General features: G+C 37.8%; 1 protein-coding gene and 1 long non-coding RNA gene across 12 annotated transcripts; both read right to left on the bottom strand.

Annotated features, from left to right (window-relative positions):
• Positions 1–11973: 11973 nt before the first annotated feature.
• LOC113049050 (uncharacterized) lies at positions 11974–55590 on the bottom strand. 5 transcript variants are annotated; one of them, XR_003276562.1, is made up of 5 exons: positions 55441–55589; positions 51127–51199; positions 35886–35971; positions 17190–17235; positions 11974–12269 (listed from the first exon to the last, which is right to left on the bottom strand). It is a non-coding gene; the product is annotated as an uncharacterized LOC113049050 (long non-coding RNA). The 5 variants fall into 5 exon arrangements; XR_003276563.1 differs by lacking the exon at positions 55441–55589 and adding an exon at positions 52076–54025; XR_003276566.1 differs by lacking the exon at positions 51127–51199 and having other exon boundaries at positions 55441–55590.
• Positions 55591–56056: 466 nt separating this feature from the next.
• LOC113049048 (myocyte-specific enhancer factor 2C-like) lies at positions 56057–127254 on the bottom strand. Of its 7 annotated transcripts, XM_026211080.1 has the most exons (12): positions 127033–127254; positions 119413–119516; positions 96451–96641; positions 85553–85756; positions 71533–71592; positions 71202–71339; positions 69304–69448; positions 67838–67885; positions 60998–61170; positions 60044–60173; positions 59046–59181; positions 56057–58788 (listed from the first exon to the last, which is right to left on the bottom strand). In XM_026211080.1, the coding sequence occupies exons 3-12, from the start codon at positions 96502–96504 to the stop codon at positions 58425–58427; spliced, it is 1452 nt and encodes a 483-aa protein (XP_026066865.1). In that variant the 5' UTR covers positions 96505–96641; positions 119413–119516; positions 127033–127254; the 3' UTR covers positions 56057–58424. The 7 variants fall into 7 exon arrangements, with proteins under 7 accessions (XP_026066865.1, XP_026066863.1, XP_026066862.1 ...); XM_026211078.1 differs by lacking the exon at positions 71533–71592 and having other exon boundaries at positions 127033–127253; XM_026211077.1 differs by lacking the exon at positions 71202–71339 and having other exon boundaries at positions 71446–71592; positions 127033–127252.
• Between the last annotated feature and the right edge of the window lie 3143 nt (positions 127255–130397).

Here is a 130397-nt window from a genome sequence, read left to right as displayed (position 1 = left end):
ATAATTATTATTATTATTATTTTAAATCTTACGATGCAGAGAATAGACCTGCTTGTATTTGCTTTGATTATATGGCTCTTATATTTCTTTTCTATTGTTTAAGAAAATGCAAGAGTGGCATTTATATGCCAGCGTGATATCCAGTCTACTTAGAAGCATCATACTCGTTCTATCAAATGTCATGCGATTTTTCTAGAGACATAATGTTATTTAAAGGAATTACACTGGAGGTGCTTTTGTTGCATGTGTACACCTCTCTCAATGTAAATGTCACCTCCGTGCACTGTTGACATTAGACCCTGGTCACAAGCCCCAAACATCCCATGCACAAGACGAGATGGAATCCTGTGCACATGAATATTATGCGTTTTTTAGTCAAACCACAGGCAAAACGTGAATAATGCGGCACGATCTCAGGAGAAACGGATTCAATTCGAAACATATGAAAGCTCATCTCTCATCAAGGGCTGGCGAACTGTAATAATACTGCATGCAAATCAAAGTATTTCACACGGGCAATGGTGCAACAGGATTCATGACTATAGAATAGTCTTTCTCTATCTATAGTGTCCTCTGAGTGAAGCCTTTTGAACAGATGCCAAGCAGCTCTGAAAGAGGGGTGGACCGTCTCTGAGAGGGCCGCTTTGTGGGTCCATTGGGTCAGACAGATCTCCTGCTGTGAACTCCCACACTTTACAATGCATTTCTCCCTGATGCTCCCCACTCTATTGTCTCAGAGTAGTGCCTACCTAATGGCCGGAGCCCCTTAAGCCCAGAGCTGCTCAACTCAATGGAGCTAGATCTCATTTTTTAAAGCACTATTTAAAAAAACAAACAAAAAATAAGCCACATAGAATGAGGAACAAAGCGAATATGGTACAATATAGTAGAAATCTAAGTCTAAGTCATCCTGACCAAATGGCCTGCTGTGGTTATATGCTGACGACATTAGTTTGAATAGATTCTGCCACAGCTCTGTAATCCACAAATGTGATAATTAAAAGAGAAGGGAGGGCGGGCTTTCCAGAAGAGAGAGAGAGAGAGAGAGAGAGGGAGAGAAAGAATTCTCTTCATCAAGTAATTAGCCAGGCTTTCATACCGAGCCGCTCGGCATCCTGATTATTTTGCGTTGGGTGGATGATGGACTTACAGGGAATCATGGACACAAGTACCTGATGTGGCACGTCTGAAAAACAGTAAGATTGCGGGATGAAAGCTGTCTGGACGCACCATATTCATGTGCCGTTATTTGCATGTCCGACCGGGTCCGCCCTTCTGTCAAGGTGCATTGTGTATCTTCTATAGAGCAGTCAGATTCATCTTTTTATTTTACGCCACAATTTGCGGTACTAGAGGATAAAATGCACTGACATTTAGAATTAATGTTTTTATTCACATTGTATTTTAATTTTTATTATTTCAGGCAGTATAAGTGACAGTCTGTCTGCACAGGCCAGTTCTCTGGGTGAATGCTTTTCATGTGCTTTTAGAAAAGTGTTTTCAACATTTAATGCAGTCTACAGCTGAAATTATTGCTGAAATTATTTGACGAAAGACAATGATTATTGACAAACTGAATAATGACAATACTGTTTAAAGCCTATGGAGCTGCTGAAGTCTGTAAAGTCACTAACTAACAGCACATGTTGTGGTGATAAAGAGCTTGACCTTCAGGTTAAGGGTGTTTGGCCAGCATTTGACCTTGACCTCTAGGCATGTTATCTGCTGACCTCTTCTTGTTAAAGTCATATTGGTTACTGATCCCCAGAGATCTGAGATAACTGACCACACATTTCACTCTCTTTATTCTCAATTATTTTTTACTGAAAATCTTTGTATAAATTTATATTTCAAGTGCTTCTCACAGTGTGCCCTTTTATCTAGTCGTGTATTGCTGCAATCTCTGTCCGTTTTGAAATAAATAAAACATTAATAATGAAAAACTCAACATTTGTCAATTGAATTGATTTTTAATTGAGAAATAAATTGAGAATTGATTTATTTTTTTTGATTAGTCTCTTTTTGTACAGCACCCTATTTTCTATTCTGCCAGTTTTTTCTTCTTAAAAAAATACATGGCCTGTGTTTTTTTTTTTTTTTTTTAAATGCATGTTTGCTTATACATTATTAGAATTATTAAGGATTTAATACACTGACAGCGGAAATGTCTCACAATATGCAAATCCTTTGTGTTGCTTTGTGTGTTGTGCTGTGATTACAGCATGTTTAATACAATATTAACAAAAAAATTACATTTTGTTTTCTTTGAAAAAACTGAAAAATACCCAACAAAACCCCCATGAGTCAAATCTTCTGTTATTTACACCGTCTCTTGACAATTTACCACACTGTTATCATATTTGCTGCAATGCCAACTCATTCATGTTTAAACTGAAATAAAAATGAAAATATCATATAAATAAACTGTTATCATTTTGACAATCATATTATTCTTTTACCTGACACTGTCATTTCTAATCAAGTATCTTATCGAACACTTACATTTCAAGTTAATGAAAATTGAAATGTAAAATTCTACACAACTACTTTACTTGAGCGTAACAGCATCGCTCGCTGCCTCCTCATCCTCATCCTCACACAGTCCAGCAGCCTCTCGGATACTTCTCAGGAATGAAAGCTTTCAGAGCACTGACCACGCAATTCAGTGGCACAACAGGAACAACAGCAAGATGTGAAGTTGAAGTTCTCAAGGAATAGTTTGTCTCTGGCCATGAAGAGGGGGCTGGAGCGTTAGCATAACAAAGGCCTTAGAGCATGTGAACTTGAGGAACCTTTCGACCCGTAGCTGGATGTTTGAATGGTGCTAAGGCCTCCTCGCAGAGCTCCTCCACCACTATTCATAGCTAAATTGCTAATCAGGGTAATTTAATAAACTTTTCAATATGCCTCCATCTCTCAACAGCCTCTGCTCCTCTTTCTCTCTCTCTCTCTCTCTCTCTCTCTCTCTCACACACACACACACACAAAGCTGCTCTCTCTTTTTATTTAGGCGGTTCAGATAGGCAGCTGTTGCTCATAGTGCGCTCTGCAAATTAAAATGCTGGAAGTGTGTGTGTGTGTGTACATCAATGACATAAATAACATCACAATCAATCACTTATGGCACTGGAAAATTAATCAGGAATATCAAAGTGCAATGCATTTTTATTTTGTGGCTATTTACGCTAGAAAAAAAAAGAAAATAAAAAAAATAAAATATTTGAATGATGCATTGTTGTTAATGTATTTTTTTTCTTTCTCTCTCGAAGGAAAATGCATAAGATGACAGCTGCTCTCGCAAAACAATTCAACACAAGACTGACATCTTTTTTAACCATCGGCAATGATTCTCGCTCTCTATCATGCTAGCTGTGTGAACGTCCTCTAAACCTCACTTCGTCTTGATAACATCTCAATCTTTGTCATTTTCTCTTACACATTTTGAGGCCCTTACCAATATGTTTGCTCAAATGTAAGTGATGTCATGTTTAGGTGTGTTTGTGATGGCAGGGTGATATCAGAGTGTGACTCAGAGCGAGAGACTGCGGTATATGAGTAACAGTGAAGGTCCAGCTCTGTCTTCAGACCCTATAAATACAGCAGTGTATGACTCAATCCTCCCAATGAATCCAGCTTATATTGTACTGTATATGTGAGCGAATGTGAGACTGTCATTAGGACAGCAGGTTAAGATTTGTAGAGAGCCTGTGTGCAAGTGGAGACCTCTAGAGTTCAGTAACTCAGCTTCTGTGATAGAGATGCAAGGCCACATCCATCTGTAAGATGTATACATTTATGCATTTAGCAGATATTTTCCTACCAAAGTCAGCTGCATAAAAAAATAAAAATAATAATAAAAATATTTCTCTCTCTCTCTCTCTCTCTCTCTCTCTCCACACACACACACACACACACACACACACACACACATCCATGTCCTAACAAACCATACATCAATGGAAAGCTTATTTATTCAGTTTTCAGATGATGCATAAATCTCAATGTAAAAAGATAAAATACCCTTATGACTGATTTTGTGTGTATATATATATATATATATATATATATATATATATATATATATATATATATATATATATATATATATATATATACACACATATTAATATGTGAATTTATGAATAAATATATATTCTTCCTCTGGGCATAAAACACTGGTTTGTCTGTCTTAAACATTTTCCTTATTCTTTGTTATGTTATTATGAGCTGGGTATATATATATATATGTAGCATTTTATGTGCAAAATATTAAACCAAGATCGGACAAATACAACATATTTTAGTGATTTTTATACGGCTGAAACTGGTTGAAATTTTACACAATGCTTTCGGCGACGCAGACCTGCACGGAGAGGATGGAAGGCTATGCTATATATACACACACAGAGATATCACACACACGCAGATAGATATTCTCATGGTCTATGGGTAATTTGCATCAGAGTTAGCCATGGTAAGGCCTCTCTCCCACAGCAGAGCGGGGATGGCAGACACTCCCTCGTGGGTGATACAAGAAGGATGTGTCTGTCTTTAAATCCTCAACCACATAAAACATCATCTGCTGTTGTCTACTCAATGCTATCATAATCCAAGGTGGTCCTTTATTGGGCCTAAATAAAATTATTTTGCAGGAAATAAAAGTGTGATATAAAGTTTTGTGCTGTATTTGCAGTTGGCTTTAAACATTTACCACTTTTAATTTTTCATAAAATAAAAAAATAGCATGTAAGCTAAATATTTCATGTTTTTTATAATAAGTGCTTTTTTAATTATAATTTTGTAATTAAGCGATGTTCATTCTTTAAGGGGTTTATTCTACATTTTTACTTTTTTTTTTTTTTTTGATATGGACAGATGTCTGAAGTTCAAGTTGAAGGCTTCACTGAGTTTAGACAGCGACATTTGGTGTCTGATAAGGCAAGTAGTGAAAGGCTATGGAAACATATGAAGGATGGGTCTCTAAGGACCTCCACTGTGGTCTGAGCACTGGGTGAGGGGACTTTGTCTAGACCAGACCTCCTTTGTGAGTCCCCTGTGATCCCTATGTCCTGTCTGAATGGAGGAACTTGACCCTGAGACATGGCCTAGTGACTGAGATACTGCATCAGTGGATGAATGTATTTGTTAATATCAAATTAAAACCTGAAAATCACAATATAATCTATGTAAGATTTTAGAGATGAGATTAGTCTCAGATAGAAGAATCTATATAAGTTTTTGGAGTATGTGACATGTCATTTGTTCTTTGCATATTAATGTTTGCATCTCATGAATAGAATCAAATGGCTGTTAAATTCAGCGAGACAGCGTTAGTCTGCAGTCTGGCTGATCCACAGACAGGGACACTCATGGATAAGTTTGGAGTGGCTTCGGTAAAAAGGGTTTTAGGACCCAAGTATTATTTGGCACTCCAATTATACATGTATGAATGATGAATTCAATTTAGATGATTTTCAATTCTCTGATGGGTTTTAAGGACAGTGATTTTAATTGTAATACAAGACTTGGCATTTTTACTCATAAAAAAAGGCTAATTAACAAATGTCTCTGGCATGTTTGATGTTTTTGCCAGAAATATGACAGATATATTTTTTTAGTGTTCTAAAATGAATAGTAGAGGTAAAAACAATAAAATCCTATCATCATTTACACAGCCCATGTACTTTCCTTCTTATGTGGAACATAAAAGGAACATTTTGAAAATGATACTGGTCGTTCTTTTCCATGCAATTACATTAAATAGAAATTAAAGTTTCAAAAAAGCTTCAAAGGCATAAAAAAGTAGTCCATATTACTGCGTATTACAGCTTTTTTCGTGAGAAAAAAAAAGTTGTTATTAAATGAAAATTAAGTCATGCATTTATGAGACAAGGAGCTATGTTCAGTTTATCTCTTTAATAAATAATTGGCCTTAGAAATTATTAATTAACTAATCAAAACCCCTCTAATATTGGAAAATCTTGATGCTTTTCTTGCATTTAGTTCCTCTTCAAACAGAAATGATGATGAGGTTCAGTGTTTAGTTTTTTCTAAAGAGGTTTCCCTATTCCCTATGTAACACATTTAAAAAGGCCAACTGATATTATCTTTACAGGGTAAAAAAAGAAAAGAAAAGGACAACATACCTTGCCCTCTGTTTCTGCCTTTCATCCCTCAGTTTTGTATGGACTCATAAAACAATAATGCTAGGACTGTTGGTTCTGTATCAGTTGAAAAGCAAAAAGCACTCCACTTGTTTAAACCACACTGCCTAAAGGTATGCTGGGAGAAGAAAGGGTCTCTCAGAGCAGTGGGACAGCCAGATGAGATACAGATACTAATGTCAAGACTCAGCTATGTATAGCTGTCACATTAAAAACACTTCCCTGAGTCATTCACAGTAATTGGGAGATGAATGGGATTGTTAAGTTGAACTTTAGTCAGAAACATTGTTTATATCATGTATTTCAAACAAATCCTTTCCCATACTTGTTAAAGGGGGCCATATAACGTAACTAATAAGAAAATTTTGTTGTGTATTTGGTAATCTGTAATGCAATGTGTTTATGTGGCTTAAGGTAAAAAAAAAAAAAAAAAAAAAAAAAAAAAACATTATTTTCTACATGCTGTATAGTATTGTGTCTCCTCTGTTCTGCCTTTCAGAAACGTGACGATTTTTACAGTATACAGTATATAGTATACTTTTATACTGTGATGCTGTGTCTCGGCTCGATGAGACAAAACCAATGAAACCCATTATAAACAAGGCATTTATTGCATCCAGTGGTGACATAATTACTGATTATAATGACTTATACTGTATTTTTACGCATTGCATTGCTTTGCATATCTTTCCACGTAAACATAAAACCATGTCTGCATTTGTTATCAGAGAAACAACAAACAAGCTATACTCTACACTGCTCAGAACTCGCATTTAAATCATCAGTGACAAATTCTTTAAATAAGAAAACACTCCTTCTTTCTTTGTGTGTACATTTGGGTAGCATTATGCAAATGCACAACGAGCTTGTAACACTCCAAAGAGGAAGAAAAAAATTAAACATATCATATGAGCCTTTAAAATCTATAATTGCATGCTTCCCCTCATTGCTGCTTATTTTACAGAATAAATTCAACTGTTGTTTACTATTGTCTGTTTTGTCTTTGTGGCTTGTCACAGTCCTCATAAAGACAGTGATATTTCCTCAAAATATGACGGCATTAAACTCGGCAAAACAGAAATAAATCACAGAATGCAAGGCTTCAGCTACCCTGTTATTGACCAATATAAACATTTTACACTCACCAAGTGTGGTTTTGTAGAAATAAGCAACCATGTGACTATCAAGGCAAACATGCAGAGTGGAGTAGGATTAAACTGTCCTTGTGTCTGAGCTCAGGGGTCTTCTACATCTCCAGCATCTCCAAAACAATAGCCTGCCAGAGTCTGGATTACACTTTAGCGTCACATTATTAGCCTAATTTGGTAAAAAATAAAAAAATAAAAAACTTGTCTATTGTCAATAGTGCAGCGATGTATGAAGAACTGTTCACACAGAACTCGCGACCGACTTTAGCCCGTTGTAAATCTAAGTGGGGAAAACTTTCGTCCACAAGCAAAGTTCCTGTCACAGTGATTACTTATTTTACGTAATAGTGGCCATGGCTTCCCACATCAGCTGCTACAAGTTATTTTAGCTATAAAAAAAAGAGTCTGTTATGCTGCTTGATGTTTTAAACTCTGTCTAGTATTTGTTATATTTTTATTTAATTGTATTATTATATTTCAACACAACTGGAGCATTTACTGCACTTTGTTCTCACAGTTATTACTGTGATTAATGAATTGCACATTCACTGAAAGTAGAATTTCTGCGCTGAAAAATAAGGTGGTTTGTAGTCTTGTGTAGTCTCAGCCTCAGACGTCATGACCACGAACTGAACATCTGATGCATACGGCACACAATAGTGGAAACACTTCAGGAGTTTCGAAGTCGTCATCGGATTGGTTAAATTATACAGGATTTCCTGGAGATGTGCGTGCCGCATTCTTTAACATTTTGGCTGAAAACAAAGACGCCAAACCCCTTTACGAAAGAATAAAGCAGTTGTGTTTACAACTGTGATGATGAGCGCTTAACAGAATCAACCAAATGCTTGATTCTCAAAAGTATGTAAAATATTTATAGTTCGCGGCATAGAATCCTTAAAATATGTTAGAGAGTTTTACACATTGGTCTGTTATTGTGGTCTCGTGTAGCCAGAACTTAAGACTGACTGCTGAAAGTCTGGAATCCATGGCAGCTTACTTTGGTCAAGGCCCACCCATTAAAACGTTTGACTGACATGACAAACAACCAATCACAGTTCGTTTCGTTCAGCGGGACATTTCGGGGGGTGGAAATATCGCTACAATACCAGACCAGTGTGTAAAACTCTTGGACATATTATAAAGATTCTATGCCGCCAACTTTAAATATTTCACATACTTTTGAGAATCCAGCGTTTAGTTGATCCTGATAAGTTGCTTTCTTCTATCGTGAGGGGGTTTGGCGCCAGGCAACTTTGTTTCCAGGCGGAACGTTAAAGAACTCGACAGACACATCTCCTGGAAATCCTGTATAATTCATCCAATCCGATGACGACTTTGAAACTCCTGAAGTGTTTCCACTTTTGTGTGCCATATGCACAATCTCAGCCTCAGACATCATGCTCACAAGACCATTGGCTGTACGTCTGAGGCTGAGACTAGGTGGATTGTAATGACTGGATTTCACCTGTGAAAATTCGCTGGAAGGCAGTAATTTTTAGTAAATGCTGTCAGCTTAGTAGCCATGGGAATTTCACTAAATCTTAAGTCAAGAATCAAGATTCTGGATTCTTGATTCTAAATGTTTAAAATGTATTAAAATGGAATGTAGGCCTGCACTGACCAAAAACGAAACCACACAAAATAGCCTAGCTTCATAATCCAATTATTGTCATTTGTACATGCTCATGAATTTCTGCGCAAACCTTTTGTAAAAACATTTTTATGTAAATCAAATTGTTGAAGCCTAACATTTCACAGGCAGTTTACACTGTGTCTGCTTGTGTTTATGACCTAAACCCGTCGCATTCAGACTTCACACGTGGTGCCAGGCAAAAAATAAAAAATAAAACCTGCTACAGTTTTAGTGTGGCCCCAAAACTTGTCGTTCTCAGTTTGAAGCGAGAAAGAGAGAAACCTCACAGGCCACTGAAACCCATCTGTGAAAATCAGTGCGGCATGTGTTCTGTCACAGGGGCCTCTTGCACAGGTAGATCTGTGCTTTGGAGGACATCACCCAGCATGCTTGGGAATTCTGACTGGCAGACAGACACTCTGGGAATATGTCACAGTTCTCTCTTTAAAAGTTCTCTTTGTGCTATTCAGCCCGACTCTGCGCGAGTACATATACGCAAACGCACACGCACAGGCGCGCATACACCTTGTGCTGCAGCATATGCTCAGCTTTTCAGATGTATCCCTCTATTTGTCTGCAGAGAAATCCAAAAGAAGCTCCCTTTACAATTCAACGGGCTCTCATCTCCTTTAGCATGAAAGTGTGGAAAGTTTGGAAAGGAAGTGTTTGGTATCTCACCATCCGTGGGGAGTGCGTGGTGTATCACGCCTTGGAGGCTTTTCCCCTCCTTCCCGTTTCTCCCTTCTTTCCAATAAGGATAAGATAACACAAAGACCTGCTATCGGGAGATAAAGGTGAAATACTGCACAGTACTTTCCTCTTTCATAAAGCTAGAAAAGAGAGAGAGAGCAAGTCCTGGAGTAGGTAATGGAGTTTTTAAAGTTAGATACCTCTCGCTGGCCTCACCAAGGTCACTTTCTGTGGCCTTAAAAGCACTCTCAGTTTATTTTCTTTTCTCAAAATTTCAAATGTCAACAAAGGGTATATTGAGTTTTATTGTTTGCGTTTGATTTCGGATCATTCGTAAGTGATTCTAAAGCAAAGCTAGAGGGGCTTTTTGTGGTTCTGTGCGCTTACAGACAATTCAATTGTGCCGTGGAGTTGGGCGGCCGGTGCCATTGTTCTGGGAAGATCTACTCTAAAACTGTGTTTCATAACTGAAGATGGAACATCAGTCATCATAGATTTACAATGGACATCAGTCAGTCAATATGCCTAATCAGATTCTGCCTCTGCCCGTCATTTGTAATTCTTCATTATTTTCCATCTCTGCGTTATAGATTACAAGTCTGGGACCATTAATCTGAAGATTTGGACTGAAACAACTCAGATGGTGAATTCATGTGTTTGTCAGATGTCCGAGAGGGCGTCTGGAGCTACTGAATTAACTAAATGCTGGTCTGTGGAAGTAGAACAACTGCTGGAGGGTTTGTGTGTGATTTCAGTGAGACGGTCAGTGAAAAATGAGGATTTCATGCGGGTCTTAAGTGAAAGACACCAGACACGCTCATTGGGTTTTTGTGTTTTATGTCAACTAACCATAAACAAAATTATTCTTATACTGATTTTTAAACTTTTCTTTGTCCCATCTCTAAACTAAACCCTTGCATAAAATATTCTGAATTTTTACCTTTCAAAAAATACAAATAAATAAATAAAAATTAATGACATGATGACAATGATTGTAATTTTAAGTGTTTAAAAACTGCAAAAACACAACTGTTAACAGTACAAACACTGCGATAGATCTAACTTTACATTACATATAATTTCACAGCAGGATGCTGTTAATGTAGCATTTTGCATATAAGAAAGACTTTGTACTCATTGCAGTAACAAACCATAAACTGCCATTCCCAGAATTCTCTGTGTGACAGCTCAAATTTAATATATAAATAACTGTTTCTTAGGTTTTTATCATTGGTAATATAGATAAGGCTTACGTAACATCTTATGTTGTTAAATTGTTTTTTTTTACACTATTTAACTATTGAAAAGTTTATATATATATATATATATATATATATATATATATATATATATAAAACCAGATGATTCAATAGAAGCATACATGATTCAAAATGCATGTTGAGCTTCAATAGAAGCAAGAACATGCTCAATGTCAGAAATGTCATAAGTGACCTATAGAGTAAATAGTGCATGATATTTCTCATTTTTAAATCTTGATGTTTCTTTCCATGAAATAAATAAATACTATTAGCATTTCACTGCATACACATGTAATTCACACTCTCAATGCATTTTATTTCAGTTTTCCCATTAAATTTCCTTTCCTCGCTGTTGCTTTGGGTTGATCGGTTTGGTCTTTTCTGCTCCAGATACAGGCAACACCTGGCCATAACAGAGTCACATGACATTGAGGTCAGGATCACACACAATGCATGGCTTTGTGTTCAGGTGTTCTGCTAGACTCCCATGTGATCAACTCTTTGTGACACATGCAGAAAGAGCAGAATATATGAACTTTCATTTCCAGACCAAAGAAGCTTTATTCGTGCATCTTGACCACTTCCTGATGCAATCCAGAGAAAACAGCAAACCAGCTTTTCTGGGACATTAAAACATGAAATTCGTCTCACTCATTTTACCTTAGTCACATTAGGTGGGACTAAACGGTTTCAAGAACAAAACGTGGAGAGCTACTTTGCATTATGCTTGTGAAATACTTGTGTAAAATGTGTATAAATCAAATCCAAGCAATGACATTGAGACTAGACATTATTGCTCTTTCATATTGTGTGCTTGAAAGTTTTGAACAATGACAAGTCTGAGAAAACTTAGAGCCAAGAACGGAAAGAAAGGATAATTGTACATTATAATGGTAGAAATATTGTGGAGGTGACATGTTCAGACTGAAGTAATAATTCCCCTGTGTGGCAGTCCCTTAGTGTGGTACTGATTCAACCATGTCAACCCTCTCAATGGATCCGAGACTGATCATTTTAATACCCAGTATATTAAATATTTCATCACCCACAGTTCAGCAAATAAATCACAAGACCTGTTCCCTTTTTTAGAAAAATTCACAGTTTATTGAATGGATAACATCTACAAGAATGTTGAAAAGTTGAAAATGTTGAAAAAATAATGCACTCCACACAAAGTTCAAGGGTTATTCAAGCCACTTTGTTTGTTGAACACAATGTGCTGTCAGACCACAGCGCAACATTTGGTCATAGTGGTCATCCTTCCCTGTCGGCAAAGCTGAATGAAATGGGCAACTCATTGGGTTTGTGACCTCGCGTCTTCAGCTGCTGGACACTAATGAGGGTGGCATGTGCTGGAGAGAGTGCTCTCAACCTGCAGCAGAGAGAAAAACACTTTAGAAAGTGCAGTCATTTAGACCCACACTACACACAGAAATGTGTCATTAAACATTATTCAACATGAGGAGATTAAAGTTAAAATTGCATTTAATTCTGTAAAAATGTGTCAAAAATAAATCGCAGTGCATTCATGTCATCAAATGTAATTTCTCAATTACTACAATAATTTTGTTCAAGTGTACTATATTTACAGCAATTTTTTTGGGCCATTTCTTAATTCAGTTTGACATTTGTCCTACAATTCAAGTTCAAAAAACTAGGCAATACTACAGTATATAGTCAGTGATTGTGTTTAAAATCATGGTAAAACTTTAGCATTGGAATTAATTTTCACTATTAACAAGTTGTTCATTAGCATGCCTATTATTAACGTATTGGCTGTTTATTAGTTCTTATAAAGCATATATTCTGCATGACCATCAGTGCTTTAAGTGGGCCGGTACGCACCGGTACTCAGTACCGCCACTTCCAAATATAGCTCTTGAGCGTACCTCCACCTCTCCATGCGCCCAGAACGTGCTTGTAGCGTACCGGTACGCTCATTTGGACATCTGTTTTAATAGAGGTTTTAATCTTTTACCTGCACTGCCGATTTTCAGAGCGCCCTTCACAATGCAAGCTTCCTAATTCATCCCACCCAGAGCAGAAACTACATTACCCATTCACCCTTAAGTTATACAAGTGAATAGCGCATGTGTCGCTTTTCCCACTGTAAGTGTCAACAACTCAACGTGGCCGGAGAAGGTGTGTGAAACTCGTTATGAGTGTACACTCGGTTCGTTTAATAATCAAATACAGTTAACAGCACTTAATATGTTCTCTTGGCTTCAGACTTTGAATACTGAAAGAACAAGATCAGAATCAGATGATTCGCTGACTGACACCTCACCAAGTCTGAATGATATCACTGCAGGTCAGACTCAAGCTAATGAAGTAATGCAGCTCTTTCAGGTAGGGTGACCAGACGTCCCGAAAAATTTCGGGACAGTCCCGAAATCTAAACTGTTGTCCCGACTCCCGAATCTGGCCCTAATTGTCCCGAAAATTATACTAAAGCAAAATCTTGAGTATTTATTGTCTGATAAACATTAAGAACTGTCTGCGGAGGTTGAGTCGTCCTGCAGCCCCCGCTGGCTGCTCATTGGCTGCAGCATCTTTTTTCTAAGTTCTAAAAAATACCGTAGGCGGCTAGGCACAAATTTAGATATTCATTTATCTAATTAATATATAGCCTATGCACAAAGACAATATGATATTTTTGTCCCCTTTTTGTTTTAAAGCTTGATGAAGAGAGAGAGCGCAAGTTGCTGCAGCTGCGAGGAGGACAGTGATGCACGCGTACAGGAGTGATTGACAGTTCGTGGCACTGTGTACAAAAAATACTCCGCTACACAATTATTTCGTTATTTTCGTTTAAGCTTATTAACGTTAGCGTTACAGAAAGGTCTGATTTACGTACTGTTACAACAGTCATTGTTTTTTTGTTTTTTTTTTTTTACAATGACATTTGAGTTCATGATTTTAATGTTGCTGTTTCTTGTGGCAGACTAAAGAGTAATGACAGACGGTTGATCTTTGAATAAAAATGTGTTTAGTTAAGATTTGAAATTCATTATCTTTTATTACAGGCTACGAAGTCTAATATCATAAGCCCCCCATCCCGTCACCCAAGACCACAGACCCCAACCCCCCCGGTAATAAAATAGGCTATAATAGAGTACCGGCACCTCTTTTGGGCCACTTAAAGCACTGATGACCATATTCTACTTCCCTAATCCTACACAATCACTAAACTTAACAACTATCTTACTAATTATAGATAAGCAGCAAATTTACAGTTTATTGAGACAAAAGTCGTAGTTAATAGTTTTCCCACTGAATAGTGATATTGGACCTTAAAGTGTGACCAAAATCATTTTAAGCACAAACTATTTTACAGGTAGCTCATCTCATAATAAATTTGCGTTAGAACTTTCCATCAAATACAAGCTCTTCAAGTAGAAATCAAAAGGTGATTCTCAAAAAAAAAAAAAAAAAAAGTATTTCTTTCATAAAGAGTTGTTCTTCCTCACTCGGGTCTGTAAGTGATTTGACACAAAGCACTAATTCTGACATTAAGCCCTCACAAATCCCTTGCTGCTCAGTTAGTCCAGCTCAAGCTACCACGATCATTTCATTTATCAAGAAACTGAAAAGAACGTCACCCTCTCTCTCTCTCTCTCTCTCTCTCTCTACAGCACACTGGAAGAGGCCTCATAAGCATCACAAAGTTTTCCACACAGCTTGCCAGTTTTATTAAAAGTTGTCTAGCACTAGAAGGGAATCTGACATTCCCAATATTCCAGGCTGTCTGTCGGCAGGCTTACTATGTATTACGATACCTCTTTAATATAGATACACGCTTAATCCAAGTGTACAGTTTGAGGAGAACAGATCAATGAGAAATAAAACATGGAGGATTGTAGCAAAATGAACTGTCTCTATTGCCCTGTCAGACTTTAAGTGCACATTCATAAGCTGAATTCTGAAATGGTTTGGCTCTAATAGACTCGGGATGGCCCTCCGACTGCTGCTCTCGAGATCTTTCTTCTGAAATGAAACTTCATCGCAGGCACTTCTTCACGAAGGTGCCATTGTTTTGCTCTTTTCTGTGCTTCAAATTCGCAATAAAAACAAAACAGCACAATGCAGGCACAAGACGAAATGACGCTTTAAATTTCATCGCCTTCGAGATCTGACTCGCGTCCTGAAATGGACACTTCTCACTTCCACGACTCCTTCCACCGACCAGGAGTTTGACTTCTCAAAGGAAACTAAACCCTGCCTCATTATGAAACGTGAATCACTTCGAGTCTAAACCATTATCACAGTACAGTACGTGCCTGACGAGAAAGATCACCAAGTTCTCAAAAACCTTCATGTACTGTCTGCTAACAAAGAGGAAAACAATAATGGAGTGTCCGACACTTTCTCGTCTTCACCTTTGTTCCTCCTCATCTTATCACATGGGTTTTGCTTACACGTCTCCTTATAACCTGATAAGAGTGTTGTTGTTTTTTTATTGTTTTGAAGAACACAGTTCTGGGAGGGTCTGCGTTTCTGTCTCCCCTCATTATTTCTTGTTCGCTGTTGGGCAAGAGAATAACTTATCTGATTCCACTTACCCCCCTGTAGCTTCTTCTCTTTTTGGTTATTATAGTATTATATTTCTTAAAACCTTAGAAGGCGATAACAAGCATGAGATTTTACTCTGGAGAGGGCATTTACACTGGTTAATATACTGTTAGCCGTATCTTAGCAGTACGCTAACGTGTTTCCAGGCTTCCTTTGAAGTTTAACTGCAGGTAGGATGTTGTGGACGTCTTGCCAGAACTTTCTTCAGTGGCTTGTTCGATTTGTCTCATCCAGCCATCTCCATTATAAATCTCTTGTCCCAGAGAGTAAATAATTAAATACAAAAATCAAGACGACAACAAAAAGTACTTCAGCCCAGAGGAATAAATTAAAAGTGCTTGCTACATACAGCACGCTGCCTCAGGAGAAGCATGTACCTTTGAAGTGTGGTCCAAGACCGGCACAGATATGTTTTTCAGCATCTGTTTGCTTTTACTGACTCTGCAGAATTCATCACCCTATCTGTGTCAGATTTCTCTCAGAATGCACATTATTTCTCTGAAAAATGAAAGAGGTGCTTGAGCCACGCTTGCCCGAACTGAACCCTGCATCAAGCATCTTGCTTGATGTGACCACACTGCTGTCCTGAATGAAAAGAGCAACACCATCTAAGAACTCACCTAGATTCAGTTAAATTAAGTGTTCATGTGCACTAAATACTGATTACAGGGGCAATAAGAAGTACATTTGCAGTTTGGGCCACTAAACTATCTTTTTAATCAAAGATGATACTCCAGTGCAAAAAAGCAAAAAAAAAAGTTTTTTTGAAAAGCTTCAAAGGGCTCTACACGATTCCAGCTGAGGAATAAGGGTCTTGTTTAGTGAAACAATTGGTCATTTTCTAAAAAAATAAAATATATATATATATATATACATACTTTTTAACCACAAATGCTCGTCTTGCACTAGCTCGACCTCACGCATTACGTAGTCATGTTGGAAAGGTCAAACTTGATTTAGGTGGAAGTACCGACCCAGTGTTTACAAGAGAAGGAGGACGGTTCAGACGTTATGGTATGCTGAATGACATCTACTGTATGTCTTTGTATCGGTTTATTATTTAAAATGGTTGTGTGTGTGTGTGTATCCTGGATGTTTAAATTGCAAAATCTAGGAAGCGCATCGCAGTGCATGATAAGCATTTTAGGTAAAAAAAATATTTAATTTTTTTTTTTTTTGAAAATGGTCAATCATTTCACTGGATAAGACCCTTAGTCCTGAGCTGGGATCATGTAGAGCAATTTGGACCTTCAACCTGTTGGTCCCTGTTGATGTCCACTATATGGAGAAAATCCTGAAAATCCTGGAATGGACGAGATCTCAGTAAATGCGCGCTGAACGATGACATGAACTGACTTTAACAGAAATATTGACAATATATACTATTGACTTCTTTTTAGAGTTGCTACATCAGAACTGAATTTTGTTTGCATTACTGATAACACTATGAAGCTGCTTTCATACAGTTTGTTTCTTTAAATATAAATAAAAGTCACTTGATTTGTTTGGCACCTTAGTTTTGGAATCAGCAGCTTGATCAGCAAAATATATTTTTTGGTTCATTGTGCCTTTGATTCCTAGTCAAAGGGTTTTAATTTTTTTTCCTTCGATTCAACTCAACCAACTTTAACTGGTAAATTGTTTTTCTCCTTCTGTGACCACTTCTTAACCTCAGATATGACCCCTTATTTTATGTGACACAAGTCATGAGTCTACTAACCTTCCTTTCTCACATCAAAGAGCACCGCACGTCCTCGTGGGCATCACTAGAAGGAAAGAAAAAACACAATAATTAGTGTCATGTGTGAATGAACTGCTCCTATACGTCTAGTTAAACCAGTCAAAATCTCCCTGCTTCTTTCTGGCCTGAAGTAAATGACGTGACCTACTTCTTCCTCCACCTACAGCTCTTTTGTTGGTGTAGATAAAAGCACCTCCTCACCACATATCTGACAATGTATAAGTAAAGCACAGTCTCACTCCCAACCCAACAGGAACACTAAAAGAGTTTCAGCTATTATAAATAATTTACAGAATTTTTCATTCGCCCTTTTAAACCCTCTGCAAAAAGCACATTTGGCTCAGTTTAAAAATATATGCTCCACATATCCGCTCGGTGTATGAAGGCGAATCATAACCTGGAGAAGCCTGTGGTTTAGCGGAGTCTCACATTGTGCCGAAGTCAGTGTTGATGTGAGAATAAATATATCTGGGACTATGGGTCGTAGGAATATGAAAATGCTAAACAAATACAGTCCCTGACCAAGACGATAAGAACCAACTCAACTATTTCTCCATTCAACCGTACAATGTTTATCCTGCTACTATTTAATCTAACTAACGCACATAATCACTCTCTTTTCTTGTGCCGCTGAATCAAGTGCTTTGCCCTGGGTACCCACGCTTTGGTACAGCCCTGGCATACTGCAGTGTTTCCATGGAGATTAGGATAAACCTATGCTCCTCCACCAGGCAAGATGGGTGAGGACGAGCATCCATGTACACACAAACACACCCCCACCTTGGTATCTGACACCAGACAGCACAAATATCTCTTCGCCAGGGGCTCCTCTCCTTTCATATATGTGCAAATGAATTCATGGCCGTCTAAGAGCGGGCGAGATCAACCCCGTCTACCAACAGCTAACCCAATGGAGCAGGGGCAGCCCTGTCATAGGGCCTTTCAGAAACGGCTAAATCTAGATAAATGCATTTAGCACTGCGTGGAACCGTATTCACTAAAGTGGTGCAATATTTTCCTACTTTTATCATTTTCATAAATCTTTTTAGGTTTGACACAGTAATTAGATATAAGGTAGTTCATATTTATCCAAGAAATTTTTTCCGAGTGTATAGATCTCTGTGTGCTTCTGTGGGCATCCAGGGACATGTACAGTTTATCCCTCTGTTCATCCTGAAATGATTCATTTCATTAGCTGTTATCAATAATGGAACAGTGTGCTTGTTCAGTTCTCCTCTCTCTCCACCAACATTACATATGCACTACCACATACACTTACAAAGCAGGTATGAGCCCACAATCACACACTAAAACGCACACACAACCTACAAACACCATCTGATTTAGATATCAGTCTGCTCATCACACTACTGCAATCCGTTTTAAATCATTACCCCAAGCCCTCAACTATATATATATATATATATATATATATATATATATATATATATATATATATATAGATACATACACACACACACACACACTATGTTAGTTAGTATTAACACTATTGTGTTAGTATTATTTATTTCTATTTATTTATTTAGCTATTTAGCAGAATAATAATAATAAACATTATACATAATGTATAAAAGAAAACACATTTCTTTATAATTTATTTAGTTTATGTATTATTTAACAATTCAGAATATAATAATAATAATAATAATAATAATAATAATAAATATTGTTGCAGGTTTAAAATCTTATAGCATCTTCATCTCTAACCATAATTTATCCTTATTTTTCCCCAGGATGGAAGAGCCTCATACATTAAAAATAATCCTTTGTGATTGGAGGGCTAATTTGAAGTGTCAATTATTCTTATGCAAATGCATATGTTCTTTCTCACATTTCAAAAGAGGCTGAGCACAGATGGCTACCCACAAATCATGCCACGCAAGGCAAAGCAGCCGGCCAGACAATAAGACCTTGTATAATGTGATGATGGTGTCTGCATGTCTGTCTTCCCTAACGCTAGTGGATGCTCTTAATGATTGCAATGCTTTGCTACATAAGATGTAAACTAACTCGTTTACCACCATGGAATGATAACCTTCACTATGAATCAGCTGATATGGATATACACATGAGTAATTATCGGTAGAAGTAAATAAAAACACAAAGAAGATATTGTAGATTAAAGTAGCAATAATATAGAGCTACGTACTGTACATTTTGCATTCTATGAAAGGCGGTATTCAAACTATTGCCCAGATGCACTATTTAAGCATACACTTACAAATGTGGGCAGCAAAAAGGAGAAGAAAGAAAGAAACAGGAAAGTCAAACAGAAAGGAAGAGACAGTAAGGAACAAGAGGCTGCTCTCTCAGCGTGACCTGAACAAGCCACTAAAACCTGATTTCTGACAGTTTGCTAGCACTCAGGCTGAGAGACAGCGGCCTCTATGCTTTCACGCTAAAGACCATGATTTTGCCTCTGAGAAGTCGGCCGACAGACACGCCTGCTGAGAAACCAAGCAACACCTGACAAATATGTGGATAGGCTTCAACAAACTAGCATGGTAATAATCACTTTAAGTGCCGCAGAGACAACTTAGTCATGTGGAAAAATTAGCTAACGTTTTAAATGCAATTCATACCAAAACACATTTTCTTTTTTTTTCGGAAAAGGAGAAGATAAAGGAAGAGACTGCACAACAAAAGACAATGTTCCTTGACCTTCTCAGCTGATCCATCGGTTAACAAAAAAGGAAGAGAAAAGACGACGGCAAAGAAAACTTTTCAGAAGAGTGGATCAAACAACCAGCTCTGGCGTCTTGTTACAGCACAACAATGGAGCCATTGAAACCAAGACTGAACACGGCCACCGGGTCCACAGGTTCTGATTGTCTCACAAAGGGTCAAGAGGGAGAGGAGAAGCTGAGTGTTGCGATATTTTAGACGATAATGGTGCTCCAGAAATGAGAAGGTTTCAGTTTGCCAAGTTTGTTTTGACTTATCTACCTCAGAGGCTAAAGTTGTTAAACCTTGATGGCTAAAGAAATAAGGGAATTGTCCAGACCTTAATGCCCCATGTCCATGTGGATAACGGATCAGCTAACAAGATCCAAGAGTATGTCGAGTGTGAATAAAGTGATACTTTACAGACACACTGTTCCTGAATAATGTTAATTGGGGCATAAAAGCTGAACCCTTTCAACTACATAGCCTAATGCCACTTAGTAAGATACCCACCACACAACGCCCTACCAGGATGCTTTGAAACTTTGTCCATGTTTAGCATGGGAATCCAACTCTTTGACAGTGTAAAAAACTCAGTATGCATGAAATAGCATTTCACCCCCCACCTTTAACTCACAACTAACTGAGTATTATGTGTGTAATCATAATTGTGTCTTCATTTGAACCTGTTGCTGCAACACTGTCAACTTAACATTGGGAGTCAAACGGTCCACTTGTCTCCTCCTTAGAAATCAGTGGATGTCTAGACTACACGGAAAATACAAATGTTTCACTCTCTGAAAGACTCCCCAAACGAGCAAATCCAATGTAAGAAACTCTAAACCTAATCCTATACCAGCAGTGAAGGTTTACTTCCAGCAGGATTCTGAAATCCTCCAATACAAAATGGTGGCTCACTTCACACAAAAAGCTAAGTCCAGACAAGCAACCATGATACTGTCACAAACACTGTCACTGTGAGGGTGGACATGCCTATTCACACAGCTCATACTAGTCTCTCCATGTGCCAGTGTTTTTCTTTTTCACCTATCTCCCCCCAAAAAAAGTGTGTGTGTGTGTCATACACATCAAAACGGTAAGGTGAATCCTTTTGAGTTGGCGGTGCAGTTGGCCACAGAATGAATAAACATCCATGTCAGGAGAAACTGATACACTCCCCTTTTCAAGCAGACGGGCCTCTCGTGGGAAATCCAGCACTAACACAATGGATAGAGACGGCCTTTTGTTGGGTCTCTCAGCTATGGGCTGCTTCTCTCGAGTGTGTAGCCTGAACAGACCACTCCCCTCGGTTCCTATTCCCCCTCACGCACACAATTAACTTTTACCTTTGAATACTAGCCATACTAGAACTTGTTTCTTTGTTACTTCAGAAGGTTGGAAATCAAATCAGCAATGATTAAAATGATCAACTTGGGATGCTGGGATGTTGGTGTACCCGCCAGGCTTAAAAACAGCTAGTTCACGTTCCAGGTTGAAAATTCTGTACTAAATAAAATAGTTCATGACCTCGTGGTAAGGTTTTTTATTTCTGGCTCTAAATTCTCTGAATAGTCTAACATCATGATGTTCATCCAAAACAAACTCTCAAGGAAGAGCTCCCTACAGGTCAAACTGAGGGGATTCACATGAAGTCTGTAATATAATCATAATATACAATAGAAAAACCATATTAAACAAAGCTGCAATATTCCATACTATGTTGACCGCAGTGATGTGACAATGGCTTTTAAGTGTTACTCCACACTAAAATCTAGAGCTTTAAATCTTGAGCTAAGTTTGCACTTTTCCAGTCTTGCTTGAAGAGACATTTTCTCTCACTTCCAGTCATCTATCATTCCTTTGCACTTTTCCTTGCTTTCAGCTCCCATTTGGGTCAATAAAGTTGTTATGCATGACAGTGTGTGGAGCAGAAAAGGTTTTGGCCGAGCCTGCTGTGTGGCTACAAAGTGAGCCCGTTCTCTTCGGCCAGGCTCAGTTACGAGGCCTGGGCAGTGGGACAAGGATAATATTGCTGGGACATTCACAAACTGATGGAAACAAAAAGATTCAAACCACAGTAATTCTTGGACCCCTTTGTCGATGGCATCTTGATGAACAGGCCAACTAAGTGAAATTAGTAACCTATCTCTCCTCACAGCTGAATGGGGATTAAAGTCACAGACAGGAGGACACAATTTGAAAGCTTTTTTTACTTGGTGCTTAAAAGGGATGGTTGCCTCAAAAATAAAAAATTTGTCATGTACACATTTACTCACCCTCATGTCATTGCAAACATGTATGAATTTGTTTTTCTATCAGATTTCTTTATTCTGTTGCTAACCAAAACATTTTGGTGACCACTGACTTCCATTGCACTGACAATAAAATAACATTGACGTATGTCTTAGGCCCAATCCCAATTCTATTTTATACCCCTTCCCCTACCCTTCCGCCTACCCCTTCTCCGTATCCCTTGAAACAGAGGGACACCACTACCATGACGTCACACGCCATCATTCGTCGACTAGCTCTCACAATACACACATATACTGGTGTGCTTTAGAGCCTTTAATTATCGTTCTGTATTAATGAGCTGCTTACTGACACACACACATATCGGAAATCACGCAGCACACACATCCAGGAGAAAATAAACTTGTCAATGCTGCCCCACAACTTTTATTACATACAGTTTAAATACTGAATAGCTACATTATATTTTCCAGCAGCGAGAGGATACAGTCGCTATTTTTAAGTAAACTCACTCTAAAAAGATAAACGCACAGATGCGAATAAACGCAACTTCCATTTCTCTCTCTCTCTCTCTCTCTCTCTCGAATAGGCAATATTTGAGAAAATGGTTTAGCGATTTCTAATTATTGGGGGGATTAGTCTACGGCAGTTATCGCCCTGATCAGACATATGCTGTGGCACTATCATGCAGTCTGTAATGATATGACGTTAGCAAATATTAGTGATATTTTGCATTCATTTCTTTGAGTAACATGACTGTTAATTAGGGCTGGGTATTGTTCAAAATCTTTCGATCCAGTGACAATTTCGATACCTCAGTTTCGATACCGGTTCCTAACGATACTTTTTTCGATACCATATGTTTTGAAATCCATTTCAACATCAGCACAAATACATTAAACACAAAACTTTTATTTTTCACCATAATTAAAACAAATTCTGGTAACACTTCACACTCAGGATAACATTATTAATACAACTGGTTGTGCTTTTTGGATAGGGGTGTGCTATTCAGCGGCGGACTGGGACCAAAAATTTGCCCAGGCTTTCTGGCCCACAGCAGCCCACCACATCATAACACAAACGCCCCTGTTTTTATGTCATTTATTAATTTTATATTTAAGTAAACAGTTTGGGGATTTTAACCAATAGGGCAACTGATCCTCCATTGAAAAAAAAAGAACAACAGCTGTTCATTTAGCGACTCCAAGTGAGCTATACATGCTCATCAAGACACAAACATTCTTCTAGAACTCACTCTTTGCATTCAGTTAGCAGATCCATGCGAATCATGCATGAAATAGACTCAAACAATAGCTTTATGTGCTTTACAGATGAACTTGAAGTCTTTATTCATTCGAGATGTTCAATAATAGCTCATCTTTGACTCGGTAATAAAAGTTCATGATCAGATTAGTGAACCCATGATTCTTTTGAGTCAATGTTTTAAAATAATCATTTATTTTGTTTAACGAAACCAGTGTGGAAACCAGTGTTTCACAAAGAGATCTGAGGTGCAGGACTCGCAAAATCGTTAGCCCCACCTCCTGGGGCTATTGTGTTTTCCAGTCCGTCCGATGGGCTATCGTGAATAGTGATGTAAATCTCCTAACTTCACTTGCTTCGCGTTGTTCACTCGCTTGAAGGGGTGAAACGGATCATAGCCGATCGTTTGCATTTGTTTCTAAATATTGCTGATTCAAGCGTTTTAAACAATTCACGCGCGTTCGGAGCTTGCGCTCATTCATTCAAAGCACGCGCTGTGAGCAGCATTTCAGACAATGCGCGTACAGAGAATTAATTCATCTTTCGAGTATCGAAATTCACTGTACCGGATAAATCTGCCTCTCACTCTCTGTTTTTTAGACGACGTGAAAGGGGGCATTTCAAGATACGCAATAGAGTAGACCAAACTAAACAGGGAGGGAGGGCAAAACACTCATCCAAACAAATACATCATTAACACTGGCTTTGGTTGCAATACTATTATTGCATATGTTGCACATTGCTGACTCGGCATGACTTTAATAAAGTGTAGCTGGAAACGTTTTGAGAAAAAACAACTACAGTTGTGTTGTGTGACTGCGAGTTTTTTCAGAAATCCTCCCCGTCCCGTCACGTCACGTGGTGGTGGACAGCCAATCATGGCGCATTTGGGTCCTTACATGCACGTATGCTACAAGCTCACACAGCCGCTTGAAAAAAAAAAAAACGGCCGCTTGGCTTTTGGAACCGAAATTTGGCACCGAAAGATAAATAATTGTTCGATACTCATAGTATCAAAGTTTTTCATTTGATACCATAAAGGCATCGAAGTTCGGTACCCAGCCCTACCGTTAATAGGAACTCACAATTGAATGTAATATAAAACAAATGATTACTATTCGTTAAAATCTTTATTTATGCCAAGAAAGCTTACATTTATGTGTCTTTGTTTTGCTGTAGCAGCCATGTTGCCAAGATAATTCATACCCCTTTGTTTGAATTGTGGTCCCGAAAAATCTTCATTTGAAGGGCTATCTGGCCCTTCCCCTTTCCCTACCCCTCCAACCAAAAGAGAATCGAGACACCCCTACCCCTTCAAGTGAACGTGCAAAATGGAGGGGTAGGGGAAAGGGGAAGGGCTAAGGGGTAGAATTGAGATTGGGCCTTATAATATGTTCCACAGATAAAAGATGAATTTCAGTACTGCCCATCAATTACAAGCTTTATAAGCTTTTACATTACAAGCTTTTTCACAGATGGCCAAATCTTCGTTCTATTGAAGCCCAAGATGCTCTTGGATCATTCTCAAATCATGCTGGAGGACATGTATCATCAGGTTTGACACAAACTTGAGGTGATAATGAATCTCGAGCGCTGCTATCATTTAAACAAAAGTTTGTTTTCTGTGTAAGCATGTTACAGATTTTGGACCGCTGCACTCGCAGCATCTCACACATGACAATGCATTATAAAAACGCAATACTCAACTTAAAAAAAAAAAAAAAAAACTAAGAAAACTAAAAAATGCCTTTCTAGATTTTTGTTTTACTACCCTCTCTCGAATTCTGTGAAAATGCCCCCTAAGACATTCTCAAACTGACAAATTTTTTTTATACCAGTATAATTTATAATGAATGAATGAACAAACATTGCAAAATGGTAGCCTTTCCATACACATTTTAATCACACCAGGCCCAGTAGACTCAGTAAACCCCCCGGGGTCTTGGAGCAGACGGATAACCAGGCATATAAGAAAGTGCTTATGTGGGGTCCTGAAATCAGGGGACCATATGTGCAAACGTTCTGTATCATTATGCTGTGCGGCGGTGCACAGGGAGACCACCATAACTTAGTTTGTCGTCCATACAAAGTTTGGGCCAAGCTTGGATGGATTCATTAGACGGCCTTTCTTTGGAGCCAATGAAGCTCAAAAGACCTCCAACAAAGGAGCTAATCACAGACTCTCTCCTCAGCTTTGGCCAGAGTCTTTCTTTTCACTAGGTCTTAGATCATTTCTCACAGCTAGCTGGCCAGCTTGCTCCAAGCTTGTCTGGACAGACAAACAAAGCTGTGGGATATTTATTCTCTGTGTATATGTACAGCTGTTGATTCTATAGGACGAGTAAGCATGACATGTGAATGTGCCCACACGCACACATACATACACACAGAGCTACTTTTGTTGGTTTTGTGTCGCACACAGACAGGGGTGCCGATGACTTCTGTTGGTAGTGGTGTGCAAATGTATATGTTTGCATATGTGTGAGGGCAAAACAGACAGTGCAACATCATTCTGGCATTGACCTTGAACCCCAGCAGCCTTCATTCCCATGGTTGCTGTGTGAATCCTTGTGCATTGGAAGCCTTTTGGATTTGTGTTGCCTTGTCCCTGCCCTCGTTCAATGAAATGACAAGCCTCCATCCCTGCAATACATTACTCTCCTCTCTCTTACGGGTGTAAAACAGTGTTATGTGCCCTGCTATAAAGCAAAGATTGCAAAAAGGCTTTCCAGACAGATGCCAGTGTAGAACAGAAGTAGTTCTATTGCTTCTTAGAGAACCATTTGTGTACTGGTGCTTCAAAGAACCTAAAAAACATAGCTATTCTAATAGATAAGCTAATGTGAAGAACCACATGTGTGATATTAAAAATATCAGAATATTTGACTGTTTTTTATAATAAATGTCTCCTTTGATGAAGCTAGGTTACTGCAAGGAATATGAAATTTTAGTAATATAAATAATGGATAAAAAGAAACAATAGAACCTGCAAAAGTAAGGTAGTGGGAACTGCATTATAAGTTTTTTATTAGGTTTATCCGTTACAATTATTATACAAATTTATTATATACACTACTGCTCAAAAGTTTGGATTAGAAAGATGTTTTATGTCTTTGAAAGACGTCTGTTATGTTAAATCTGTTATTAATTTAAAATAACTTTTCTATTTTATTATATTTCAAATGTAACTAAACCAAATTTTCAGTTGCATGACCCTTCAGAAATCATTATGCTGATTTGATGCTCAAGTAACATTTCTTATTATTTTTAACATTTTGAAAACAATTAAAATTTCATTTGAGTATTTTCATATTACACAGTTGCTTATATTAAATGTCTAATATTTTTGCAATTCATGACATTTAAAATTCTGCAACAACATTTATTTATTTTTGTGACAATGTCTCTACTCTCTGTCACTTTTGATTATTTTCATGCATCCTTACTAAATAAAAGATTTGATTTCTTAGAAAAAATGTATTGTTGCACTTTTGAACAGTAGTCTATACTGTATACATGCATTAAACCATACGTTATACATTGCATCTCTTAGAGTTAATACCAGCCACGGGCAAGTGTTGTATTGATGTGCTAAAGTCCATTTATACTTGTATTTGGTACTTGGTGGGTCTTATTATCGGACCCTGCCACCAGCTATTATTAGATTCGGACTATTAGAAGTATTGCAACATGTCTTGTGAATGAGAGATAGATGCTAATGCATTTGTCATATTTCTGTAAAAGTGTATTTGAGTGTTGCATTGAAGCAATGCACTAGATCTCATATTTTATCACAGCACATGCCATTTTCTCAAGTAACAACCACAGAGATAAAACGAAGAGAGGAAAAAATGCACTGACACGGGGTATTCCTCGGGTGCAGAGATGGGCTGCATGCACCCGCCCTTTCACTTCTCAGCAGCACCCAAAGAAGGCAGAAAGGCTTTCTGACATTGCCCTACATTCAGCTGACTGATCCCACACACACAGTATTCTGTCACAAATAATCATTACAGCCACACCCGCACACACACACACCCTCTTTCTCTCCCACTGTATTAAATATTGAAGATTTCAACTTTCAACTGGGAGCATGTTCAAGCACCCTACCATCAAAACACAGAGACACGCATGCACATGCACACACACACACACACACAGTGTGTGCATTGCCCTAGCTGCAACACAAACCACCTCTATTACAGTGTCAATCATATTCAGATCTTTCCTTTCTTGCCGGCACTGACTTTCAGAATATACGGAAGCCCTACATTCCCAGACGTGACTGTGCCCACGCCCATCCATCCATCCTCACACATTTATGTGCTTTCTTTCTTTCCGTATCCCTTTGTTCCTCTCTGCACATCAAGGTGCCTTGAATTTCTGCCTAATGTTGGCTAATGCTTTCTAAAGAATACCACCCGAGCGCTGCTGCCCGCTTCTGCTGTGAGTACCCATGTCACCGGTTCATCATTAATTATTCCCTTGCTTACAACATGCTGTTGCCACGGTAATGTGCCATTAACGGAGAGCCAAGCGAACGGCAGTCTCTATGCAAATGAGGCTGCCACAAAGACCCTGGGCGCGGATTTGCAGTTCGGAGGACGCTGCGACGGACACACTCTGTATTAGAATTGAATAAAAGGGACGATAATGTATCTGGGTTTCTTTTTAAAACACAACGGTTTGCTGAAAGAGTGCAGGAAGGAGCAGAAGAGGAGGGTTCGGAGGAAGCACCTGGCATTTTGGAAAATACAGGGGGGTGTGTGTGGTATTTGATATACATCTGAGGGACGAGTTGGCAGGGACCATCAGCTTAACAGCAGATGCCTCGGCGACAAATCCGCAAGTCTTTGATTTGGATATAACTGGCATGTGTGGATGTGGCAAATATAAAGAGGTTTGAAATGAAGGCCTTCAATTTAGAATATGTCCTTGTCGTTCCTGACGAGTTTGCTGGGATTGCGGTGCCAACGGTAGGGGCGGACGTAGTTGCGCGTGGATTTAGATAAAAATCAGTGAATAATATTTGCCTGTGATGTCTCAAAATGAGAAGATGAGAAGTCTGTGAGAAGGGGAAAATGAGAAACGCAAAGATGAAGATTTGTGCCCCGCTGAACATTATGGGGTTTTGGCACGTAAGCCCTCACCCAATCAAAAGCGATGTTCTTGAAGCATTTAGGGATGGCAGACCAAATCAGCGAGAAATCACAAGGCTGTATTACTCACACACTGAAATATTATAAATAAACAACACCACCAACATCAATTTTAAGAAAAAACTAAAAAGCGCTGACAAATTGGTTCATTTTTTTTGGTATTCATTTGTTCAGTGTGTGCAGTATTTGACTGACATTACTATTGATGAGAGCAATAATAAGAATAATATTAATAATATATGTTTTAGTATTACTATATCGCCAAAATAAAAAAAATAAAAATATATATATTTTTTTGTTTTAAAACATTTCAAACGTGAAACACAATTATTACACAATCCCTGAAGTATATTATTTAAGCTTTACAATTTTCATTGAAAAAGTCATCAGTTTCACAAACAATTTTACATCCCAGTGATGACCTGACTGATGCCGCTCAATTAGAGCTTCTAGACAGAAGTCATGGCAGGTTGCCGGAGAGGAAATGTCCCGCTTTTTGAATACAGATTGCAGTCATTATAAGGACAATTTCCCAGGTGGAGAAAAACATCGGAGGAGTCTGGGATAACGGTGAATAAGAATCACAGATGAGGATTTGTTTGTTGGGGTGGGGTGGTGGGATCTACAATTTTATATGCTATTGTCGCTGTCTGCTGCAGACCTTTCTGCAACTTTACTTTTGTAAAAGCCATCACTGCCAGGAGCTGAAACGGGGCATTGGGAGCCTTCACAATTTCGAGGGGATTCTTGTGTGTTACTCCTAATATGTGACATGTGATTTAACAAATCCACAGAGGAAAAGAAATTCCAGGTATCAGATATATCTATATGAAGTATATAGAGTATAAAGGGGAAGAGTAAAATAACATCAAAACAAGCTCTGAGAAGGTTTGATTACAGATAAATCGATCTTTGTGTTTCTATACACTTCCTTTACACTAAGCTATATTTTGACTAAGGTGTTTTTACACTAAGGTATATTTTGTGCCTTTGACAATCATGTATGGACTTTCTACCTCTCTTGTTCTCTCTGACACACACACACACACACATACACACACACTGGGCAACCCCTGTTACTTTCTTCTGAGAGTCCAATCAAGCATTTGAATGCAGTGACACATTCAGGGTTTTTTTTATTTTTTGACAAGATTTATTCATCAGGCAGAGAGAAATTTCCTTCAAAGACTCCACATTGCTCTGCCAGGGTCGGTCTGGCCCTGTTAATTGATTGCTTCTCACTTACAAGGATGTAAAGTCCTCCATTGTGCACCTCTTCCTCTATGCTAATGAAGTCCAAACACAACACACTCTTTCTTTCGTTTCCTCTCGGCGTCCCCCTTCCTCTCTTTCTCTCTCCGATAGGAGGTTTTGATGTGAAGATGCTATGACAGGCTTGCTCTCTTTCTCTCTCTGCAGCTGGCACGAAAGATGTGATAGGAGCCAGGACCAGGAAGCAGTAATGGGATCATGGGAGAGTGATTGCAAACACACACACACACATCGATCCTCCAAGGTTTCCCTCACACTGCCCCTAATGAGGGGTAAAGGGACAATATCGTCATTGTTACCCCCGTGTTTGGGAAACTCAGGGCTAAGAACAATAGCTGTTTACCCAGGCAGTAGCGAAAGTCCTCACTGTGTTCATTAATTAATCGGACGGCTCCTGATTGCGCTCTGTACACCCCACTCAAAACTACTTTTCACATTCAGCCATTAAAAGATGAGGGACTCTCGGATTTGCTTCCGGTCTCTTTCACTTGGTTTCACAGCATCCATGATCTTCTATACCTATTTGTAGCACAATCACACACATCCACTCACACACACACACACTCATATATATTTACCCTTTTTGTCTTAGTAAGTGCACTCATTCCCTTTTTTTATTCGTTTCATTATTAAAATGCAAAGGCTGTTGAGGAAGTAATACAAATAAGACAAAAAATAAAAAATAAAAATAAACCAACAGTCACAACAACAATAATAATAGATTGTATTTAATAAAGTAATAAAATAATATAGCCTAATAGTGGTGTAATAAAATAATATCAATTTTTTTTACTGTAATTAATATTAATAGTGTTATTAATGTCAATTTTGTTACGTAAAATGTTATGAATTTGTAAGGTCATAAAATGACAACATCTTTATACTGAAATTGGAAATCATAGCAGTTGAATGGCATTACGAAAAGGTGTGGGGGTCCCACCTTACCGTCTTTGCAGTGTGAATTTGCACCAGTGAAGTCACCCTCCCGTTCACAGTCATATCTCTCTTTCACATCACTACCAAGTCCACTACAAGTGATATGCAAAGCGCATCATGAGTATGTGCAATTAACTAGGGCTGGTGAGGTTTTTCTGACTTATGGGATGTGACATTTGTAGGGCAGAAGCACAGATCAGCATAAGCGAGAGTGACAAATGCCTAAACCCTTCCTCCACATTTCAACATTTTTCAGATCTATCAGAATACGTTCTTGAATACACACACCTACGCCGCATATTCGCGCATTTGAATTCCCCGATCGACACGCCTCTGCCGTGGCCATACGGTATCACGGATACGAACAACATCACCCAGAGCCAGAACAAGAGGAGTCTTCTTAATGGATCATGAAGATTTGCCAGAGTGCTCGTGCTCTGTACATCAAGGCCGTTCTGTATGGAAATCACACAATTTTCAAACGGTTTGTGTGACAGAGTGAGTCTCAAGGATAATCAGTTTGTGAGGAATAGATAGGGAAAAAAAACATATACAATACATATACAGTTATATTCACACGTCACACATAAAAAATCTAAGTGATCGGCACAAAATCCCACACTAATGACCATCCTTGGAGCCTTTTACCTAAAACCACATGGATCCAGTGAAAATGGATTGTGTGTTCACTATACTTTTGCTTGTCAGATCACTGGCAATCCTCGCTATTCATCACACGCCTACTTCAGTGGAATATAAAGATTACAACTAGTCATTTTACATAAAAACATTTGAAAACATAAGCTTTCTATTTTATTTCCCAAAGTAAGCAATATCATATTTCCAGGAAATTACAGTTCGCTGCAGTGCACTTAAATAAATATATATTAAGAAATGGTGACATTTGACTATATACATATGCGCTATATATATATATATACACATATCTCAATCACAGACACACAAACTGAGGCAGACTGGTTTTATTTAGGTGTAGGAGTTTAATTTTGCTGAGAGATGTCTGTGAACCCTATAATATGGTTCAGGTCTGAATCCTCTTGGAAAATCATCAACCCATAATCCTTCACAATGTGTCACATCCAAATGAGGTCCTGGAACTCCCACTAAAGCAGTGTAGGAGCGACGGCTTATTTACACACACACACACACATACACACAGACACACACACACACACACACACAGAGAAACAGAAATTGTTCGCTCGCACAATACGCAGGCATACCCCCCACCCCACCCCTCACACACATACTGTATATCGTAACAATATTTGAGTGAAACACACACACACACACACACACACACACACACACACTCCTGCATGTAATGTGGCACATTGCATGAGCTCCTCCTTGCAAACCTCTTCCCCCCACAAGCTACCACACACACACATCATGTCACACACATGGTGCACGGTGCGATGTCGCTCACACCACCCAGGAAATTAGCTTGACATTTTATGGCGACCACAGAGGAAAAAATATGGAAGGAAAGAAAGAAAAAAAACAAAGCGTACCAAAGGCACAGATAACATAAACCCTCTCCCGAGCCTCGCCATCATATTCGCCAGGATTTTCACCGATCTGCAATGCAGACAGCACTGGGTGGCCACAGAAAATGAGCTTTTCCGTCCTCGCCCGCCTTCCTCTGGAGACGACGGCTGTCTCCCTCTCACTCTTTTTCTCCCTCGACAAATGAGTCCTGTCTATTTTCATATCCAATTCAGTTGGTTCCATTGGTGCGGTTCTGCCTGATGTGAGGTTAGCAAAATGAAATAAATAGAAATGGGGCAATCTCACCTCAGTCTAAGCTCCCAATTAAAATGATACAGCCGCCCATGTCAAAGAACGAGAGCCTATTGATATGGGGAAGGAGAGTTGTTTTGCGACTGCTTGTATTTATTTTTTTGTAAATGTGTATGCATGATGGACGGAGCCATACTGTCATTGTGAATCTTCCTGCACACACACGGTCTTCTTTTCCAATTCTTAAGACACAACCTAGCACAATATATCTATGCTAAACCATAGCTATAGTGCAAAATAAAATATTACAAAAGCATGTTAAAAGGCTATGTAAAAAATAAGTTCCTATTTGCATCCTCGCACATGACATATATGTGAAAGTGTGTTTCTAAGATGTGCAACGATTTGAAGCTGTTGGGCCAGCGCTCGCTGTCATAACCTCAAAGAAAAGAATCAAACACACCCTTGCATAAAGAGTCTAAATTAATGTATCTCAGGATGCTGAGTGCATGGACACACACACACACACACACACACACACACACGTGTGTTCGTCTGACTTGGTGCATCTCTCTGTGACTGGGTCCTGCTCTATTAAACATGCAGGAATGTTAACATCATTATGCATTATTCTGAGTGTCTGTCTGTGCTTTCACACCCCCCTCCTCTCTCTCTCTCTTTCCATTCGCCATATTGTGTCTGAGGAGAGGCCCAGACGTGTGTGTGCCACAGACTAACGCAGTATTGTGTCTCCTGTCTGGGGATGGGCATTATTTTAACGGTCTTTCATGTGCCGGTGCACACAAATCACTGATCTTTTCAGTAATGGAAGAACTGGTAAACACATGCATACAGACAACCGCACCCAATCACATTTAGAAATTATATTAATGCTCTACACTCTACACATGCCTCGCAAATTATGCCCAGGCTAGGATGTTGCACGTCTAAAAAAAAACAAAAAAACAAGTGTGCATGCGATCCAAAAATGGAGTAAAAAGAAAGAAAGAAAGAAAATCAACATATTTAATTATATATATTTTTTAATGCTATATTTTCTAAATGTGCTTAGTGGCTAAACGAATATTACAGTCTGTGAGTGCTTACCTACTGTATTATGCAGCTTCACACAAAATGTAATCAGCTGTGACTATCATCAAGTCCCATTTTCAGACTGTTAATGGGGAGGGGCTTTTATATTTGCAATATTTCTCTTTGGGAATAATGAAAAGCCAACAAGACACTTATAAAATGCTATATTCTGAGGTATCTTGTTTGTTTTTTTTTTTTTGTTTTGTTACCCAAAATTGTATCAGGCTTTGAAAAAATGTTTGAAATTCACTACTAAGGGGAAGATATTTTATGAAATCTCTATAGCTTTATTTAACCTAGCAATAATTTGTCTTGGGTTTTTGTCATTTAACACCTTCAAATATTAAACTTCTTATTTCCTTGATATATTTTATACTTAAATATATTGTTCTGAAAATGCAGCAGAGATATTATATCACTTCTAAAGAATTGTGATGAAAAAAAGAGACTATGAAACACAGTCAAAAATGTTAAAGGATGTGATAAAGGAGGCAATAAAATAAGCAAAATGTATGTAGATTGTATAACAAGAGGTCGTAGGATTTATGCAAAGGATTTAAATTAATATGCATGACTTTTTAATGTCTTTTAATCGCAATTCCGACTTTCTGCTGGAATTTTTTAAACAATGTACCCCGAGAATATATGTAAACATTAAGTGTATTTGCAGTGAACCTCCACTACAGCCTCTCCTCTGTTTTCCCTCTCAGCTCCTCCCCCTTGCTGCTTGAAATCTGCATACATTTGCATGGCATTACCATGTGCATACTCTTTGTTCTGAGAAGGAAAGCATGATGCGGTTTACAGCCACATTGCACATCCCACTTGAAGATGCTTGTATATTTAATGAAAGCAAAAATCCTTATCATCCGTAGTTGTGAACAGCTAACTAGCTTTACTATATTACTTCTCAAATTGTAAATAATGATATATTTATAAGACATAAATCATGCAATGACATGCATGAATGTATATTTTTACATGCTATATCTTGTTTTGTTATATTGAAATGCGCTTGAACAGCGCCCAATACAGATTTAATTTTACGACCACATATGCATTCAAACATGTCATATAAAACACCGCGATACAGGATGTTTGATACACAGCAGAAGCATGGACTGGCATGCTGTAAACTGACATCTTTTGTCCTCGTGGGCTCTTCCCTTTGTGCCACGGCCAACTGTAATCATGCAAACGCAGGCGCCAGACTTCATTAGCTCCTCAGGGCCAACACTAATCACACCACAGCAAGGCACAAGAGAGGAGGGGCCACAGAGTAAGCATAAAACAGCCGGGCATCGCCTGTGTGCTGCTGATATACAGGTATAGTGTACTGACAGCATGCATGTTAGCACTAACTGCTCTTTTTTTCTAGTGTTTTTTTTTTCCTTATATTTGCAAACTTTGCTAGCTAGCTTTCGAAGTATGCACATTCAGAGTTTATAAAGTAATATTTAAAATTCAAATATGTCCTGGCTGGGTGTGAATACATATTATTTATAATGTAATGAAAAAGAATGGAAAGAACTTAAAAAGTGCATCTGAAAAAGTAAAGGGGCGGTCACACTAGACTTTAAACGTGCGTAATTATTTCGGACGCCGCTGCGAATATGGGCGGGAGCAAGATAAAACGGTTTCTCCTCAATTATCACAACATGGATTAATATGTGCTTGTACTGTGTCTTTTGCGACGGCGTCGAAAGCGTCTTATTATAATGTACTCTCTGTATCTCTCTCTATATAAATATATACCCCCTAAGCAATAAAAAATTATAAAACATGTTCAATTCAACAAGACTCATTCGAAAGTAGCATCTGTTCCTGTTTCCACTGACACTGCGAACCATACAGCTTCTTTTTTGAATTTCTGTACAGAGAGGTCACACAGTGACGTATCGATCTTCTATTGGTCCCACATCTTGAACTTGCAAAATTTTTCGCATGAGCTTGCGTTTCCGGTCTGACGCATTCGCATGCATATGAATGGAAGTCCATGGAACGAAAAGTGCAGTGTGACCGCCCCATAAGACAGTAGTACCCAAATATAGTTGATGCGCTTATGAAGCACTGTCTGATTTAAATCTAACAGAAATGATGAGAATCAAGACTTTTGTTTGGAGACCAGCACGCTTTGTTGCAACTACACAAATCTATCAGACAAAATATAACACCAAAAACTGTACAAATATATTTACAGGCTACGATTTGTGTTTCTTTTTACGTTTGGATTAATCTGAGTACTCACCTTCTGTTGGTTTATCATTTGATAGCCACTGAAGCCAGTTTCCTCCTGCTCACTTCACAAGTTATGTTTACTTTTTTTTTTCAGCCCTGCAAAACAGAGGAAAAAATAACATGTTGACTAATTCGCTGAAGCTGAGTGTGATTCAAGTGAATATCCACCGGTGTTTATCACAAAGATGAAGTAATAATGTGCCATAAATGATTTCATACTTTCATAAATTGCCATATGTTTGTAGGTACACTTAATATATTTACCCGCAAACTCTGTCTATTAATTTTAATTTGAGCATATCCTAAACCGTTTGCTAAAAAAAAAAAAAAAGAGTCAAATTAGACCAGAAAAAAAATAAAATAAAAACACTCCAGAACATTATACAACTGAACAATATGCTGTAAAGTGTGTGTGTGCATGAATCTCAGAGCAGTAATGTCATGTTGCTGTGTCTACGGCGTATGCAAATGTGTGTCCATTTTAATTAAAACATATTTACTGCCTTCAATCTTTGCATCATCTCTAGATGTCCAGAAAGAGTTGCTGCAGCTGGTGTAACCAGCATTGCATTTACCTGGAGGGGGGTTCACCACTGGTGATTTTTCAGATGAAATGACTCTTTCTGTTTCAAACCATCCCTCTGTATGGGAGAATACTGGCAGAGGCTGCATGACTGTCACCTCAAAGTATGTCTTTGGCCAGCAGAGCCCGAGATCTCTGCAACTATGCATTCCCTAGAGTCACACACACATACACACTCTGCTGCTCTGCTCTACTGTCGCACTAATCCAAAGCATAACATTATATTTATCTTTCTACATATTTAGGCATACACACACACACACACACACTTTGTGTGTAAATAGCTCTGGAGTTTGCAGATGTTGACAGCTTAACAGGAGGCTTTGGATGGTTTCTTGATTTGTTCAGCAAGAAGTAAACATGTAAAATAACGCATCTGCTACACATACTGCCGGAGGGCTGCAGCTTTTCAAGTCAAATGTGTATATTTTTATACCATTAGCTGTAAGCTCAATCAAATTGTATTATGAAATATGTATTTTTGTGCATGTTCCTATAGCCTAAGAGATTGTTTTTCAGTATACTACAACACCAGAAGGAAGAGTCCTCTGAGCCATATAGGTTTCAAAAAAGGTTCTGTGTTAAGCATTCTGTGTTATCTACAGAAACTCTGAAAGAGTGGTGTAGGGCCATGTCCATATAAAGGTAGTCCACTCCTGACACATGTCAGAGGCAGAGTGACAGCTGTCAGCTTTTATTAAGCCTCTGTGTCCGTATGGCTTGAGCTTTTGACTTAGTCAGTGCTGCAATATAATGCATCCTGCAATGCATTTTTACTTTCACATGCTCTAGTAATATTCTGTTACATAAAATTTTTACCTACAAGTCATGTAGAGGGTTTTTTGTTTTTACTTTTTATTCCCTTCTCACTTTCATAAGCCCTTATTAGACTTATCGTAATACTCACTCATAGCATTACAAAAAAATTCAATACTTTCTGCACCACTCTCTTATCATAAGCTTTTAGATGATTATTATAGCATTACAAATAAATAAAAATATATAATTTGATCAAACACAATATCTATCTATATATGGTGCAATCACATTAATAGCGGAGTTGTTTTCTGAATCAATCCATACAGCTTTTGTGCTTAATGCAAATGTAAAAAAGGCAGAAACAAAAAGCAAATTCTCATGTAAAAATAGACATTTATTTCAAAAAAGCACATCATAATCCTTTCTTTTACAAAATACAGTGCAATAAAAGATTTCAACTCCTTTGTGAGAATGTTCCCCACTTGGAGCCTCAGATTAATGTCACAACTGAATGCTTCCGTTTACAAAAAAATGCATATTGCTTTACATGATAACATAATAGCACACCCTATGCAGAGCCCCCACATCTCTTGAATATCACACACTGATGTTATACATTCAGAAAAACCTTTCCAGATAGCATTAATTAAGCGGAGCAGCTATATGCTAAACATGTGCTTGTATCGCCTGCAGTATGGTGAAACCAAGGTCCATTTTTGCTCTTGATGTTGGCAGTGTTTGAGTCACCCCATCCCCCACACCCTCAGCGTCTGCACTCACTGGATCCCTTTGCCAACACCTCAGTCCTGACAATCAGTGGCTACTGGACTATATATGAAGGCCGACTGCTCTCGCATGGAGCCAGGTATGATTCCCCAGCTGACAGTCTGCATCACATCTGATGGCTGAGAAGCAATCCCCCCCCCCCACCACACACTCATACATACACACACTGTATACCTCATGGATCACGACCAGCTATAAACAAAAACACTTTAGGAACGATCATGCATACGACCATTCACAAACTCAGCCCACACCTTGACACACACCTTTACACACACACACACACACACACACGCACACTGGTGATTGCTTAAAAATACATCTCTGGGGAATAACTCAGGATATTTTTTATGGTTGTAGAATGACAATTTTCATTGATCACAAGTGGCTGATGCTAAATAGAATTGTAAGCAGGGTCTAACATGTTATAAACTTGTCCACTTTTGCCCACTTCCAGAGGTACTCAACTCTTAACTAGATTGCTTTTGTATTGAAGATTATGAATATGTTTGAATAGCCAAAAAAGACCGCCCACTAATCTAATACATGGGACATGTTGTGAGAAAATACACCAGGATGATCAATTCTGTTCAAAAACACACAGATTGTGACCAAAAATTTTAGCTGCGTTCTTTATGCTTTCAATTTGTTTTCTAGGTTTTGTTTAGTCAACACTATACATACAGAATGTCTCGAGCAAATCCAGAAAGAAATAGTCACAGGAGATACATTTGAAATGCATTTTAATACCAGGTGGAACAGTATGCGTGTTCGCTGACCACTTGTGATCGGATCAATGAAAATGCATCTTAATACCAGGTGGAAACAGCGCCTTTTCAATTTCAGTTGAACCAAAAAACATCAGTCCAGCTGTGGATAATGCTTTGTGTAGCCATGTGGCACAAAACGACTGACTATGTGAATGATTGTTGCCTATTGTCTATATTGTTGTCCTTTTCATCTACGCCACCAACCTTTATGCTTTCTTATCTCCTTTCTCAACACGTTTAGTGCAGGAGATACTCTCGTTTCCTCCCATTAACCACTGACAGTCTAAAACATGCAGGAATTTAATTATATTCAGCCGGCCCTCATAACGGAGGTCTGGTTGCAGGGGGGTTGTATTGGGGTGCTGAGGTGGAGGTAGGTTGCACACATCAGGTATAAGTGTGTGTGTGTGTGTGTGTGTGTGTGTGTGTGTTTGGGTGGGTGGTTGCAAGAAGGAGGGAGTTTTGCTGACACCTCTGTCGCCCACTTTCACGTTAATTAACACTTCTCAGATAACGGGTGACGGCAGTCTACACGACAGGCTCAAGAGGACATTTGCACAGACCTATCGTCTCGGAGCAATCTGTTCAGATAAAGGTGCGCCCGATACTTGCAACAAATGTGTGTGGGGGAGTATAATCTACACATGCACAAATACGTAACTGACAGCAACAAATGCACACACATGGATCACGGATCTCCACCGATGCCACCTCATTACACCTTCCCTGCTGGTCACCATCTGTAGAAAGTCATTCAGTAACTCTGTCCGAACCAGGATGACACAGGACCATGGCCGTGTGATTCATGTAACTGTCCGTTCTCCATGAGAATGCCTCACTGCCACTCTGCACTATAATATCATGTCTTTTTGAAGCTTTCCTCTACATTGAATTCAAAGGAAGCCCATCACTCTATGACAGCCGATGTCAGTCCAGAAGATAGACGCATGTAGCACATTTCAACACGAGAATGTGTTTAAAATTAGCGATCTGCTAGAATTTATCCTACACTGGCGGATGGCTGATCACCATTAACAAGAAGCTCTGTGTTCAACGAGTAAACCAATATAAGCTTCTAATTACAGTTTTAGTATAAATTTGCAAGATTAATGCGCATGTATCATCATTCGAGCCTTCTATATGTTTTTGTGCATCTGTATGGGGGTGATAAACAAGGAGGAGGTAAGCATTAAGAGTCATTTCTAGCACTCCTGCCTTGGTAGTGCCAAGAGGACGAGCGGAGATGAAAGGTAATGCAAATGGAAGTGTCATACAGCGAGTTCCATTCCAGACAGCCACCTTTGAAATAATTAAGACAGTGGAATGGAGTGGAGCCTGAGTGAGGAATAGCAATTCCTCTGAGTGACTCCTTCTAAATACAGCGAGCAACCAGGCACAACACTGCTGCGCAGATGTTACGACAGTATTTCCGTTGAAATGTTTGTTTAATTCGCCAAAAGGGTATTTTTATGTTAATTTGATCATCTCTGTCAAAGGGACATCATTTTAAATTAATTTTTGACCTTTTCGTGATAATCAAGATGGTTATTAAATGTAATCACATTCAACACAATTATCTTGAAACATGTCAAAACACATTAAACGTAAAAGAATCTGGCCTTCTTTTTAGCCTTAGCCAAGGGGCCACAATTCCACGTAGAGCAAATCAATATTCATTTAGAATTTCCTAATCGCACACGGCTAAAGATGAATACAAAGTGGGAGAAATGCAGAGGATTCCATGCTGTGTTGGAATATGGCGCATGAGTTGTGCTGGATAAATACAAGGCTTGCCACAAGCAATTCGCATATGTAGCTGACAATAGTGGGGCGGGTTTATGCATGCAAATGGGTTCCTTGACATGCACAGTGCAAGAGACGCCAGCTAATTTCATAATTGGTGAGCGTGATTATGCGAACACGGTGGCGCCGTATTGGAACATGCGAGGAGGGCTTTGTAATCAAGCGCGTGCCAGCGGACATTTTAGGTCTATCCTTTTCGCATGCTCACCACTGCTAAATTCTTTAAGATGGTGGCACCTTGAAGGAAATGCTACTGCGCTGACGGAGCCCAGCCCACCTCCTCCCTACCCAGAGTCTGCAATGCGATTCTAGGAATATTGTGGGGCACCCTTCGCCTACCCCACCTGCATGATAAATTTTTAATTCCCACGTCACACTAATAAGCATATTAAGCTGAGAGTCTGGAGCTTCCGCATATATGCATGAGTCCGCATGCATTAAATTTGCATAGAATCGAGTGATTCAAATGGAAGTATGCTAACGTGCATCAATTCACTGTGCATCATTTCTGACATATGACAAATGCTGCCTTTAGACTGTAACCCATCATTCTTTTTTGAGACACAAAAAGGAATCTCTACTCATTTTCAAAGAAATGAGTGGCTCAACCCTAATAACATTGATTTCACCTGAACTGATTATTATGATCAGCAACCAAACTCGCTATATAGCCATATTTGAACTGCAATATTCACTCCTGAATTTTTTAAAAATGGGTTCCTTCAAACAGATTTAAAAAAAAAATGATTTTGATGAAGAAAAAAATTATTTTGTTGTAATTTATGAACAACGTAAGCTTTAAATTAGATTTTTTGGGGGGAAATAATACTGTCAAGCTTTTCATTGGCATGATATGCATCACTCAACTGATTTGGGTTTTGAGGGGTTTTTGAGACAAATTGACTTATTCGTAGCTCTGATAATTTGCATAATCTAAATTGAGCAGACAACAGAAAAGCTCAGACACACAGCTGCGGTTAACGCCACTAACACATACGGTGTCACAACGCTGTTATTGCACAGATTGCTTTTGACTTAGAGTAAAAACAATGTTATTCAATCTTGTCATTATGTCATGCGATGTAATAATACCAATTATATACATTGCAAAAATATATACAATACTGTATAATACACAATGACAGATTTTTTTTTTTTTTTTTACAAAATCAACAGTAGCATTACACAATAAATCAAATCAATAATTAAGGCATTTAAAAAAAAAAAACTTACTGAACTGATTTTGAAGTGTTCAGGTCAAGATTGAACTATGCAGGACTGAACTGTGACATTTTACCCATTGCAATTTGTGAGAATTTCCTCATGTTACTAAGGGTAATACATCATATTAAAGGAACATATTTTGACTTTTTTTGCAATCACTGTACTGCTTCTAAATCTTGACACTGAGGTTCATTTGCTCCATGAATCATATTGCAGGGTTGTTCTATTTGAACATTTTGGCACTAGACCTGTCTGCTTCTTTGAGATGTCAATGAGTTGTGCATTGACACTGATAAATCAAGATTTGAGCGTGAGATACCAGATTGATGCTGAATACACACTGGAACACACAATTATACACATAACCATGACAAATCTGACTGAAAACATGCACAGATACATTTAAGTGGCTTCTTAATACGCTTACAGATCCACACCTACACAAGTACGTACATACATGCATAGAGAATCTTCCACTTACTAACACACACACACACACACACATATGTGGAACCTGTCCTGCTTTTGCACATAGCCATCATACGCATGTGAGATCACCTCTTGTTGCCACAGCGACACCAACCAGTGGGAACAACACTGTACATGTGACCTGGTTGAGAAGGGGCGGGTCTACAGGATGCTCTGTGCCAACATGTACCTGCTTGTTTAACATCACAGCACATTCTATGGCACTTTTTTCAGTTAGATTGTAGGGAGTTAACTTACACATTCATGTAAGCTTCCTGAATCTAGAATTGCTTCTTATGAAATCAGTGGGATATGGATGAGATAAAGAGAGAGAGTGAGAGAACATGAACTTATCACAACACTGTAAAAAGTATCAATATGTTGCAAGTGATGCCACTTTATGCACCTAGCTAAAATTTGAATTGTGGGACATACAACCTGAAAGTAAACCTAAACATTATGTGACTTCTCTGATCTTAACCCTTTTCGGTTTCTGCTCCACATCTGTGGAATGCTCTTCCTTGAGTGATTAGACACTCTCCAACACTGGACTGTTTTAAAAAGGTCTTTAAAGACTCCTCTATTTAAAGATGTTTATTGTAATTGAGTGTACTTTGTTATAACTGTATTGTTATTATTTTATGGTGTTGTAGCACTTTGTGTTTCAGAAAAGAAACATTACAAATAAAATGCATTTTTATTATTATTAATAATATTATTATTAACTGTAAGCTTCCTCATCATAAAATGAGACATAAAAATATATGAAATCTGGTTAAACAAATCTGACAGGTACAGAATACTTTCTGCCTTTTTGAATTTATAGTGTAACCACAAACATTGCTAAAACAAGCAAACAAAATCTGGCTTTAACCTTACACACACACAAAAAATAATATTATATATATATATATATTATATATATATATTATATTTATATATATATATATATATATATATATATATATATAATGCATTTTCATAAAAAGTGAAGAAAGCATAGCCTTTTAACAATTGACTAAGCATGGATCCAAGGACATAATTTAAAAACTAAACAGGCCAAGCATCCATCAATTAAATATATTTAAAATTAGAGGTAAACTAAATATATTTAAGGGAATAAACACAAATGACAATGTCAGTTGCCCAAATGCTAACAACTGAATGAGATGAGCACAGCAATAAAGTCTGTGTAAACTGTGCAGAAGCGCTATGAAGGGATTGTGACTGAGAACAGGTGGAGGATGTGGAGTAGCCAAAAATATGAAGATTGCCTGCCCAATGAATACTGATAAGCTGCCATGGTCGCTATGGTTATAGTATTCAGCCAATTACAAGACAGCAATACCTGCCTGAACTGTCTAAGACACACACACACACACACACAATAGCAAAACGGCTCATTCATAGAGCTGCAGGCAGCCAGCCAGCCTACTACATAAAAATTCATATTCAAAAGGAACCTTGGAGTTCACCTCAATCTAGGTCCTAAATCATGTACACATGCTGAATATTTAGTTGAAGCTCAGAATGAGTACACTTACGCGTCTTTGCTATTTCCATAACAACCTCCAAAACAGAGTTTATATTAAGATATCACTTAGAAGGTGTAAATCCTCAACAACAAAAAAAACAACAACAACAATACATTAAATATTAAATATGTGTTTTATATGTTAGAAGTCAAAGCTCTGGCTTATAGCATGCAGTACTGCCTTCTCTATAGTATCACAGATTTTCTTGAAAAAACATGACCCATTTCTATCACTCAAAGCATGTGGTTTTGCAGTAATGAAAGAAGTGATCTCAAAAATGATTTGCAAACATTCAACACTACATATAACCTTTCAACAGTACACATTAAATTGCAATGCGGACATTTTGAATAGATTGACTGTCAAGAGCTGGTGCATACAAAGCAAGTGCTGGGTAAAACGAGAGGACATGTATATTATCATAAGAGGAATTATTAAAGATGAATTATTAAACAAGGTGTACGGTTTTTTGTGATGCAAAAAAAATTAAATAAATGATTTCAAATTAATTTAGAATGATGTAAGTAGAAAAGCAGGTTTTTGTTGTTAACACCATTGTTGTCTTGAACTCAAAAGGCAAGGTGTCAATGTCTTTTCACAGTAGATTCTGGTAATCGCCTGACAATATCATGTTCCTTCCCTTCTTCTTGACAACACACGAGGACCTACTATTACAGGCATTCACAGAAAAGAGCCTGGGATAAAACTGCATTAGTTTTGGCATTTAAACAAAGCTATATATATATATATATATATATATATATATATATATATATATATATATATATATATATATATATATATATATATATATATATATATATATATATATATATATTATATATACACACACACACACACACACACACATTTCAATGCATCATAATTTTGAAACAACAGCAACTACTAAAAATACAACAATAATAATAGCAACATACTGTAATGCATTTATTTAATTTGGAAATTCTGTTGGCTAGATGTTAAAATAATTATTTAGTTTAAAAATGTATTTAAAGCTATAATACTATTTCATAGACTAACATTTTTAATAAAATCACAATTGCACTGTGCAAGTGTTTAGTTCCTTGATATTGTTACTGAAAGGTAAATTGTTTAAGACATAATATGTGTTAAGGTTTACTCCGCATATAAAAATGTCTATTTTAATCTGCAACTAACTTGCCTTGGCCTCTAAAATATTATATTTATTTAAAAAAAATACACAGAATAAATTCATAATAGAGTAGACCTAAAGTCTACTGCAAAGAATAAATACGGTATAATGAGAGGTCATTAAGCCAGACGAAAAAAATAAATAAAAAAATGATACTTGTCAAGTTCAAATGCAAGCGCGTTGGAGGACAATAGTGGTGATGTCATGTTTCAACGCGTTCTAAGGCAGAGCTGCAGCAAAGCTGCTTCAAAACTTCAAGCTCAAGACACCACTTATTTTACAAACACACGCCTTATTCCCACACTTCCAAACATTTCACCTCGGTAGTAGCAGCAGCACGTTATATAGCTATCATGCCAGTGATATATTCACAGCCGTTAGGCTACTGTTCCTGCTTTGGGGCCCGCGTCTGCTGAGGCTGGGAACGGTCGCCACTTTCTAAAGGGATGCAGATGAGTCGGGTGCACTTGACATCTTTTCATGACCCATGTCGCCCCCAGCCCCCCCAGCCCGCCGGCGCTGTCTGTCATATTCTGGATAGGGCCGTGGCATTACCACTTGCCCTCGAGCGTGGGAATGGGAGCGTCCAGTCGTTCACATCTACTGCGCTCCGTTTAACGGAATCAATTAAGGAGGACCGACCCCCTCGCTCCCCATGTGCCCACCCCTTTTCATTTTTGTCAGCTCTCTCTATATGTCCTAATTATTTCTGTTTGGGATGCCAGCGCCGTTTCCTGGCCAAAGGCGACCGAGCTGAAATAAATAGTGAGCACGTGGGTTCCTCTCTCTTCACGTGTCAATTTTCAGTAAATTGGTGAGAGCATACAAACTCGAGTATTATTAAATTAATCTCTGATAGTCTATTAATTTATTACGCCACTAAACAATATTTAAAACAACATTTCCTCAGGGAAAAACGAAGCTGACTCTTTTGTTTGCTTGTGTTAACGTTTAGCCTACTTTTTTTTTTTTTTTTGGGGCGCAAGCATTAAGAAATGCATACTTTTCACAGCAACATAACATAAAATGAAACCTAAATAAACAAATAATTAACACCCAAATTCTTGTTTGACAATGTGTCTAGCCAACAATTCTCAAAACGACTGACATAGCCTATAATGCATTTTTGTTCATGTATCTTCGTGTCTTGAGGCATCCAGAGTTTTCGATGAGCCAGGAGGCAGTTTTTACTTTCGGTTATCTAGCTTTATGAAGTGCAACATACTCATACAGCTAGATAACCAAAGATAACAACTCGCTTCCAATTCCACAACAGTAATCCCCGGATACCTCCGTGTCTGGTGTGCAAGAATAAATCCAAGTGAAGAAGTTGCTAAAACAACAAAAAATAGGCACGGGACTTCACAATTGTCATTGGTAGTTCTTAAAAGTAGGTATGCTCGCAACAAAAATATATGACAGTTTCTTCACAGGGAACTGAGAATCAAAACGGAAGCTATAATCCATTTGACATCGGAGAAGTTAACGTTAAAACAATATGAGAGTTGGAGCCTGTCGGATAAGAAGCAGTCATCCTCACACAGGCCATCATTTGCATTGCAAATTACCTCCCGATCTCACAAAAGGCTCCTTTGGCTCTATTAAATCGTGGCAGCATCGATAGATATCCCACGGAACCAACAGCGATATTATACAAAAGAGAAATCCGATTCCAGAGGGAAAAAAGTGCACACGGAAATAACGTCGCGTTTGTTTCGCCACTGAATGGAGAGATCTGGCTCTTATTTTTAGCCGAGTGGTGGCAGGTTGTCCGTGCACGGAGGAGATCGGTAATGCCACGGATCCCTGAGAGCTGCTATGAGAGAGACGAGAGGAGGATTGTGTTGCTGCTGCCAGCGGTCTGAGAGAGGGAACAGGGCCACATCTCGAGGAGTGGGGGGCGGAGGGGGTAAGCGGGGGGACGGGCTTCCAGTACCAAAATATGGACCAGCTAGAAAAGGTCAAAGGTCTCGGACCACAGGAGTGCAAGGTCATGATGAAGGTGGGGATGATGATGATGATGTCATTAGAAATCTCCAGAGCGCGTTAGCATCCCTCGCGCAGGTTGAAGCGGCGATCCTTACGCATAACGCATTTTCAAAGGCGACTATACTTGATGGAAATATTTGAAAGGCAACGCCAATCACTCTCGCTCACGAGGATTTTGGTTTTTAGTGTAACTGAATACAAGGAAATGCTCGCCGGCGACAAGAGGAATCTTGCGATTGTTCCCCTCTGACACTAACAGTCAACACGCAAAGGTATGTAGCAGCTGCTCTCTAGACAGAGTGAGGTGTTATCAGAATCTTATTTTTAAATGGATTACATACTCATGCCTACTTTCTGTTCCGTGAGAACAGTAATTGAATACAGTAAGTGGATAACAAACCTATCAATCAAAACGTGATGCTGACTCTCCAGCATCTGTGTGGGTTTCAGAATTTGGGAGTCAACACAGCACTACTCTTTCTCTCTCCCTCTCTGTCTGTGTGTATGCGTGTGATCGAAAAGTTGAAAAACATTCTCAATAAAACTATTTATATCACTCATCGTGTACAATGTGTCTTAAATTCATTTACACTATATCATTAACTGTATAGACCACCTGAAACGTCACAAACAGATGTCAGTACACAAGGTTTTCTGCAGGCCTGTACAGTAACATACACAAATAATGGAAAGAATAGGTATAGGTCTCTTTAAGTTGTAAAACGTCTGCCTCAATGAGAGCGATTAAGACATTTGACTCAAATGTCCACATGAAGCTATGCTTATTGATTATAATCAATTACAACTCACATAACATCTCACAGAAATGTGTGTTAAAAAAAATAAAAGTGTGTTTGATGCATGGCCTCCAATCAAAATTACTGTCTAAGCAGCACAACAAGAATACTTCTGTTCCAAAATGCTAAATTAAATTCCCTTGCGTATAAATTGTGAGACTTTGTCACCTTGTATTATCACTGCATGAGACTTCTGGCCTTGAGACAAGTGCTTTGTGTTAGATCAGTCCAAAGTATGTTAATATCTATGACACTGTTCTACAAAAACTCTAATGTAGTTAAATTTCTTTCGTCAAAATCTGTAATGCAACTTATAGCATTGTATTATTAATGGACAAAAAAAGAGAGAGAGAAAAGACAGGAAAAAAAGAGAAGTGTTTCCAGATGTACTCACTTGAGCAAAGATTTTTTATAATTATGCCGAAGTCGACGTGACCAGATGCAACTCCTGCTGAAGTATGAAGCCGGCGTGCACGGGCTGCTTTCGGTTTAAAATTGCCGCTAATACGCAGTTCATTACGCGTGCCTCAGCGGCTCTGATTCTCTTTAGAGCACAGTCCAAGCGCACGAGAACGACAGCCACCGTATCAGCGAGAGCCAGTGAGAAGGGGAGAGGGAGAGGAGGGGTTGAGAAGTTTCCCATAACCTATTTGTCTGCAGCACCAAATAGAAAAGTGCACTGTTGAGCAGAGAAGGTCGGCATGCTCACCCCCCCCCCATTATTTTTTCTTTTTTTTTTCTTTTTTTTTTCATGAAGGGTTTTCGGGAGGGGCAGTCCTCTCTGTGAAAGAAAGGACGTGCTCTGAAATTCAAACAAGTTCGCCAGGTCTTTTGTTGGACTTGAACTGAGGCGGCATTGTTCCTCTATTGGCGTGGACTAGCCTCAAGTTCCCAGACCAGGTTACGGATTGACTGCGGTAATGAATTTGCTCCGAGCGCTTCTGCCCAACACATTTTGACTGACGGAACGAAATGGCCATCTGACACTGAGAGGACATCATCAGCTCACGGAAAACTTACACACTGATTTGTAATAGCTCGTGAAGAAAAGAAAAATAAACAATAAAAGAGAAAAGTGAAATTGGTCCTATTTAAACTCACCATAACCTCACGCTCGAGTGCGCGCACGCAAGCTCAGAATAGGGCCTCAGGCTGTTAAATTTTTACATCGTGCCATGAATACACACAATAATATTTGCAGTCTACTATCTACACAATCATTTCTCTTTTGGCGCATCTATAGTTACAATTAGTGCAACTATCCAATATATATATATATATATATATATATATATATATATATATATATATATATATAGTGCAACTTACTTTTGATAGGCTATGCACATTAGTAATTAAGTAATGAATAATAATATTATGTTTTGTCAATGTCCTATCAGATTATGATATAAAAAATATTGAAAACCGTTGCTATAGTTACCTCCTCTGGCGACTGAGATTGCTGTGGATCAGCATAATATTTGAATACGCGCACTGATTTACTTCTATTTCCGAAACACACATACGGTATGTAACAAAGAATATTCACTTGTGAGATCTGATGCCAGACCTTTTGTTTTGATATTCAATGATAACGGCTTCAAAGATAAATTAAGGGGGTCAGACCCACCCCAAAACCTTTATTCACACCACACATATTTATATAACATAGCCTAATCTAATAACAATAATAATTATTATTGTCATAATAGCATTTTCTTTATTTAATGATCAAGTTCAGATTTTGAAAATACATTTCTTAAATGTAAGATTCTGAACGTTTCTAAATGGTGTTAACTAATTCTTATTCCTTCACTGTTCTCAATTATTGCCAGCACTTGTGTTTGACTAAAACGAATTCACGTTTAGATTTTACAACGAGGTCACGTCCGATGACGTAGCAAGCCTATCGGCTACGTGCAGCCATATTTAAATACATCAGGGAAATTAGCGCATCAAATATGCAAATCCCCCAACATAGCCTTTCTTTCAGCGGTCGGAGTAATTTCCCCTCATCGACTTCGAGGTGGCTCGTTTCTTTTTCGGAAGAATATGTAAGTTGCTGTTTTTTTTTTTTTTTTTTATTGAAAGGAAGAACCTTTCTTGACCGTGAAACTGGACCATATGCAGCAAAGAAGCGGAGACTCATTGCCAGGGATGTCGCTCATCATGCATAATGAGACGCCTGCTCCGCCATTCTTACATCTTCACCGCAGTTGGTCCTTGCGAGTGTATTATTTTTAATATTGATGCATATTTAAAAGGTATATTTGAATTTCCTTTGCATTCACGGTGCATGGCTGCGTTTTCTCGATTCCATTTTATTTCATGCGCCTTTGGCTCTTCGCGATGCGGATTTTTATTGCATAGGTTACGCTACAGCATTGTCTCCATCATTGTTTATTTTAATCCATTTAAAGAAAGTTAAACAATACTTAAGGTGTATATATATATATATATATATATATATATATATATATATATATATATATATATATATATATATATATATATATATATATATATATATATATATTTTTTTTTTTTTAACTTAGCTATTCCTTCTTTTGAGCGTCTCAAACAAAAAGGCACAGAGCGCATTATGTTACATTAGCATATCATTAAGTTAGAGCATCTCTCATAAAGAAATAGTCGGTTAAAAGATACTACAACTGCAATTAGCTACTAGAAGCAGAAAATATTTTCATGCAATTTGAAGTAGTCTATACGAACAAAATGAGTAAAACAAAATTGTACTTAGCAGTAGGCTATAAACACATTATTATTAGAGAACAACAACAACAACAAAAATAATATTTTGTAAATTATTAGGTACCTAGTAGGCTAAATGAGCATCACATCTTTAGTTCTCTTTAGCTGTCTAGCCCACATGAACAAATAATCTGCTAGTAGTCTAAACAAAGAAAAGCTGAAATCATGAGGCAAATGCTTTAAAAAAATGAATGAACGATATCTATTGCATTGAACTTGGCATCGACACAAACATCATCGACCTCAAAACTTACCGCTAAAGTCATCATTAGGCCTAATATCCACTTCCTATTAATATAACTGCGTTTACTTTCGAGTCAAGACTCTTTTCCAGAACTTCTCAGGCGCAATCTTAGGCATCTCTTCTTCATAGTTCCTACTCGTAAAGCGTCTGATCTTCATCTTGTGAACCCTTGCTCAACTGATCTGGCACCCAATAGAAGTGGTCAGACGGGCACACGCGTAAAGATTGATTCCCAATGGGTCAACACACGTGCTGTCCTATGCTCGCATGTTTTCCGCCTTAGACTTCAGACAGCCCTGCTATATCTCTTTATACCAACAGACGTCAATAAGAAAAACAGGACTTACTTGGACTCTTCATGTCCTCGTCTTGACGACTTCACGGTCCGAAGTTGTGTAGCACATGTGTGATCTGCTGCGTCTGTTTGCAACACAGCAGGACCGCGATTACCATACTTATGCATATTTAAAACCTATAGAGAAAGGGACTTCAAACTTTCCCACAGCTCTTATAAATATAACGGCAGGCAATGAATCACCATAACGTCCCAAATTATAATATAAACCATATACAACTCTTATCTGTATAATTGGAGAATGAATTAGCCATCTTCAAATCTTAATTTATTTTCATCAGATTCTTATATTATTCTGCATTACATTCGAAGCATTTTGCCATTGACTGGTCTTCTGGACCAAGTAACCTAATCTATAGGCTATAAAGTTAGTGCAAATTTAGGCTTATTTCGACTTCGCGGAGAAAGAGATTCATGCAATTCCCGAAGACACCCTTAAAACCTAATCCAAAAGTGCCTTAATAACTTTGAAAATGTTTTCGAGGCTCATGAAAAAATGTTTTAATGAGAGGAAGTGGCATTTTTAGGATTTTTGTATTCACTGAAGCTTTCACACATTTTATAGTCATTGTACAGCCTAACCGTTAGCCTACTCTATTTAAGATTAAACGTACAAAAACAAGACAGAACAAACAAAAAATTATTATTGTTTTTGCGTATCTTTAACAGGATATATAGCTATAGCTATATATATATATATATATATATATATATATATATATATATATATATATATATATATAGCTATAGCTATATATATATATATATATATATATATATATATATATATATATATATATATATATATATATATATATATATATACACACACATATATATTTACGTGTTCCTGTATATTCTGTTAATAGATTGATAAGATAATGATTCTTATTATCGATATATAAACAAATACAGTAAAGGGAAAAATATAGGCAACAAACTGTCTTAATGGTCATCTGTATTCCAGCCTCTTTAATTACGCGTGTAGATTATGAGAACGAGAAAACCGAACGTCTAAAGCGTCTAAACGAGCATAGGCTATGGCTTATTTCTGTTTCTCCTCTCAATTATATCTCTCTTGGTTCTTTCATAATCATTGATAGATAGGATATATATAAAATAGGTCCTAAAATATATGGAGAGACTTTTTGTTTAAGTGAGTTAGACGTATGACAGAGAGGGTGGAGAGGGAATAAGAGAGAGGAGGAAGGCTCATTTCAAGGTGATTCAATACAAAGACATTCATGTTTTCTTTCTATTGTTCAGCTGTGCCGAATAATGCAGTGCACATTCTTCGATTAACGGGGAATTTACATGAAACGGTGGGCATTTACAAATGTTTTATAGTGTTAATAAACTTTAGTTTTTCCCTCCCCCTTTTCAACTGCTTGGCTTTTTTTTTCGTGTTGGACACATACCTTGTGGCCAATTCATCTAAACGTGTAAGACAGCAAATACAACAATAAACTGTATTCTAAATGGTATTTCAAGCCATTTCGAAATATTGCCTCAGCCATTCGTTCTCTAGAAATTCATTTGAAGTGAGAAAAGGAAATTTGAGTCACCGTGATGCGTCTCCGAAACACGTGGCGACATCTGGCGGTGAAATGCTTTGTGGCGCTCTCCAGCAGAAACAAATAATTTATCAGGAGACACGAGCGATAACTCCACGTGAACATAGGCTACCATTCATACTGTCTTAATGTAATTTATCATGTTAATTCTATTTGATTATGTATTAATTTTTTTCTCTCAAAGCTTCCATTAATATAAATCTACGACTGTCGTCATATTTTTATAAGCAGACTGATTGATACAACGAGTTTAAATTGTAATCAAATATTGATAGATAAATAGGCCAAATACTAATCTTTAAATTATACAGGAGCCTTGTGTCCCTTTTTTATTTTTGTAGACACGTTAGACAGACTACACACATTTCTGTTTTGGGGAAATAAAATGTAGTATAGGCTACTACACGCACTATAATAGCAACAGTTTTGAAAACATAGATCCACATATTGGCTATACGGTAGATTTCTTTGTTAGTCCGTTTTATTTTTGTTACCCTCAATTATCTCTCATTTATTAGTAATGACTAGGCTAACTGTCGCTCTTGTTGCAAATTATATCCAGTAGCCTATGTGCAGTTAACTGTAAAAACACGAGGGAAAGTCGTTTATACTAGACTACTTTACGCTTTCTTACTTAAGACAGACCCCTTAATAAAGCCAGGAAACATTGTCGAATCCACTTCTGACCAATACGCGGGTTACACGCGATGCGTGCTCAAGATCATGCAGTTATATGCTTATTGCACGGATTTGTAATTTATTATTATTATTATTTTACACTGTGATAATCGCTTTAAAGAATACATTAATATCCTAGTAGTATTAACGCGCATAGTTTAATTTAAAAAAAATCACCTTAAATGCCATGTTACAAAAAAAAAAAAAAAAAAACTTAACAGTTAACTATGTTCACTTGATGCTTGTCAAAAATACACCTGCATGCCCTCCTTTTCTATAAAGCTTATTGACGAGCAAATATTTATGTATGCTAAAAAGAAAGAAAGAAAGAAAGAAAGAGGGAGAAAGCGAGAAATCATATTTTGAGTCTAAAAATATTCGTCTGTTAAATTTCGATATTCTCCCCAAAATATCCGCAACTAATGTAGCTAATAGCCTATTTGTCGATGATGATGACATGAAGACTATCCAATGGATGATGAATAAATAACAAATTAATTAAATGAATAATAAATTAAAACAAAATAACTAGAAGCAGATTAACTTCTAACAAACTTTTTCGTTTTGCTTTTCGCTCATTTCTTAGCAGAAAGCTACCGTCAGCATGAGTTTCTTGCAACGATTATAGCTGTGCCCATTCGAGCTTTTTATTTATTTATTTATTATTTATTTTATTTTTTTATTGTGAAAAGTTTCACAGTGTTCCATATATTAATGGTATTTATGACGTTTTACATTTTCATTTAGCTATTAATTGTCCATTTGTCTCGCAATTATTTTAGCGTTATTACAGATCCAAGATTTCAGTTTTCAGTTCAAGTTTAGACTACAAATTATTTCAAGTGCACCTTTGATTCTGTTTTTTTTTCTCTATTTTTTTTTTCGTTTGTTGTGTTCGTGTATAATGTTTTTTTTAAAAGACTTGTGAAAGTGTAAAGTGTAGGAGAGATAATATCTTCTGTGCAACATCTGGAGGAGTGGAAAATAATGTTGATTAAACGTTGAAATAATCTTTGTTGTGAGTGTCTTTTTGATCATCACAGGCAAACATACTTACATTTTAGTTTTATACAGAGCTACAATAGTATATATGTAAATGATCCACATCAAAGTTTGAGTTTACACAAGAGCCACATTTACATATAGCCTATGTGACAACTTCATGATGTTCTCAGATCTGGGGAAAAATGAATTACAAAATTATATTCACAGATTCCCAGAATCTATGTGATGAAAGTGGCCTATTTTAAATATTCAAATGTTACATTATTTGTACAGGGCAGGTCAATAGCAAATAATGCGATCAAGCAGAAACAGCTTAAAATACACTCAGTAACAAAAACAAATCAAATTCGGCACATAATTCAAATAGCCTACACAATTAATGTCTAATTAAAGAGTTTGAATATGTATCATACGTAGAGTTTGTGCAGTATGATTGTATGTTTAACACGTTTTACAGAGATTAGTTCAGAAATCTCAGTTTCACCGGAGAAGCGGGGGAATGAAATAAGGCAAAAATCTGTAACAATGGTGACATCTTGTGGCCAGAAAGATTAATTGTCTCTTCAACAGCTTTCACTGTTTCTACAATGTATAATCGTAGGTCTAGCATTTTCCTGAAAACATTTTACATTGTCGATAAAGGCAATTAATAAACCAATGCACAAATATAAAGGTCGCTAGTTTAGACTAGGCTATAACGCGTAGCCTACACATTAAATCTACTGTGTTACTACTGTTAGCCATAATACCTGTCTACTAATAAATGCTAGCCCTTTCAAATATTTGAGTAACATTCTGGAGCTAAACATAGCCTGTTTTCAAGGGAGACAAGAAGAAACTCCAGCTCAGAGCTTGTTAACTTTATCTGAGGGATGGTCAGGTGTGTCAGAGTGTGTTCATCAGAAGAACCTTAGATTAAACTTGTAACGTTACTTTCACAATCCTTCAATTTGGGCGACCAAACAATATTAAAGCAGAAGCAAAGCAACCGTTAACCGTTCTGAAGCTCTTACCTCCCTCAGAACACGAAAAGCTGTATAGATGTTTACCTGTTTTCTTCCTGTTTATGGTTTCGTTGCTTTATTCTACTGTTTTTAGCAGGTTTGGCGTTGTTGAAAGGTAAGTAATCTCGAAAATTCTACACTCTCTAAACTCAAGAAAATGCGCTATGTTCAGCTTCCGGTGCCAAATATGGACTGGCCGCTGTGCACGCGACAGAAAAGCGCCTAAAAGCCTACTGATTGGCTGAACAAACCCAATAGATATTCGTGTAATCTATTGGGCCAGTTTTTTTAAAAAAATAGTATCTTTTAAGAAACAGGATTCAATTTTACAAAAGTGTTCTGAGAGGTTGTGTGAATGTATGATGAATATAATTTAATATTTTATTCAGTCAAACTAAGTGTTTGTTGACTATCCCAGCTTCTACGCTGCATAGCTACAAACCATGAAAGGTAAAGCCTTGCGCATATTTGAAGACAGGCCCATACATACTGACCTTAATAATAATAACATTAATAATTATGTACCGATGTTTCTACGATTAACCATTTTTAGTGAACAATGTGTGGTTTAGAGATACTGGCTAAATACATGTTCACACAGATATCTTGCAGTCAAGTTGAGGGACAGAACACAATAAAAAATCACACCAGGACGTCTGTGTAACTAAGAAAGCCAGTAAGTTTACTGAATTCTCTGCAAAATACAAATACCTTTTTTTAGTCCCAGCAGGAGAAACAATTTTTATTCCATACATTAATTTTTACTACATTACAGCTGAATCAAGTCCCTTGAGATACAGAGATGTGGTTTAATTTAATGACATCTTGTCTTCAAGTGGCGACAAAGTCCAGCTTGTGCCGCTGAAAGCCTCTTTCTTCTGGTTAGCTGTAGGTTTATACAAGCTACATTTGTTACTACAGAATTTTTCAGCATTTTTTTTTTTCATTTTTATTTTGTTAATTATATACTTAATGGAAACAACAAGAGAAAGAGAGAGATAGAGAGAGGAAAAAACAAAAAGGTCAACCAAAAAAAAAAAAAAAAAAAATTCTATTAAAAAAAGGAAATAAAATTAACCGGAGCCATATATGGACAGTTGAAATCTATATAACAAACAATGGCGTTTTCACAATACCGTACACTTGTTAGTTAGAGGAGAATGTTCCCAATTCTCAACAAGACCAACTCGTTTGAAAGGTAATCTGAGGCACTGGGAGGGTGAGTCAGAGGTACCAGCCACTATGAACAACTTGTGAAGAAACACCAGAAAGGATAATGGATCGGCAAACATAACATCACTTGTCTTTGGTAGAAAAAACAGACTAACACATGTCCTGTCAAAATCACAGAATGCACAATGATAGATATGTATATCAACTGAACAAAACTAGTCACAATCCACTAACTGATGATACAAGCTTACACAAGCAGTCATGAGGTATCTATGACTGTGCTGTCGTATATTAGAAAATCTTCAGTGCAATGTCAATTAATGTGAGACTGGAAAATGTTGTGAATATTCCAGACCAGAGTGGATACCTTGTGCTTATTAAAAAGGGGAAAGGGGGGCATGTTTATGAGTGCAACTTAAATTTAAAAGCATCATTCTGAATGCATTTGCCCCTGAAAGACTCAGTCCGGTGAAGGGAAAAAAAAGAAGGGGAAAGAAAAGACGATTAAACGTATGCAACTGCACATCCCCGCAATGGGGAAAACATTATGACCATATTTTTTTTTATCATATATATTCATATATTAGAAAGCTATACACAAGCATGTTAATTTCACAGATTTTTTTTTTAAAAAAGTTTCTTAATATTAATATTCAATATACTTAGAAATACACATTTAAAAACAAAACTTCTACAAAGAAAGAGAGAGAGAGAGAAAAACACTGAGCAAAGCAAGGGTTCACTGTCTTAGTTCTCGTGGCTTACGGTTTGAAAAGCCCAAGGTTTCTCATCCTTTTTCATTTCTCATATAAGCAAAGCTATCAAAACACATTCTGGCTCTTATAAACTACAAAAAGCCACAAAAATGCTTTGCATTGTATTCCTTTTTGATATGAAAATATAAGCAAGTGTATCATACTTTTTTTTTCTCTTTTTCTTATTTTAATACTGAACAACAACTGCAAATCCTAGGTTAAAATGTCATCAGACTGAAGTAACATGGCTCTTAATTTAAAGTCCTTCATCCCCGTCCTACTATCTTCTTTCATCAGCAGGAGAGTTTTTTGTTTATAGTTTTTTTCTGAAATACCCACTCCCCCATAACTTAACCAAAGAACCTGCACATATATCTGTACAATCCTTCGAAATTCTTGCATAACAGTTATGTTTGTGTGTAATCAGCAACCTTGACCGTTCCCCCGTGTCCCAGCCTTTTCTCTATGTACAATACGTTGAACCTGCAACATGACATTGTCACCCATAACATACATTTAGCGAAGAGGGCCTCCTGAAGAGAGGAAAATCTAAAAAAAGGAATCTGTACATATTGTACAGGGACAACGACTCAAGTGCTAAGCTGTCACCTCCGCGATACGCTCTCTGCTGTGCTCCTCTTGTGGCTGAACATCACTGAGGCATGTACTTTGCAAAAAAAAAAAAAAAAAAATATCAGAGAGTACCTGACACATTTTGTTGGTTTGTTACTCTGCATACATGTACACCTACACAACGTGTAAATATATATGCATATATGGTAATTCTTTACATTGTATTCCACAAACTGCACATATTATGCATAGTAACCCCACCCACTAAACCCTCCCCAACCCTGGTGTATCAGTCCTCCTTGTCGCTTCCCTCCCTGAAAACCCATCAATCACAACAATATGTATATTAGACATAATCTGTTGAAATAATAATAATAATAATAATAAAAATACAGGTAATTTCGAGAGCACTTCCTCCCCTCTCTACAGCAAATCAGAGGATAAGGGAGAGCAATGATTAGCATGTGAGCTGCTTCGCATGGGGAGGTCAAGATCGAGGATGGGGCAGTCCAAGGGGGGCATGGCTTATCATGTGGCCCACCCCTCCGAGAGGCGGACACGCTTGATGGATGGGCTGTCTTGCTCATCCAGGCCGGGCCGGCCCAATCCTAATGGCGTATGGAAGTCGGGACGGTGGTCGTCGCGGTCGCTGCCTTCATGCGAGCTGCCGCAGCTGCTGAGGCTGTCGGCCGGGGAGCGGCCCGAGTCCTGTCGCCCCTGTGGGGGCAGGCCCTGGTGCTGCTGGTGGGACAGTGGCGGGCCGTAGCCGGCGGGCGTGGTGCTGCTGGATCGATCTCTAGGAGGAGAAACAGGTTCGGACTTGATGTGCAGGCTTTGAGTAGAGGGCAGGGAGAGATTTGAACCCTGACATAAGTGAGAGCTAGAGCAATTTCTGTAGGAAGGAAAGGAAATGAAGGGGGTTACGGATCGGAACGAGTGCTGGTGCACTCCTGTACACAGGTGCCAAAGATACAATCAAATCACGGACATTTCTTTAACAATATTTCAACTTTTGCAGAATTGCGAAAAGTTTTCTATACAGAACAGTAAGAACAGTGAGAGAAAGTTGCATATATTAAGTGTGTAAGAGTTAAAACTGGCTATGTGACGTGTGTATGGGTGATTAAGTGCACGTGTGTTTGGACTTACCCCAGCTGACTGAGAGCAGAGTGCTGCATGTTCTGGATCTGATGCTGCTGCCATCCGCTCATTGAGCCCAGATGCAGAGTGTTGGCACTGTTAAAGCCAGATATCGAGGAGAGATCCGCACTGCTCAGGGAATATTCTAAAAGAAAACACATGACCTGGGTTAACATTTGCATCTGAAACTACCGTCCTGCTTATTTGGATAACAATGTCTCCGCCTGCTGGAGAGACAGAACTATTACATGCTAAATCAAAATGAGATTCTGCATTCAGTGTAGGTTTAACGCAGTGATAGCCAAACAATAAATAAATAAAAACCATAATAATAAATAAAATAAATTAAGAAAAAACAATCAATTCTAATTCCAATAATCTATACATGTTAATTTCAAACAAGTGTAATCCTTATATTTAATAATATATTTAATACTGCAATGTTGTTATACTTAGAAATAAAATAAACTTCTACAGAGAGAGAGAGAGAGAGAGAGAGAGAGAAAATCATCTCAAATTTCATGTTTTAGGTTGAAAAGCTCAAGATTTCTTTTTTTTTACTATCATTTTTATTTTTATTTAAAAAAAAATTATTCATGCATAAAGATTTTGCATTAATTTCATCTGGGTTTAATAAAGTAATCTATACATTAAAAAAATAAATAAGTAAATCAATAAATAAACAAATTAAATGTTTAAATGTATTCATTCTTAATGTTAGTTATGTCAATTTACAGTAATTAGTAATAGATCATTATAGATCACTGAACAGTATTTTAGATTGTTATTTTAACAGTAATTATTATATTTGTATGATAAACATTTTATTTACTTATTAATAAAAATTAAACATTAAATTGATATAACTATATAAAATAAAATGTATTCCTCTATCTGAAAACGTTTTAAATATTGTGCTTAAGATGTCAAATCAGTATATAGTACAAAGTCTATTTATTGTTAAGTGTTTGTGAATATAGTTTTATGGCAGATCAAGTGCTACCTACCAGTACCATATGAGGTGGAAATGGCTGATGGGTAGCCGCCCATTCCCTGTCCCGGTAGAGTAGGTGTCGCTACAGAAACCACGGGGGTCGCCAGTGACTGCGCGGACTGAGAGTTGTTTATTCTCTGATTCTAGAAGAAGAGGAAGAGAGCAGAGGAACACATATAGATGACTTATCACATATAGATGACGCATCCCCCCCAAAATAATGAATGAAAAATAATCACTTGACATAAAGCACCACTGAAGCCTCTCAACCTATGATTTGCAATCCCTCATAGGGCATTGGTCGCTATAGAAACTCAAGGTCTCCAAGGCAACAGAGGGTTGGAGGTGTTTTCTCCTCTTTTGTGGAGCTGGCATGATGACTGAACGATGTGACAGAGATTAAGAAAAGCAGAGGTGGAGATGGAGAGGTCAATAAGACCTGAAAATGAGGCTCTTATGACCACTAGATGTCACTCTGGAGCTTGGCTGTGTAAATGTTCCTTATTCACTAACATGACTTTTCCAGGTCAGCATGTGCACTTATATTTGCATAAGAACAATACGCTAAACAACACCTTAGGGCACGCTATTCGTTTTCTATGCACATGAGGATGACAAATTCCCTTCAGGTCTATTAGCCCATGTCAGGGGTTTGAGTGACAGTGTCACTTACCAACAGAAGGTCAACATCCCCAGACTGATGGCAGTAAAGGGAGGGTGATAAATCCAGAATTAGTCAAGCTGAGGGCCACCTATATGAGACTATGTGAACCTACAGCTGAGCACTTTGCTAAACAACACCAAAGCTGAGGAGACTGATTATGAAGGACTCTCTATTTTTTGTAAGCTTAATTTATGAAACTACTGAAGAGGAAATGAGAAGAAAGGACAGGAGAACCACAGACGATTATGAAGGAACTGGGGTGCATGGGTTGTATCATCAGGGCTCACACTGCTATGAACTTACAATAGAGGGCATGTTGTTCTTGGCCCCGGGTGGGATGAGAACTCGTAGGTCAGGTTTACGGCTGTTCATCCCCAGGTTCACTGGTGGAGGGGACTTGGCCTGCATGCTCTTGTTCATGCCTCCGGAGGACACCAGAAGTCCTGGAGAGTTACGATGGTTTCCATAGCCATTTCCTAATGCGAGACAGAAAGGGAGGGGAAAAGGCGTTAGACACAAGAGAACCAAATTAAGTACATCAAACTTTCACCATGCCACACAATTTAAGCTTCATTTGAGTCTCTCGCCTGCACCAGAATGCACCATTTCCACCGTCATCTACTGTGAAGCCTCTATTCAAGCCTGTCTGCAGCTCTCCACACGGTTCCAGTGAGCCTTCACCACATGCAGCCATTAAACACCGTTTTATCCGTTCTGGAGTATTGCAACCATCTTTCACCAAGAATGTGCTCTTTCAATTCGACGTTTCCACACCATTTCACGCAACGTTCACCTCCACCACCACTCATTCATTTGTACCAAGCACTTGGTAAACACACCCTCTCATTCACCCTCCATCAAACCAAACCAGACTAATTCAGCTACCCCAAATCACCCCATCACGCTCGGATGATTTTCACTCATGAATCATTATATGTCATTATGATTCAAAATATGGTTTTTGTCGGCCTCTGGGTAAAAAAGATCCAAGTTCCCAGTTCAACTGATTATCAGGGATAAGCTACATTATTTTTCTTGAAATTCTTTAAAGGTAGGACAAAATATTTTAAAAACAGCAACATTCTCACTTTGAAATTAACATGAAATACCATTACATTATTTTATTTATCTAAAATTATTACATTATCACTCATTAGTTGTCCAACCTGTAATAACTCAATACTTCATATAGATAAAAAAATATATGAATCTTATTAATTTTATAATCAGAAATGTAAAAAAACAAAAATGGAAACATATATTTATTTAAATGTCATATATAATGATGTAAAGTATGTAAAAAATGATGTAAAAAAAAGGCTTTTTACCCTGCATTTGATCCTCAAAAAACAAAACTAAACAAACAAAAACAAAACAAAACAAACAAACAACAAACACAAAACACAAAACATAAAACATAAACCATAAACCATAAACCATAAACCAAACCAAACCAAACAAAAAACAATCACTGGTAAGAGTAATTTTTTAATTAATTTTTATTTGTCATTATTTGTGCTAATATTTAAAATGTAACTTGGTAAAAAATATGATGCAAGTCTAGTCTTTCTAAAGAGTGCAAAGGTCTATGTGAGGATGAGGTGTTTGGTCTAAAGCTAAACCGAATTGATGACAGATTGCTTGAGAATGTTTCTGTTTCTGAGCAAACTGTTGCAGCATCATGTCTCTTTAAAAAAAAGTTGAGAGTTGAAAATGTGGAGTGTGGGTAGATGAAGAGAAAGAGAGAGGAGAGAGATGAGGCTCATTTGTTCCTCTCGTGGTTTCGCGGTAAGGAGGCAGGTGTTTGATGAATAGAGACAGGTGGCATGCGTTGGTGCTTTAAGAGCTCATGTCAAATGAGAGCAAAACAGTAAAAACTTAATTAGAAAGCTCATTAAGAAAAAATTATTCATTTAAAAAATACATCTTTTTTGACAAGAACATTGATGTTTTTGTTCAAACACTTCATGTAAGACAAATTCATTTCCTTATTTGGAATTAATAAAAATCCTGCAAATCCATTACATTTAATTTTGAAATATTTGAATGTACAATATAAGGGAGAAAATGGATTCTGAATGATATTCCAGTCATTTCAGGCCCAACTGTAAAAGATCACTCCAAGTCCCATCTGGAGCACAATGGGAAGGTTGCCACTATCACATCTCATTTCCCAAAGCAGCAGTCTCTATAAATTACATAAAATCCATGGCCCTTAAGTATTGAGAGTGAAGGCCATCATTTGGCAATCAATGATAAATACATGTGTGCACATGTGGCTTTCTCTTATGACTACCAGAAGTGGATCAGACAAGCAATCTTTATTCCTCATCCACAATTGCTAACCCAACTTCATCATCTCCAAAGAACCAGAGAGGGTACATTATACTGGAAAAAATACAGAGTACAGAGTCTTTGTTTCAATCCAGATCCCTCTAGTTTTTTTTTTTTTTTGCTTTCGAGGGGGAAAATGTGGAGTGCTGCATGGCTTTTGCCACTTAAAAGAGGGTTAGGAATTATACGGTAGACATAAATGAATTTCCCAATCATACACTCGAGAGGAAAACTAGATGCAGATGTCGTCCTCGGCAATTTCGCCATGGTGATTTTTCTTTAATTTGAAGGCGATGGTTTTTGTTGTTTTCAAATGAGAAGTCTTGAAAGCGCAATTTGCACGATTCAAGGAAAATAAGGAGGACATGAGTCGGGAACCAGGAAGAGTAAGTGTGATTGTGAGAGACTGTTTGTACAAGTGTGAGCGGGTGGATGTTAATGCCATGTGCACTGGTACACTTCCTGTCTCCTCATACATAGTGAAGTACGGGGCTCGAAAAACAGCTGGTTTGAGCTCTTCTCTAAACACTTAAACAGCTACACTTCATTGTTCACAGTGGAGATGAGGAAATAACACAGCATTTGATAAAAATATATTTCCACATTTAAATGAATATTAGGGGTTCAGCTCAAGTTGAGCTCAATCCACAACACTTGTGGCATAATGCTGATAAAAAAAAAGAACTTATGCCTGCTTTTTCTCTCTCTAAAATAATAATAATAAAAATAAATAGCAATTACAAAAATCTTCCCCTAGTGAAAGTTAGGGTAAATATATTTAAATATATTTCATGCTAAGTAAATAACAAATACATTCACATATTTATGTACTTAATACTCTGAAAAAATTATATATATATTTATATCAGTAAGTCTCAAGAGATATGTCACTAAATATGTTGACAGATTTGAACTGTATGACAATGTATTTTAAATATATTATTATTATTCTTTTTTTTTAACAGGGTCACTACAGTGAGAAACCTACAATGGAAATAACTGGGGCAATTTGTAAACATTAAAATCACTTTTTTCTATAGTATAGCCACAATACAATAACAATATGCATGTTGACGATTATGAGAAAAAAAAAAGGTTTTCTAAATACTGGTCAATTCACAAGTACTGTAAGTGCTTTTATAAAATTATATGCTGAACATATTTGCTTTTAAATCCTTAAAAATTCACTTCCATTATAAGTGTCTAACCTTAATTTTGATATGTGTGTTTATGTCTTGAACCGAAGTCAAAATCTTCATTTAAAGTGTTTCAACAAATCAGGCCTTATATAAGGTTCAGTGTATAACTGTGCATTTGGAACTTTTTTTTTTTTTTTTAGATTTAAGCCATTTGACAAATGCACATTATTACTGCACAAAAGGACAGAGCGATAGAAGCATTCATGGAGACTGGCCTTACTTCTGCTCCGGTAACCATAGGAACCTGTGATTTTGTGATGTGCGCAGATGAATTAAATAGCCTTGTACAGTACAGTACACCCTGAGCCAATCGTGAAACACATGGAGCGCTCAGATCGCACAGACCGAGGTGTAGGCTATTTAACAAGCAGGCCACCGTCATTAATGATCAGCAACACCAGGCGAGAGTTAAAGTGACCCGTCAAGAGCAGACAGACGGACGACGTGTGCTAGACCTAAAATGAGCCTTGGCGACTTGATCCAGGTGGCCAATAAGTAGCACAAAACTAATTTCTCTCATTCCATCCGCTGACTTTTAAAGTAGTTTGTTCTAGAAGGCATCTGAGAGCCAAAACCAGCGCGCTAGGCCACAACAGTGTCCATCTTCTGACGCACACCGTTTCCCTCGCAAAAGCCACACAAGTCTCTCCCCTGTGCGCTTGTGGCCCAGCCATCGCCCTCACAATGGGGAAGTGCTAAAATTACAGCTGCCCAGAAACGAGTGGTCCCCTCCTCACACACAAATGGCCTGATGTGTACACATGATAAAGGAGCCGATTCTATTTCTGGGGCTCTGCAGAGGAGGCTTAACTGTAAATGGGCTTGGCCTAAGTTTCCACCCAGCGTCAAAGCAAGCTGACCGGCTAGTGTGGTTAAGTACACGCTCGCTTTCCCTGCGAGCTGGAATGTCTCTGATTTCTTGTTGTGGTGTAACGGCCTCATTGGATCCTGTTGTCCGTGTTTGTTGATTCGGTGTTGAGGTTTCAGGCCAGCCCTGGTTCGAGCAACTGAAAGAACTTCAGCGGTGTGGTGGGAGCAGATGCCCGGAAACAGTAAATTAACAATAATAATAATAAAAAAAAAAACAACACAAAAAAAAAACTCTGCTATGAGACTCCACCTAAGAGGTAAAAAAAAAAAGACTGGTCGCTTCACTTTCTCATGTGTTGGCTGACCTCTCCGTATCTCACAGCACAACCCTATGTTTCACAGATACATAAATACACGTAGAAGAGGATTTGTGGTTGTCTGAGAATGCCAGGGTGCTCGGCGAGCAAATAACTGTCTGTGACAAACATCCTACCATGACACACTCTTGATGGAACATGCTGTCAAAACAACAGTACAGAGGGTAACTTGGGGAAAAAATATACAGACTCTACTGTTCAAGTTTTTCCCCCTTAATGTTTATGCCTTTTATGTCCACCAAGGCTGAATGTATTTGATAGAAAAAAAGAAAAAGTAGTAATAATATTACAATCTAAAAAAAAAAAAAATTTTTATTGATATTTTAAAATTGAACTTATTCCTGTGATGGCAAAGCTGAATTTTCAGCAGCCATTATTTTAGTCTTCGGTGTCACATGATTTATTAGAAATCATGCTGATTGGGTGCTATAGTAAAATGTCTTATTATTATTATCAATGCTGCAAAACAGTTGATCATTAGAAAGTTCAAAAGACAGCATTTACTTATTTATTTTTACTTTACTGTTACTGTTTACTTTGATTAATGTAATGCATTCTTGCTGAATAAATGTATTCAGTTTTTATACTCTTCTAAATAGCATTAAGAATCAAGAGATAGCTAAGGGAGAAAGAAAAAAAAAAGACTTGAATCTCCTTTATTAGACCATTAAAACTGAGGCCGTTTGTGTCGTTTGACTCTCTTCAACTCTTGTTTCCAGAGTTGTGGCCTACATCAACTCCACACTGTGCCCTGTGTCAGCCTGAAGTCGGCACAGTGGCTATATTTGATGGCTGGAGACCTTGAATGTGGACAGCAGGGCCACACTAACAAGTGGTACTTTTGTGCATTCGAGACAGTGAGGAGAGGGGGGTCAGTTGACAGACCTCACCCTTACCCTCATACAATAGACCCCGGGCTAGACAAGGTTACCCAGCTGTGTCCCAGCAACTCAAAAGCCAAGTTCAAAACATCTACTGTCCTGCTTTAAATATCCAAGCCATGCTACTGTAGTGACCACTGGTTAGTGGTTAAGACCGGCAGAACTGCACACACACACACATGCAAACACACATACACAGACGTCCACATAAGACTCGGAGGCAACCACAAGTCAAAGCACCACTGCGACTGTACTTCTATCCCTTTCAAGTGGATCGTTCTTGTATACATAAACTCATATACACATGTTTCAAAAGCACTGGGCTGCTAGATGGTAAAATATTCTAACTATGTTTCACTCCAAACATACGATAGTGGTTATCCTACAAAAGACATACAGAAGTGCAGGGTGAGAGGAGAGCTGTGTGCTGTCATGTTCAGACAAGAGCTTAAGCAAACAAACAGAGGAGACGGGTCAAACAGTGCAGCATCTGGTTAATGCCAGTATGCTTGTTTACCATAAAACACTCTGATATTTACTAAGCTTAGAGGGACAAACTATACAGAAGACTGATTTCACCAAATCTGACAAATTCAGCAAGAAAAGTGTTAAAACCAAATACCAAAAGTTTTAGGGTCATTAAGGTTATTGTTTTTGTAAGAAGTTTTAATTGAGTAATGATGCATTAAATTGATCAAAAATGACAGTAAATATATTTATAATATTACAAAATATTTCTGTTTCATATAAATGCTATTCTTCTGAACTGTCTATTCATCAAGAAAAAAATGGTTTCCACAAAAAAAGAGATAATAATAAAATAATGACAAAATATTAATCAGTAATCAGTACAACTGTTTTGTTCATTAATAATAATATGAAATCAGCATATTTGAGTGATTTCTGACGGATCATGTGACACTGAAGACTGGAGTAATGGCTGCGGGAAATTCAGCTTTGTGGACATAGGAATACATTGTTAAATATATTATTAGTTTTTTTTTTAAATACAAAAAATTGAAAAAAATAAATAATTTATATAATATATAAGTATATTAATTAATATAGAAAACAACTATTTTATTAAATTGTAATACATTTATTTTAAAATTTTAATATTTCACAATGATACCATTTTTTACTGTATTTTTGATCAAATAAATGCAGCTTCAAAAACACAATATACTTTCAAAAACATCAAAAATCTTACCAACCCCAAACTTTTGAAGGTATTGCATATGCTACTTGATACACACATTAGAACAAAAACAATAATGTACAGTAATTATTTTGCAGGAACTGAAGTGATTTTTTTTGAGTTACTATTGGGTTTGAACCAATCCAGTACAGCCCAGGTCACTTAATGACTGAAGTCTGCAAAGAAATGACTGTGAATACAAGCCCAGCTTTTATAAACACAACGTCCTGCTGAAAATTTGTGAGGCTGGTTAGAGCTGGAAGAGAATTTGTGCAGTTATTGGCTGAGTAAAAAGATGTGATGGAGAGGGAACATACTGTAGTATGTGGGGATGCCGTCCTTACCAGCACTGGTGCCCGCGCCAGTGGAGAGATCAGTGCCCATCAGACCACCTAGCATGGGAAGAGAAAGACAGAAAGAGAGAGATTTCAGTCACTTCATAGCAACTGACATCCACATCCTACCGCAAAATCTTCCTTCTTAAAACTGTCAGGTCATTTATTCAGCTCCCTCAAGCCCCAGAGATCTTCCTCCCTCCCAGCGCGTTTAAGAGCGGTGGAGACCGAAAGACTAATATAAGGTGACAGAGATGTGTGTGTGTGTGTCTGAGAAGAACAAAACACTGTCCTTTTCCACCTCAGCACACTTTTCTGAGGGGGAAGCGATGTGGCCGGCGGGGCTCGGCTGTGGTGTCCAAGAAAAATTACACATTTTTATTTTTAAGCATGCAGGAGAGCAAGTGTGGTCAGAGGTGTGCAGACTGGGCCAAAACTCATATTTAGCTAAGCGCTCCTGGAATACAGAGCTGATTGCATCAGGAGAAAGCAGTTTTAATGACAGAGCTGTGGGTGAGAGACTCTGTCTAATGAAGCAAGACATCACAACAATAACAAACGGCCAAAAGTGGATAGAAATATAGAAGAATGCTGGTTATTCCATTAAATATTGGTAATGGTTAATTATGTAGGTATATTTTAAAAATCTGAAGCCAGCATGAAAAAGAGTTTGTAATTGCAATACTATTTTGAATAATTATTTTAAAATAGTATTTTTTTCTGAAAAGGTCAGAAAAAGGTGTAGAAATGATTTTCACTCACACATTTTTAGTAAACAGTTATAAGTAAACGAAATATACGTATATTAATTATAAACATTTTAATTTCTTGTAAAATTATCTTTAATAATTGTTTTTTTAAGTGTTGGTTACATCTGCAAAATAGAAAAGTTGCTCCTGTGCCAATGAAACCCTAGTTAAAAAGAACAATACATTTATTACATACTAAGTATAGGTCAAATCTATTAACATATTTACTGATAACTCGAGACTTTCTGATTTTAAATTACACTTTACTTGGCATATTACCTGTGCACAATGCACATATTTCATATTAAGTCTAAAATGTGTTTTAATGTCACCGTTGATGAGGATTGTATGATCTTTGAATAATATCCAACTTGAAATGCGACATATTTAAAGTGTACCTGAAATATAGTTACACTTCAGCACACTCAAATATACAAAGTATATCTCTAATTAGACTTCAGCACTACTTCTGCACAATTAAAGAGCATTAAGTACAAAATCAGTTGTTCCAATTTAGCAGACTTTAAGTATACCTGTTTAGTATACTAATAGTACAGTTGCAGTACATTTTATTAAGTACATACATATAAAAATGTATTTGTAGTTTTCTTAGCATAAAGTAAATGTATTGAAGTAAACAATGAAGTATATATATTTTTCATTAGGGAAGTTTAAATAATTCTGTTTTTTTGTTTTGTAGACAAACTGTGTCCTATGTGTTTTTACCTGCACTAGGTGGTCTGTGTGTGACCCCAGGTGACATGCTGTTTCTCTGCAGGCCGTGGTGGGCCAGTGGAAGCAGGTTATGATTGCCTGGGTATATCTGGTTATTCACGGGGATGGGCATCTCGTAGGTGGAAGAGGGCACAGCCTGGTTGGAGACAAAAGCATTACATACACCATTAAGATAATTAGTAATATAAACTGCAATAATAATGGTAAAAATAAAGAGTGAAACACATTGAAAAAAAACAAAAAAACAAAAACAAAAAAAACAAGACAGAAATGAGCCATTTTGACAATTATGTTGCATACAACCCCTCTGTCCAGTTTCTCTGTTATCTACCGTAAATGAACATCCTGAGATTGCTCTAAAGTCTCTAAATCTCTGTAAATCCTCTTTTTCGCATCCCTCCAAAAGACGCAGGCTTAACCTTCAAGAGTCTTGTTCCTCCTTCATATTATGTTTTTAAGGACAAAATAGCCCCTAATTGTAGCCATGTGTCCTGAGGGTCTGTAAGTGCTCATCTGGGAAAGCATCAACTGACAGAAAGCGAAGAGGAGCCTCTCCCTCTTTCTCACTCTTTCATTCTTCATTAACTCACAAGGCCACAGCAATCATGGCTTGAGGCAGCCAGATATTTTCTCTCCGCAGTGAAGGTCTTGGTGGGCACTGCTTCACTTTCGTTAGGTGTTCATTTTTCCGTCTTTACCCCTCGTGTTCTCCTTGGAGTCTCAGAGACCCCAAGGCCCTTTTAATAGCTTGAAAAATATCAGTCTGATGCTTCATGACTTTTTCTAATCTTACGAGAACTGATTATAAACCAAATTCTAATCTGATGACACCAACCATTTCTTCTATTTTTGCTGGAGTGCAAGTCAAATATGTTTTTAGATCACGTTTCTAAAATGTGCATGTCTAGATTCTGAAAAACAAACAAAAACAAAACAGAAATATACTGTTTAAATAATACCAACATAAAAAACCCTTACATGATTTAGTCACTCCAAACAGTACATGAAAGAATCTTTAGCATGTTTGTGCAGCTATCCTAGACTGCAGCCTTTCTTCTCTCTTGTGCCTTTATTTATTTTTTCTACGGAAAAGCTTTCCACATTTGTATGTGTACGTGAGCCTAGGCATATTCTGCATGGTGCCACTCTTCCTCTTTGTGCTGCTTTTCTCTCTAACTGGGAAAATATAACTCCGTCACTGTGACCACTATCTTCACCACCATCGTTTACCACTCCACCCAACCCAAGTTAATTTTTCTAACCCTAACCAAACAAAAAAACACAAACACACACACTGTAACTTACTCGACAAACCTTTAAACACACACATACACACATCAGTATTTTGCTATCGTTTCTGAACCCTCAAAATCATGCATCATGATCATCTTGAAACGATAGATAGATATAGATAGATAGATAGATAGATAGATAGATAGATAGATAGATAGATAGATAGATAGATAGATGACACACATGTAATTAGGAAAGCGCATGCGTCTTAAAAGATCTGCGAATAAATTTGTTTGAAATCAATCAGGCTGTTGGTTCAGACGTGTAATGAAGAGCATCTATTTCTGAACACCAATCAGTGAAAGGCCTTCCAACGCACAAAATACACTCTGGAGGTTAATATGATTGTATTTCTTACAGTAATTGTCATTGTGCTTCTTGTTTTAGTCATATCTCAGATGTGCAATTATCTCCCATGCATCCAAAGGCAGTGTCAGTGTCATTACAAATGCTAGATATACTACATCATCGTGACTTCTATAGATTGTACATAATGGTTAAATCAAGATTAGAATGAATTGCTTTGTTTCTTCAAATATGCTTGTTAGCATTGCTAGCTTTTAGTTTTTCACCTCTCCTCTCTTCACTGTACTTACAGGGATCTTCTGAGTCTTGATCATTAGATCAAACTCTTCGTTAATCTGTTTGTATTTCTCCTCCGTGCACGGAGTGAGAGCGAGAGCAGACTCGAGCTCCAGGCTCTCGCCACCTTTGTTCTCCCTCTTGCTCAACGCCTGAAGGCCCGTGTGCGGCAGTGAGTCAGAGCACACGGAGAGACAGAAAAAGAGAGAAAGAGAAGGAAGCGTGAGAGGGCTTGTTGTCTGAGATGAAGGTACTTACACATATCCTCTGTCTGCTGATCATGTGCAGATCAATGTCGTCGTTGATTTTACGGTACTTGTCCTCTGACTCTGGGCTGTGGCCCACCGAGTCGTCTGCGTCGGGGTCTGGGCTGTCACAGCCATTTAGACCCTTCTTTCTCAGGGTCTGTAAATACAAGTTTGCACACAGTTCAAATACAAACCACCATGAAGACCTTCAGGTGGGTTTCATACAAGTTGGATTTAGATGGGAGTCAAAAATGAAGGTGAAAATCATTCATGTAGAGCCCACTTCAGAATTCAGGGAAAACTGTCAAATATATAAAGTTAAGTAGCGCAACTGTTTGTAACATTGATGATAACATTCCATCCTAGGAATATATTGCTTTTGAAAAGAAAATGGTTATTTTAAATTGTGACAATATTTCACAATATTACTGCTTATATTATATCAAATTAAAGGTTAAGCATTAAAAACATCTTCCAACAATATTTTACCAAAATATTCTTTCAGAAATATTGTATTCCTTATAACCTTATTCTCTCACCAACCTCAAACTTTTCAATGGTAAAACATATATCTAATATAATAATATACAATTTGAATTTTATTCTCTCACCAACCCCAAACTTCTATATGGTGAAGTATGCATTTAATATAATAATGATTCAATTTCATAATTTATTCATACTCAATTAATAACAATATTAATCACAAATCAAAATATGAGGCAGCTTGTGAACAACAGTTTGAGAAGCACTAGAGCTGAATCTTTGAAGGGGTTGTTTATAAAGTAATTCAAGCTGATGGTTTCTTTTCTAGAATTCTTTCATGTCTTGTTTGTTTTTAGATTATTTGCTTAAGACCATGCTATTAATATTCATGTGATATGAAATAAATCATAGATATTCTTTGTAAGTTGTTTTAAAGGAAGTTGTTGAGAGACAACAGGATACACATACAGGAAGGGCCAGCCTAAAATGTAAACATGAATATTTAACCAGATCTGGGTACCAAAGAGAAAGAGAAAAAAAAAATGTTCTAAATGTGATTTCAGCAGCTACAGCTCCTGACCACAGCACAGAGACGCCCATAGAGATGAACAGAGAGACACCCAGTGAACCTAAAATGATACAAGGATTCTTTTGAGATAACCATTAAGAATATAAGCCAAAAATGTGTGATGAAGCTGAAAGGTTGTGCAATGCTTAAGCAAACAAGCTAGTGTAACGGTAAAAGACAGAATTGTGGGCTCTCCTGATATATTAAAGCAGCAGTTTCTCTCTCTGCCACCTGATGGCCACCTTCTAGAAGGAATGAGATCTTCCTCTCACAGTAGAGTCAGTCTATGAGTGAGTGTCTACCAGTTGGGAAATGCTACTTTAATATTAACACTTAACCACCACATCTTAAATGACTAATAATTTAATATAAGCTATTGTGCTAATTGAATGTAGTCAAAGCTACTACTGTCCTAGATGATATAAAATTAGCAAAGTCTGTGAGGGACATAATGTTTTTATGAAAAGAAGAAATAAAAACTTGAGACGCATTGCCATATGCTGCACCGCAGACCCATAGAAAAAAAGTCTTCAACTGTCATTATCTGCACGAGGTTTTACGTCTCATCAAAGCGAGATGTTCCACAGGATCAACTGTCTTTTAGTGTGGTGTGGCGGGATATTAGCCACCAGCTAACATATGTGCCGCTCAGGCTCACACACGCAGTCCTTCCCTGCCTTCATCTGCCTGTCTGCATCAATCACACGATAATTAATTTACTCTGCTGACGCGAGGGCTTGATGAAGGCGGGTTTCTCATCCTCTTTTCTTTGCTATGACACGCTTCTATTAGGTGCTGAGGGATTGTGTGGAGAGCGCAATGTGTGATGAGAGCTTTTTTTGATTCCTTTATACGTATTGAGCTGATCAAATGCTTTGAAGACGAGTCCCGGCATGGCTGTTGTGAGATTGAAACAGAAAAGGATGGAAAATTTGAGATATGGTGTCTCAGTTAGTAAAAAGATAAAGTAAACAACTACTATATATATATATATATATATATATATATATATATATATATATATATATATATACGCACACACAAAATAGTAAAGTAACAAATTAAATTAAACATCAAGAAAAACTATAAACACAGATTGCTGCTCTCATGATTACATGAAAATACCACAGTTAATTCAATTTGTTACTTAACCATTTCTTTGTAATTGTTTGTGGAAATTACTAGTGATTTCTGAGTTCAAATAAAATTGGTTACTTAAATTCTTCACTTCAAATGATAGGTTGCCCCCTACTCAGGTACTCAGGCAATGCCTCGGCAACGGGGTGGAGGGAAGATTATGATGTAGCGCGGCCGGCGTCGATCGGATGCAGGGGAGTGCGGAGAGACTGTAGTGTGCTGATGGGAGGGCATGCTGGCTGAGTGAGTGCTCAAGCAGGGATAGGCAGTTTAAGACCCAGCATGCAGCCGCTGTGAACCCCCTAAAGTCCGCCGCTATGCCACTCATTCCAGATATGTGCACCTGTCAGAGTATCCACACCTGTCACCAGCCCCCTCTCTCTCTCACACACACACACACACACACACACACATGCATGTTCTGCTACAGGGAGTTAGCCAATCACAGAAGTATGCTGAAGCTGGCCATAAATGGCTGAAAAAAAAAAAACACCCATTCCTCAGAGAAAAAGAGAAATACTCCGATGTTGCTCTTTCATAGCTCAGGAGGTTTGGTGGAGGTCTCACTTGTACATCTTTGATGCATCATATTTTTCTTAGGTTCACTTAAATGAAAAATAGAATGAGACAGTAATAATACAGAGCAGTAATATTAATTATCTCAGATAACAACGGATTATGTGGTGTCTTGGCAAATATGAGCATATTCATTTAATCTCATTGCTGAGGAAAAAAATCGAGACTTTAAAAAGATCTGATTTAAATTTTTTTGAAATTATGTAAACAATGAATAGACTTAGTTTATATATGAAAACAGGTCATAATAATATATATTGTTGTTATAAATGTTGTAATAATACAAATATACATTTGATAAAAACAATAATAATGCTAATGTTTAATAATTTGTTTAACTCTTGGACAGCTTGGAATCTTTCAAGGCCAGTCACTGATAACAGATCCATTTGTTCCACGTCAGGTTAACAATGGTCTGCTTCTAAGAAGTAGGAGATTTTAGCAAAAGTCTCTATTTGAACTCCATTTAATGACACTGCTTTCTATGAGAAACAACTGAGATTTTAAACAGATCCCATTAGTAATTTTTCTTTCCTATGGGTTTTATAATGACTCACTAATAATCACTCCCATTTCTGAAGGGAGGCAAAACACACAGCCAATGCAATTGATTTCCCAGGAAGCAACAGCTACATTAATGCTTCCAGTTTGCTGATCTAAAAATAAGATACAGTAGACAACAAATACCCTGTACTTGGACCAAGCAGCGAGAACATTCTAAAGCCTTAATAGCTCGGCAAGATGAAAGCTGTGTGATCGTCCTTCCAAAACATTATCGATGAGAAGTAATCAATCTAACAAAGTGGAAAATGGCCAGGCGGGGGTGAGGGGGCTTGATAAAAAGCTAAAATGCACAGAGATAGTCAATAGAGAGCTGTGAAGGGATGAGCGGCTGGAGGCTTCTGAGAATCAAGAATCAGTGGAGACAAGGGAGGGAAAAGAGTGGGAAGGAATGTCTCCTTCAGTGCTGTGCTCCTAATTAAACTCCTTCATACTTCTCATCCCTCCTGGCTCCTTCTGTCAGACCTTCTCTCCAGGCTGAAGCCTAAATAATGGACTGATATCAACTATGGTCTTGCAATTCCAGCTGTAATCAAGCCAGAGAAACTCTAGCTCGAGTAGCCAAAGACGATTCCCAACTGTCTTCACTACTGATTATTTTACTCTGGCCTCTTTTTAAAATCTGAACAGTGTCCAGTGCTCATTTAGACATCTAGTTAAAACCAGGCCAGATTGATGAGGGAGTCTGACCCAGACAGACCTCACGGTTTATTTTCAAGAGGATTTCGGTTGTGGAATAGATCTGACAGGTTTGCAGCAAGGTTCAGAGAAAGTGTCACATTCAGCTTCTTTCTGTTCTTCCTTGTGTGGGGCTGCACAGTTCATCTGCACAATTATAAATTAGTGGTGTAAATCGGATGGTTCGTCACGATACGGTATTGATTCTCATTCCAAGCAATACGATCATTTTTGATACCTCAAAAAGTTCTATACGATACGATACAATTAAGATTGGATTCGTATAATATTTTGATAATATATCAATATACCATCTACATTTTTATTAAAACACAAATGCAACCAAAACATAAAACAAGAACATTTAGATGCATTTTTAACATTCTGTACCCCAGTTGGGACATTCACAACAAAAAAGATAGGTCTATACGTATCTTTCATGTACACTACAGAAATGTAATAGGCTAATCAAATGTAAAATAACTGCACAGTCTTCACTGTATAAATTAAATATAGATTAATAATTTTTAATGTTACAACGGTTATTTAGTCAGGAGCACTGAGCACTTGTATTTTTCTTTGGAAGCATTAGATTTATTATTAGTTTGCTTTCACGGATTTAATATACTGATACAAATGCCTTTTCTTTCTCAACTGTTTACGTTAAGACATATGCCTAACCGTCTGTGTTTACTAGGATATTCACCAAAATGCTTTTTTTAATGTAATTTTGTCTTTATTTATTCATCAATGCACAAAAAGCAGAAGAGAGCTCAATTTAGTATTCGCGCGGTCTAGAAGCGACTGTCTATGATGCTAAAGTGCAATAATTCCGATTAAGTGTAAAAACTTTTTTTTTTTTCACATGAGAACAATCATGATTAATAATCACAATGCAATCATTTGCAGAATAGAGCAGTTTAAACATTATCATGCATCTCTATTCCTACTGGTGGAAGGTCACTTGTTGCTCTCTCTCCACTTTTAAACCATTTGTGTGCTCATATCGGACAGATTCGAAGAACTTACGCTAATAATCAAACTTTGCACTGTAACTATGAGGTCCAAGTGGAACATTTACATTCGTTTTCATTAGCTCACATTAGCGGTTCACAAAAAAGACATAATTTCACACAAAGGTCTATTTTGGCAGCTCAGTGACTCTCCTTGCTCGGCGCATGTACAAGTGTTTTTTCCACTTCATTCTCTCTTACACAAATCCACTATAAAGCCACTAACTCCAAGGTGGTCCCATTAGGCCAACAGAGATGAAATCATGTACCTCAGCAGTCACGCCTCCACCATGTGTGTGCTACCAATGAGTGGAAAACTGATTACTGAACACAGTTGAACACACTTCTTGCTTCAGCAGAGTGGATGGAGGTCAGTGAAGCTCGGTGACAGACGTGCACATGATCCAAAAGCGCTCTGCAGATGGCCTAACTAAAAAATCTGTGCTTTGATATGGTACTTTTGGGGGGACCGCAGAGTCTCCTGCTCCCATTGAACACACAAGCGCAGAACTTTAGGGAGAGAACCAGTCTGTCTTGACCTTATTGGAAGCACATGGCTGGATAGAAAGCAGGGAAGCCACCGTTTCATTAAGTGTGGTTTGAACATGCTACAACTGTGTAGCGAGACACGAATGCAGATGACAAGGGACATGGCCTCCATATGTGCCTGTTTGTGTGTGTATCTGTACAGTATAATGGTAGTATGAGGTGGTGCATCACAAAAGACCATCTGTCTTTGAACTAACCCATCAGGCTCTTTAGCTGTTGGAAGTGGGCACCTCTTAACTGCTAAAATCCAGATACTTTACTATAAATTGTCTTGCTTTGAGACCTTCCCCCTCTACGCTGTAATCAAGCATCAAAGACAACAACTATAGGCCTGCCATTCTATGGGATATATGAGTAATAGTAGGAGTCACATAATATATATTTTTTTCTTCCATAAGGCCAATTTACAATGTAAAAATGTTCATTATCAGTTTGTGCATATATATGTATATTATATGTGTGTGTGTGTGTGTGTGTTTTTCTTTTGTTCAATACATTTGGTCTTTGGTAACTTTAGACAAGATGATGCTATATTGGCTATGACTAAGCAAGATCAAGGCTCTCTATTTTTTTTGAGTAAATTAAATGCTGTACTTTATTATTATTATTATTATTATTATTATTATTAATGGCAAAGAAAAGTGGTAAAAAAATAACGGTATGTTTTCCACTCAAACTGGTTTTAACAGAGGAATGCAGGAAGAGAAACGTTCAAATAACTATTCTGCAGGGAGTGAACCAATCTTTTTGTTTTTACCCTCATTTTCAACCCTGCTTTATGCAATTGACCAATATCGGTATAGGAATCGGGCAATAGTTGTTTGTTTAAATTGGTATCGGGCAAAAGAAAATCCTATTGGTGCATCCCTAATGTATATATTATATTTTAAGAAATCTTTCTTTAGCAGCAAATCAGAATATTAGAATGATTTCTGAAGGATCATGTGACACAGCAATTATTACACATTGTGGAAAATTCAGATTTAAGATAATCAGATTAAATTAAATTGTAATAAGATTGCACATATATGTGTGTGTTTAGGTATATTGAACAGTCAAATGTATTGCAGAATAAACAAGCTGCTTTAACAAATTAGCTTTTTTTTTTTTTTTAAGAAGTTTTCAGTTCTAAAAGTTAAAATATGTTTTCCTTACACAATGAACTCTTTTATCTCAACCGATCAAGGAAAATTTGATTTCTCATGATTACAGTAAGTAATGGATAAGTAATACCATACCTTGAGCATCTAATTACATCCTGGAATGGATGAACGAAATACCAAATCCACTTAAAATCATCTATATTTATGCATTTCTAAAATTAAAGCAATTCCCGATATATATAGGCTTTAAGTGGAGTAGCACAGAGAGAAACAGCTGTTACTCAAAGAAACACGATAAACTCTAGGGGAAAATGGTACGCTTGTGTCTTTATTTACTACCTTTTCAATAATGTGATACTCTGTCGTGCCATGTTTTCCAGATTCTGGTACATGACTGTAAAGCGTGTCATCTCATATTCTCTCTCCATGGCTGTTAGCAAGACAGACAGACAAGTCATTCATATGACCTAATGGAGCATCCCATACATGCACACAATGGCACTCAGTCAAGCTAAATAAAGGGGTGCTTATACCATGGCCATCTTTCCATTTGAAACATGCTGGTTATGTCTTTATGTCTTGTTTTATTTCCAGACAGACAGAAGGACACCTATCACGCGCGTGCACGCACACACACACACACACACACACACACACATATTGAAAGGGCTGTGATTCTTTTTTTGGATGCAGTGACTGCGAGCACACTTGCAAGCATAGACACACACACACACACAGACATCAGTTATCGGCTTTTGTCTGTAGGGGTTCTTATCACGCAGCTGCATTACAGGAAGGGGCAGAGGGTTTTGAGGAACAATGCACAGGCACCTGACCTCTCTGGCATGACCTTGCGTTTCCACACCCTTCAGGCCCTGTGGGAGGGGACACTGCCATCTACACCCACTTACAGAAATAGATCGCTCATTTTCCATTGACAGTATGAGGGACATCCAGAGAGGACAGCCTTGTTACTTGTATCTTAAACACTGATGTCATGTGTTGTGCTGATTTAACATTAGTTTTACATTGGTATTTTACATTTACATTAGGTATATTACCTAATGTTAACAAAGATTAATAAATAACAAAATGATTGTTTATTGTCAGTTAACCCAATATTCTAAAGTATTACCAAAAGCTTAAAAAATGGTGAATGTTTTTCAATAAATATTTAGGGAACCTAAAATTAAATTAATTTTAAACCTAAAACCATTCATATCAATTTAAATCTACAATCACAGACTTTTCTATAAATGTGGATATGTGTGCAGCTCTTTGCCTGTAACATGGAAGCATTGGTTACACTGGCTATAAAAACCCTTTAGAGTCTTTAAAAAATAATAAAATAATAACAGCTTTTATCCGCTGGATCAAATGCTTAGTGGCACCCCCAGGTCTGGCGGTGGAGGGGGGTGCAATCCAAGGGCAGGGGTTCACTAGAGGCCTCCACGGAAGCTGTTGACTGAATAGAGCCTTGCTTACTCACCCTGCCTCTCCAAGCCTATTCTTCTCCATTCACTTCGCCAGCGCATAAGCCAAGTGCTAAATTTAGCAACAGAGCACACTATTTTTAGACCGCTACCATTTTTTGAGCCATTTATTAGGGGAAGGATACTAAAAAAAACTAATGTGCACACGCACACACACACAGAGACCCACATCACACACACTCACACAAACAGAGGGAGAAAGGGGGAGAGGGAGGGGGCTCCTAATTTGGACACATCTGAAATGCACTCATTTTTAAAGTGTTGCCGTAGATGCTTTGCAGCTGTTTCCAATCAGAGGGAAGTAGTAAGACAGAGTAAAGAAGAGAACGCAAAAGAGAGGCAGAACAAATGCTCTGGGTTCTCCTTGCTGACATCCAGCAGCCGTGTGGCAGAAGTTCAAAGCTGTTGTTCTAAGTTGTTCTAAGGCGGTGTGGTCAAAATGCTCTGGACCGGTGCTGCTCCTCACTGAACGAGTGATGAGATCTGCTTTGAAGACAAGGTGTTCCATTTTAGTTATTTTTCAACGTCAAGAAAAAAAAAAAACTTTTAAAAGGTTGCTAGCAAATACAGGAATACAAACTAATATATATATATATATATTGCGTATTTTTCGGACTATAAGTCGCATCTGAGTATAAGTCGCATCAGTTCAAAAATACATCGTGATGAGGAAAAAAACATATATAAGTCGCTATATTTAGACTATAAGTTGCATTTATTTAGAACCAAGAACCAAGAGAAAACATTACCATCTACAGCCGCGAGAGGGCGCTCTATGCTGCTCAGTGTAGACTACAGGAGCGCTGAGCAGCATCTCTGGCAGGATAGAGTGCCCTCTGGTGGCTGTAGACGGTAATGTTTTATCTTAGTTCATTTCTCTTGGTTCATGTCAAATTAATTTTGATAAATAAGTCGCACCTGACTATAAGTCGCAGGACCAGCCAAACTATGAAAAAAAGTGTGACTTATAGTCCGGAAAATACGGTATATATGTTCGTAATCCATTATATCTTTTCAGTTAAAACAGTTATAATGTGTTATAATATTTACATTTAAATCATCAAGTAAGAATATTAAAGTTTCCATTTATACTTCACATACTCTTTGTGACGCATCTCCTCCTCGGTTGACTTGGCTTTGTCGCTGGGTTTATTTGCTTAACTAGACAAAGCCTCTTCTGAGTTTAATGACAAGTTCTGGCAAAAACATCGAGCTTGAACATCACTTGGTTCAATTACCATAAACTTACTGACTCTTCGTTTGAGCCATTAATAGCATGTATGTGTGGGGCGGTAGATTATGGTGATACGCAAATATTTCCCTCTATCAGATGTATGTTTGTTTGTAAGAGGACACAGTTATGTCAGTGTGTTATGTCATAGCGGGCCTTTGTAAGTTAAATAAATGGTCATTGAGACTCAGCGCTGAGAGAAAATCGCTGTAGGCTAATGTTCTCTCTGATCTCTGATTACTCAAACCAGTAAGAAAGAAAGTCTTTTCAAAAGACAACTGAGGGAATATTCTACTGGAGCAGCCTGCTAATGTGCAAAGTCCTTATGAGGAAAATATCTTTTAATTAACTCTTTACTGCCACTTTGAAGAGAAATAAAAATGAAATTCAGTTAATTAGTGTACCTTGTCCACATTAAGCATTCTCCGAGACGTTTAATGAACCTGTGTTGATCTTCATTTTTTTTCCCTTTCTCCTTCTCCTTTAAACAGATGCAAGTCGAGAGAAGGCTGACGCCTGCAACCCTTCTCGCACATCTCAGCACACGGCAACACATATGAGGGTGAAACATCGTGAGGGAGCTTTGTGGAATCTCATTAACCAAGCAGGTAGTCATTAACAGTGTGACCTTTGGAAATAATCACCAGCCTCCCTCCCTGTCGCTCTCTCTCTCAGTTTGTCTCCCGGCGCTTGCGGCTAAACGCGCTCCTTTCTATTGCCGATTCATTCAGAAGTTGTGGCGCTGGGAGAAGAGAGAAGATTAAAAGGTGGCTGTTCAGATAAAGCTAATCTATGATGGGATGAGTTTTTAGCAAACTCTCTAAAGTGTTTGTGTCCTGTTCACACGACCGTTCCATGTGATGATGGGAGAGGTGACATGAGTAAAGCATGCAACCACAATGAGCTTCTTTTTTTCATAGCCATGCTAATCTCTCTTTTGTATAATATTTACATAATTCATTCATTGACTGTTTTTATATTTTATATATAAAATCATCATTAATTTACTGATTCTATTTATTATAACAAATACATAAAAATAATCAAATTAATGCATGTGTTTTATTTATTTATAATCTCCTAAATGCTTCATATTGTTTTATTTTGATATTTTATAATTTGGAAATTGTCTGATTTCTTGTTATATAAAATTAAATGTAATAATAATGAAACAGAGGCTTTGATTAGTATCTATGCAAATGCAACTGCAAATGCAACATGCCGGGGAAACTGGTCTGGCAAGGAGCATTATGGGAAATCTATGGCTGTTTAAGTTTTTAATCTCCTGCCAAATAAATGCTGCATTGCAACCATGCCAACAAATGAGAGAACATTTTGACAACCAAACTATGATTGAGGAACGAAGAGCTATGTAAAAAAACAACAGAAAAAAAAAACAACAAAAACAACGAACAAACTTGTTAATTTGTTAATTTGTTTGACACTACTTTTTTTTTTATTTACCAATGTCCCGGTTATCATTTTGAAAATGTATTCTTTTAAATCTATCAACAACTTAATGAGTTTTCATCTCTTGCTTTTTCATGTCCCTCTTCTCAAATGCATATATTTTATTACGCAAATGCCAAATTGAGAAAGGCACATCCGCATAGATTTCAGCTGAAGAACGGCCTGACTTACAAAAGCAGAGATAAAAATGGATGAAAACGGAAGGCATAAGCTGAAAGAAAGAGCCAGGGCCAGTGGAGTAGCATAGAAGAGCCTTTAGCCTCTCATAAACAGAGCTAAAGAGGCTGGGCAAGCCTCTCACTGCCTCTCTCCCAACAACGCTAATTATCAACCAAAGACATGCTAATTACACGGAGCTTTATTGCTAATGTAGCGGGCTGCTCTTCAAGACGCCCACACGCTGCGCCCGGCTCCCCTGCCTCTCCTCATCCTCCCACTGCACCCCACAGGCACTCCAGGCAAAGACAGGAAAGAAGTGTTTTCTATGATTGTGTGTGTGTGTGTGTATTTTCAGCCCGTTTAAACAATGCTAAATCTCTGCATGTACAGCAGACGGTCCATAGCCGATATATGTGTTTGTCTAACATGTCTCGCACACACACTACAGCTCAAAGCTGAACTATGGCACTGATACCCCTATGCCGAGTTCCCCCTCCGGCCCACCCCAAGGCCTCGTCCCCATCCTGCCATCACAACAGGAAGTCTGCTTTGTTCCTCTTTACCTCCTACCGCCCACATCCCCTGGCCGTGATGTAACCTAGCAGCAGAAAAACGGGGCCCTGCAGGAGCTCAGCACTTCAGCGTCGACAAATCCAGTTAGGGCAGCGTTTTAGCCACCTTCAAATCGATTTCTCCAACACCAGATCTGGCAAATTGGAAAGAAACTCCACTAAAGCTGTTGCTTGGTGATGGGAGCAGTTTGACTCGCTATATGCTCTTTTTTATTTTCTTCCCACTTCGATGTTTGCATGTGGTGATTTTCTGTCTACACGGCAGAGCAAACCAAGATGTTTAGGACTTGCTTTTTTAGTAAAATTCAGCACTCCGAAAGTTGTTCTACAATATTCATACAAATATATATATATATATGTACCAGTATGATTTTACTTCTTTCTCAGAGCTAATTGATAAAGACAGTTTCAGGTCTAGCTAACTAAAAGAGTTTTTGTTCAAGTTGTGAGTATGACCTGTGTTACACAAGTAATGTTTGAATTGTAATGTAATTACAAACTATTATATTTCACCATATACCTTAACATTTCAGCAAAACCTTTAGGAATTTATAGCTTTCATGGAGTTACACAGCGGTGCATTTTTTCATTTTTTAAATGGATTGTATGTTTTAAACATATGTTGTAATTAATTTGTAGTTATTTCTATTTCTATATTTGTTATTGCAATTTAGCCTCTCCCAGCACAATATATGGTTTGTACATTTATGTTCTGCTTTTATTGTATTTATTGTATTATTGTGCAAAATAAATTAACTAAGTTAAAACAACTATGCAGATATTATTATTTTTATGTTTATTGTAATATTCAATGTATACAATCGAAATATAACAAAATATGTTATTATAATTATTTTATATAATACTTTATTTATAATTATATTAACAAATTATTAAAAACAAACATATGTAAAAAAGAATAATGATAATAATACATATTATTGTTATTATTATTAATTTGAAATTAATAATAATTATACTAACAAATTATTACACCACTTAACCCAGTGTTAAGTGGATCTTCTTTATTAAATGCTTCCTTTTGTTACTACACTACTGGCCATGGAGTGTGGACTGTAATACACATGAAAAGCACATGACATTCAGTCCTCCATCAGATTCTTCATGCTTCATAATTGTAAACCTCATCTAGCACAGCTGCTGAAGCTTGGAGTGCATTTATGTAATTGTGCCTTGATGCACTGCAGGAATAACAAGCACTTTCCACCTGCCCTTTAAATCTGCCTCAAGGTCTGAGCTTGTAGAAGAGACAAAAATGGCAAAAAAAGAAACCTTTATGACAGATGATCAATGAATTTACAAAACACCATCTTTGCATTTGAGATGATATTTCCTAGCACATAAAAACGAAATAAAAATACATTAATTATAAATGCCAAACCGGCTTTATGAGATATATGCATGCAAAAATACACTCGCTAAATATGTAAATAAATAAAAAGAAATTATCGAGCTGCAGAGTTACTAAGCGAATTAAAGCAAGTGTAGATAGAGCGGAAATGAAGATGGACCACAGAGTGAGCGGGAATGTGACTTATGACACATATGTCAGTATAAAAAAGGAAGTAGAAAGAAAAACACATTTTGTTTGATTGACTCTAATGGTAAAGAAGTTGGAGTTCACTTAGATTGAGATCAACCCACAACACAAACTCACCCATAGATCTTAACTTGTATAAGAATATTAACTTTGTATGTAGATGTGGAGCTGTTGCTGTTCATGTAAAGAGGACATACAAGTCCTTCATACAGTAGGACTACCTTGTCAACCCATGTATGTCACCTTCGCTCTTTTAAGATGTTTTGTGACATCTCAGAAAAGTAGATCTCACTCTGTAACATGCTTTTGGACATTTGCTTCAAGAGGGCTACAATAGCTTAGTGTGGCCTGGCCTCAGGTTTATGGCAGGAACCCACGGATAACATGTCTCTAAGACCCGAGAGTCTTTAGGAGCATTAAGCTGATTGAGAAAATGCAGACATCAAAGTAGCTGGCATTCAAAAAGAACAGAGTCAAATGAAATACAGCATGACACTGCATGTATTCAGTTAGTGTACTTTTTATAATTACAATCAAAAGAGGTGCTGCATGATCTACAGTTCATTCGACTCTAAAAACGGCTTGTCATTTGGGTTTGTGTCTATAGAGTTTCTCCATGAAAAATAAGAAAAAAAGAAATTCTGAAAAAAAAGAGTGCAATGGCATTATGCACAAGGAATCCTAGTCAAAATCTCATGATAATGATCCATTTGATCTATTGAAACATGATACATCACAACACACTGGCCAAGACTTTCAACCAACCCAAATGACCCCCAGTATAACAATCTACATTTCCCATGTAACACTTTGTGTTACCACCACTAAATTATATGATGTTTATCAGGTCAATAATTAAAATATATTTGGGGTCAGTAAAATATTTTAATTATTAAAAAAATCAATGCCCTGCTGCCAGTGTGAGAATGTCTCTCGTGTGTGTAGATCTGAGAAACTCACCTCAACAATGTCAGAGTTGGTCCTGCTCTCATGTGGCTCGTTGTACTCAGTGTATTTGAGCAACACTTTGTCCATATCTGTGCTGGCATACTGGAACAGCTTGTTAGTACTGTTGAAGATGATGAGGGCAATCTCACAGTCACACAACACGCTCAGCTCATAGGCTTTCTTCATCAGGCCAAACTTTCTCTTTGTAAACGTCACCTAGTGAGAGACAGAAGCGGGGAAAAAAGGTTAGACAAGTCACAGGCTGTGCTGACGGCGTAGCACAAAGCATTGGCTGGTGGCATAAAAACAGAGATGGATGACTCTATGTGCGTTGATGCTCTTAAATATTCCTGACTCCTGAGTTGTCCTAAATACAGTGTTCCTTCGGAAAATCAATGTTACTTTTCTTTCCTTCTGTCTACTTTCCTTTATTTTCCTTTGTGCTCTTCCAAATTATCTGGAAAAACAGACAATAGTGTAATAGCTCCTTCCTCTCATAAATCAACTGAAGATCTTTAAAAAAAAAATTCTGTTCTTTAACCAAAAGTAAAACACTTATTTCACTTTTGCGCTTATTCTTGCATTCCTAAGAAGAAAATAGCTTTAATAATTGAATTATAACCTTCCAAATTACGCATTAACATACCTCTCTAATACAAATGTTTAACTGTATAATTAGGATTTCATTTCATAGTATAATCTTAAGTAAACTGGGGAACAAAAGAAAATACAGATTGTCTGAATTGCACAGAAGGCAAATTCTCCTTGCGTGCATCTGTGTGCAAAGGCACGTTTTTTAGCAGATGCACAGACATACAAACACATGCACACAAAGATCATCGCTGCTGTGTTTGAGAGGTTGTTAATGACTTCTCAGTGCATGTTCTCATCTAAATTAGCAGTATTAAAAATAAGAAGCATCTCTCTCTGACCTCATAGGTTTCATGTCTCTTTAGCACTTAAATGCAATGCTTGAGAAACCACACACACAAAACCAGCTCATGATATAGAAGGAACCTTGATGCCAAACCACTAAACTCTTCATCTCTTTTAAATGTAGCCAAAATGTCCCCATGCACCTGTTATTGTGATACATAATCTATATCACTTTATTTATTGCATAATGAAAGTGCATTACATTACAAAATATTTTGTGCATGTGACAATCACCAAGATAATTTGCATGTATTAGCATAAAGTATTGCATTTTTTGATGCTGCTAACTTGTTTCTTACATTGTCATGGTGAAACTATTTAGCTTATCTGGTATGTTGAACAAAAAATAAAAGAAAATAAAGAATGAGCCGTAGTTACATAAGAGACACATTATTTAAAAAATATGTTTTAATTAAAAAAATATATGGGTAAAGTCTAAATAACACTTGTGTAACAAGTAGGAACATTTTATAGTGTACTGTAAAAATCTTTGTTGTCATGTAATCTAAACAGAAACTGTGTGTGGAAATATCTAAATGAACTGGTTTAATTTGAGACAAAAACATTATTTAATATCACTGAATCAATCAGAACAGTAAAAGTAGATCCTTAAAGAGATAGTTCCCCCTGAAATTAAAAACTAAAATACTCACTCTCATGTCGTTCCAAACTCATACGACTTTTTTCAACTGCAGAGCACTTAAAATATATTTGGAAAACATTTCTGTCCATATAATAAAAGTCAATGGGGTCATAAATAAATGAAAAAACATTCTAAGAATTTGTTTGTGTCCCACAGAATAAAGAAAGTAATGCAGGTTTGCTATGATATTATCTTGAGTAAATTATAAAATAATTGTCATTTTTGGGTAAACTGTCCTGTCACCACTTTTAATAATTTGTGTACTTGAACTGCATTTCACCAATTTAGTTTGACAGCGTTCTCTCAATCTTCAGAGATTACAGTTACAAAAGTTATAGTAGTGATTCTCATCCTGCTGGTCATCCTCTATCATCATATTTTCAGTCATTTATGAGAGAAGTAATGATGTATTGATTATGTATCATTTTGACAAGATCATTTTGACAAGTTGAGTAGGCACAACAAAACAAATGTTTAGACAGCTCCCTTTTCTCCAAGATAAAGCCACAAAGCGAGTTTTGAGCTTCCTGAGAAAGCCTCTATAGTGTAGAATAGCAGTTCTGAGAGGTTTCTTCTTCAGACTTCTGGAGATTTGGCAAGTGTGACAAGATGCGAAAAGAATAAACCAAAAAATCTGTCATTTGTATGATTTGACCTCCAGTATGACAGCAGGTTGAGAAAAGAAAATGCTGAACAGTGTGTTTGATGAACAGACTTTGAATTTTGGATTATTTGAATAAGAAATAACAAAGTCAGTCATTAATTCGCAGATCCAAAATAAATGTAGAAATTTGCAGGGCATGCAGTTCTCTGAAAGAGGATGTAGTATCACACAGATAGTCAGATATGGAGGTATAAGGACTTTAAATAATCGCTGCGGTCAAGCTAAAAACTGTGGCCAATGACATCAACACCCACAGTCAAAAACAAATAACCCAATTCTAAAGATACTTCACAAATCCTTCATCGGTGGCTTTTTGCAATGCATTTATATTGTTTTGATGTCCATCAAATCCATAAAGTTTCCTTATAATTTTACTTTGCTAGTAATTAACACAAGTTCAGGTATATTTCAGTTTGTGACTCTGGAGCACAAAACATTCAAGGGTAGCATGGGTAAATTTGTGGCAAAAGCCAAATTGATAAATTTTTCTTTCATGCCAAAAATCATTGGGAAGTAAAGATCATGTTCCATAAATACATTTTGTACATTTCCTACCGTAAATATACCAAAACTTTTAATGTATACTTTTACTAATATTTTTTTTTTTTTTTGGATTAGTAATTGCATTGCTGAGAACTTAATTTGGATAAATGTAAAGGTGATTTTCTCTGGGGGGGTTTTTCACCCTCAGATTGCTGATTTTCAAATAGTTATATGTCGGCCAAATATCGCCCTATCCTAACAAATCATACATCAATGGAAAGCTTATGTATTAAAAAATATATATACAAATTACCCTTATGACTGGTTTTGTGGTACAGGGTCACATTTATGTCTAAGGTGTAAAATCCTAAATGGAGACTCAACCCCAAAAGAAAATTCTGTCATATATTTCTGAAACTTTCTGAAGTTTCTTCAATATGTCTTCTCTTGTGTTGTGTTGAGAAAAGAAAGTTGAGGGTGAATAAATGATAAAATAATGTTTTTACTTGGGGGTGAACTATACTATTAAGTTTTACCCCCCAAAATCTGAGTGGAAAATCTGTTTAAAATCATGTCCACTCAACATGAGACAAAACACTAAAACCAGTAGCCTGATAAAAGCTGCTTATTTTACACAAAGTGGCCACCATTTTGATATCACACTACTGAATACTAGCTAAAATGACTTATTTTATTTCACCTGACGATGAAGAACTCAAAGCAAATGACTTCCTACACATTATCTCAAAAATCTATGTTTTGGTACAAAGTTCACCATATATGAAACATGCCAGAATAATGTAGTCACAGGGGCCTTAAGTGTGATGTTCTCCAGCTTCTCCTGCTCGCTACCTGCCTCCGCAATCTCATTCCTTGTTATCCGCGGAGCTCATGAGCCTTCAGCAAGCCAGCGTGCTAATTGCAGAAAATGCCAGTTGCAACACCTCCTAGATGTGGTGAGAGCTGCAAGAAATGATGGACCACGGTTCATAACGATCGTGATTTTGTTTCTTCGAACCCTGAACCTGTAGACCGCAGAAGTGTGAAGCCCTTATCATGTGAGCAAATTCTTGTCATGCATGGCAAACAAACTGCCGAGTACGTAGACTTAAATGTGCCGTCGCGCACGTAACGGTGAGGTGAGTTTGAACTGTTGTTCAAAGGATTGAGAATCACTTTCTACTGCCAAACAGAAGGAATGAAAGGGAGAACGGAGACAAATGGTCCGATTCCCAGCCTGAGTTTGGTGTGTGTGTGTGTGTGTGTGTGTGCACGTGTGTGAGGGGGAGTCGGAGGGGGGAGGTCAGGAAGCACATTTGTATGCATTTCCTCTCATAACAGGAAGTGCCTGACTGACAGCTTCCCCTTCACAATGGCTTCGCTTCTGCTTCCCGCCTCCAGTGCATTTTTCCCCTGGGGAGTTCCTCTAGAGGACAGAGACAGGGAGGATGAATGTCCATTTGTCACCATCTGCCCCTGCACCATCATCCGTGCGACCCACGCACCCCGAAATCTCCCCGCTCACGCTCCGTGTTTTATGAATCATTATGGTGAAGTCTCACAGTAGGGGTTGTATTGACAATAGACATGTTTACCCAACACAAATTCGACTTCCTTTCCAAACAGCTTATATTTAAATGTTAAAAGATGTTAGGAGATGCGTTTGTGCTCTGTTTCTTCTAAACTACATTGATAGTAACAAAATTGTATTAAGCACTGCTTTCAAAACCTTACTGAGCGTCACTTGCTGTAACAAAGAGAATGTTTTGAAGGTCATCAGCAGAAATATAATAAGAAGCAAAACCTGCGTGAAAAATGAAAACGAGAAAATCACTGAATAATGAGAAGAAAAGTGGAATAACAATTAGCGTAAGAGGAACAAAAGAATTTCAAGAAGATCAATTCTAAGAGGAGAAATTTGGAGAAGTTACACTTCGCGGAAGCAAAGGAATTTTTGAGAAGATGTTGGTGGAGAAGCAGAAAAATAAGACAGAGAGAGGGAGAGACAGATGAAAAAGTGAAAAAACACGCACAGCGTGTTTCTTGAGGAGACAGGCACAGAGGTAACGATCACAAGAGAAAGGTGGGAATCTTGGAGAGGAGAGCAAGGGGTGATGGGATACCCAGAGGGCCTCATTATTTTCTTGCTGTTAATTTTACTCAAACTGTTTTACACCTTTCCGTTGTTGATTGGAGAGACGCCTCTGTTGTCATGGGTGGCTGAATCAAGCTCTGTCTCCATGCCATCACACCATCATGAGGCAGAGATGAAAAGAAAGGTAACAGAAGCCTACAGAACGTGTGGTAACGTGTGGTGCCTGCATTTGCCAAGTCAGTTAGAGGGGTGAAAACCACATCTAGTGCATGTTGAGTGCCAATTAAAGTGCGTACTTTTGAATGAACTTCCAGAAAACGGATTTCTAACACAGAAGTAATGTGTGACAACTGTCCCCTTTTCTGCCGAGGAAAATCCCAAATTCTTCGCAATTGTTCTTTTTGCTCTTTGTAGGTTAAACCCTGAGCTCATATCAAAGTGAGTAATCATTTCCTTTTTGTCCCATTCAAATAAAAATGGAATAGAAGACATCAAAATGAACTATATACACTATACACTACCGTTCACGTTTGAATGTTTTTGAAAGTAGTCTCTTATGCTCACAAAGGCTGCATTTATTTGATCAAACGATACTGTAAAAAGTGATATTGTGAAATATTATTACAGTTTTACATAACTGTTTTTATATGTATATCAAACGACTATTTAGATCTGAAACCCAATTTTTCTGCACCCATTAGTTATAAGCATCACATGATCCTTCACAAATCATTCTAATATGCTGATGTGGTCCTCAAGAAACATTATCAAAATCAGTCATCAGTCATGCTACTAAATCTTTTTGTGAAGACTGAAACTGAAAGTTCAAAAGAACAGCATTTATTTAAAATGTACTTTTGTAAGATTAAAAATGTACACTAGTTTCCAAATACAACTGACTAAACATCATTTTATTTTAATATAATTATTACACAGATTCATCTCTCTCAAACGCGCCGGTAAGTGTATGCTGTGTATCCAGCAGTGTGAAAAATTAGACAGTAAGCATGCTCTTGTTAGCGATGCAGCTAGCACTTTTATGACACAGGAGGTCCTTTCATGTGACGTGCCCAGGAAAGTGTTTGAGTGGCTGGGGGGAAGAAAGCCAGGCTCCTCACACTGATGCCCTCTGTCTAAGCTTCTGGGCAGCCAGTCAACGCCAGGGAGGCCTGCTGGAGGTGCCTTGCTCTGTGCAAGTGTTTTCAGGAGGTGGGCTACGGAGCCAAAGTGGCCGCCCAGGGCGACTGAGGCCTTGTGCCCATAAGCATGGCGCCAGAAGCAGGGTGGGCCGTAGTGAAGCTGCCAATCTGGAAGAGGTGATATCAGCAAGGAAATGATGGAAGACGACAGTCGAGCCAAAGATTTTTGAGCATTCAACATTAAATGTTTGAAAACATTGATTCTTATGCACTGTGTAGGTTTAGGTTTTTACCATATATTCATTTAGTATTTAAGGTTATATCGTATACTGTCATCTATTTTTTTTTTTTGCTTATTCTGCCTTGTTTTTATCAGCTAATCAGGCAAAATGTATAAATTAATGTTAACACATTAATAAAAAGTATATGCTATTATATCAAAAATATTTTCATATAGACTACAGTTGAAAAGTAAATTTCTGATCAGAAACTGATAAATCTATTATTAATGTATCACAGTTTTTACACACACACACTCACACACACACACAAAATATAAAGCATAATCAAATCAGCATATGAAAATAATTTTTGAAGACTCAAGTGCACTGAAGACTGGAAGCTGATTTTCACTGAAGCTGAACATTCAACAAATCACTGAAATAAATTATTATTATTTTGTAATAATTTTTAAATACATATATTTTATATACATATATTCTGTTTTAATAAATTTTAATACATAATTCTTTAGTAATTTATTATTAGCATTGCCTTTTTCGAATTTGGTCACCCATAAAATGAAACTCTGCTACAAAAATGTGTTGCATTTGCATGAAAAGAGAGCAAACATCTCAAGAATGTCGAGCTTAAGGTAACACCATTGAAACAGTCTGTTGTTTATTTGGCTTCAGTATGGAAAGATTTCCTTAAAGAGGAAGTGAAAATATGCACAGCCCCAGCCACGTCTTCAACACATTAAGAGCTAGAGGGGAGAGAAAAAGCAAAAAAAAAAAAAAAAAAAAAACTTATTAAGTCAAAGGCCATCCATTCTTGTCTTGTGATGTCTGTCTTCATGCTTCACTTGTAATACAAAGAAGCAAGTTGTTTGCCACAGCCCCAGATGAATGGCAGCAAGAGGACAAGAGTCAATGATAACCCCTGTGCCAGCTGTCGAACATGGCGCATACTCTATAAATACACAATTTATGATTGCATATTTTCAGCATAGCATCTACTGATCAAAATCTCTATGGAGAATTTATGAGCTTATTCTTATCACTATGCAAGGCCACAGAAGGTTTTGGTATTGGTTTTCATTAAAGATGTTGACATACGGCTAAAGATGTGGTCATACCTCATATTATAAATAATTAGAAGAATTTAAAATGTTAACATACTATATCTACTCCTAGTCTTGCAAAACTGCAATCATGCAGATTGGAAGTTTACTTGAGGCAAGAGGTCAATCCCACAAAGCGTCTTGCATCTTAACATTCAAAGATACATAAGTAATGCAGTAGAGTAAGAAAAGCTTAATTTCAACCATATTTAAGGAAACTGGTCGAAAGGAAATACATATCCTTGTTTGTTTCTGTGCCCTGCCTTTCTTCTTTTCTATCCCAAGACCTGGAAATCTGTGGCATTGACTCTCATCAGGTGTCCTTCCTGTATCAATCTCTGATCTTGAAGTCTAGTTAAGGGGGAGTGAGAGAAAAGAGAGAGAGAAGGAGAAGAGAACAGCGATAACACCAAGACAGGATGCTCTCTGTGCAATCCGATAGCCTCGCCAAAAACATCCTGACCTCAGCCCCCCTCCTCCTCTCCTTTTTATCTTTGCTCATGATTAGAAACTCTAGTGTCTCGGAGCAATGAAAGTAGAAAATAGTGCAAAAAAGGACAATTCTGTCATTATAGACTCATGATTTTATCTGTGGATAAGAGAAGAATCTATATAATGGCAGTTAATAGTCACTTATTGTGCCAATCTCCCCCTAAAAAATAAATTGTGGGGGGGGGGGGGGGGGACTAAAATATAAGTCATTATCTTATATTTTGTTTCCCTAAGCAATGACTCTAAATCAAATATATTTTAAACATTAATGAGATCTAATATCACATATTCTCAGATGGACTACTTATGCTTTTTGTTGTTTTTAGAGCTTGACATATATGAATTGTCACTGTATGCAAAGACCTGCATAAAGTCATATAAGAAAAATGTCCTTTCTGGATGAACTATTCCTTCAAGCAAGCTTAAATTCACCAATACAACTTGGATTTTTCATACACACAAACCTTTGAAATCCGTACATGTTAATGTTATTTTAAACTCAGAAGCAAATTCATTATGATGCCTCGTTAATCTCAAAACTTGTTGGTTTTTCTAAATAAATAGAAACAGAGAACAGAGAAGTTTCTGGTTTGAGAAGTACCTTGACTCATTCTTTCAGCGTTTGGCATGAGTGCCCACATGCATGTGAGCCTCTGGTTTCCTCAAGGGGGAGAACTTACTCAACCCACAAGTACTGAATGACTAATGTCACTGTGCCCCCTCCGTCTGCTCCGGCTGACACGCCCATTACTTTCCTCACCGCTTTTTTCTTTCTTTTTCCTCCACTTCTCCTCGGGCCCTCACACTATCTTCAATAATTGATCAACCCACCCAAGGTCCAGACAGCAGCCATTAACTGCAGCAGTATGGTCTTACTCAGTCATATCAACTGTTAGCCAAGTCCTTTTCCCAAAATCACATCTTTTTTTTTCTCCAGACCAGACTGAGGAACTACGAATGTCTGTTCCTGTGACAGAGTGTCATCCTGTGAAAGGATGTGAGGACTCTGGTTGACTGTTCAGAGAGTCACGTTACGATATACTGCAAGCACGTGCAGAAGGGGGTGCGGTGGGTGCTTTAGCATCTGCCCCTTTTCCCCTTGATGCCCAAAGTGCCCTTTTGTCGAGACTATTTATTTATTCGTTTTTTTTATTTATTTATTATGAAACACCCTTTTGTGAAGGCCTGTCCAATCTTACTATTAGTAAAATTAATGAATAATAATTTAGCCGTAAATAAAATGATCCACATGATGACCTTTCACCTGACGATCCCTCAATTTCAGACACCTTGAGTAATTTAATATTTTTGTTCAATATCTTCCAATTGACAATTTCATGATTTATAACGGGTAATTTTTATTTTATTTTTTATCAGAGAATAAGGCAGGAAATATATTGCATAGTTTCTATACTAAATTATATGTCAATCAGTACTGCATTATTCATATAGTTTATTCATTTTTATACCTGGAGATAACTTGAAAAACACAAATAAACCATATATTTTTTGCAATAGTGTGTTTATTGTCTTCAAGTTTGATCAGTAAAAATGTTTCTGCTTTTTATCCAGCTCAGATACAGCATTTGCCGGATGCTTTCATTTTGGATATGAATAAAACTTAAAACTCTCATGTAAAGACTATCAATACTCTCTTTTAATTTAAATCTAGAAACCTTTCCGTGAACACACATTTTATTAAATTAAATATTCATTAAATAATAAAAATGCAGCTAATACAGTTGTACACACAGCAATAAAAACAAAGGTGTATGTTCTCTTTTGTTCTTGCTGTTTGATTGATTAGAGTATAAAGTGCGTCGAGGGGTCTTGTCTTTGTTATCTGACTAAAAAAACTTTCCTACTTTGAACTATTATTATTATTAAAATTTAGAGTGCCTTAAACCAATTATCACTACACTGGTAAAACAGGATTATACTGAATTTCTCATCCTCCGAATTATACTTATCATATTGAATTAATAAATAAACTGAATTAATAAATTCAGAACAGGATTAGAAGAGAATCCCATTTTAAATAATAATAAAAAAAAAAAAAATTTTCGACAACGACACAGTAGTGTTTACCATAACAAAATCACCATAACCTGTAAAATCAATAATAATACTAATACTAATAATATCAATAATATAATTCAGTTTGTAATTCCATAGTAATTAAGAGGTGCAAAATGTATTTAACTTACTTAAACTTAACTTAAATTAGAATGGTCTTTTCTGTTCTGTGTTTCTTTTTAAAAAACTGTGTCATGGCATTTGCTGCTATTAATACAGGAGCATCCGTTTCGATACATGTATCAGCAAGGAGCACAGCCCTATTTAAACCTGTGTTCCATATGTCCCTTATATACTTTTGAGCACCTGCCCCTCCAAAATTCTCTGCACGGCCCTGCGATGCAAAGTGAAAAACCTCAAACTAGTCATGGTTACTTTCTGTCAAACTGCTTTCCAGGTTTTCTACTTGTTTTCCATAAGAAGACAAATGTAAATGGTCAAACCTAATCAACATTTATTGATCTTGCAGTAAAACAAGTGTCTATGTAACTGGAACCAATACGATCAATACAACTACAGTATCTGCTATGCATAATATCTGCCAGTTTTTGTGTGTTCCCGACTTGATTCTGCTTCAGGGCCAGAGAAATGGAGATACAAATGATTTCCTTATATTTGAATTTGAATGCATTAACAGATTTTTTTTAAAGCCAAATTAATATATATATATATATTATTATCTTAGTGTCTAAACTAGTCAAAGCTGAGAGCCAAGTTGAAAAGGAAAACTACTAGCTAAGACAGGAAGGCCCCTCGAGGGCCATCTTCTACCTCTGTGTTGACTCCACCTAAAGCCCTGAAGCATGTGGCATCATTCCACCATTGCCATCTCTGTGTGTTTGTGTTCTCCACCCACCCTGCCCCTTCTAAAGTAATATTCCACAGCCATAAGCAAGAGTTGGCGGCATGCGAGGACGCCAACAATTAGCCTGCGCACACCACCTACTTGGTCTATTTTGGTTTGAAATTACCCATCAAACTTCTGTGAAGGAAGTAGTCTAGAGGTGGTTTTTGTTCTCCTTCTGGTCAATGTGACTCACCTGTCTGTTACGTTCATCCATAATCCGTGTGATCTGAATCTTTTTCCTCCCCATTGTCCCCGTCTTTTCGTTTCTCTCTTGCTCTAATGAACTTTATTCTTTTGTCCCTCTGTTTTGGCTCGCTTTTTCTTCAAACCGGGCTTTCTTCTCTCGACTTCCTCCGCTCAATTCAAAGATTCCAGTAGCTGTACCTGCAAAAGGCAGAGAGAGAAAGGCATTAAGTCAGATGAAAAATGGCAAAACCGCAGCGTTAAAAAACAGGGGAAGGCAGAGTCTGAGCCACATGGGACAGCAAATAAAGACAAAAGAATCTGCAGACGATCCGAGGCAGCGCTGTTTTCTGCCATCAATATCATGCAAATCAGATTCTCGCTTCGGCTGCGACTATGAGGGTAGACAGCACTGTCATGCTCTCTCTACAGTCACAGAGAATTTGACAGTGTTTTGGAAGTGCCACTAACTTAACAGCTCTAATCATTTGCAGTGTAAATTTTACTGTCGCCCGAATGACAAGCAGCACCACTTTCCTAAACAACGCTGGTGTAACATTGCACAGAGTTGTCACTAGCGTGCCGAACGAACACATTGGAATTGCCCTTTTAGCTGAAAATGCGTGTGAATGCAACCAAACTGTGGCTGATGATGAGATGAGGCTTTACCATCCAATAGATCAGAAGAAGAACCTGAATGGAAACGTGGGCCATCCTAATTTAACCCGCTCTAGAATATGATCCCGTTGTCACGTCGCGGCTTTGCTCGGCTCTCCGTCTCTCAGGGAAAAAGGTATGCGGGGCCTTTATCGGGCCCTCCTGCTGAGCTCTTTCTGCTTTTGAAAGGCTGCCCTCACCCAAGAAGCTAACCCAGGCTTTCTATAAAGTGCTCACAGCTCAGATCCACACAGCGCGATCACAGAACACACGTGTGTGCGTGCCGGTGTTTGTGTGCATGTGCGCACCTCTTTGGTGCTGTAAAGTAGGCCAACCCGATTCATCTCTGGGAGGAGCGGCAGAAGTGTTGTTGTGTTTTATTCTGACAGTAGAGGTGATAACGCCCCTCATTATGCAAATGAGTGTCCCATTATTTAAGCTTGCTGTAATGCAGTAAAGCTGTCAGTGGTGTCACGTTAAAAGCCCTCCATTGCTTTCTCTTTATTCTCCAGCTCTTTTTCTTCTTTCTGAACCAGATTTCACCTGCCAGAGCGCGCAAGGAACATTGATGTAGATCCACCTAAAGGATACGCTGCGCTTCTCACGTCTATCCGCACTGCCATGCTGCTCTATTTTATTAATAATCAAGTGCTTATGGGTGGAGTAGGGGTTTTAAAGCTTTCCAGAGACGTTTTCATGTTATTCGAGTTAAACCGCAAGCAAACTCTAATTTCATTGGCTCAGTTCCATCTTCATTTCATACAGTGTGGCTAATTTCCCAAATTCCGCACTGATTTGTTGGATTCCCTCTGTGTCGTTGAAATATAGTTGTTAAATACAAAGTTTCACCGCCATAAATACAACCTTGTGCTGATGTGGTTATGATTTATTTTTCTTTGTCTCTAATAATAGCTGTGAATAAGTTACACTCTATTAGCATACAAACAATAGCTGTTAGCTGGACCGTTAGCGAGCACGTCTCAACGTGTAAGTGGCGAAATCCGAAGGGGCTTGATGATTGTTTAGAGGACCAATGTAAAAGACATAAAACAAGAAGCAAAACAACTCAACTACAAGCTGGTGATAATGACTGGACACCCGTGTAAATATTTACTCATCGTGCAGCAAGCAGACCTGGCGTCACAGAGTGCGGTTTCACTGCTCACATTTGAAAGCTGATTAAGTAGTTAACTCAATCAAAACAGGGTCAATGGCTGCGACTCAAAGAGAAGCTTCCTCATTGATAATGACAGGTCTGTAATCCCTGATTCAACCATGCCAGAGTCTCAACGTGGACCTTACATAATTTTAAACAGCTTTTAATGGGATTCATCTGGAGACTGACTCGTGTTTACAGTGGCACCAACAACTGAAATGAATGAAAGTATGAATGTTATAGCATTAGATAACAAATTATTAAACCTGTACACATGTAAAGAAAACCTGATTTAACTTTATAAAATATTTTTTATTTATTTACTTACTTATTCTTTCAGTGACCTCGCATTACCTATGGACATTAAGATAGATGCGTAGTTACAGTGGGTAAAATAAGTATTGAACACGTCACCATTTTTCTTAGTACATATATTTCTAAAGGTGCTGTTGACATAACATTTTCACCAGATTTAACACCCCAAGTAATCCATACATACAAAGAAAACAAAACAAACATGTTCAGGAATCAACTGATGTGTAACAAAATGGAACGATGCCGGGAAAAATTATTGAACACATGAATAAAGGGAGGAGCAAATAGGCAAGGAAAGCCAAGACACCAGCTGAAATCTATCAGTAAGTAGAAAGCAAACCTGCCACTAGTCAGTGGATATTAATATTAGTTGGTTCAGTCCCAACACCTACAGTACCAGGATGATGAAGATGAAACAAGTGGACATTCCAGCAAGACAATGATCCAGAACACAGCCAAGGAAACTCTTGATTGGTTTCAGAAAAAGAGAATAAAGCTGCTAGAATGGCCCAGCCAGTCATCTGAGAATCCAACAGAAAATAAGAACTAAAGATTAGAGTTCATAGAAGATGCTCACAGAACCTTCAAGACTTGAAGACTGTGTTGAAGAATGTGCCAAAATCACTCCTGAGCAATGCATGTGACTAGTTTCTCCATTCAGGAGGCGTCTTGAAGCAGTCATTACCAACAAAAGCTTTTGTACAAATTTTGTCTTTTTTTATCTAAAGCATATAAAGATATCCATTCATTTTAAGTGTGACTTAAGAGTAAATGTTTTTTGTTTTTTTTTTGGGAGGGAATGGGATGATTTGAGGCACCAGTTATCCTTCCCTCACCTGGTTCAACTTCAGCACAACCTCTCATTCTCCCTTCACCCTGTACACCCCGGCCACCCCACCTCCCCCATCTTCTCTCTTTCCGTCATCCCCTCCTTTACATGTACACACGCTCACACTCATCTGCTTTCAGATTACCACAGATGAGTACAATCCAATTTACACCAGTAAAGCCGAACTACAGCAGACAAGCTGTGGTTGATCAGCAGCCAGAGGCGCTTTAGATATAAAAACGGTCCTGTCGCCGCCACACAAGCACTCAAGTACAATATATGGCTGAATATGTCTGTTCTTGATGCGTAAGAGTGACTGACCCCTGATGAAATCAAGGGAACAAAGACTGTGTGCGCGTTTGAGATTAAATATATATGAGTGTGAGAGGGTTTTAGGTTTAGTATGTGCAATTATGCCAGAAAGGGAGAAAAGAGTAAGGCGGAGAGGGACTACTAACAGGCTTTCTCTGCCATGATAAGCCAATTCACTAATCCATAGCCAAAGCATATGGGGAGCGAAAGAGAGAGAGAGAGAGAGAGAGAGAGAGAGAGACAAGTGCCAAAAAGATCCCTCCCCTGAAAGTGAACATCAGGACAGACTTGGCTTAGTGTGATAGACAGAAGAAAGCCTGGAAGAGGGGTCACCACCAAAGGGCTGAAGGGTCACAGAAGGATGCTACAGGACAGAGAGAGAAAGATAACACAAGTTAACCCACAACCTTTCTCATTTGATATATTGGGCTCAAACGCGTACAAAGAGCAAATCCAAGCGAAAAGAGAAACCCAAAGGAGAACGAGAGAGATGTGAGCAGGTCTCTCTAGAGGAAAAGGAGGAGAATCTGCCGTCCACCCTCCCATCTGTTAACCATGCCGCTCTTCCCCTGCCACAGAGCACAAGGGTGGTGGGGGAACGAGGAGAAATCGTGGGTAGAAAGGAGAAAGAGGTGGGGGCGCCGACACTGGGATGTAATGAGGTGCTGTGTGTTTTTCTCTCTTTCGTTCTGTCTCTCTCTGCCTTTAAGAAATGGAACTATAAGGGCAATGAGTACGTTGATAAACAGGCATGATTCTGGGTCGGCTCCATCCCTAGTGTTCCACCAGAAAAGAAAAAAAATGTTTCGAAAGCGCACAATTTTACTGTCAAAGTCCTAATAAAGTGAATATGACTTCTTCATGCTCAGCGATATAATTTTGTTTTAGATGAAAAAAAAGATACAAAGCAATTTTTTATTTCTCTAAGGGGTCTCTGGTTGAGAATGAAAAAAATAATAAGATGCAAATGCCATGAATATATTTGTAAAAAAGTACAGAGACTATATCTGATAATGAAACACTTGTTTTGATGAGATACACAACTCTGGCAGGCTTCGCTTTTATTGAGATCTGGCGCGATCTGCGCAACAGTGCAGCGGTGCTTGACTCCCACCACATTAAAGTCATCTGTACGTTATTATTACAATCAGACAGGAGTTGATCTTTTGAGAAATTGACCTCAGCGCAATGTTGCCACCCTTCGTAAACTCTCTGGCTTCAACTTTCCCTCTTTGCTTTTCTTCGCAGCACATCTGCAAGACATTTGGTACTTGCTTGTGTTTGAAAAAAAAGGGCAGTATCCTCTATCCTCGTGGGAAATGTGGTTGCGAAGATTTGAAATAACATATTACGGGGCAGAAAGTAAACCTTTTAGGAGGTGCATGATATATTAAATAAACTCTCACTCTTTTAAAATAAACTCTCATTTCCTTGAAGAGGCCAAAAAACAATTTTTAATATGTCTTCCGAACAATTCCAATACAAAGGCGCGCTTTTGAGCCTTGAGACTTTTTCCACATCTCAATCCTAATAATTTTTTTTTATGTAGTAATCATCAAAACTAAATAAATACTGTTATTTACGCTCAATGGTTTTTCCTTTAACACATATATTCATGGAGGTGAGGCTCTTTGGTTTGGGCTTGACGAGGGGCAGGGAGCCCATAGCGAGAGAGCTAACAGCCTATTGTCTGTATAAAGTCATTATGGGCAGTGCTTCTTAAGTGTGGCAGTGTCTGCCTGAGGGAAGAGTGCCTATAAATCTCGGCTGTGGAAAAGACACAGGATGGGTGACCTGATCCTGAGATCCGGTCAGTGTGGGAGCGACCCTGGAAATGAAGATCATAATGAGTGCTGGTAAAAATGGTTGGCAGGCACATACAGAATGCATTTTTGTTTTGCGTGTGGATTTTCAAATTTTATTAAATGGTACAGACTTTTCTAACGAATGAACGCTAACCTATGCAAATGTAAGATTTGATGCATTATAACTAAATAAATCTTTTTTTTTGGCAAATTTTTGTTAAGAAGGAAAATCTGAGAATTTTGCAACAAAAAGAAAACATTTAAAATGATTGTTAAACTGTATGATAATTATTTCTAGTAAATATAAAAAAAACAAATTAAAAGGTTTTTCTTCTGTGCACCGATAAGAAAAAAAAAATCTTATGTTCATCCGCCATATTGCTTAACCAGTTTACAATTGGTACTAATATTTGGACGTTTAGTGCAGAAAAGCAATTACACCACACATTTAATTTGAATTCTCTCTAATTTCCATGGACTGTATTTTGAATGCAGTCAAAACACATTAAAAGCTGTTGTTAGACACACAGTCTCATTACAGTAAGAGAGCATCAGTGTCTATCCGGGTTCCTCCATGGTCATCTATACCCCCTAGACCCCCCACTGTATGACTGGATAGAGACAGGAAACATACATGCACACACACAGAATGGTGGAAGGAAATGACATCAGCAGCCACAGACAATCAAAGGTGTAAAGGTGCTTCCTTTCCTAAACTGTTCCAGCGTACACAAAATGGGAACCAAAACTCCTGCGCTTCCTTCTCCAGGCCAGAAAAGAAGAAAAAAGAAGAGAAGAATAGAAAGAAAAAGACTTGAGGGCTTGAGCCACAGCTGACTGTAAACAAACGGCCTTGACTGATGCAAGCCCTGACAAAAAGATCTTGCGGTTTTTACTTTTTAAGCACTGAAGGCCATAACTTTAATGACAAGGCTTTACCAACATTCAGCAGATATGGTCAAAAAAAAATCACGGCAGCCATCCACACCATAATCAGATTTCATCACACAAAACAACCTCATTCTGAGATAGTAAAACTGATTTCACAGCCCATCTTATTTTCCAGACGATTTAAGTCATTAGTTTCATAAACTCGTTTCAACCCGGATAGAAAAAGGGCAAAGATGAAGAGAGACTTTAAAAAAAAAAAAAATTAATGTGAGGTTTTATTACCAAAAGTGTAAAATTATAGATGAACTGCTGTTCTGTTTTTGCAGTGATTAGTGAATAACTCTTTTCAGGTGCTTTGCTAGATTAGGGCATTGGGTGGAGGGATTTATTTATGTGATACAGGGCGCTCTTTCAGGACTCTGCTGAAATACCTTCCCTCTGTCTCTACAGGAATCAACAGCTAATTACTAAAATAGTTCTACAAGTACCTTAAAATAACACTCCTACCCCTCTGACTTCCCAAAGTTCACCTCTCTTTGTCAAAACAACCAAGAATCTTGGCACAGAATCATGTACGATTATATAAGATGCTCTTGTCAGATATGTGAGTTTACACTGTAAGCAGCACTATTTGGTTTGAATCCAGTTTCAAATCGCTGTAACAATTTTAACTTTAAATCATTTGTCGAACCCTCTGTTGTCTTCAGTAGTTATCATATAGTTATCAATTTCAATTTAATACAAGAATCTCTCCAATCTCAAAGACAAATACTTTGGCTATATCCAAATATATATTTAATATACCATTAATTACTGAATTTAATGAAGCATTTTTAACCTCTGAAATACATTCTGTATGTATGATGGCAAGTTACAGCTACAGCTTACTTACTACAGCCAAACGGCTCATAATTTTTTTTTATAATAAAAATAACTAAATAATTGAATTATATATAATTAAAACAGTTTAAATTTGATGACTCTCCACTGCACACCCTCACTTTGATGACTCTCATAGTGTCTACTTGTTGCACACTTCAGAATCTCTGTTGATATAGTGTTTAACCTGCATAATATTTTCCTTTTGTGTCACGAATAGTATGTTTTTGTCTCCAACTAATTAGATGAATTGCTTTCTGAATACTTTGTAATTGGAAAGTTTGGATATTTGGTGCAAAGTCTGATGAAAAAGCGCAGTAGTATTGGTCTTTCATATGGTGGCACCTGATCTAGCGCAACAGTGGAAAATAGAATGAAAGGGTGTGAACAGCAGTTGCATCCTTCATGAAGTCAGTAAACAGAGAAGTGTGGCCAGCTAAAGCCAGAACCAGGGAAGGTGAGAGCTATCTTTCAATTAGCGATTGGTTACTGGCCCAAGAAAAGCATGGCACAACATACTGTGTCAACTGTAAATGAAAGAGGCACGCTGAAGCCAGCTGCTCAGCTGACAGACACATATTGAGTGAATGGTGTAATGACTGATCACTGTCCTGTTCTGGCCGAACAGCTGTTAGTAAAGAAATAAGGCAAAAATTACAGCTCTAACAGCGGCTTGGTCTTGGTCAACAGGGCGATGGCCGTGCGGTGGACATGAAATGGAGATTGCGTGAGTTGCTTTGGGTGGTTTCATCGGTCAATAAGGCATTACCTCAAAGAATCTCTCAGACTTCTGGGTGAGTTCTTAGTATACTGGAACAGAGTTAAAGACAGAAAGGAGAACTGAAATAACAAACTACGTTAGCATGTCAAAAAAAAAAGAAAGAAAAAAAAAAAACCCAAAGAGAAACAGACTCATTTGCATGATAGACATGTAATTTCATTAACAATGACTATGACTGTGTTTACTACGTTCACACCTTTACTGCGTTCACACCTTCAGTGTTTGAGATAAACAATCATATTTACTATCTGGTTTCATTTTGTTCTGTTCATACAGTACTATTCACCTGGATGGCCATTGCAGTGCAGAGTTTGGCTCCAACCCTGATCAGCTGTCAGCTGCCTGTGATTTTCTTATGATCTCAAAAACATTGATTAGCATGCTCATGTGTGTTTAACTAGGGTTAGACCTAAACTCTGCACCGCATTTGGCCCTCCAGGGCAAGATTTGAATAACCCTACGGTACATCATCTTTCAGAAGTGCACTGAATCATGTAGGAATTAATAACTGTGTTCAAACCCCTTTTAATTGTCAATATATCTGTAACTATAATGATAGTGACTAAAGTATATGCAATCTATTGCGACTAACTCAGCATAAAGTTACGATTGATATGACATTATTTAAAAACACAAACTCGCAGTGGCTCTCACATTGTTTTGCATGAAAATGTGAGCTCAAGTTTAACTGAAATTACTTTTACAATTCTGAAAATGTAAAAGAGTCACATCATTTCTAGAAAGCAGCGTCATTCTCGTTGAAAGCTGAATTGTATATGAACAGGCATGTTTATGCTAAAACAAGAATGACAAACGCATTTGCTGTGAAGCGTTGCACACAAAGAACTTAATAAAAGAAAAGAAAAAAACAAAAAACCCTAAGCTCGTCACTGTCAACAGATAAGGCCTGATATCTTCACCCAAAAAGATTGCTGGCAGAGAATGCCAATGTCAGCCATGTTTTTGAGGGTGATAGTTCTGAGAGAAGACAAAGTCATGTGACCTCCCGGCAACACAAGACAGCATGCTCGGATGATCCTCTGATTATTTCATTGCACATTTTTCTATCCCCTCTTCTCCCTCTGTACCACGGCATTCTAATCAGACTAATTAAAAGCTTTGTTCATTTGGAAATCTCCGATGACAATTTGTTTCACTCTACCCTACAGCGGTCCTGTGAAAAGAGAATTAAATTTGATCTTCTGACAGCAATTATTAAACGCTCCCTCCTGGCTTCAATTAAGCCCAGAGGCTAACGTGGCTCACCAGGCAAGAGCGAGGGCCAAGATACTTCCTTTGCCACTTTATCATTGCTCCCTCTCTATCTTTTCTTTGGATTTTTTTTCTGTACATGAATTTTTTTTAATTCATGTACAGAATCTCATTGCAATGATTTAAAGATTGTTCATGGGAATTTTTGTATGGTTCCTTCTTGCAGTGGCTTTACAAGATGCTGGTTGAAGGGGGAAAAAGGGGGTAAGGTGAAAAAGGGAAGTTGAGCAACCTCTCCGATCAATCGGCAGTGATTGCATGAAAGTTCTTTTTATGATGTTTCAGTAATGATGGCGTAAGAGTCGGAAAGCAGATGTTTGTTTCATTTTCACTGTACTCAAAAGCAAACAAAAAAGGTTCAAATTCAGAATGAGATTGCTATATCATTAAATGTGTCACCTCAAGTGCCCTTTTCTTGTGTATTTATGTTAAACAATGTGTTTTTTTAAGATTCTGCTGCGATTCCTTTCTTCTATCTCGTCAGGAATCAACAGCTACTTACTTCATTGGTTCTACATACATTAATATAACATGAATGCCTCTCTGACTTCCCCAAAGTCCAGCATTATTTGATTTTAATCTAGTTTCAAATCACCGTTCATCATTATTTTCTATACTTTAAGTTATCTGTTTATCTTTCTACAGACTGAGCTCCCTCTACATAACTCTAATGTCCAGTAATATAAGAATCTCTTCAATCTCAAAGACTGTAGCTACATCAAAATTGGTAGTTTACTGAATTTAATGAAGCATTTTAATAATAGTAGTACATGCTGAAATACTTTCTGTACAGACACTGTGAAAATAATTCACTCAGTACTTTTTAAGTGGAAGAACTTTCTCAGTACATAAAAACCAACACTCAACAGCCTCTCTCTCTCTCTCTCTCTCTCATAGATAGATAGATAGATAGACAGACAGACAGACAGACAGACAGACAGACAGATAGACAGACAGGTAGACAGACAGATAGATAGATGGCTCCAGCTCTTATCAGGTTAAATTTAGTATATTGCAATATGTAGGAATCTCTGTGTTTCCATTATGGTTGGAAACTCAGCAATGCAAATACGCTCTTCTGACTGATCTGTGACCTGCTCTGTAAGCAAATGGCATGACTTGTCATTTTGAAACCTTGCCACTGCAGTTCTCAAAGCACTATGTCCAAATGACTGTTCCCTGTGCCTACACTGGCCAGAGAAATGAATTGATTGCTGCCCTAACATCACACCTGCCGTTTCTGACCCCCCTTGAGGTGACTGGAAGACATCTAAACTGATCACAAAAGACATTTAGATCTGTCAGGGAGAACATAATTTGAAGTTGAAACACATTCAGCAAGGATGTCCTTCAAAACGTTGACCTGCCTCTTTTTTCCCCCACATTTCTCTCTCTCATCAGTCCCAAAGCTCTGCGAGGAAACCGAGTAACCCAGATCGGGAGGAAGAGAGCGCGGAAGAGGAGATGAAGATTACGTGAGCCCAGACACTATCTCAAATCTCCTGCTGCAAAATGTTATCCCATTATTCCGCCCTCCCCCTCCTTGATTTTCAAGTGATGTCACTGTTCAGTTTAAGCGCAAGTTAATCCACTTGATTGTTGGAATCATTTTGGCACTGTTGACATTGCAGATAATTAAACCGTGATTGTTGCAGTTAGCGTTTATCTAAACATGAGTGGCAAAATGACTGGGTGACGCCTATCTCTCTTTCCTCCTCTCTAACGGTTCCTTCTTGAATCACTGCTTCCATTTCTTGGCCTCACTTCCTTTTATGCAAGACTAGGGATGTCTAGTAAACCAACTAGTTGGAGAGTTGCATGTACGACTAGTCGACTTAAGAAAGCTTGTATAATTAGGCTAATTTTGAGTGCTCCGAACCTCCATTAGATGAATTTCTTAGGGGGCCTTTACATAAGATGTGATCAAAAACAGCTTGATGCACACTGGGGTTTTGAGACACGTTTTTAAAAGCTGAGCTATTTTTAACTCAACATGTCATCTAAAAAAATGCAATGCTCATGGGCGGGATGCTTCAAACAGCTCTAGACACGACTCAACGTCATAGGACGCCCATCTGAATGTGTATGACTGAGGCAACGGTACTCTGAAAAAAGTATATTTTATATATATTTTTTGAGCTTTTACACTTAAAAATAAAGGTGCTTAAAAGGTTCCTCACATCGATGCCATAGAAGAAACATTTTTGGTTCCACAAGGTATCATTCAGTCAAAGGTTCTTTAAAGAACCATCTCTTAAACCTTCTTTCGCCACAGAAAGTTTCTTCAGATGTTAAATGTTCTTTATGGAACCATTTAGACAAAAAGGCTTTACTTTTAAGAGTGTACTGTGCAAATTGTGTAACTGTGAAATAAAGAGCACTCGCAGCATGCTAATAAAAGCATATATATATATATATATATATATATATATATATATATATATATATATATATATATATATATATATATATATTGTATATTTAAAGACTTGTATCAAAATTCTAACCCCACTTTGATGTCCTCACAGCTTGGACCTTGGGGAAACGATAGCCTCAGGCCTAGTTTTGCATTACAAAATATTACGAATTAATACATTAAAATATTTCTTATATTTACAAAATAAATATGTATATGAAAAGAATATATATAAAAGAAAATACATATGAAAATAGACACACAATATATAAATATAATTAAATATATCATAATAAAAAAGAAATAAATTCTGATCTCTTCTGGTAAGATACCTGCAAACCCCCTTTCATGTCCTCTCAGCTTGGAGCAGGGGGACCAGGCTGCCCCGGGCCCAGTCTCTCATTACGGTCTCAGCATGCCGATGCATAACCCCCACCCCCCTTTTGTAGTGGTAAGAGGAACCACCAGGGGCTGGCACAAGTTACTCCAGTACCGGCTTGCCCCGACCTCATCAAAGCACGCGCTCGTAATTTGTCACAGAAAGCAACCAATTAAGATGCGTTAAGGGACGAGGGAGGGGAGGGGAGGGAGAGAGAGAAGGTTAGATGGGGCAAAGCAGTGAAAAGATAGCATATGATTAAAGAGTCAGCACAGCTGTGGTGAATCAAAACGGCCCGGACTTTCAAAGAAAACCTCAAACATGGACGGGAGGTTTAGAGTGCAGAGCTAGTGTGATCAGATAAAGTGCTGCTGGTTAACCCTTGAGGAGGAAGAAAGAGCGGAAAGAAAAGTGAGCGTAAATATTAGATTTTCAATGTTTAGATTAGATTTGAGAGTTTTACTGGTAGTACGCACACACATGCTGACTTGACTGACTTTGAAACTATTTATTTTACTCTTAATATATATGCAAAGTTTCCTATTTTCCCGTCTTATATACATATATACAGTATATGCTAAGCTTTATTTTAAGAGTAATTGTTTCCTTTTTTCTCATGTTTTAGCTTCACAGTTACATTCAAGATGTCCTGCCGTGCATCACTGCAATTAATCTGTCTCTCCCCTGTGTGCGAAAAAAATGTTCCACAACATTTTTTTCATTCTTCTTTCAAATCCTCCACACAGGAGTATCCATGTGTAGTGTGTGATGTGTGCGCATGTATTTCACTATTTATTTATTTATTTTCTCAGGCTTCACCTTGTTGTTCAGTAACGTGTCAGGTTGCACACATTTGCATAGCTTCCTTTACCGCGTGATTCGTGTGTCTTGCAGCTGTGACGGGCCTGTGACGTTTGTTTTTTTTTATATGTGATCAGAAAACAGTGACAGCGAAAGTTTTGCGACGCCGCATGCCGGATTAAACGGCTTCACTTTTTTCTGCTTCACACTTTTCAGTCATCTCGATGGAGGAGGAAAAAAAAATGCTAGTCAAAAAAAAAAAAAAAGAAGAACAAAAATCTCTGCTCAGCGGAAGAATAAAAAATTGCGAGATACATATCGTGTTGTTTTTCTAGGCATTTATATAAAAAATAATCACCCTTCTAATTGCTGTTATTCTGATGGTAATCGCTCACTCTAGCTAAATAATGACCGCTTCTCGATTCGACTCGATAAGAGCGGAAAAGAAAACAAGAGAAAGCAAGTGCTTACAGCCGGTGTTGTGTAAATCAGGTCTCTGTGTGTGTGTGTGTGTTTTCCAGAGGCTTATCTACACCATCTCATTTTTAGAAGGGGGGTTTGGGAAAGTGCAGCCTGCAGAAGGTTGCGAAGGGAGGGAAGCTTTTTCTCAAGGCTCCAACCACTCGGCAGCACAGGGATCGGCCCGGCGATCTCCCTCGGCTCCCGATCCAGCTGCAGTGTTCACATAACCCCCGCTGTCCCCCTCGGCTTATGATAGCACAACTCGTCTCTCCCTCCCTCCTTTGCGTTTGCACCCATGGACTTTTCCACTCCCTTCTGCACTGCTGGGCACACATCGGCCCTTTTCCCCCTCAACCGTTGTTTTTCTTTTTCTGCGTTGTATGTTTTTTTTTTTGGCAGATTCCATTTCCCCCCACCCCTGAGAAAAGTCCTGTGGTCGTTTGACCCTGAGAAGGGATGAGAATGCCCAACCCTTCTCTGCCGAGCCTCCCTTTCCACGTTCTGGCGCCGATAGTGGGGACGGTCTTTCTCCTGTCTCCTCTTTCCTCCATCCTCCTATGCTATCCTTGACTCTCCCTGGGTCTGCTCCCAGCTCCGGCGTTAGGCAGACGTTCCTGCTGCGCATTATCCCAAATAAACAACTCATTACACATGTAATTATCCGAGGGGGCTAGCCAAGCATCGGAAGCTAATCCACACCAGCATTCCCAGTCCCTCTCTTTTCCGATTCCGCTGGAGGGGAGCTTGGAGAAGAAGAAAAAAGCCGGCTGTGTTTAGGATAAGTAAGAGAGAAAGAGGGAAAGCAAAAAAATATTCTAATCGACTTCCTAACAAAATTACCCTTTTTTTGCCCTCTCTCTGTCATTCTCCACGATTCGTGCTTGGCTCTTACTTGTTTTCTCGACCGTTTCAGAAGTGGGTCATCGACGGGCTGCCTAGAAGCGTTTTGAAGAATGTGGAAAGAAAGGTCTGTGCTTTGCCCTGGTGAAAACAGTTGTAGACTTTTTACGAGTGGTCTGCTTATCCAATTAAACTGTCATAAACGCATTAATATAACGGCACATGCCCGTTCGGGGAGAAAGGGAAAGAGGCTAACTGCTGCTTTATTAACATGAGGTTTCTTCACCTGATCGCTGAAGCTTGACAAGAGCAGTTCCTCTTTCTTGCGAAAGATTATGATGAATATAATAAGATTACACCTCCTACGTTACCAGGCCTACAGAGCACATCGCTTTTAATCTGACCTGGGAAACAATAACCTGAGGATAAAAGCAACCACTGTGTGTCCTCTACTCTAGTGTTGTTGAAAGAGACAACAGCAGTAAGATTTTGAGTAAGTATTTTAGAGATTATGACAGTTTCTGTCATGTACAATGCATGCACAAGTGATACACCACTCTGAAATCCCCCTGCAAACCCTTTCCCTCAACAGCACTGTAACTTCAGACGCTACGGTTAAAGTTGTTCTAATCTAACCAAGGTGTCAGGCCTATGTTCAGGCCTCTCTGCGGTCTACAGGTGCTAACGTAGAGTCCAGAGGTCCAATACACAACCCCTCTAGAGGGACACCAGCGGGAAAATAGAGCGAGCTAGAGGGAATGTTTGCCGAGTCAAATTCAATCATGCCACATCATTAATTCACAATCTTAACAGTTAGCAACAGGGCTGGGGACGTCGTAATGTGCTAAGTGCATAGCTCTTTACACTAAGGTTTGATTTAAGCAAATATACAGTAGTGTTCAAAAGTTTGGACTGTGGTGTTTGAAGGAGTCTCTTACACTCAGGAGTGCTGCATTATTTTGATTGCAATACAGTAAAAACAGTAATGTCGTGAAATATTATTGCAATTTTAAATAACTGTTTTCTATTCAAATATATTTCATAATGTAATTTATTTATCTGATTGCAAAGCTGAATTGTCAGCAGCCATTACTCCAGAAATCTTTTGTAATATTATAAATGTCTTTGTCACTTTCTATCACTTTCTACAATTTTAATTTAATGCATCATTGCTGAATAAAAGTGATTAATATAAATCTTACTGACTTTTGAACGGTACTGTACGCATTTTAAAAGAAAGTAAATAAACTGAACTATTTGCTTAGCAAAGTACCTCGTAATTTGAATTCACTGAATTTAACACACACTAAAAGTAAAACAGTAAAGGTGTAATATGCACTTTAACTTCAGGTTTATTAATCTTAAGGATCTATGTAATGCTTAAATCTGATTTGGTGCAATCTGGTGTAGTTAGGTTGATTGAGTTTTATTAAGAATATTTTTAATAATTGTTTACATTCAAATAATTTTTTTTAATTTTTTTTTTGTATTCTACTGGAGGTGGGAAAATACTTTAATGTTCATAAACAGCTCGAGTTTGTAATGAAGAAATAAAATTAGCACTTCACTTCTAAAAATATTCCATGATGTGGACATCGCCCTATTAGATTACACTCCATGCCTACGCACTCTTTTCTCTCTCTTCACATCGCACACTACCTTCTCTTTGCCAACTGAGAAGACATAAACCAGGCTCTGTCTCAAGCCTAACTTATAGTCATATGACTATTTTCCATTTAATAAGTTCCTGTTAAAACCACACATATCAAATTCTGTATAGGGAGAGCATGATATCAACATGGATATCGGGTGGTGGGGGGACAGCAGAGCTCACCAGAGTCTCGGCAGGTATCTCCCTTCCTTTCCTCATCTATTTATAACCCATGAGCCGCTCTGATCCAAAAATAAGACAGTGACCAATTTTAACCTGAACAATGCTGCAGGCTCACAATCGTAGTCCCTGGCACACATATGCACACACAGGCAGACAAACACATGAAAAAAAAAGTCGATCTCATGGCTGAGCTATTTCTGGCGGGACAGCAACATTTAGGAAGTGTGGGCCACGGGCCAACGAGCAGTTTAATGACACGCCTGCATCACATGGTCTCTTGTCACAGGAGCTCCCGCCATTGTCAGGGTTGAGCGCGGACACACACACACGCACGCTCGCACAAGGTTATTTGTTTTTCCACAGCAGCTGCAGGTGAAAGGAGCCACCTCCGCGTTTCACCATACAAAGCAGAGCACTCCACGGCCCGTCCTGCACTGGCCAGCAAACCCTGAAGTTTCAAATGAAGCGCTGCTCTTATTAATTATGCATACAAGTCGGTGCTGCACATTTCCTTTCCTTCTTTCTCTCTCCCTCTCTCTCTTTCATTCTCTTCTTTCCCAGATGGAGCATCTGTAATAAAATTAATGACATCATTGGCTGTACTTCGGAGTAACTACTGGAAGAAAAGTGATACATCAAAGTAAACAGTGTACTGTGGAGAAGGGGGGAAAAAGGAAAAATCTTAGATAGCTCCTAGACTGATCTTTTTCCATTGTTAGATATGAAACAAAGAAAAGAAGCAGATATATATTTTATTATTTATTTATTCTTTTTTAAGACGTCAGCAAGATGCTATTAAGTGCTTATGGAAGAGTTTTCAAAACAATATTATATCTATCTATATCCATTCTTCTTTTCCCACTGTTTGATATAAAACACAGTAAGAAATAACAATTAAAATCTTAACATATTATTCTATAAAGTCTAAAATTAATTGCATCTGGCATTTAAAGTGGAATAAAACCGACTTAAGACAGAGCAGACAGCCAATGGCTGAAACTGGCTCGTCTGATTGGTTGTTTTGGCGGTGGATGACAGCCTGCTGAAGGACCCTGTGCAAACGCCGCCACAAACATAAAGGCATTAAGTGTCACAATGCCAGGCTCACAGACACATCTCCGCTTCGGTTTTCACGACTCTTCTTTTTCTTTCTCTTCCTCGAATCTCGAGTGTCCAGCGCGGCACGCTTTTTCCGAAGTTTCAGCCTCCGCTGCTGACAGGCCGCTGTTGAGAGCGGCGCAGATGACTGCAGAAAGACACACGTGTGTAGCTTGGCAGGACACCGCTCGTGAGAGCTGCTCTTGCGAGCGCCCGAGAGGCTGTCTCTGCAAGCTAGGCTGAATGAAACACCTCAACCTCACACTAATGAAAAGAAACTCTTATTTCCTTCCATCGTTTCATGTTCAAGCGTATTTGAATCACGTCTGGGAGTTGTCAGACGAAGTGGCCTGTGTTTACTAGCGAACGAGCTAAAAAAAAATAACATGTGAAACAGTAAATGACGTGAAAAATCAGGGAGTTGCGACACTTTGAAAGTGTCAAAAGGACCGTCGAGTCCATTGCGAGTGCAAAAAATAGCTAAAAATACATGCCTTGCCACACGGCACTGTGCTACGGGCAGCTCCGGCGACAGAGACGTTGGGGTTATGAATGTTATGCGAAGCTGGGGCATAGAGGCCCCTCTGTCCCCCCTCTCACCGGAGAACCTTACAGAATGACTGGGCTATGCTGCCCCACTGACAAAGATAAATTACATTTGCTGGAAAATATTTCAGCATTTTTTCCTCTCCCCTACCCTCTCGACTCGTCTCCCCTTTTTTTTTTTGTGAAGATTTTTGTCGCTTTTTTGGCCCTCATCCAGCAGTGTGCCATGGGTCCCTCTGCTGTGAAGCGAGACGCACACACTGTGCCACTGTGCTTTATCATGAAATCCACTCTCCGTCTCCAGTGTTTAAGCACAGAGTCGGCAAATGCAGATCAAGATGGTTAAAGATAAGTTGGGTGCCATCAAGACATAGAAACATGACCGGATGTATTTATTTATTTATTTATTTTTGCATTAAATCTGAAAGTGTGAAGTCTCTGAACTGGTTATTTAACTGCATATTTTAAATCGGCAACTCTAACAGAAGTGCAACATCAAAAAAATAAATACAAATAAATAAATAAATTCACAAATGCTGGATTGCATCAAATATGCATGAGCTATAGATGAACCTTTTCCTGAACAGTTTTTAATATTCTGTGAACTATTATCAAGCTTAAAACGTGCTCTGTTTACTAAGATACTGACCAAAGTGGAAGTGCTTGGATGTTTAAGGAGAGAAAGGCCAGAAGAGGCTCCATGCTGGACCACCCAAAGCTAAAGAGGAGTTTATATGAAACAGGAGTCACCTTTACCCATCTGATTTTTTGGAACAGCACTTCTTTCATGTTCGCAGCGTGATATGTTGTGCACATTCATTCGGCGTACGCACGCACACTGACTTGTCTGTCATCGCAGCCTCCTCGTGGCAGCCTCTACCAGCTTTCTATCATCTGCTCGCGTATAAATACACAGTGAATTATAGTTTCTCTCATATCACGCAAATGCACATACACAACTCTCCGAACTATTTCCAGGCACATACACGCAGACTTCGACAGCATACATAATAATTATTGTGTGTTCGGTACATACCACGTAAGCCCACAGCAGATCTTTAGAACAGAGAAAGCTCAGCTGAAAAATTCAATTTTATGCAGAAATATTCTTTTCACAATATAATTAAACATCAAAGGCAGGACTATTCCTCTGTGATTGAGACGCACTCTGGTGAATCCACTCCATACACCACCTTCCACTTTACAGCGAGAAAGAAAGTTGCCAAGCGTCACTGCTAATTACAAAATAGAGACGGAAGCAAAGTTCAATTCATTATGCAAAAACCAGGACAGACTTTTGTGCGCCGAGTTCATTCATCTAATGCCAAACATTATAACCTCTTTGAGGGTAAAAATGACTTATCTGAAGCTGGCTTATTTGCTTTATTAAACTAATTTTTAGCCTAGTAAATGAAGCTAAGAGGGTATGAAAAAAAAATTTAAATGAGGAAATTTCAACTTCACTGAATCAAAATGAACACACTGCTGTGTAATAAAATGAGCTGATATTACTTTTTATTATTATTGCTGAAGAGTTACAATGAAAATAAAGACTTTTTTCTTTCTCTGTGAGCTCATGAAACTTAGTGGGAGATAGTGGCAAATGTTTGGTTTAAACACGTATAATGAGTTATTTTTAAGGGGGAAAAATTTGAACACATTTAGATTGATGAGTATTACTTAAAATTAATATATATATATTTTTTTTTGCATAATGCCTGCCTTTGCTTGAAGATGAATAACCATTCATTACACTGCACATGCTTTCTTTAATTGATAGCAAAAGAAGTGTATTTCACCTATCCTTTTCTTTGGACAGTACAAACCAGTGTAAATTTGTGCATCTGAGGGGCACACAAACTGTGCCTGTAAATGCCCCTGACAATCAGCTCAAGTACCTCAGCCAATCAGAGTGACACGTGGAGAGCTGATCCCTCTTTGAGAGAAGTGTAAGGCCATGTTGTCACTGTTGGTTTTGTGAATCGACAGAAGCCTAATCCCTGGTGATTTCCTAGAGACGACAGGTCTGAGGACGACCGCTCGTGTTTGTGTGCGCGTGTCTGTGCGTATATGTGCACGGCTATGAGAGGACCCTCTGAGTGTAATCATATGAGTCCACATGAGAGTGTGTTCATTTTCCTCTTGGGCAGATTAAGCAAACACTAAATCCCAGAAGAGCAACAGGTGAGACACTCACACACACTAAATACACACACACACACACACACACACACACATATACAGGAGCTTCATTGATTGTGTTTGCCTGTCCGACAGTATAGTCGGAAAGAGAGTGCACCTGAGGTAAAAGTGACAGAAATACAATAGGTGACACCCTTTTGCATGGAGAAATTGTACCTCTATTTGAAATTTTGCAGAGTGACTGAAATTGTTAAAACAAAAGGTTAAGTACAGGAATTCTAGAAAAAGTATGTTAAGACATAAAAAACACCAAAAAGTAATTCTCCTGTTAATTAAACATCTCATTCTTTTATTTACATCTGTATCTGTCTTCACCTTTGCTTGTAAAAGTATGCAGATTCTCTCTCTCTCTCTATTTTCTTTTCTTTCTTTTTTTGCAGCTTAATTAGTCACTTCAAATGTAATTAGATTATAACAGCTTCTTACAATAACTCCTGAAAAACTGATATAAAAATGTTGCCTACACAGAGTCATGTCACCCAAATGCCACAATTAAATACATATAAAAAACACTTTTCTTTTTTTGTAAACACTTTAATTCATTATGGTAGCATGAAATTGTAAATTTCTGATCCTCATCTTCACTCTCTAGATTTATTTATAAAGAAATCTCTCTCTCTCTCTCTCTCTAGGCTATAAACTCACAAGTTTGTATGTAGCTATATAAATGTTGCTTATTTTAAGCTTATACAATCTTAAGTTTAAGCTTACTGATAAATTAATTAATTAAATTACTCTCATAAAAACTGAAAACTATGGCTTTTGGCTATATAATAAACAGATAAAGTCTCTTAGCTTGAGTTGATCTAATAAAATATTTAGTGTCTAGAATGACTAATGTTGCTTTTCGTGTTGCTGTCTTTATTTTATTTTTTTTTTCTTTAGTTTTATTGATGTATGGATATAAGCTAAAGCAGAGTTGGTCTAATTCAATTTTAGACTGTAGCGATTGATTTGCCTGCATATAAAAATAGTGAATAGTGTCAATGAGGCGAATGAAAGTTGATCATATGTGAGCGCATGTTAGACTAATTCAACACAACATTTATCGGTGTATTAACCTTGGACCTCCAATACATCACCGGACACTTCTTTTACTATTCACAAGGGCAGTAACTGTTAATTCATACACGAGCGCTGTAAAGCGTGTCGGCTTATTCCGCGAGATAATAAAGTACTTGAAAAGACCCCAAAAAGCACGCGCCTGGTTTGCTCTCTTTAAAAAACCCTCTACATAAAGAAACACTAATAATGATTGTCCTGACAGCAGTCACAGAAATAACGTGTGAAGTCGGGTCAACTTTCTTAACGGAGATTCTGTAACACTTTCCCTTGTGTTCCCGCGAAATAACGGAGATAATAAACTCATCGAATTACTGTTTACCAAACAATGTCACCTAATGTAGGCCTATCAACGGACAAATAGACTACGCACCGGGGTCCGGTATCAGTGTCACTTACTTCATGGTCCGGTGAAGTTTGTCCTGCGGTGTGACGGAAGGTGTTGAGCCGCCGGGTGGACTTCACCGCTTCACACTTAAAATCCACCAAAAATCACCAGCACCACAGGAAAAGTGTCGTTTTCTTAATGCGTGTTTCTTTTCTTGTCTCTAATAAAGCGTTTAAGATGCTGAGGTTGGTGTCAGTCGTCCACGGTGAGGAATGATTAAACCGTTATTGCGACTGATGATGTTGAGCTCCGCGCCTCTCTCTCTCTCTCTCTCTCTCTCTCTCTCTCTCTCTCTCTCTCTCTCTCTACGCAGGGCAAATAATCGGGTTTACTCTTCAAGGGGGACGGGCTTACATCACTCCAGTGTTTTAATGAAAGAAGCGCAACATTAATGCGTTTTTATCTTCTACTTGATAAAGTCAAATCACAAATGTGCAAAGACAAAAAGTCTACTTTATTTAAATGGAATATTTTACTACAGTATGTTATTTGTTGTAGGCTACTTTAGAGGTATAGCCTATGGTAACTCTTTATGGCGTCCTTGTTAGAAATTACATGTAGGTTGTAATAGCAATAGCTACATTATGCATAATTACATAGAACTACTGTAAACCTAAACCAAACCCTCATCCTTCAACCATAACCCTAAAGTAAGTAGATGTAATTAATATTATTTAGCTCTTAAATGTAGCTACAATTAGCCTAACAAGAAACTGAAACAAGGTTTTAATTAGACCCAGACCGACCCTGATGCAATAAAAACAGTAAAATATTTCAGCCAATTAATATGTAAAACTAAAGATTTTTTTTTTTTTTTTTTTTTTTGATGTCTTATTGTTTGAAGTAACCTAGATATATTTAAAGGGAAAGTCTGCAGTGCTAGGTTCATTGCTTGTTTTTCAGTAGCTTTGAATTTAATGAACAATAAAAAGAATCAAGCAGAAACTTTGTAAGTTAGTTAAATTAATGGAAACAAACATACTGTTTGGTGTAAACATAAAAACTATTATTATTTATTTATTTATTATTATTATTATTTGAGTTTGTAGTGGATCTCTTAAGAGACTGGACTTTTTATTCTCTAGTTCATTCGAAAACAATGTATGCAGCAGGGCTGTAATAAATCCAGATCTGAAGAATCTATAAAGTAACATAAATGACTTTGTCAGTCTATGGAAAAGACATATAGCCAAACCGTATAGAGTGATAATTTCTTCTAGCACTAGATGTACTGTATATAAGCCTGCATAGATTAGTGCCCTCTCACAGCCCAATCTTCTCACCATATATTTAAATGAGCCTCCTTCTCACTGAAGATACGTACTGTAACACATGCTAAACATGAATAAATCACAGACAGATCTGTCCCACCATAAAACGATTTTAACGCATCTTCAAGAGATGATAATTAGAGAAACCCTGGTTGACACCACCAAAGCTCTCCATGCCAAAGACCACCCCGTGAATGCTTAGAAATAATAATTAAATTCACGTTTACATTTTGTTAAAGGAATAGAAACAATCATATTGCTGTTTTTTTTCAGTTCCCCATCTTAAAGCGGTCTTCTGAATTTCATCATGCACATATTTCATTGCTCCATGAAGCTATGGCCTTAGATTTAACCTTAAGCACCACTTGAGTCACTGACAAACGAACCAGAGGTAGAGGTAAAACATGAAATCAGTTAATGAATTAATAAAACCTGCTAATCTGCCTGACAGACTGTAATTGGACACAGCAGTATCAGCTTCCGTGGGAACCCACTTCTGGGTCACAAGACACTGTAATCTTGAATTGCATTTTTATAGGTAATTTCAATATCTTGATCAATACAGCTTCGGTTCCACCAGCTATATGATAGCACATGCTAAGTTTCATCAGATTCTCTGATTCCCCATATATTTACACGGACATTTCCTCACATTTGGCCAGTCAGCTTATATGAGTCAATGAAAATGTCTTTAGCCTCAGGATCAGTAGGCCACACTATCATTTTTATTAACTGTTATGTCTATTTGAAAAGCATGTATATTATGTTATACCCACCGTGTTCACAATTGCTTCAGTTCCAGCTTCCAGCTCCAGTGCACAGTTTTACCAGGAAGACCCTCTTAGGTTTCAGAGTGCGGTTTTGTTTGTTTAGTTGGCACCTGGTGAAGAGACACAAAGAGAGAGAGAGAGATTCTTTCTGTGTTAATAGCTATATCTAGGCACAGTGTTCAAGATACACGGCATGGCTTGGGGAACTACAAAAGGAATAAATAAATATATAAACAATGTTACCGAGCTGCCTCTTGCATATTCATGTCTTAGGTAAACTAGATAAAGAACAGGAAGAGAAACAGAAACAACAGTAACTACAGCAACTATACCATACATCACTGATGGTGACCTGGCAGACTTAGATCACTTGCAGTTTTAACCACAAATAATACATTTCTGTTATTATTTTTCTCACATGCAGGAAATAACCTTTACTGCACATTTGCAGGTAAATATTTAAAATTTGTTTCCAGCCATTCTCTTTATGTGGATAGATATACACACATTTTAAGATGTAAAATAAATATATAAGAGCATTATACACATTTTTTACATGTTTATTATTTATTTTACACATTTTAAATATATTTGATTTGATTTCGGATAGGTAGATTTAACTACATTAGTTCAGTCTACTAAACATTGTGCAGCAGAGCTTACTAATGAGTTTGTTCAAATTTGCCTGTTAGAATTTCCCCAAAGGCACTTTAATCTAATATCTCAAAAGGGGGTTTCTGTCAATGGAATCATAATACTGTAAAGATTAGTTCGTTTTCCTGACCTAATTTACAAACAGAAAGACACATACTGTATACATGTGTATACCCACATGAATTATTCTCCCTTTTGTTTTCTTTGGCTGTCGATCCCTACCAGACTGTCGGCCCTGCTTGCCATCACTCAGGATCAACAATCCGATTTCCAGTAAGTTCAAAGCCACAAGGAAAGTGCCCAGTAGCAGTTATGTCATTTCGTATACACATACAAGAGGCTTTTCAGAGAAAGGTAATTTTGAGGTTTCGGCCTCATCTGTTCATGTTTGTAACGAGCAGATGTAAGGAGATGGAAGATAAATACACAATGTTAGTGGCTGACAACAATCCCGCCTACGTTGTTTTCTTTTCGGGAGCCTGGTAGTTACCCACGTGTGTCTTATTATCTACAGTCAGACATAAGTAGCGTTCGGGAGGATAGAGGGACAAGGCCTCTATTTCATTTTATTTTAAGAGCACGATAAACATCAACACATTTTTCTTTGGCAAACAGGAACGAGCAAGGCTGTTAGTGTTTGCGTGTATGCGTGAGTATACGTGTGTAATCTGTTGCCGATCACACTCATGTGAAACACAATCTGGCTGTCAGAGCTGATAACATTGTCAAGTACTCAAACACCAGCGCTGAGCTTTCACAGTGCATGAGAGCGCCGGGATGAGGCTGTCTCCCAAGTCTGGCCAAATCATAGATTCTTCTTTTCCCCTCCTCATTTTCTCCGTTTATTTTACTCCTCCCCTCAGCTTCACTCTCTCTCTCTGCCACCTTCAATTTCACCCATTTCCTCTCTTTCCCTCTTTCCTCTCTTAAACTTTGAAGTTTTAGATAGGCAGACAGATAGACACACCGACGGGCAGGGAGAGGAAAAACACACTACTAGCTGGGGTATTTCTGCAGCACAAAGTTATGTAAGAGTCACAAATGGGTGTAAAAATGGCTTTTTTTTTCATCTGTGTCTCTATGTACCGTTCAGTCACCCTTATGTCTGTTTTTATGTTGGAATGCCTTATAATTTAAAATATAATATAATATAATATAATATAATATAATATAATATAATATAATATAATATAATATAATAATATAACAATTAACCTATTTATTGATATAAAAAACATTATTCCCCTTAAGTTATTTATATATTCTTGTGGTCAAAAGGCAGATATTTTAAGCAGGCAAGTATCATTTTATTACTTAAAAAAATACATAACATTATATAATTTTTTGAGAAATTGTTATCTATAAATCAATCAATTAATCCATCAGGAGTTCTGAACGTCTGAAAGCATTTTAAGCCACAGTAGCTGCACACAAATGTATAAGATGTGTCTCTGCATGTTCACCTTTAAATATAAAGCATAATTCTTTCATTTCATAAACATCTTGCAGGCTAACTGAATCAGTGTCATCCTCATATTTGGCTGATTTGGCACACATATTAATCAGTTGAATGCCTGATTTATCTTCATCACACCGGCCATTTAAGATCATTTGAGATCAGGTTTAATAGTTCTCAGTAGAGGCTGGGATCTCATTTCACATTAGCTCTGACCCTTCAAAAAGTCTACAGTAAGCCACATTACATATGTCTGCAACTTTCAGTGGATCTCAGAGTATTAAAAAAGCATACATTTAACTTGGAAACTCGTAAAAGTGCATTGCTGATGAAATCATCATGGTCTGAGCCCTCTCTTCATTGCATATAAACAGCACCTGAGCACGCTAACACACATTGTGGTAGGAAGAAAACCGTTAGTGAAGTGTTGACTCGTGTGGGGACAAATTTGATAATTTGCATGCTCTGTTGGGCAAACAGCGCGTGAACGCTACACCTTTGATTCATTATAGATGAACCACAAGCAGCACAACACGGTTAAGCCTTTGTGCAGGATGCTGCTGCTCTGGTTTCAGCATTAAAGCTGTGTGCTGGAAAAAGCCACCCCAGTTCCAGTTACCCTGCACTCTACTGAAGTCTTTATCTCCCCTGTCAATACACCTGTACTCTGTCCCACTTGCTAATAGAGGCCTTAATAGGAGTTAGAGTTAGTGTCAAATGACAGTATAAGTTGAAAACTTTATTTGTTTTAATTTCAAACATGTATGAGCACAGCTTAAAGGCCAGTTTCTTTGAACAGTTCTCTGTTGACTTGAGTGAAATATGTACCTGCAATACATACCTCTGCCAGCAGGGGCACACTAAGGCTTTCTCACAGCTGAGTCAACCCTGTCCATCACAGCTAAATAACACAAGAGTTTAACTGCAGTGAGTTAAATGGAGGCACCCTCAATTTCTGCTTCCTAAATTATTCTGTTGATTGGATCAGTTACACATCTTTGTATATTTCCCCCTTCAGCTCAAAGTTCCCTTTTCTGTCTAATGTTAAAAGCTGGAAAAATAAATATATAAAAAATATACTCTAATGATTTTTCCTCCTTTGAACGGTGGAAACTAATTCACTCGTAACCTCTGTGAAACTTGCACAGTTATTTCATTATTTCAATGGATTTTTTTTTTTTTTGTTCTCACAACGGCGGCACTAAAAAAGATGCCAACATCACATTTTTCTCTCTCCAGACTTAGAGTGCCAACCGGTGTTTCCTGAGCTAGTGCAGAAGTCGGGTCCTAACAGATGGTGGGCATTATGGACAGGCAATTGGAAATTCTACCTATATTTTCTTACATTTATTTCAAACTGGTCATAATAGTTGCTTTACCAGACAGTGTAGATTATCTTTGCAGGGGGGTGGTTACGTACATGTATAAGTATGTCTGATGTGTTTTATTTCAGAAAACGTTTTCTTATTAGACATCTGCAGTCTCTTTCATCCCTTTCACTCTGTCTGTGTTGTTCTCTCATTTATTCTCTCTCTCTCTCTCTTCGACAGCGTTGAAACTGCTGCTCGGCTGCACTCATGCACACTTCAGGTGGTAAAGAAATCAAACTCACTTTTACACTTTTAACTCTCTTGATTTCTCTCTTCAGAGAAAAGTAGAAAAAGGACCATTGTCCTCTTTACCTGAGACATAAACTGAAGAGCGAAGCCCCTCTCTATGCCACATAAACTGCAGAATATACTGGATCTTAAGGCCCACAGTGGAAAGGTTGTGCGATTTTAATGGCCTTACCCATAAATTACACAAAGCAACATTTTAAAAAGGACCTTCAAGAAATAAGCTCACCTAAAAGTGTCTCTAACATTTTTTACTCATCCTCATATCAGAACTCAGTAAAATACTGTTCAAAACTTCAGGGTCGGTTTGAATGGCACTGAATGGCATTTAGTATTTTTTTGTATTATTAAAAACATTTTCAAATATGATAAATTGAATTATTTTCTTAAAAAAAAAAATATGGAGGTGGAAGGACATGCTCACTATTCACTTTCTTTGCATGGTAAAGCAGCCCACGGACATTGCATTAAATTTCACTTACTAAAAAAATGGTAAAACAGAATTTTCATTTTCGGTCAACTCTGCCTGAAGAGTCTTAAATATGAAGGATTTTTAAACATTTGATCAATTTGAACAATAAAATGTTGGAATGTCAAATTATCGGTATATTTGCAGGAAAAGCCACTAACTTACTACTTCCACTAAATAAAACGTCAAGAGTTTTTAACGAGGCAGAAAAGCGCCCTCACACACACTCGCTGAAGCTTCACACTGGAGAATATAGAAGCACAGGAGCGTCGAGTCTGAGGAGCGATTCTGGATGTACACATACCCGCGCAGTGCTGCTATGCTGAACGGATGACGCCTAAACCTCTTTGTGCCTGCAATAGCACCCCAGACTCATTCTTATTCAAACAAGATGAGACTGGAGGCAGGCAACAGAGATTAGCCTGAGATCAAAAGGCGGTGAAGCACTCGTGTTTTGTAGATTCAGACGGGCCCCATCCAGCATGTAAGATCCACCAAGGAGCAGAGCGCTGCGCCGATGCCACCCTCTCCAAGGGACAGAGAAGAGTAAGATGAGCAAAATGAGAGAAAAGAGAATAAAGAAAGAAAGGAGCAACAACAGACGGCCAAGACGACACCTCCAGTTAGTTTATGAAAAAGAGAGAAGAATGAAAAACTGCGTGCAATTATAGTAGGACCAAGATAATTCTCCCTTTCTTCAACGCTAGGGAAATGAAAATGTTTCCATGTGCATAATATGTCACTGTTTTCTGCGAGAATTTGTTTTAAATATGAAATACTCCTCTGACAGACAGTAATATGGAAGCATGTAACCTAAGAACATAGCATCTGGATCTGCAATAAGCAACATAAGGATGGCAACTACTGCGACGCCTGCGTGCCAACTGTGATTAATATAAATAAATGTGGGGGGTTTGTTTCTCAACACCGTATATGTTTCGTAGTTAATGCAGACTTAATAGTGGCATTAGTGCAGAAACAGGTCCGTCTTTGTCGCACCCTTAATGCAGAGTGCTGCTGGTACTTCAGTTCATAGCTCAAGTCAAATCGCTTATGCTTTTAGATGCACTGATAAATATGAGGAAAAGCAACCAAGGCTGCCATATTGGTGTAATTGGCAGTTAATTTGGGGCTATTATAGATTTTGCAAATAACACGGGAGCCTGCGGGAGCTCTGGAGAAAAGGACTAGTGCAGAAACACACACACACACACACACAGAGAGAGAAAAACAGACAGACAAACCAAACCCTGACATAGCCACTGGCGAATAGACAGAGAAGGGTTCAAAAAGAAAAAGGTGCCTTCTCTACAAAGTGCACCACCTTTGCTGCGAGAAAACAACGCTCTTTCGCAACCACAATTCAGATCAAAGATTTTTGTTATTTATTTATTTAGGTAGCGAGAAAAGTTTTTCAAATGACAAACATGGGAGCTTTGGTAAACTGGGTCAGAGCTGCCTTGCCAGAGTCTCCATGGGGTGGGGTGGTGGGGGGTGCAGAATGTCACACCCTGAACACCCATGAAGAGAGGGATTAGATGGCAGAAAGCTTGTAAGTGATGCTTTCTTAAAAATATGCTGCCTCAGAAATATTGTTCTCAGAATGCAAACAAACTACGCTAGAGGAGGAAGCAGATTGAATCGCGATTTTATTCTCAAAGGACTAAGCCGATGTCAAAACTAGCCGTATATTTTTGAGTCTTAAAAATATTGTAAATATTTAAAGTAAATAAAAATGAGGAAATTATAAGAAAATTCTGTACATTTTATTCTCACTGGGCTGATGTCAAAACTTATTCCATATTAATGAATCTTACATATCTGTACACACACACACACACACACATAAAAAAAAAATTAAAATAGAATTTAATATATAGGTAAATATAAATGAGAAAATTCATAAGAAATTAATTAATTGAATGTATTATCGAGGACTGATGTGAAAACTAAATGAAAAAAAAAATCTTAAAAAAGATTGTCAAAACTTAGAAAAGATTGTAAATATACATTTAATGTTTAATTTTGTTAATCATATTGATCTTTTATTTGAAAAATTTACAAAAATCTATAACCTTTCATTGAAGAATAAGACTTTAAAATGGGGAAAGTCTCATTATGAAATAAATGTTTTTCTCTAATACACGTTGGCCAAAATCAACGGTACCCTTAGAAATTCTAAGGGTAAAATATATCTGAAGTAGAGTATATTCTCATTCATATTAATCATTTTAGCACACCAGGGTGATTATGAACATGAAATTATCCAGCGATTGCTTCCTGTGTCACAGAAAAAAAAAAACAAAAAAAAAAACAAAACTTAATCATCCATCACAATAAAGTGAAACCAAAGAATATAGTTCTGATGTGCAGAACAAGATTGTTGAGCTTCACAAAATAGAAAGTGGCTTTAAGAAAAGAGCTAAAGCATTGAAAACTCCCATTTCCACCACCAGAGTAATGATGAAGAATTTCCAATCAACTAAAAATCAATCAATCAATCAATCTATCTATCTATCTATCTATCTATCTATCTATCTATCTATCTATCTATCTATCTATCTATCTATCTATCTATCTATCTATCTATCTATCTATCTATCTATCTATCATCTATCTGTATATGTCCGTCGATCTGTCTGTCTGAAGGATATCTTTTTTGAGAAAGACATAACATCATATTCACCCAACTCTCTAACATGCTTTCATTTCAATAATACAGGGATTTGTTTATTATACAGTATGTGCTAGCATTCTTCTTTACATTTTCTGAATGTCTTCAGATAATGAAAGGTATTACTCAGTTTTCTTTCCTTTTAAACACTGCCCACAGATTCCTCCTCATGTGCAAACTTATAAAACCATTCAGAGACCGCTTCTGCAAGTGTAAACTCACAAATTTCCCCGTTACTTCAAACTTAAACTAGCAATGTCAAACTTGTACTCAGGCCTGAGTGATACAAATTGATATTGATTCTGTTGTGGCAGCTAGCTCAGACGTGAGAAGAACCTACACTGTGCTGAGGCTCAGAGGTTTCTCCCATGCTTCATTTCAAGCCAAGCAAATAGTTGTTGGATTCAATTACTCTAAACAGGAGTAATAATTTACTCTGATGTTGAGGAATTAGAACAAAATAAAAGCACCAAATAATCTCAGGATTACAGAGCCCTTGTGTCTATGATCGTTTCTATTGTAGATTACCTACATAAATTAGTACAAATGATTATGTGTATGACTACTAGCCTTAATGCCATTCCAGACCCCCTAAAGTTCACGGCTCACATTGTTTGAACTGAAATCCCCTCACAGGAGAATAACAACATAATACGCTCGGCCATTGTGCAGTTCTCAATTTTTCCACAGACAGACTTTTTCGGTTCATCACAAGAGGGGAAGGAAGAAGGGAAGAGCTTGCAAAGGAAAAACTCACCGGTGCCGTTCTTGTGCTTCCCCAGGAAGTCACACCCTGCAGCTCCAGCTGTGGGCCAGGTTAATCAAACGGTTACAAAAAAAAAAAATCCAAAATCATTACAAAAAAAATTTAAAATGAAAAGAAATGCCCTGCATTAATAAAGCCAGACCAGCTGGCTTCGAACAGAAACCCGATGTGGGTTGTGTTGCCCCGCAAACTCTCTTGGATCTGAAAAGGTTGTTATGCATACACACAGAAATGAGACACTTGTTCCCTAAACACACACCCCCATGAAAAAGTGACCCGTAAGATTTGTAGCATAAGAATTTGGCAGTGCCTGATCTCCACCTGTTCCCGTCTCTCCAGGCTAAGAGGTAAATTTAGACTTGAGAGATATCAGTGACATCTGGACCTTTGTCATTGCTAGAACTGCTGTCCCAACTGTCATCAAAAACATCAAACAAAACGTGACAATAAGAACATGTGTAAACATCTATCTATCTATCTATCTATCTATCTATCTATCTATCTATCTACACCACACACATTACACGGACAGCGACACAATGTGTATTTTCAATAAATATTTATGCCAATCCAATTATGAATGATATTTTAACCTGGAATAGCGCGACTACAGAGAAGACAAGCATTTACCAGTTCAAAAGTATACTCCCAGGGGCTCACAAAATTCCATTCTCTCAGTGACATCACATTTGTATTGACCCTGTCTGTAATATCCTGAGGACATTTGACCTTTAATGGGAATGGGTTTTGGTAAGAAGGAATGAGTTCATCGTAACATAGCTAATGGGGATTTCATTGAAATGGGACACAAAAATATGACAAAAAGCAGTAAAAGTGTTTGCTTACTGTAAAAACACTGCAACAGGATGTAGCCGAGCTCAGTCACAAGGGAGGGGGAAACTATTAAGGGGGGAAAAATAATAATTATCCCTTACTATACAGAGCACTCAGTAACAAAAGCATAATTTGTTTATAATTGCATTTATTATGGGTCCTCCCCACTTATCTTAACTTAGTTACAATACCATGCCTCATTCAGCATCCAGAGTGACAACCTGGAAAACTGCATTTCTGAGTCAGCACACCTTTCTTGTGCATTACTGACACACTATTCTCCTAGTTAATACTGTAAAGCAGCTTTGACACAATATGTATTGTTAAAAGTGCGATTTAAATAAAGGTGACTTGATTTGACTTGAATTGACTTGCTGTCTCTTTCCTCTCCACTAAATTACTCACAGACAGTTATTTCCTAGTCTAAGTTTTAAGCTGGAATGTTTCTGCTGGCCAGCGAATGTACTGTTAGAGCGCTCAATGCTGGACACAAGCTGCGTGTCCCAGCAGCAGCAGCAGCAGCAGCAGCAGCAGCAGCAGCAGCAGCGTGCAGGAGTCTGGCTGTCTGTGCGGCTCTAGAGGAAAGAGGACCAGTGTGGCAATGCACAGCAGCAGAGACGCCCCAACCATCAACCACAGGAGCCAGCCCGGCTCCCCCCATGAGGCACGCTGACTGGACCCAAGTGTGTGTGTGAGAGGGAGAAAGAGAAGGCATAAGAGTAGGATTTGTCCTTGCTGATTTTTACTTATTTATTTATTTATGAGTACATTTTAGTGTGGGAAGTATGTCTTTATTTTACACCGTGTGTTTTGTTATCTTAAAGGTGACAGAAGACTAACAGGATGCCCAAAACGGCATCTTTCCTGAGGCCGCATGCCTTGTTTTCTTTCAGCCTTCAGTGCAATTTCAAGTTTAGTTTAGTCGTTGACAGCACATTAACAGTAATTATCTTGATGAATCTACTGACAGATTAATTTTTTTGTAATTTGTGTTCATAGCAGTTACTTCAGAGCAAAATAGCACCATAATATTTTTTTTAAATTAACTCCAATAAAAAAAAAAAAAAAAAAAATAAAAAAATATATATATATATATATATATATATATATATATATATATATAAAGAATTAAATGTAAAAATCTATACTGAAAATTGTTAAAGAAAAGAAATGATCTACAACATTTGTAAAATAAAAATAATAATAGTTGCTTCAAAACTCTAATATCACTGAAAGTGATTGTTTACCACATGATTTAATCATCCTCATGTCGTTCTTTCAAAAAACGGCATGACTTCTTTCCCACTGAAACATAAAAGCAAATATTTTTGATATTTAGATTTTTTTGGTCCAACTCATATATTATATGGCCTTAACAACTATGTACTTACACTTAAATTAATAATTTTGGCCTAATGTACATATTGTGTACATAAATGTTTTTACATTGAACATATAAAAACCTGCATGTAATTACCTCTGTAATAAATTTCTGTAATTACATTTATAATTCCATTTTTGACCCATCCCTTACAAAAGCGATGGGTCAACCTATCCGTAGACCTATCCGTACCACCAGAATCTTTAGGCCACTTCATTATTTTGAATATCCAAATCAAAACAAGCCATATAACATATGTTAGATACTTCTCTGCTAACTCTCAGCAACTGTGTTTTTGTGTTGGAAATTACACTGGTGGTCTCTATATCAACGGTACTGAGTGGCGTGGGCAGGTTCGAGTCAGCCCTCTCCTTAACACAAGGTCGCTCTGTGTGTGTCCTACCCATGAGACTGAGGGGAGCCCACGTTTAACATGCATATCCATCCATTTATACACACGCACTTCCACACATACCGTATGTGCACAGTAAACACACCAAGCACATTGCATCTGCTTTCTAGAAAGTTCTGATGAACTTTGAGCATGAATAGATCTGATGAAGTACAGAGAAAGAATGGAGGAGGGATCTTGGGGGGGGGGGGGGGGGGTTAGGAGAAGGCAAGAGCTCTAGACAGAGTGAGGGAGAGAGAGGTAGAAGTCTGCACACCTCTTTCCAAAAACAATATTTTGACTGAAAGGTTAGCCATCTGGATCTTCTGAACGCAGGATTACGGCTGGTGCCTCAGCTTATTTTTCCCCCTATTACCACTCTGGTTGCCACAGACACAGCCACTAGCTTGCATGGAGACCCTCTATGATGACAACCACCCTGCTGCTGCACGAATAGCTCTCCAATCTACTAAGGGGAAACAATGGGTTATCTGAGTATGCTTGAAAATAGACTACTTTGAATACATGGAAAAGTATTCAAGGACAGTTTTACTTCACTGGCTTACATTTCAATACAGAACCTTGCTGGGTTCTGCACAATCTCAGAATATGCTATTCTGCACATACCAAACTAGATCAGTCGCGAAACTTTTGGACAGAACAGCAAAAAAATAAATGAATAAATAATAAAAAACAAACAAACAAAAGAGCAGTTTTTGTTTTGGCAGCTGCAAGTTCATTGTTATTATT

Source organism: Carassius auratus, chromosome 30 (assembly GCF_003368295.1).
Source record: "Carassius auratus strain Wakin chromosome 30, ASM336829v1, whole genome shotgun sequence".
NCBI classification, from domain to species: domain Eukaryota; kingdom Metazoa; phylum Chordata; class Actinopteri; order Cypriniformes; family Cyprinidae; genus Carassius; species Carassius auratus.
This window is presented reverse-complemented; position numbering and strand designations above follow the sequence as displayed.

Bases quoted from the DNA above. Each gene is read 5' to 3' on its own strand.
- LOC113049048 (XM_026211080.1), bottom strand. From the start codon at position 96,504: ATGGGGAGGAAAAAGATTCAGATCACACGGATTATGGATGAACGTAAC. The intron at 85,757-96,450 runs GTGAGTCACATT...GTCTCTCACTAG, and splicing joins TGGATGAACGTAACAGACAG to GTGACGTTTACAAAGAGAAA. The intron at 69,449-71,201 runs GTAAGTACAGTG...GTCTCCAACCAG, and splicing joins TCAAGACTCAGAAGATCCCT to GCTGTGCCCTCTTCCACCTA.